At 43.2% G+C, this 126,824-nt stretch overlaps 3 protein-coding genes and 3 long non-coding RNA genes across 7 annotated transcripts; 3 read left to right on the top strand and 3 right to left on the bottom strand.

Annotated features, from left to right (window-relative positions):
* Window positions 1-5,364: 5,364 nt before the first annotated feature.
* LOC138981297 (uncharacterized) lies at window positions 5,365-11,257 on the bottom strand. Its single transcript, XR_011460604.1, has 2 exons — window positions 6,354-11,257; window positions 5,365-5,737 (listed from the first exon to the last, which is right to left on the bottom strand). It is a non-coding gene; the product is annotated as an uncharacterized lncRNA (long non-coding RNA).
* A 3,784-nt stretch (window positions 11,258-15,041) lies between these two features.
* Window positions 15,042-80,440, bottom strand: LOC138981296 (G protein-coupled receptor kinase 5-like). 2 transcript variants are annotated; one of them, XM_070354159.1, is made up of 16 exons: window positions 79,591-80,440; window positions 77,506-77,601; window positions 66,168-66,280; window positions 65,678-65,755; window positions 64,156-64,259; window positions 63,179-63,271; window positions 60,260-60,464; window positions 59,296-59,489; window positions 56,627-56,664; window positions 48,375-48,464; window positions 47,596-47,684; window positions 41,312-41,431; window positions 31,144-31,281; window positions 27,365-27,502; window positions 25,481-25,642; window positions 15,042-17,578 (listed from the first exon to the last, which is right to left on the bottom strand). In XM_070354159.1, the coding sequence occupies exons 1-16, from the start codon at window positions 79,640-79,642 to the stop codon at window positions 17,552-17,554; spliced, it is 1,737 nt and encodes a 578-aa protein (XP_070210260.1). In that variant the 5' UTR covers window positions 79,643-80,440; the 3' UTR covers window positions 15,042-17,551. The 2 variants fall into 2 exon arrangements, with proteins under 2 accessions (XP_070210260.1, XP_070210261.1); XM_070354160.1 differs by having other exon boundaries at window positions 25,505-25,642.
* Window positions 33,209-35,330, bottom strand: LOC138981298 (uncharacterized). Its single transcript, XR_011460605.1, has 2 exons — window positions 35,136-35,330; window positions 33,209-34,582 (listed from the first exon to the last, which is right to left on the bottom strand). It is a non-coding gene; the product is annotated as an uncharacterized lncRNA (long non-coding RNA).
* On the top strand, window positions 35,413-37,556 carry LOC138981299 (uncharacterized). Its single transcript, XR_011460606.1, has 3 exons — window positions 35,413-35,570; window positions 36,115-36,212; window positions 36,921-37,556. It is a non-coding gene; the product is annotated as an uncharacterized lncRNA (long non-coding RNA).
* Window positions 80,441-96,703: 16,263 nt separating the features above from the next.
* On the top strand, window positions 96,704-112,629 carry LOC138982880 (uncharacterized). Its single transcript, XM_070356275.1, has 2 exons — window positions 96,704-97,946; window positions 112,550-112,629. The coding sequence occupies exons 1-2, from the start codon at window positions 96,704-96,706 to the stop codon at window positions 112,627-112,629; spliced, it is 1,323 nt and encodes a 440-aa protein (XP_070212376.1).
* On the top strand, window positions 105,067-123,899 carry LOC138981294 (post-GPI attachment to proteins factor 4-like). Its single transcript, XM_070354156.1, has 2 exons — window positions 105,067-105,767; window positions 118,110-123,899. The coding sequence occupies exon 2, from the start codon at window positions 118,401-118,403 to the stop codon at window positions 119,709-119,711; it is 1,311 nt and encodes a 436-aa protein (XP_070210257.1). The 5' UTR covers window positions 105,067-105,767; window positions 118,110-118,400; the 3' UTR covers window positions 119,712-123,899.
* Window positions 123,900-126,824: the final 2,925 nt, after the last annotated feature.

Raw genomic sequence — 126,824 nt, 5'->3', positions numbered from 1 at the left:
TAACCTACAATTCTTTTTTTTTTTATTCAGAATTTGTTGTTCGCAGTTGTTATTGGATTTTATTTTCACTTTTGTGTTGTTACAGGCACAGACCTTCCTGTGTTAACTATTCGGTTCACCATCTCAGACCTGCCCAGGCTTTTTTGTCGGACAAGGCTATCCCACCAGGTGTTTTTGTCGGACAAGGCTATCCCACCAGGTGTTTTTGTCGGACAAGGCTATCCCACCAGGTGTTTTTGTCGGACAAGGCTATCCCACCAGGTGTTTTTGTCGGACAAGGCTATCCCACCAGGTGTTTTTGTCGGACAAGGCTATCCCACCAGGTGTTTTTGTCGGACAAGGCTATCCCACCAGGTGTTTTTGTCGGACAAGGCTATCCCACCAGGTGTTTTTGTCGGACAAGGCTATCCCACCAGGTGTTTTTGTTTAGAAATAAGTTCATTAACAAATTCCCACTTTGCACAGAAATCAATCAGGATGTTGATTGTGGGTATACGTCCAAGTGGAGGGCTGGCCTTATAAAAGGCCAAAGTAGGTAGAAGTGTTTTCACGGGAACGACGGTGCCTTTACTAGTTACAGCTTGCAAAATACAATGGAATCTCAAATAAATCAAGCCTGCTAATTGTTCAATCACTGCCACAAAATAGCATCAGACTCTTCATCTAAATGTATTTGCATTACCTTGACAAACTCAGAGGAAGGGATCAAAACGTGACGCCCTTGTGTACAGTATATCTCGTCATCGAAAACACGCCAAACTATCCACACTATCATGGCGGAAGCTACTGGGAGTAGTTCGGCAGCCGACTGTAATCTTATCCCCCGGATACGATTTTTAACTTTTTAAAAGAGATCAAGATTTTTTAACAAGATTTGAAGTACAAAATGTGAAAGTGATGAAGTTTTAGAACCTTCTTTTTACAGCAATAGACCTGATTGTAAATAGTTTTAGCAGGGCATTTACCATGTGAACTGAAAAAGGAAACACACTGGCATCGGTCTCCAATAGCAGTGACTGCTGAAGAGACGATGAACAATACTAACCAACCAACCAACCAACCAACCAACCAACCAACCATTTTCAATTTACCGAACAACAATCCACAAACATTAGCATACAGTCAAACAGCGAAAGAAGAGGTTGTATGGATTATGCTGAAGCTCATCAGAACAGAACGTCTTTGGTTTACTATAAGGGAAAAAAATACTTGTAAAAGGCACTATTCAATATTGAGTCCTTGGTTTACAAATGGACTATAATGTACTTGTATGTTTAAGACACTATTCAATATTGAATATGCTGAAGTTCTTTAAAACAGGACCTGCTTGGTTTGCTTGTTTGTTTGTTTGTTTGCTTAACGCCCAGCCGACCACGAAGGGCCATATCAGGGCGGTGCTGCTTTGACATTTAACGTGCGCCACACACAAGACAGAAGTCGCAGCACAGGCTTCATGTCTCACCCAGTCACATTATTCTGACACCGGACCAACCAGTCCTAGCACTAACCCCATAATGCCAGACGGAGCAGCCACTAGATTGCCAATTTTAAAGTCTTAGGTATGACCCGGCCGGGGTTCGAACCCACGACCTCCCGATCACGGGGGGACGCCTTACCACTGGGCCAACCGTGCCGGTGGTCCTGCTTGGTTTACTAATGGACTAAAATGTACTTGTAAAAGGCAATGTTTACTCCTGAGTCCTTGGTTTACTAATGGACTCAAAATACACTTGTATAAGGCACTATTCAATATTGAATATGCTGAAGTTCTTCAAAACAGGGCCTTCTTGGTTTACTAATGGACTAACATTAACTGGTATGAGCACTATCATAGTTCAATATTAGTTTTGCTGAAGTTATTCAAAACAGGACCTCCTTGGTTGTTAATTGACTAAAATGTACTTGTAAAATGCACAATATGGAGTCCTTGGTTTACTAATGGACTAAAATATTACTGCATTAAACATTATTGATTACGCTAAAGTTCATCAGAAACGACATCTCTGTTACATTTTTTATTGCGAATTGGTTGCTGAAAATCGGCATACAAACTAACCGTCTAAACGTGAAAAATAGGCTGAATTTTGTACTTGAATTATCTGTTTATTATCACAATCCGAAACAGACTACTTACGTACAATTAGAGAGAGAGAAAAATGAATGACAGCCCAACATAAAAGTTACCCGGGCCGCCGAGAAAAATGAAGGATAATGCAAGATCGGCTGACAACGCGGAAGGTCATTTTCATTGACAGGAGGGACCTGGGAGGAAAAAAAGTCCCAAATGACGAAGGATACCAAATACAATAACAGACAGCCGGATGGTAAGTATCCAAAAATACCAACCGAACTCCAACGCTGAAGAAGAAATCGGATAAATACAGCGCAAAATGCCAGAAGGTCAGTCACAATCAAGGCGGGTAAATTACAGAACAGGACGTCAAATACCATTAGACCAATCGCACAACCCTGGCCGAAGCCCCAAGCACCGAGCTGCAGGAAATGGAAGTCTACTCCTGCAGATGAAAAACGGCTGCCCGATTCGACTCTCAAGGAAGGCAGCAGCAAATGAAATTTGTAAGAGCCCGATGAAGGAAGACAGTTGATTGAAAGCTGGATGGTGTAGATGGCGTTTTATTGAGTGTGAACTTGAACACACCTTGTGAAATGCTGCTTTTTTGCTTCCGTGTGTTGAGGGTGGGTGAGAGAGGGAGAGAGAGAGAGAGGGGGTGAGGGTGTAATTACCGGTGTCTTCTCTGGGATGGCGTTTGTCGAGTGTGAACTTGAACACAGCTTATGAAATGCTGCTTGTTTGCTTCCGTGTGTTTGTCTGGGACAGGGGTGGGTGAGAGAGAGAGAGAGAGAGAGAGAGAGAGAGAGAGAGAGAGAGAGAGAGAGAGAGAGAGAGAGAGAGAGAGAGAGAGGGGGGGGGAGAGAGATATATAATATATATATATATATATATATTATATATATATATATAAAGAGAGAAGGAGAGAAAGAGAGAGTGTGTGTGTGTGTGTGTGTGTGTATGTGTGTCACTGCCTTGTAATTAACCGCTGTCTTTTCTGGAATGGCGTTTATTGAGTGTGAACTTGAACACACCTTGTGAAATGCTGCTTGTTTACTTCCGTGTGTTTGTCTGGGGAGAGGGTGGGTGAGAGAGGGAGACGGAGGAAGAGAAAGTGAGATAAAGAGAGAGAGAGAGAGAGAGAGAGAGAGAGAGAGAGAGAGAGAGAGAGAGAGAGAGAGAGAGAGAGAGAGAGAGAGAGAGAGTATGTGTGTGTGTGTGTGTGCGCTCGCGCCGCTTGTGTGTGTGTTCCTCTGAAACTCCGATCCATGACCCTACACATACACACACACACAGTCTAATGTATCCCCCCACACACACACACACACACCCATCCCTCTCTCCAACATATCCTACAACCACCCCACTGCCTTTCTTCTCTCAAGATTTTCAGCGGATCAATGACCTCTTCCAGGCTCATAAATCACACAAGTCATGTCACACTTGTTGCCCGCCGCGCGACCCTCCCCCCAACATTGAACAACCCCCACCAGAGGACACACCCTCTGCCACGGGGGAAAAAACAACATTTTGAAAGAGTAAATCAAGGATAGGAACCAAGTCGCGTGAAGCGATATCAACACATTTAGTAGGTCTGTAGGCCCGACACAAAAAGATCATCACTGAAAACCAGTCATCACCGAGAATACATGTAATAAGGCTTGGCTAGCCGAAACCCGAAGACCAACACGAGTTGCATAGTCTCCACAATGTATGCCAACGTAGTACGGTAATTTGCATATGCCGATATTCTTTAGTTCCGAGCCCATTTTTTGAGTAAACATGACAAATCTATACATTTTTGGATTCGGGAAATTGTAAGGAATACAATGCCATCATTTTTGAATGTATTTATGGAATTTAAATGTTAATAACAAAGATTAGAACTTTAATAAAGAAGCGCATTAATTATTTTTTTAAGATTCCAAGCTTAAATGCAGTGCCATAGTCCGGACTGAGCCAAAGATTGCTTGACTAAAATTTCATCATCATCATCATCATCATCATCATCATCATCATCATCATCATCATCATCATCATCTAGATTCTATCTGAAAATGTGTATTCAAAAATTGATTAAATGTAAAAAGTGCTAGTCTTTCGGATGAGACGAAAAACCGAGGTCCCTTCGTGTACACTACATTGGGGTGTGCACGTTAAAGATCCCATGATTGACAAAAGGGTCTTTCCTGGCAAAATTGCATAGGCATAGATAAAAATGTCCACCATATACCCGTTTGACTTGGAATAAAGGCCGTGAAAGGTGAATGCTCGCCTAATAGGCTACTGAGCTTTACTGGCCGATGTGAATGCGTTATATATTGTGTGTAAAAAATTTCTGTTTGTCTGTCTGTCTGTAAAAAATTCCATTTCAAACGGCAGAAATTAATATGTAAGCGCCTAGGGCTATATCTAGATTAGGCGCATACAAATGATCACAATAATAATAATAATAATAATAAATCGGGCACAATATATTTAGGATGAAGAGAGAGAGAGAGAGAGAGAGAGAGAGAGAGAGAGAGAGAGAGAGAGAGAGAGAGAGAGAGAGAGAGAGAGAGAGAGAGAGAGAGAGAGAGAGAGAGAGAGAGAGAGAGAGAGAGAGAGAGAGAGAGAGAGAGAGAGAGAGAGAGAGAGAAATGTGTTCAGGAAGAAAACCCAGACACAGAAAATAAAAGTATATTGTGAACAGTCCAAATGCCATCCTTGGCAGTGATTTTTACGCCTCAAGAGAAAATGCAATTTCTTCCCAAAATGAAAGACAAATCCCCAACCTTATTAGTTGAAATACAATTCCTCCCTTCTTTTTATTGATTTTGCATAACCATTCTCTCTACAAGCCCCCCCCCCCCCCCCCCCACCCCATCTCTCTCTCTCTCTTTTTCTCTGAAAAGATTTCAACCATATGTAAAAAAAATATGTTAAGAATGGTCAGTTTGAATGTGTACATTTTTGATAACATACAAAAAGCCATAAAACTTATTGTTGTTGTTTTTAGAAAGGGACATGCAACAGTTTAAATGTGCACACACTCACTTCAACTTTCAGACTTTTTGCAACAGTGAACACACACTGGCATAAATGTACACACACACACACACACACACTTCAACTGTCAGAATGTTTGCAACACACGCACTGAATTAAATGTGCACACATGTGCCAACACACACACACATACTCCAACTATCAGACTTTGCAACACGCACGCACGGACATAAATGTGCGCACACACCACGTGCACACACCACTTGCACACACGAACTCCACACTTGAACACACCAGCCAATGCAGAGACTTTTTGCAAACTGTATTTTGTGCACTTGACATGAGCCTGTCCAGTGGAGAGAGCAGCACTGTAGTTTGTATCAGACAACAAGTGTCTTCACACACTTAATAAGGAAGGAAGGAAGTAAATTCATAGTCATAGTAACCCATAGAGTGATAGCTCACTGTGGAGAAAGTGGACCCCATACAGTGAAATCACTCCTTTACGACCCTTCACTTTAAGTTTAACACTCCCTCCATATAAAGTCCTCGTTTTTCTCAATCTCAGACTCTCCCTACATACCCTCTGTTTAACAACCCTTCACTTTAACACTACCTCTATATAAAGACCTTGTTCTCACTCTTAGACTATCCCTCCATACCCTCTGTTTAACGACCCTTCACAGGGATCGCGTTTACGCACGATTTTTGCGTATTTGACGCATTTTAAAAGTCGCTGACGCGCTTTTTTCGCCGCGCCGCGTAAGCCATACGCAAAAATATTGTAACTTTTTCTTGTCTTCACGCAGCGCTTTTGCTCTGACTTAATAATCACCCGATCCTGAAACTGACTATAGGGCTCGAGAAGTGACGACACACATGAAATCTGCGCGTCAAAACTAAAGTCCGTTTCTTTTTGCATCGAAGTATCGCAAACGAACGTAACGAGGGTATTACCAGATAATGTCTTGTCGGATAATGAAACAGACATTAGCTGCTCTCCCATCTCGCGCTTCCAAAAGGCGGAAAGTGTGTCTAGTCGTATTAGAGCGGGAAACAAACTCGCAAGGCCCGAAGGTTGGAGACAGCAGGGGTGTTATTCGACAGGCGTGCGCGGAATTCGACAGGAAAACTCGCCGTATTTAGGTAAGGAGTGTCTTTAAGTCTTTCGTGCGTGTTTTGTTTGTGTCTGTACGTGTTTTCGTAGTACGCAAAAATATTGGTCCGTGACGCGTTTTTTTCGTTTCGTTGCGTATGACTTACGCGTTTTTTAAAAAGCTAGCGCGATCCCTGCCTTCACTTTAAGACTACCTCTAGATAAATACCTCATTTTTCTCACTCTAAGACTATCCCTCTATATTGTCACTAAATTTACCCAAGACCTCAGTTTTTCAGTCTCTGCCTTCAGTGTCTGTGTCACCAACTAAATTTACCCAAGACCTCAGTTTTTCAGTCTCTGCCTTCAGTGTCTGTGTCACCAACTAAATTTACCCAAGACCTCAGTTTTTCAGTCTCTGCCTTCAGTGTCTGTGTCACCAACTAAATTTACCCAAGACCTCAGTTTTTCAGTCTCTGCCTTCAGTGTCTGTGTCACCAACTAAATTTACCCAAGACCTCAGTTGTTCAGTCTCTGCCTTCAGTGTCTGTGTCACCAACTAAATTTACCTCGGTTTGAAGACTCCCTGTCTGTGGAGACTCGATTTTTTCCTCCGAATGTTGAAGGTTTTAAATTAGAGGTATGTTGTATCGCTGTACAGTCAATCTCCTCTTTGGAGACCTCCAATAATCTTGGGAAAAAAATCAGGTCTTCAAAAGGAGGCCGTCTTAAAATGGAGGTAATTTCTTTCTTTCTTTATTTGGTGTTTAACGTCGTTTTCAACCACGAAGGTTATATCGCGACAGGGTAAGGGGGGGAGATGGGATAGAGCCACTTGCCAATTGTTTCTTGTTCACAAAAGCACTGATCAAAAATTTGCTCCAGGGGCTTGCAACGTAGTACAATATATTACCTTACTGGGAGAATGCAAGGACTTAACATTTTTTACATTCTGCTTGACTAGAATCTTTACAAAAATTGACTATATTCCATACAAGAAACACTTAACAAGGGTAAAAGGAGAAACAGAATCCGTTAGTCGTCTCTTACGACATGCTGGGGAGCATCGGGTAAATTCTTCCCCCTAACCCGCGGGGGGTCAATGGAGGTAATGTTACAAAGGTTTCAAACAGAAACCCTGAAAAAACAAGGTCTTTAAAAGAGGAGAGGTCTTAAACTGTGGGTCACAAAGGAGGTTCCACTGTAAAAGAGCATGATAATACGGACAGGATACACAGAAGAAGCACTGGTCAGTGTGGACCAGACCATGTCCACTCTGAGCCCACACAGTGTCCCTGATCGCCCTTCTTTGGTCAAGGAGGCTCAGGGTACCTGTGTATCATCATTGTCTGGTGTCGTATTATGCTAACGAGTCGCAGGAATTCTTATTAGCACTCAAAACTTTGCACATTCTCTAACTGCTTGTCATCAGCAGGCAGGTGATCAATTGAAAAATGTCTGTTTGTATCCATAGCCAGACAAAAAAAGTTGTTTTGTATTGTATTTTACATGTATGAACTTTAAGCACAGGTTTTATTTTTCCTTCTTTCCTCAGCGGGAAAAGGCAAATTGGTTGAACACAGGGTTGACATATTTTTTCCCTCTATCTTACATTTTCAGGGATGAACAGTCTTGTAAAGTTGTATGCTTTTTTTTTTATCAGTAATTTAAACAGCTCCCCAGCAGTACCAAGTTTACAAAGCAGGAGAAATTATGTATACAGTGTAAATAAAAGATAGCAGTCTTCACAACATTACAATTATATGCGCACGTACAGTAAACTTCAAGCAGAATTTTTTTTATCCAAGTCAACACGATTTTGTGTGCTTGTTAACATGTGACATCACCAGAAAGTCAGCACCTTCAGCACGGCAGACATTTGTTATCCAAGCAGAAATATCCGAGATGGAGAGAGTCCAATCAAAAACAGCAACAAAATTAATTATGTAGTAACTAGTACTTGTGAAGACAATAGCCACAGCTTTAAGTGAGAAATGACACTTTTTTTCTTCTTTTTTTTTTTAGAAAAATGTGCAAAGTTTTGAGTGCCTAGCAATCCACATAAATATTCATACATAACAAAAAGTCACAATCAAATCATACTCACGATTTTTTTTTTCTTTCTACACATAATTTTCACTAGCAAAAACCATGATCAACTTACACGATGACCAAATCATACGTCCTGTCAATGTTTCCTTTAAAAGATCTGTGGTGATGTTTTGCAGAACATGATACCTAGAGTGATGAAAACAGCTGCATCATCGGTGTAATATGGCAAGTTACGGATTGAAGAACACGTAAATACAGTGGAGCCCCCTATTAACACCTCTTTCTTTCTTTCTTTATTTAGTGTTTAACGTCGTTTTCAACCACGAAGGTTATATCGCGACAGGAGAAAGGGGGGAGATGGGATAGAGCCACTTGTCAATTGTTTCTTGTTCACAAAAGCACTAATCAAAAATTTGCTCCAGGGGCTTGCAAGGTAGTACAATATATTACCTTACTGGGAGAATGCAAGTCTCCAGTACAAAGGACTTAACATTTCTTACATACTGCTTGACTAAAATCTTTACAAACATTGACTATATTCTATACAAGAAACATTTAACAAGGGTAAAAGGAGAAACAGAATCCGTTAGTCGCCTGTTTGTTTGTTTATTTGTTGCTTAACGTCCAGCCGACTACGCAGAGCCATATCAGGACGAGGAAGGGGGGGATGAAGGGGGCCACTTGTCAAGCGATTCCTGTTTACAAATGCACCAACCCATTACTTGTGTCCCAGCAGGCCCCAGTAAAACTAAATTAATACCTACTGGAAGATTACCAGTTTCCAGTATGTTAAAATAGGCTTAACCTATCTACTGCTGGACCCACATCAGAACACCAACAGATCAAACTATACATGAATCGCGAGACAAGCGGCAAGAGAAGAGATTTTTGGAAAAAATACAGGTGAATGAGCAAGAAGGCAGAAAAAAGAAAAGAATTCACGAAGAAAAAGAGAGCATGACAGGAAAGAGGAACCAAAAATCTACCTAACAGCAAACTAGAAAGCTCCTGCGGTTCCAAAAACAGGAGGGGCCTTTAATTTCATAACCGCAGTGCCCCACTGCGGGGCCGTTAGTCGCCTCTTACGACATGCTGGGGAGCATCGGGGAAATTCTTCCCCCTAACCCGCAGGGGGAAATTGGAGGGTCTTAAAAATGAGGTTCCACTGTATCCAAGTAAAATGTACAGAAGTATGTATACACGTCAGTCATACACTGATCACATGCACACTCAATTTTATCAATATAGACTGACTTGCAGTTATATAAATATATATATTTACAAATGTTTTGTACAAAAACTCCACAAGATAATTATCATCACTATGCAAAAAAAACACGTCAACACAAGGCGAGACTGAAGATGAACAGGAAATAAAACAACTTTCGGCCTGAGCTGCAGGCAGGAATCACAATGATAAAGATATCCTTGTCTAAGACATCAAAATTGATTGAACCACAAAATGTTCCGCATGATTGGATTGGCCAGTACTGTAGGACTTGTTTTTCTCACATAAAACTTTCTCTCTGCAATCTTGACATTGTCTGAAAGATCACGGACATGCAGCACATACGTCTTCACAACAAAGAACAGAAACCAAACCATAATCATCCGTGTTCAAACTCGACTCCAACTTACAAACTGCTCAATGAACTAACTCACACTGCCATCTACATTTAATCGCAAACTTTTGTTCTGAAAGTATTGCCAGGCTTAACTCTCTCCCTCTCACACACAGTCCAACCTGTTACTATCACTGAGCAGTCGCCCACTTGGTTTGAATCTTAACGAGTTTTAATCGTGTCAAGAAAGCAGTCTCCAGGACCGCTAATGAACAAGAACTTTTTCTAACAAAACCCTATAAAATGCAACAGACAATGCCAACATTGCACTTGCATCTCTTTCTTACGCACACACTCAACCTCTTCACTGCCACAGTATAACAGCATTTTGGTATTGCTGTGTGCCAGGGCAAAATTTCGCTTTCTTCGGTAGGTTCACTAATCTGTTCACTGCTCGATCATTTATTGAGATATCTCTTAGATCTTTGGCATGTGTTTTGCTTATACCCTTGGCTATTATAGGATGACATGATCATTGGACTTTGTTTGTGATTGTTATAGTAAAGATTGATATAAAGACCATTTTCGTCAAAAATTACAGTTTCCGGACTTACACACACACAGTGACACACATTGCAGCACGTAAAACCACACAAAACACTGCTAAAACTGGTGTCAATCATCAGGAACTCACATTACAGCCCATAAAAGTATTCTTCTGTGTGGTAATCTATAAATCACTTCTTGTAGAGCTTCCAGAACACTGTATCGCTTGAAAACAGGTCTACGAGTTGAGGTCGGACTTTCGGCCGCCATTGTGAATGGCGAGAATGCTAACACAGTTTTCAACACGTGGTAGCAACTTTAGTAACTTATCCGAACGGTCTATGGGAAAGAACTGTGTTTAGAACCCCTACAAGTACTTGGACAATGGTTACCTCCCATTTAGTTTTCAGAAATGTCCTGAAATGTTGGTGACACAAATCCCAAAATACGGTTATGGGCGTACGACAAACCAAAAATGACCACGTATTACATACGGGGTGGGCAGTGAAGGGGTTAAAGAGGGCCGACTATTAGGGTTTAACGTCCTCTTAGACCAGTTGGCCTATTGGGACAGGTATTGGTAAAATGCTGAAGGTATGGTGTGATACTTTGACTCGAACAAGCCCGCAGTGGCTGTCTTCTTTGACACACCAGCATTGGGTTTGTCTCGTAAAGTATCGAAATATGATTATAATATGTCTTCTTCGACACACCAGCATTGGGTTTGTCTCGTAAAGTATCGAAATATGATTATAATAATCAGAGACGAGAGATGATGCATGCGTGTATTCGTGTTTTCCAAGCCCTGAGACTTAAAGAGAGAGAGATACAGACTAACGGTAGTTCCCAGATGCAGTCACCAGCGTTGTAGGTTAACCGGTTTGCATTAAATCTACCAACTTAATTTTGCATGCCAACATATTACATTTCTCTCCAAACACCCCCCCACACCCCCCCCCCCCCCCTTTATTTTTTAGTGAAGGGAGATAACTACTTTTGTCTTGCATTTGCTTTAGTAGTAGATTACTTCCCTTGATTCTCTGACCTAGACGTGCTCTAGTGCACAATGGTTATTTCAAACTTTGGGTGGAAGAATAAGGGTACTTTATTTTCATTTTCCCTGCTAAATATATAACATCTAAGCATGGTTCCCCCCCATTTGATTCAGATTATCATGGAACTCATCTATTATTACATCCGCTGCATCTACATTTTCACAAAGGAACTAAAACATCTCTTTATCTGCGAAACTACTCGAATGCACACACACAACTTCTATTCAAGAAAAAACTACAATTGATTGCATGTGCATAAATTAACTTACTTGGAGGTCAAAGAAAATGAACAATATCTGAGTTTATGCTATTACTTTTCATGACTAGTTGAGAACTGTAAAACTTCTGTGTAAAAATAAATGCTGCTGCCACTGGCCTGACAGACTTGGCTTAAAGACTGAATGTAGGGCACTGATAGTCATACAGCTAAAAAAAAACAATTATTTGTATGTCTCTTGTTAATGTTATCACACACACACACACACGTAAGCACACACACACGCAAGAAGTTTCCTCATTTCAACAACTTCTGTGTTCCAATTTCCATCTAACCCTAGTGTATACATGCTGTTGATCAATGATTAAAAATAACACCTGCTTCATAATCAAATCAAAGGAATAGAAAGTAAGCCTGTCTCTACTGACAAGAAACAAAAAATGACAAACACATTTCAAAACAACATGTTCAAGGTGCACATCATCAGGACTGACCGCTATTCAGAAACAGTGACAAAACTGACAGTCAGACACAGACACAGAGAGAGAAGAAGAGTGTATCATCCACTGGTTGACTGACAAGACTCGATGGGGTGCACGCAGAGGAAGACAGAGAGAAAGGGTGGAACATTGTGATCAAGACAAGTCTCTGAGGTTAACACACGTTCACAGTGACGCAAAATGTACAACATGGGCTTTACCTACTACACTGCCACGTACACAGTAGCGCAAACTGAAACGTGACGTCACACTTCGGATGACCGACAGAGGGGGAAGCTGCCAGGCTCTACCACCAGTCCAGCAAGGTATAAATGTACTAAATAAACACGTACAATTTGAGCATATCTTTTGTCATAGGAGGCCAGCCTACGACCACAATTCTCTCGCACTTTCAACATCACCTGACATTAAGCCTTGTTCACACTGCACACACGCTGCCATCTCTCAAACACACACACACACACACACACACACACACACACACACACACACACACACACACACACACACACACACACACACACACACACAAACTATCACCAGGTCAGGCTCAGAGTAGGAAAAACCTGTCTTACAGACAGAACAACTGATGACATCACAATGAAATGACATCATACATTTACACCGATGACATCACGATAAAATGACATCATACATTTACACTCATGGTCAGCCCGCCTTGCTAATATGTTCATGATTAATATCCATGATCGTCCTCACCAGTCCATGGTGGTAAGCGTACATCCTACTCCTACCCTTTCCTCAGTGTACAGACAAAACAACTATCAAAGTATTCACACATATCATTGTTCCAAACAAGTCTCGTGATCTCTACTGACACACTAGGGGGAAGAAAGGTAAGCCCAGCTAGGGTGGAGGGGACAGGGGGAAAGGGCGAGAGGGGAAGCGTGGGAGGGGGAAGAAAGGTAAGCCCAGCTAGGGTGGAGGGGACAGGGGGAAAGGGCGAGAGGGGAAGGGTGGGAGGGGGAAGAAAGGTAAGCCCAGCTAGGGTGGAGGGGACAGGGGGAAAGGGCGAGAGGGGAAGGGTGGGAGGGGGAAGAAAGGTAAGCCCAGCTAGGGTGGATTTTGTTTGTTTGTTTATTTGTTGCTTAACGTCCAGCCGACTACGCAGAGCCATATCAGGACGAGGAAGGGGGGGATGAAGGGGGCCACTTGTCAAGCGATTCCTGTTTACAAATGCACTAACCCATTACTTGTGTCCCAGCAGGCTTTAGTAAAACTAAATTAATACCTACTGGAAGATTACCAGTTTCCAGTATGTTAAAATAGGCTTAACCTATCTACTGCTGGACTTACATCAGAACACTAACAGATTAAACTATACATGAATCGCGAGACAAGCGGCAAGAGAAGAGATTTTTGGAAAAAATACAGGTGAATGAGCAAGAAGGCAGAAAAAAAGAAAAGAATTCATGAAGAAAAAGAGAGCATGACAGGAAAGAGGAACCAAAAATCTACCTAACAGCAAATCTACCTAACAGCAAACTAGAAAGCTCCTGCGGTTCCAAAAACAGGAGGGGCTTTTAATTTCATAACCGCAGTGCCCCACTGCGGGAAGCTAGGGTGGAGGGGACAGGGGGAAAGGGCGAGAGGGGAAGCGTGGGAGGGGGAAAAAAGTAGGCAAATGGAAGAATGCAAAGATTGGCAAGACAGCAACAACTGATTTATCTACCTAGCCTTGCAGTTTGTGGTCTCTTGAAAAAAGTATCCCCTTCTGCATTTCTAAACTTACAGTGAACTGCAATGAATGCAATTGAAACACAGGCTGCAGTTTGAAATCTCAAGTGTTTATTTCACAGAGCAGGGAGAATTTCTGAAAGTGGGTTTTGGCTTTGGCTAAAAGTATACCAGCAAACTTCTACATTTCATTTTGAGGTATCAAACCTCTTGAAAGTGCATAAGCTGCAATTTCAGACGGAACAAAACACAAGTAGATAATGTAAAATAAAGTAACACAAGAGATGCCACTTCTTTTCATTTTCTAAAATTTGTAAAAGCAATGTGATGAAAAATAAACAGGCAAAATTCACCGTCAGGACTCCAAAAGAAAACCTGACAAAGTGACATCACATACAGTTGCTCTATCCTTCTACCCCTCAAAATCTCCCCCAAACCACCCCATACAAAAGTTCTAAAAAATGTAAAAAAGAGGACTGATCAAAACATGATTCTGCTTCTATCGCTGTCACAGTATTACTATTAAAATTACTAACTAATATAGTTGCCAAGGAACATCCCGTGATCAAAAACTGTCACTGTCAGTAATGTGTTTGCCACCACAGGAGTAAATGCGAAGAGAGACAACTCTTGATCTATTTGACCTGAGGTAACACTAACAGCACCAACTCATCGCCTCACAATTATGTTCATCTCACAATGCCAGCTCATGTGGTTTTAATCTTTCATGCACTCTGATTAACTAGAACATAGATAAAATCATGATTGTAGTGATGAACAAGTGGCAATCTTTCTTTGCTGACACTGTCTGGACACAGAGGGACCTCTGTGAGTATGAGTGAGGAGTAGGAGGGAAGCGTGTGTGTGTGTGTGTGTGTGTGTGTGTGTGTGTGTGTGTGTGTGTGTGTGTGTGTGTGTGTGTGTGTGTGTGTGTGTGTGTGTGTGTGTGTGTGTGTGTGTGTGTGTGTGTGTGTGTGTGTGTGTGTGTGCAGACATGCCTGCGTACATACATATCTGCGTGCGCGTGCCTGCGTGTGTGTTTGTCTGCGTGCATACACAGGGGTGGGAGTCTCTTGTGAAGGAAAAGGAGGAAATCCCTTTTTTCTTGGGGGGTTCGGGAGCATGCCCCCCTGAATTTTTTTTAAATGGTACATTAAAATCTGTGCAATCTGGTGCATTCTGAGACTAAAATTCAACTCGTTTGTATCAGGTAAAAACGACATTCCCCCCCCCCCCCCCCCCCAAAAAAAAAAAAAAGAAAATCCCAACCAAACAAAAACCACACTTTCACACAACAATGGTAACATTGTAATGGTGCATACTTATGTAATGAACCATGTTTCCATAACCCAATACTGGCAACAATATGATCCAAGTGACGCCCCAATGCATTGAAGCTCAAAATGACAATTCGTTACGTATCAGGAGTTTTCAGACAGCACAATCTAACTCTCAAGCCTCCAGTGTTCTGTTCCATCTTCACTTCTCTCCATATCATTCAATCAACAAGTTATAGATACTGTGATGAACTGGGACGCGGAAAAAATAGATTACTCCAGCGGAATTCGTAAGTTGTGTCCGCGGAAATCCGCGGAAAAGTCCCACCCCTGATACGTGTCTGTGTGTGTTCACGCGAGAATGTGTGTGTATGATGAATGTGCTACTCTGTGTGTACGTCTTAAGTCATGAAACAAAAATAATATGAATGCATGAGTGCTAAAGACATCACTTCCCTTCCCCCCCCCCCCCCCACATTGTGCCAGCCACCACCCCTGTCCCAATACTCCAAACAAAATGAGTCCATGAAAAAATTGAATAAAATCATCATTAGTCCTATCACCCTACCACACTGCTGATTCTGATGTTGAAAGAAGAAACAAGAGGTAGTTCTGCTGTTTCCTTTTGTCCACGGACTAAACCAATAACAAACACTTTTTTGATCGTACAGAAGCAAAGAGTACACCGACACACAGAACTGCAGACTGCCATTTTTCATTTCGACAACCAGTGCCGAAATAGGACTAGAGGTTACATCAAATCACTAAATGCAAGTGGGATGAAAAATGACGTTTTCGCTCAGATACGTTCCATGCAGACACACAACTATGTACAGCTTTGAACAGTCAGCCCTCCAACTACTGACATTTGAGCACATTGTCAATCAAGTTATTATGAAACTCAATCATATATGCCATCAAAAAACAAAAAACAAAAAAGTAAAGAAAAGAAAAAGCACATACATTGCTGGATTTGGTTGTTGAACGCAGACTGACTCGCACGACAGTTGTGTAAAAACCACTCTCGATTTGCAACCTGTCCTTGCAAATAAAATCCACATCTCCATGCTTCTCACCACTCCAAGAAAACACCTGCTGGTTCCAGTTGCATACCACATCATGCACTGATTGAGGAAAGAAAACAATTCCGTAAAATTCACTTACTTAACATTTTTTTTTTAAAGTTCAGCATACTTAAAACTTTCTTTGTGTTAAAACTGGGCAGTGATGTTTTAGAACCAGGAACCTACTCTCGAGTAAAAAGGTGCCCCGACTGAGCAGACAACTGATTGAAAAATTCCAAAAAGCACAATACCAAACAATCAAAAGGGAAAATACATCTCTTCAAAGTTCAAAGTTGTCCTCACATAGAAAAAAGATCAATTATGTTTGGCAGTCCTGTTTCTCTACGCAGAAAGTCTTCTCCTATCATCAGCTGCTTGCCTGACGAGATGGTGTCCCCCTGCAACCCCGAGTCTCACCCAGACACGCTCTGTCCTAGTCTGGCACCAACGCCTCCCGAGTCTCCCAAAGGGAATACCAGGTCCAACACTGTACAGCCTGTCCATGGTACTTGTCTCGCCGAGTCTGTCAGCTGGGTCGTCTTCGCTGGGCTATTCCGTCCAGGCAGACAAAATAGCACACCACTCTGATTTGGATTCATTGACACAGTGACACACACAGGCGGTGGGTACTCCTCCAGAGGCAGACAGCATGTCAGAGTGGGGTCGGGGTGAAGGGGGCCAACTGTTTCCATCTGGTCACACACTCACACATGTGGTTTATGAGCAACGAACCAGTTTGACGCGGGTCTCCAGCCTAGCCAGCGCCACTAGTAGACGCCACGGCTGTACATGGTGGCGGGACAAAGCACGCAGCCAGTGGCGCGAGCGACGCCACAGTGGCACTGACAAAGCACTTTACAGCCTGTGCCGGTCTCTTGGTCAACGAGTGTTGGCTGCGTCCACACAGCCAGCACCAAGTTGTTGTGGTCAAGGAGCGGGGTTCAGTGGCGTCAGCCATGTGAGGCCCCTCTGATGACAGGCCGATTTCAATTACAGGACGCCTTCAGTTGTCCCTTGGTCTGTTATCATGGACCTCCCATGAAAGGCCACCTGCAATATAGGGACATGTTTGGGTGTCCTTTCATTGCAGGTAGCAGTGTAGCTGCCCCACACAGCCGGAGCATCGCCGCCCAGTCTTTGGCCTCAGCTGAGAAGGAAGGTGAGCGTCCACTAGAGCTCAGTGGTCAGTGTCCACCACAGCTGCACTCAGCACACACACACACAGCTGACCCGCAGGGAAGGAGGGGGGAGGAGGGAGGGGGAGTGAGCGAGCGGTACGCCCGTCGCTTCCGGTCACCCATGTTTTCTCAGCCCAGGTCGTGCGTTACTGGTGTTGTGAGTGGGCTGTCAGAGGACCGGTCAAACCGACGCTCTGCCTGCACCCTCCCGCCTCTCTGACTGTTGCCTGCGTAGCATGCACCATGCCTAGGAACTGGAGTTGGCTTCATCAGTCTGAAACAACAATAAGTTCACTTTAGCCTCAGACTACATTAAAATGCTGGACCCACTTTTCAGACCCCCCAATTTAAGACTCCCCATTTTAGTTTCAAACTACATTTAAGTGTTGTAGGAGCTGAGGGTAATACATTACACTCCAAACACCATTCTCCAGTGTAGAAGATTTTGCATCCAACACTCCTGTGCTCATAAGGCATTTGCCAACAGTACTGAACTGTTCTCGGAACTCATTTCAACTGTTTATTTGTATTTTCTTTTACGCTTAAAAAGCATACATGTAAATAACGTTAATTTCTCCCAGATTTGACAATAAATACTTCAGGCCTGGGAATGAGTAAAAGTGGTTTGGGCGTACTGACGGGAAAATGTTGCGTTTTAAGCATTTTTAAGGGCACACGGAGGCTCTTTTCTTACACAATTAGAAAACGACTTTGTCGTATTTACGACGAAAGGTGTATCATTCCCAGGCCTGATACTTGAAAAACATGTGTGTCTGACAGTCCGACCCTGACGCTGAATGTCTTTTGGAAACTCTTGTGTAAAATGTCCCAGTGGTAGCTCCCCCACTACGATGAAGGCTGTATCTACCTTGTGTAAAATGTCCCAGTGGTAGCTCCCCCACTACGATGAAGGCTGTATCTACCTTGTGTAAAATGTCCCAGTGGTAGCTCCCCCACTACGATGAAGGCTGTATCTACCTTGTGTAAAATGTCCCAGTGGTAGCTCCCCCACTACGATGAAGGCTGTATCTACCTTGTGTAAAATGTTCCAGTGGTAGCTCCCCCACTACGATGAAGGCTGTATCTACCTTGTGTAAAATGTCCCAGTGGTAGCTCCCCCACTACGATGAAGGCTGTATCTACCTTGTGTAAAATGTCCCAGTGGTAGCTCCCCCACTACGATGAAGGCTGTATCTACCTTGTGTAAAATGTCCCAGTGGTAGCTCCCCCACTACGAGGAAGGCTGTATCTACCTTGTGTAAAATGTCCCAGTGGTAGCTCCCCCACTACGATGAAGGCTGTATCTACCTTGTGTAAAATGTCCCAGTGGTAGCTCCCCCACTACGAGGAAGGCTGTATCTACCTTGTGTAAAATGTCCCAGTGGTAGCTCCCCCACTACGAGGAAGGCTGTATCTACCTTGTGTAAAATGTCCCAGTGGTAGCTCCTCCACTACGATGAAGGCTGTATCTACCTTGTGTAAAATGTCCCAGTGGTAGCTCCCCCACTACGATGAAGGCTGTATCTACCTTGTGTAAAATGTCCCAGTGGTAGCTCCCCCACTACGATGAAGGCTGTATCTACCTTGTGTAAAATGTCCCAGTGGTAGCTCCCCCACTACAAGGAAGGCTGTATCTACCTTGTGTAAAATGTCCCAGTGGTAGCTCCCACACTACAAGGAAGGCTGTATCTACCTTGTGTAAAATGTCCCAGTGGTAGCTCCCCCACTACGATGAAGGCTGTATCTACCTTGTGTAAAATGTCCCAGTGGTAGCTCCCCCACTACGATGAAGGCTGTATCTACCTTGTGTAAAATGTCCCAGTGGTAGCTCCCCCACTACGATGAAGGCTGTATCTACCTTGTGTAAAATGTCCCAGTGGTAGCTCCCCCACTACGAGGAAGGCTGTATCTACCTTGTGTAAAATGTCCCAGTGGTAGCTCCTCCACTACGATGAAGGCTGTATCTACCTTGTGTAAAATGTCCCAGTGGTAGCTCCCCCACTACAAGGAAGGCTGTATCTACCTTGTGTAAAATGTCCCAGTGGTAGCTCCCCCACTACGATGAAGGCTGTATCTACCTTGTGTAAAATGTCCCAGTGGTAGCTCCCCCACTACGATGAAGGCTGTATCTACCTTGTGTAAAATGTCCCAGTGGTAGCTCCCCCACTACGATGAAGGCTGTATCTACCTTGTGTAAAATGTCCCAGTGGTAGCTCCCCCACTACGATGAAGGCTGTATCTACCTTGTGTAAAATGTCCCAGTGGTAGCTCCCCCACTACGATGAAGGCTGTATCTACCTTGTGTAAAATGTCCCAGTGGTAGCTCCCCCACTACGATGAAGGCTGTATCTACCTTGTGTAAAATGTCCCAGTGGTAGCTCCCCCACTACGATGAAGGCTGTATCTACCTTGTGTAAAATGTCCCAGTGGTAGCTCCCCCACTACAAGGAAGGCTGTATCTACCTTGTGTAAAATGTCCCAGTGGTAGCTCCCCCACTACGATGAAGGCTGTATCTACCTTGTGTAAAATGTTCCAGTGGTAGCTCCCCCACTACGATGAAGGCTGTATCTACCTTGTGTAAAATGTCCCAGTGGTAGCTCCCCCACTACGATGAAGGCTGTATCTACCTTGTGTGAAATGTCCCAGTGGTAGCCCCCCCACTACGATGAAGGCTGTATCTACCTTGTGTGAAATGTCCCAGTGGTAGCTCCCCCACTACGATGAAGGCTGTATCTACCTTGTGTAAAATGTCCCAGTGGTAGCTCCCCCACTACGATGAAGGCTGTATCTACCTTGTGTAAAATGTCCCAGTGGTAGCTCCCCCACTACGATGAAGGCTGTATCTACCTTGTGTAAAATGTCCCAGTGGTAGCTCCCCCACTACGATGAAGGCTGTATCTACCTTGTGTAAAATGTCCCAGTGGTAGCTCCCCCACTACAAGGAAGGCTGTATCTACCTTGTGTAAAATGTTCCAGTGGTAGCTCCCCCACTACGATGAAGGCTGTATCTACCTTGTGTAAAATGTCCCAGTGGTAGCTCCCCCACTACGAGGAAGGCTGTATCTACCTTGTGTAAAATGTTCCAGTGGTAGCTCCCCCACTACGATGAAGGCTGTATCTACCTTGTGTAAAATGTCCCAGTGGTAGCTCCCCCACTACAAGGAAGGCTGTATCTACCTTGTGTAAAATGTCCCAGTGGTAGCTCCCCCACTACGATGAAGGCTGTATCTACCTTGTGTAAAATGTCCCAGTGGTAGCTCCCCCACTACAAGGAAGGCTGTATCTACCTTGTGTAAAATGTCCCAGTGGTAGCTCCCCCACTACAAGGAAGGCTGTATCTACCTTGTGTAAAATGTCCCAGTGGTAGCTCCCCCACTACAAGGAAGGCTGTATCTACCTTGTGTAAAATGTCCCAGTGGTAGCTCCCCCACTACGATGAAGGCTGTATCTACCTTGTGTAAAATGTCCCAGTGGTAGCTCCCCCACTACGATGAAGGCTGTATCTACCTTGTGTAAAATGTCCCAGTGGTAGCTCCCCCACTACAAGGAAGGCTGTATCTACCTTGTGTAAAATGTCCCAGTGGTAGCTCCCACACTACAAGGAAGGCTGTATCTACCTTGTGTAAAATGTCCCAGTGGTAGCTCCCACACTACGATGAAGGCTGTATCTACCTTGTGTAAAATGTCCCAGTGGTAGCTCCCACACTACAAGGAAGGCTGTATCTACCTTGTGTAAAATGTCCCAGTGGTAGCTCCCACACTACGATGAAGGCTGTATCTACCTTGTGTGAAATGTCCCAGTGGTAGCTCCCCCACTACGATGAAGGCTGTATCTACCTTGTGTAAAATGTTCCAGTGGTAGCTCCCCCACTACGATGAAGGCTGTATCTACCTTGTGTAAAATGTTCCAGTGGTAGCTCCCCCACTACGATGAAGGCTGTATCTACCTTGTGTAAAATGTCCCAGTGGTAGCTCCCCCACTACGATGAAGGCTGTATCTACCTTGTGTAAAATGTCCCAGTGGTAGCTCCCCCACTACGATGAAGGCTGTATCTACCTTGTGAAATCCAACCAAGTGGTTGTGTATTATATAATAATAATAATAACGGGCATTTATAAAGCGCCTTATCAGAAGTTCAAAGCGCGTGACAACAATACATGTATACAAAAATCATACAATCACTGTCAGATTCAAACAACACATCATGCACATCTCACATCCCCAGACTCTATACTAAGGAACTATCCGTAGTGTTGTTGGAACAAGTGAGTTTTCAAATTGGACTTAAAAGATGAAATGGATGGAGAGTGACGTAATTGAAAGGGGAGTGAATTCCATAACTGAGGTCCATAATACGAAAATGTGCGGAAGCCATGAGCCTTGCGTTTAAAGCGACCTTGACAGAGAAGTCGAGCATCATCAGAAGAACGAAGGGTGCGAGAGGGAGTGTAGAGAGAGACCAGTTCAGAAACCAGTATACACACATTCCTTTCAACTGTAACCCCATGCCTCCTGTAGCCTACTGCAAAAACATTGCAAGACAGCTACCTGTGCAGTTATGTCCCTTTAAATGTCTGGCTCTCTCAAAACAAAAGATACCCCCCTTTCTTTTATTTCTTCGAGCTTTCAATAAAATAAAGGGAATCGCTCAAAACGCAGACACTTGATTACGAAAGTCCAGGTGGTCTAAAACTACACATCAATTCAGAAATGTCTAACTTGGTGTGGATTTCTGACACAAAACATTTTCCCACCAACCAACTAGACTTTGTATAAAAGGTTTTTTAACACACGAAGAAGAACAGAAAAAGTAGCGATACAATACAGTAAAAGTCATTTTATGGACATGGGTTATATGGAATACATTATAACTGTTGCAGGAAACACGGAAGAAAAGTGATATAACAGGGAAGCACAGATATACTAAGTGGACACATACACTCGCTTAAATGTGTGTGTGGGTCGGTATTTTGTTCCATTATTTAATGTCACTACAAGAGATTGACTACCGTATTTGACGGACTACAAGCCGCGACTTTTTTTATAAAAAAAATTGCATTGCGGCTTATAAAAAGATGCGGCTAAAACGTTACCTAAACTTGAATAGCATTCACCTAATGGAAGTCGCCGCGGATTTTCATTTCGCTTGATTAGCGATTACCCGGTACTTTATTAGCTCTCTACTTAAGATTCGGCGCTTTTCTCTTTCTTTCGCGAATCTTCGTTTGTCAACAAGTCGTCGTGACAAGATAGCGTACATAGAAACACCGGATGTATCAGGATCTCGCGCGGGCGAGATTTTTCGGGTTTTTTGTGTATCGCGATAGTTGGAGGAGCGAGGGCCATGTTGTGTTTTCGTCTGCTCGAAATGTGCGCAAAAGTCGTAAATCATCCCAAAAAAGCTTATTCCGGGCAGGACTACATGTGTGTGTTGGTTACAAATTGTGTGTGTGATATTTTTCTTCAAACTTTTTCACTTTTCTTCTTTGTTTCACTTGTTTATTCTCGGAGCCGATTTCGCCAAATACCGTACTTTCGTTTGCCTGGTTGTTTTGATTGATTGACACGATCTGATTATATTTTTTTCGACGGCGGCTAATATAGTGACGCGGCCTATACGTGGCTCATCCCAATTTTTTTGTTAAAAGTCGGGGGTGCGGCTTATAAAACGGTGCGTCTTGTAATCCGTCAAATACGGTACGCTAACTACCCTAGATTACATGAATATGAGCAGAGAAATAGGAAATTGCTCTGTGTTTTATATAGGTAAATCAGATCAAAGGCACAAGGAGGGACAGACAATATATTTTGTGAATGACACACAATACGGAGATTTCCTACATTTAGCACTAAGTTATTAAACTAGCAGCTATGATATCATGACTATTTACATAACATTTTCTCAATCGCTATTGACAAGAAAGGCAAGCGCAAGTTGCATAGTTTAACTAAATGAAATATGCTACATTTGATTAAGCTAGTAGGTTACATTTCATTGCTACAAACACACACCAGCCCTTATACTTACAGTGGCAATGAACACATCAGTCAATGCAAAATCAGTGTTCAAGACAATAAAAAGACGAAACACCTGCAGATTAACCCCTTGACTGCCTTAGGACGGGTATACCCGTCCTGCACTTGTGCATTATTTCCATGATTAGATACTAAAAACAGATTCTTGGTTGAATTTCTTTTAAAAATAACATAGGTTTTACTTTTCTACCTACTGCCAGTTTGGAGCTAGAATTTTTTGTGAATTATTACACCCCGAACTCCAATATTCCCTGGCAGTCAGGAAGTTTTGATTGGCAGCGAAAGGGTTAATGTCATGAAATCTCATGAGACTATCTATCTTGTCTTTCTTTGTCTTTTTTCTTTTAGTGCACCTTTTCAGGTTGCTTTTTTCCCTGCATTGAGGCTGATGGGAGTTTGCAGAATCCAGGCTTACACTGATGTAATGCACAATTGTCTGTTCTTTCACTGTGGGAATCCAATGACACACAAACGCACAGAAAATCTTGCAATGAAAAGCTCCCATTCCATTAACACACCCAGCTTCCCCCAACCCCCAATGTGCAAATCTCAGATGCTATGTGATACTCATAGTCTCAAGCGTCATCTTTCATTGAAAAAGAACGAAAATTAACTAGCTCAGCAGCTATTTAACTCATTCGCTGCGCAGCTAAATTTCCCCTGTGTTCCCTGCCAACGCGCGATTTAGAGCCATTTTGAAAAAAATATTAAAAATCAACAACACAAGATAACCTTACATACCTTATGTTTTTGCAAAGTTTGAAACTTACTCTTTTAGAAAATATATGAAACATTTGAAAGTACATACCTTTTGTTGTCTTCATATCCACGCAAAATATCCAATTTGAAGCAAAACAAAAAAACTTTCTACGTCATGGGTTCATCATACACAATGTCATGATCGACACTTGCATTGCCCGAATCATCACCCAAATGATCGTCCATTGGCACAAAATCGTCACCAGAATCTAAAATATCATCTCCACTATCATCATCACTGAGGTCAAGATCAGAACCGTACTGAATAACACGTTCTAGCACTCTTTTCAAGTTACTACGTCTCAGCAGAACGATCCGCCATCTTGGAAAAGTCAAAACACGTGGGTCGCACACCGTCAACAAAATTTTTATTAATCCCAACAATTTAAGGGAAGGAACTGTTTACAGTGAATGGTACCACTGTAGACAGATAGAAGTTCATTGCAGGGGTTGTTTCCCTTGGTCAGCAGGACCGTTTACACCGTTAAAAATTCGTGATATCCGTCGGAACTCAAGTGCCGGCACGCAGCCAACGCTAAACACAGGTGTCGGAATTCCAGTTCCGACGCGCAGCGAATGAGTTAACCGTAACTCAAGTTACTGTAGGACATTTACTCGTGTACTCTTTATGTGGTTCTACCCATCTTTAGGGGTACACCTCTTTCAGTCAGTCTCATGGGCGGTCCTTATAAACGGGTTGACTGTATAGTCTTTACACTGCCAGGCTTTCAGTCAGTCTCATGGGCGGTCCTTATAAACGGGTTGACTGTATAGTCTTTACACTGCCAGGCTTTCAGTCAGTCTCATGGGCGGTCCTTATAAACGGGTTGACTGTATAGTCTTTACACTGCCAGGCTTTCAGTCAGTCTCATGGGCGGTCCTTATAAACGGGTTGACTGTATAGTCTTTACACTGCCAGGCTTTCAGTCAGTCTCATGGGCAGTCCTTATAAACGGGTTGACTGTATAGTCTTAACACTGCCAGGCTTTCAGTCTGTCTCATGGGCGGTCCTTATAAACGGGTTTGACTGTATAGTCTTAACACTGCCAGGCTTTCAGTCTGTCTCATGGGCGGTCCTTATAAACGGGTTTGACTGTATAGTCTTTACACTGCCAGGCTTTCTGTAGGCAGTGGACACAAACTTAAAAAATAAAATGTTAGTGACAGAAAGAAACTCCCTCAAAAGTAGACAGTCTGACCGAAAACTACCAGTGACAAAAAGACTGACAGCTAATTTTGAGTTGCATACAAACAAAGAGTCCTTGCACTGCCAAGCTCCCTGCGCAAAGTGTTGCTGTTACTCCCCCAGTGAGAGAGCAAGGATTTACACTACACCACATCAGTGTCGCTCAGCCCAGCACTTGACCAGCGGCTAGTACCTGACCACAGCATCCACAACTCACTCGTCTCCTGCGAAACAAGCGATCGAAGAAGCCCCGCTGTGGCAACGGCGGAGGCAGGTCCTCACGGAGGTCGGGGGGTATCAGGTCTCCCTCCGGTCCAAACACGTTCAGCTCCTTGTAACACTCTGTTTCTAACATCTGCAAGTGTGGAGTTAAATTCATTTAGGTACTGTATTTTTATGATTGTGTTTTCAAAACATAATTCAAAAGTTTTTAAGTACGATAACATCTGCAAGTGTGGAGTTAAATTATTTTTAGGTGTTAACATTATTGTTCTGTTTGTTGTTCAAAACTTCTGCTGCGGATAGTAATTTCAAAACATAATTGAAAATGTTTTTAGTAACGATATGTAGAATTCAAAGAGAGTGAGCAAACGGATATGGTGAGTGGATGGATGCATGTCATTTGATTAAACGCCCCACAATGACGTTTCTCAGGGATACATGATAAATACACTATGCACCCACCACACTGCCACCCCTACTATGATAACTACACTATGCACCCCTACTATGATAACTACACTATGCACCCCTACTATAAATACACTGCACCCACCACACTGCCACCCCTACTATAACTATGCTATGCACCCCACCACACTGCCACCCCTACTATAACTATGCTATGCACCCCACCACACTGCCACCCCTACTATGATAAATACACTATGCACCCATCACACTCCCACCCCTACTATAAATACACTATGCACCCACCACACTGCCACCCCTACTATGATAAATACACTATGCACCCACCGCACTCCCACCCCTACTATGATAAATACACTATGCACCCACCACACTGCCACCCCTACTATGATAAATACACTATGCACCCACCACACTGCCACCCCTACTATGATAAATACACTATGCACCCACCACACGCCCACCCCTACTATGATAAATACACTATGCACCCACCACACTGCCACCCCTACTATGATAAATACACTATGCACCCACCACACTGCCACCCCTACTATGATAAATACACTATGCACCCACCACACTGCCACCCCTACCATGATAAATACACGAAGCACCAACCACACTGCCACCCCTACCATGATAAATACACTAAGCACCAACCACACTGCCACCCCTACTATGATAAATACACTATGCACCCACCACACTGCCACCCCTACTATGATAAATACACTATGCACCCACCACACTGCCACCCCTACTATGATAAATACAATATGCACCCACCACACTGCCAACCCTATGATAAATACACTATGCACCCACCACACTGCCACCCCTACTATGATAAATACAATATGCACCCACCACACTGCCACCCCTACTATGATAAATACACTATGCACCCACCACACTGCCAACCCTACTATGATAAATACACTATGCACCCACCACACTGCCACCCCTACTATGATAAATACACTATGCACCCACCACACTGCCAACCCTACTATGATAAATACACTATGCACCCACCACACTGCCTCCCCTAAAACCTTTCAGTTTCATGTCTTCAACCATCTGAAAACGGTTGCTTTGACACTCAAAGATGTACAACCAGTCTGTCTTTAAAACCCAATCTTACTGCAGGGTTACTACAGGGGTGCCATGATTACGTATGTCAAAACATGAAACTTAATTTTCTAGGAGCCCTAAGCCTGAACATATATTGCTGAAAGTTTTGAAACATGCTTGACAGAAATTAGTTCTTTTTAGTTTTTTTTAGTTTTACAAACGACTGGAAATCAAGAATACACTTGAAAATCAACACCCATCTTACTACTGCTTAAACTGTTTTATGCAAGGCCACCACCATGGTGTGACAATGTCCACAATAGGACTTCACCAACTAAAGCAGACGTACCTCATTCTGCCATGGAATGGAGACACAACCTATGTTAAACTTGCTGTAGAAAGAGTCGTCGCTGGCATCGAGGTTCACGCCCTTCACTGTGGAAAACTGTTCTATATCCAGCACGTCTTTACAGTACACTGCACGGGGCTGCACATCAAAATATTGAACAGCTCATCATAATTCACTGTGGAAAAGTGTTCTAAAGTTGGCCAAAAAATTATTGCAACAAATTTCAAACCCAAATTAAAGCATTAATTCCTGTGTCATTTAATTAAAACTGTATATGCCAAAGAAGGCCGTTCACTTAACCTTTAGGATCACCTTTTGGATTAAATATTTCTTTTACAGGGATCACGTAACCGCCGCTCAAGTAAGTGTACCCTAAAATCGACCAGACAAAAACGGAAGAGCCGAATGAAAAATCGACAAAAAATCACAATAGGCAAAACTTTGCAACTTTCACATACGAGAAGAAAGTCAAACCAAATTATCTACCCTGAACAGATTATTTTGTTTTGCTACCTTATGTATTTCGCGTGCTATGCTATTCCTACCGATGCAGGTGTCGATCGCAAGAGCGGTCAAAAACGGAACGTTTTACGTCAATTTTTAGGGGTATTGTGTCAAAAAGCGCTACATTTTAGCAATGACTTGGTGGATTGCTTTGAAACTTTCAGAATAGTTTACCAACATACTAGAGATACTTCGTGCGAAAGTTTGGATCGTTACGGTTATTTATCCAGATGTGACGCAATGTTTCGGAAAATGTTGTTAAACTTGTCATAGGATTGTTCACTTGTGTCCATAAAATGCATGACTTTGCATATCTACAGATAAATGATTGATACAGATTCTATCTAAGTTTCATTTGTGTGTAGCTGCTGGCGTTAATTTGCTAGTCATGCAAACACATGAGGAAACAAGAAGAGCAAACGCTCGATCGAGTCACTTTCGCAGTTCTGAATATTATATGAGGCATCAGATGGACAGGAAGAAATTGCTATTCACAACACAATGAGTCACGTTCACATAAAATTTGAGCCCGGTCACTTTTATAGTTTCCGAGAAAAGCCCAACGTTAAGTTGTGTGTTGCCGAACAGAAAAAGCTAGTTATCTCCCTTGTTTTTCTGATAACGTTCGTAAAAGGCTACAGATGTAAATACTTTGATGTAAAGAATAATCCTACAAAGTTTCAATCACATCCGATGAACTTTGTCAAAGATATAAAATGTCTAATTTTTCCTTTGACGCTGACCTGTGACCTTGAAAAAGGTCAAAGGTCAACGAAACCATCGTTAAAGTGTAGAGGTCATTGGAGGTCACGACTAAACAAAATATGAGCCCGATCGCTTTGATAGTTTCCGAGAAAAGATATAAAATGTCTAATTTTTCCTTTGACGCTGACCTGTGACCTTGAAAAAGGTCAAAGGTCAACAAAACCATCGTTAAAGTGTAGAGGTCATTGGAGGTCACGACTAAACAAAATATGAGCCCGATCGCTTTGATAGTTTCCGAGAAAAGATATAAAATGTCTAATTTTTCCTTTGACGCTGACCTGTGACCTTGAAAAAGGTCAAAGGTCAACGAAACCATCGTTAAAGTGTAGAGGTCATTGGAGGTCACGACTAAACAAAATATGAGCCCGATCGCTTTGATAGTTTCCGAGAAAAGTCGAACGTTAAGGTGGTGTCTACGGACGGCCGCAGACTAACACTGACCGATTACATAGAGTCACTTTTTCTCAAGTGACTCAAAACTGGAACGTTCACGCTGTTTCGCGCTTACAGCTGTTATCGCTGCGTGCTTCTTGAAAACATGCTACGGTCACGCTTGGCTGGGCATCGCTGTGGCACCAGAATCATCGCTTAAATATGTAGCGTGTTTACTGGCCCAGCAAATTTGCATCAGTGCTTACGCGCACATAAAACTTTAGCAGTGTGTGTATCAATCATTTTTTCTAAAGACATGCAAAGTCATACATTTTTTTGGACCCAAGGGAACAATCCTACGACGAGATTAAAAACTTCTTTCAACAAGAAGAGCAAACGCTCGATCGAGTCACTTTCGCAGTTCTGAATATTATATGAGGCATCAGATGGACAGGAAGAAATTGCTATTCACAACACAATACAGATGTAAATAATTTGATGTAAAGAATAATCCTATAAAGTTTGAATCAAATCCGATGAATAGTTTCAGAGATATATTTCAATTTTTTTCCTTCAAGACATACCTGTGACCTTGAAAAAGGTCAAAGGTCACCAAAGCAGACGTCAAAGTGTAGAGGTCACTGGGAGTCACGTTCACATAAAATTTGAGCCCGGTCACTTTTATAGTTTCCGAGAAAAGCCCAACGTTAAGTTGTGTGTTGCCGAACAGAAAAGGCTAGTTATCTCCCTTGTTTTTCTGATAACGTTCGTAAAAGGCTACAGATGTAAATACTTTGATGTAAAGAATAATCCTACAAAGTTTCAATCACATCCGATGAACTTTGTCAAAGATATAAAATGTCTAATTTTTCCTTTGACGCTGACCTGTGACCTTGAAAAAGGTCAAAGGTCAACGAAACCATCGTTGAAGTGTAGAGGTCATTGGAGGTCACGACTAAACAAAATATGAGCCGGATCGCTTTGATAGTTTCCGAGAAAAGTCCAACGTTAAGGTGGTGTCTACGGACGGCCGGCCGGACAGCCGGCCGGCCGGACAGACTAACACTGACCGATTACATAGAGTCACTTTTTCTTAAGTGACTCAAAAAATTGCATAACATTTTAACAAACACCTGTAACAATCCATCATTTTGCTCGAAGTATCTCTAGTATGTTGGTAAACTATTCTGAAAGTTTCAAAGCAATCCACCAAGTCATTGCTACAGTGCAGACTTTTTTGTCATGATACCCCTAAAAGATGACGCAAAAGGTTCCGTTTTTGACCGCTCTTGCGATCGACACCTGCATCAGTAGGAATAGCATAGCACGCGAAATACGCAAGGTAGCAAAACAAAACAATCTGTTCAGGTTAGATCATTGGTTTGACTTTCTTCTCGTATGTGAAAGTTGCAAAGTTTTGCCTATTGTGATTTTTTGTCGATTTTTCATTCGGCTCTTCCGTTTTTGTCTGGTCGATTTTGAGGGTACCCTTACTTGAGCGGCGGTCACGTGATCCCTGTAAAAGAAATATTTAATCCAAATGGTGATCCTGAAGGTTAAGTGAACGGCCTTCTCTGGCATATAAAGTGTTTAATAAAATGACACGGGGATTAATGCTTTAATTTGGGTTTGAAATTTCTTGCAATAATTTTTTGGCCAAGTTTATATCAAGCACGTCTTTACAGTACACTGCACATCAAAATATTGAACAGTTCATCATAATTCACAGTGAAAAACTGTTCTATATCTAGCACGTCTTTACAGTACACTGCACATCAAAATATTGAACAGTTGATCATAATTCATTGTGGAAAACTGTTCTATAACCAGCACGTCTTTACAGTACACTACTCGGGGCTGCACATCAAAATATTGAACCGTTGATCATAATTCACTGTGGAAAACTGTTCTATAACCAGATGTGTGTTCACATCTTCTGAACTGTTACGCTGACTCTGACGACAACCAAATCACTCACTTATCACTTAAAGATTCCACACTAAAGGCCTCAAATACCAGTAGAAACATGCTGTAAAAAGAGATAAATATACACAATATCATGACAAAGACAGCACACCTTCCTCAAAACTTAAAACCTCTTCCCAGGCAAATGACACACGCAAATTATCCACACTCACATCTGGGACGAATGGAACCTCACACATGCCAGCCTCTAGTCTCTTCCAGTTGATGTTTTTGAAGAAATGGTGTGACTTGACCTCATCCGCCCCCTGTGCTGAACAACCCAGGCGGCTGGTGGGATCTTTGTCCAATAACTGTCAAAAAAAGATTTAAAAACCAGGGTTAAAAGTACAGACCTGTCAACCTGTACGGTTTTCCCGTATTTTGTACGGGATTTACTCAAATTTTGGTGTGTACGGCGTACAAGGCCTAGTTGTACGGGTAAACCAAATTGTACGGGAATTGTACGGGAAAATTCAAAACCCGAACAAAGATTCGAAACCGATCATCAGATTCGTTTCTGTTTAGGCTTTAGCAGACGACAACAACCAACAGAAAAAGACTGTAACTGAGCTTGTGCGCATGCGCAGAAGGTATCATAGAGGGCGCTGTAGCCCAATCCGCTACTTCCGTGTCGCGAGATTTGGTCTTTGTTTACACAACTTACTTCAGCGACAGACGATTCGCGTCACTTTTCGTGCTACAACTGAAGATGGAGAGGCCAGCGAAGAAAAGAAAGAAAGCCGGACATGGTCAGCACATGTCGGAGTGGGAGAAAACGTACTTTGGTGTTGTGCGATCATCGGACAAGGGAAAGGAGAACAGTTTGTGCGTGCCATGTGGCTCGCAAATCAAAGTGAAAGTTGCTGCTTCTGGTCACTACGACTTGAAGCAGCATTTTGAAACGGCGGTACACACTGATTCGTTCGAAACAGTTCAAGCATGTGAACCAACATTTCCAGAAACGAGACAGCCGCCTTCCAACGGAAGAAGATGTGACACAAGCCAATGCCATGAAACCATTACCACAGTCAATCTGCTTGCCACGGCAAAGTCAGCTACTGCTACCTACAACAAGTGTCATGCTTGAAGTGATCTAGTGAGACTGGACTGTGATTTTTCCTGGTGAACAGTAGTACTAACCCAGCCAGCACCCCGATATCGGTCCGATATCGGACCGATATCGGATACGATATCGGGTCGATATCGGATTCCGATATCGGACCGATATCGGATTGCAAATCGGGTCGATATCGGACCGATATCGGATTACGACATTGGACCGATATCGGTCCGATATCGACCCGATATCGACCCGATATAGAGAATTGGTATCGGCCTCATATCAGATCCCGATATCGGCGCGATATCAAATCCCGATGTCAGATTGCAAATTGGGTTGATACCGGGTCGATATCGGATTACGACATTGGTCCGATATCGGTCCGATATCGGTACGATATAGAGAATCGATATCGGCTTAATATCGGATCCCGATATCAGATCCCGATATCAGATTGCAAATCGGGTCGATATCGGACCGATATTGGATTACGACATCGGACCAATATCGGTCCGATATCGGTCCGATATCGACCCGATATAGAGAATCGGTATCGGCCTCATATCAGATCCCAATATCGGCGCGATATCAAATCCCGATGTCAGATTGCAAATTGGGTTGATACCGGGTCGATATCGGATTACGACATTGGTCCGATATCGGTCCGATATCGGTACGATATAGAGAATCGATATCGGCTTAATATCGGATCCCGATATCAGATCCCGATATCAGATTGCAAATCGGGTCGATATCATTTTGATATCGGATCCCGATATCGGACCGATATCGGATCCCGATATCGGACCAATATCGGATTGCAAATCGGGACGATATCGGGTCGATATCGGATTCCGACATTGAACTAATATTGGTCCGATATCGGTACGATATAGAGAATTGATATCGGCCTAACATCGGGAACCAATAATGGACCGATATCGGGAACCGATAAGGGTGGTGCCCTTCTATGGTGCCCTGGTGGTGCCCTTCCGTCAATTCCTTTAAGTTTCAGCTTTGCAACCATACTTCCCCCGGAACCTGAAAACTTTGGTTTCTTGGAAGCTGCCCGCAGAGTCGATGAAGCAAAACCAGCGAATAGTTGGCATTAATTATCTGATCATCTTTGAACCTCTGACTTTACTTCTTGACTAATGAAAACATGCTTCATGCTTGGCAATTGCTTTCGCACTTGTTCGTCTTTGACCTGCACTAAAACTTGCTGTAATCCGTAAATATTAGATTTCTGGCCCAAGAACAGAAGAAAATTTAAAAGGAGACAGAAATGATAAGATGAAGTAGTTGATAAACATTGTCACACAAGTACAAATGAAAGTGAGTCAAAGGCAGAATGAGAATAATTTAATAACTAACTGTATCATTGAAAACACATAAGTTACCAATGCAACATAAACAAATTACAACTATCAATTAAAATTCAACAGTTAATACAATTAATAACTGACCTTGTGATAAGATAACTCATCCACTGAAATGTCATCCACTCTGCTGCCAAAGGACGGGCTTGAACCCATGACTCACAGCACTGCAGAGCAGACCACTAACCAATGGGTCCCCACCGAATAATTATGGAGTGTCACGATTCATGTGACCCATCAAAGTCAAAGTATTTAATTCCATAAGGCGATAGCCCCCTTGGAATAGGGAAATAACAATAACTTCACAAAACGCATGAATCAAATGAACACAAAGGAGACGAGAAAATCGTCGCAAACGGATAACCAGTTATGAAATCAATTATAACTAAATAAGTCTTTCGATTTGCAACAAACAACGGACTGGTCACGCAACGGTTCTGTCCAGTCATGATAATCAAAACAAATGATTGTTACGCTCCAATTCTTCACAAGGATGGAGAACGGGAAATGTTCAGACCATCTCTTTTATCCTCACGGTGCTTTCCTCGCTCATCCTCTGTAACATATCAGCTAGGTTAGACCATTGATGTTCTTTGTCTCCGTCATATCTGGCATCGTCTGTCACCTTCCGCCTATTAGCGTCACTCGCAACAACATCACTCCGCACCATACAGCCTGAATCTGACACTGTCAGCTGCGATTGAAAGTTGGAGACACACAACGTAGCACCACCGACGCACTTTTTCATGGCCGCCTTTGTCGAACTTCAAAAACGCAGTATCGCCATTGTTCAGTCGCCACAACAGTCGGTATTGAACGATGTCAGCCCATTCTCCGACATAATTGCACATAGCATTTGTTCCAAAACAGTAGGCCTAGGGAATCCTTGCAGAGGCATTATATCATATATATGTAGAGGCATTATATCATGTAGAGGCAAAATAACACAAAATGAAGAGAGAGTGAATCCGAGAGGCGTGTTCCTTGCTGGCTGTCAGCACATTAGCACTAATTTTATTTACCATCTTCATCTTAGTCCTCGTCCTCGTTTTCTGTGTTGATCTTCGACATCCTCCCACCATGTAGACGATCCGACAATCCTGTCAACCACTTCGCAAGCACCTGTTCGAATTGCTTGTTGTCGGTTTGAATATGGCGCTTCCTCACGGCCAGCTGCAGTAAAAAGATTAACCGTTATGAGTATGACGCAACAAGATGATCATATAAAATGTTGACATTGTATGAACATGTTTGTGCTTTCATAAGGAGACATGCTGTCTGCAAAACCTCCCTCACCTTTCATTTGTTCTTCACCATTTCTTCCATCACTGGCAGATTTATTTGTCTACATTCAATGTGTGTGTGTGTGTGTGTGTGTGTGTGTGTGTGTGTGTGTGTGTGTGTGTGTGTGTGTGTAGACAGGTATTTTTATAAATCTGAAAGAATAAAAACTGTTTATTATGCACAACAGAACCATAAAAGGATTCTTAGTTAAAATCACCATTTTATTTTTACAACAACAATAAAGAAAATCAGCAACCACCTGAACACACACAGTGACACAAACACACACAGTGACACAAACACACACAGTGACACACACACACACACACCTAAGAAACAAACACACTTTTTAGTCTCATATATTCCAAGAGAAAAAATACATCCAGTCTCAATAATTAGCAAAACTATCTTCCAACGAATCCAAGTTATAGGCGATACTCACTCAACGTTTTACGTGATGCATGATGATCGACTGTTTGGAACACTCTTGAAACCAGTCCAGTTCTGTCTTCCTCCTTCTGTCTTAGTATTGGACTGTCCAGTCAGGATCGTTTCTGATGTTGTATAACATAGTGCTCTAGCAACTGCCAGTTTTCAATCTTCCCAACGCATTTCGCCATTTGTTTACTCAGTAACTGCCGGACAAGTAATTCTGAGTGACCTCCCGTCGGGCCGCCAAGGGACATTACTCTCGGACTTTTCTCTGTCGAATCGAACTCAAGAAAGTTTCTACTGTATTTTTACCGTTTTTAACACTCCTGCAACTTCAAAGCCAGTGTGTCTGCTGATATAAGATAACATGCTGCACTTCAGCATATATCAGGACTACACAATACAGATCTTATGACGCTGAGCGAATGGCAAATGGAACTTTCAGGTAATGTTACTTCACTGTGTGACTTGTGTTGTAAATAATCATATTCATAAGTTCAGAATCCGTTGGCATTGTGATTGTTGACTTATTTTTGATAAGAGTCACCAATATCAAAGCAATATCATGCATAACGATTGGAAAGGTGAATTTATCTCTCTTTCTCTTTCTTTCCTGCCTTCTGTCTTTCTAGTTTCTTGCTCTGTCTGTCTTTCTCAGTTTCAGTCTCTCTGTCTGTTAACTTCTCTCTCCCTGTCTGTCTATCTGTCTGTCTGTCTCTCTGTCTCTGTCTCTGTCTGTCTCTCTCTCTCTCTCTCTCTCTCTCACTGATATTTTATTTCTCTCTGTCAATCTGATAATTGCCACACATTTTCACACATTTGTTCAATCTCACAGCTTCTGGTCTAATCCATTACTGTACAGTAACATTTATAAGAGATCTCAGAGAGTTATTTTCGAAAATCGTCTTTTCAAAGACACTTAAAACAAGTTTTGATTGACCACTGTTCTCTACTGTAATGCAACTCACACATCAATGCTTTCATTGCAGGGTGGGAGGAATTACCATGAGGATACCAGAAAGCATTCACAGGGATGTAAACTACAAGTTACAACCCTGACAAGTGACATTCTGGCTTTTGAGGCCAAGTAAGTGTGTGTGTGTGTGTGTGTGTGTGTGTGTGTGTGTGTGTGTGTGTGTGTGTGTGTGTATGTGTGTGTGTGTGTGTGTTTGCAGGTAAAATCCACGTTAACGCTTGATGAATGTTCCAGCAGTCATATTATATTTATAACTGAAAATCATTTATGAGAGAAGGCAGTGTTGTTGTCAGGCTTCGGTCTGGGGTCATTAATACATGCTTATGACGCATTGTTCTAAATCTTGGCTGGTCGACCATCACATCAATTTCGACATAAAGAACTATAACAGGTCTTCTGACAGAACAATTTGTTGTAGCCGGGACATCTGGACCTATACATATTTTTAGTCCAGGTCCAACTGACATATTATTATCTTACTCTTACTCAGTCTTAGTCTTGGAAAAAACTTTGGGAAGGTGTTCTGTGTGTGTTGGGGGGAGGGGGGGGGGTTGTTATCCATGCCAGGCAGCATTGACTAAGAGCATTTCATTCAAACACAGAAGAATGCTATCAAAGTTAGCATATATATATATACACACAAGTAAATTCAACAAATATTGGCATAATGCAAAGACAATGTAAACCTTATTTACCTTCAGTTCTATATTTAGTAAAGAGCATTAACAAAGAAGACATAATTATAGTGTTTACACTGAAGTTCTCAAATCACACTGAATTCTTTATGTTTTAAGATTGTTGCATTCTCTGTCTTTGCAGGTGTCATAGCATTTGGAGCAGATCTTCAAAGTCTCCTATTGCAGACATGCCATCGTCTGCACTGGTTGTATCAACAACTTTTTCCAAGGCTGGTGCTGCAGATTTAACAAGTATAATATATCGTCTGCTGCAAACTCAACATTAACAACTTCTCTGTCTGCTCCTGCTTCGAATTCAACAATTCTTGTTGTCTGGTGCTGCTGCAAAGTGAATGACTTCTTCGTTTGCTGCTGCAGGTTTAACAAGTATATCGTCTGCTGCAAATTCAACAACTTCTTTGTCTGCAGATGACGCTACAAATTCAACAACTTCTGTGTCTGCTCCTGCTTCAAATTCAACAATTCTTTTTATCTGCTGCTGCAAAGTGAATGACTTCTTCCTCTGCTGGTGGTGTTGCAAATAACCTCATCTTTCCTTGTGTCTCTGGCATCATTCGGATACATGTACAAGATACTTAGCTGTGCGAAGACTATTTTTTTTAAACCCAAAAGATGGAATAGAATTGGTAAATTTCTAGGTACAGAACCTAAAAGTGGGATACATGTATCCAAACTCACTTCCAGAAACTTTAGAACTGATTCAACTTCCGACATTTTTATCATGGTTTTATCGTGTGTGTTTTTTTAAATGTACAGTATATATCATGAAAATGATGAATAAATGTTTAGAACATATTCTCACAACATATTTCTAATGGTTTTATTTATTTGTCTTTTGTTTTGTTTCATGTTAGCATGCACACTTCTAGCTTCTTCTTCTTCTTCTGGATTCGTGGGATGAAACTCCCACGTACACTCGTGTTTTTGCACGAGTGGAATTTTACGTGTATGACCGTTTTTATCCCGCCATTAAGGCAGCCATACGCCGCTTTCGGAGGAAGCATGCTGGGTATTTTTGTGTTTCTATAACCCACCGAACTCTGACATGGATTACAGGATCTTTTCCGTGCGCACTTGGTCTTGTGAGATATCCGGTCAAATATGATATAGGACTTCTTGAATTTAAGTACATATATAACATTACAACATCAGCAGACACAAACGACTAAGCTAAATTATCTTCAAATAAGAATAAAATTAAAAAACCAACCCAAAATAAAAATAAAATATTACTAATAAAATGCCTAATTATATTTTTTGTGTGGTTCTTTTTATGTTTGCACTCAACATAAAAAACACACGTTTGAATAACTTGAATCTAACCATTATATTGTGCTTTTTATTTGGTAAAATTGACATTAGCCGTAAACGAAAATTAACTTTAATTTAACTTTATATTATGGTTTTGTTTTAATGAACGTTAATTTAATGTTAATTTAACGTTAAATTAACGTAAAAAGTGAACGTTTATCTCATGAGCAAACTTGGAATCCAATATCGGACCGATATCGGGCAGATATGGGATATCTTGGTCTGAGGGGAAAAAAAATTCTAATAAAAAGTTTAATTATAGTTTTATTTTGGTTCTTTGTATCGGACCTATATCCAATATTGGCCCAATGTCGTAATCCTATATCGACCCGATTTGAAATCCGATATCGGTCCAATATCGGGATCCGATATCGACCCGATATCGTATCCCGATATCGGTCCGATATCGGTCCGATATCGGGGTGCTGGCTGGATATCTCGGACCAAGATATCCGATATCTGCCTGATATCGGTCGGATATTGGATTCCAAGTTTGCTCATCGGATTAACGTTAAATTAACGTCAACTTTATTGGCCCAATGTCGGAATCCAATATCGGTCCGATATCGACCCGATATCGTATCCGATATTGGTCTGATATCGGGCCAATATTGGTGTGATGGATGGGATTGTATTGGCGATGATGTGAAAACTTGGAATCCAATATCGGACCGATATCAGAATATCTTGGTCTGAGGAAAAAATAAAAAATCGCAATAAAAAGTTTAATTATAGTTTTATTTTGGTTCTTTTTATTTTCACACTCAACGTAAAAAAACACATGTTTAAATAATGTGAATCTAACCATTATATTATGCTTTTTATTTGGTAAAACTGACATTAGCCTTAAACATAAAATTAACTTTAATTTAACGTTATATCCGATATCGGTCCGATATCGGTCCGATATCGGATTCCAAGTTTGCTCATCAGATTAACATTAAATTAATGTTAACTTAATTAACGTAAAAAGTTAACATTAATTTAATGTTAATCTGCTGAGCAAACTTGGAATCCGATATCGGTCCGATATCGGTCCGATATCGGATTCCAAGTTTGCTCATCAGATTAACATTAAATTAATGTTAACTTAATTAACGTAAAAAGTTAACATTAATTTAATGTTAATCTGATGAGCAAACTTGGAATCCGATATCGGACCGATATCGGATTCCAAGTTTGCTCATCAGATTATCATTAAATTAATGTTAACTTAATTAACGTAAAAAGTTAACATTAATTTAACGTTAATCTGATGAGCAAACTTGGAATCCAATATCGGACCGATATCGGACCGATATCGGATATCTTGGTCCGAGATATCCGGTCAAATCCGATATCGGACCGATATCGACCCGATATCGTGTGCTGACTGGGAAGTAATTGTGTGGGTGTGACTGTGTTATATATTTAAGCTTTATAAAGACAGTGATCGAGTGGAACAACTTGAGCGAAGCCACCGTCACCTTGACCACGCCCAGCGCCTTCTCATCGGCGTTAGGGGGGCAGAAACCAGTGTGAGAGCCTCAGTAGTTTTTATCCAGTTTTTAACATTGTAACATAGCATTTTTTAACTGTGCTTGAAAAGCCTACATTCTAGGGCAAACGGACTAAAGCCGCAAGTACAGCAGCAAGAAGACCAGCTGGAGTTGTACACTATATCCACCTTGTGTACAGTGAACTTTTAAGACTCTTTTAGATGCGCACACCCAAAAAAACGTCACGTTGATAGTCGTCGTCGGCTTCTGTGGCGCACCCGCCAACCACCAACCCAGGCGGGATATCTAGATCCAGATCCAGCTTAAACTTAAAGTGATCTGGAGAGACTGGACTGTGATTTTTCCTGGTCAGTGGACAGTGGTAGTTGTGTGAGTGCGTTTTACAGTAGTTATATGTATTCATTAATGCTAAATCAGATGTGTTTTATGAATACAAAATAAATGTTGAGTATTTACCAGCTGGTCTTTCTTCTTTTTTATGTCGTGCGAGGGAATTGCGAGTCTTGCGTGTGAACTCAGGTTTGCGTGTGTTCATTTTTTGGGAGTGTGTAAGGGATTGTTGCCCTGATTACAGTTTTTAATCATATTAGTACAGGTTGGCCTTGGAAGGGGTTGACAGGTCTGAAATGTATTCCCATTACCATTGTTGGTTGTAGGGGAGCGAGATGTTACTCAGAAATATCAACTACACCTGGCCTGCTTTGTGAGGGTGGTGCCCACCCTCGCTGCCTTCGCATTTCCCGGCCCTGAATAGGATCAGGTACCAATTTCCAGCTGGGTGGATTGGAGGGCTTGTAAACATGGGCCTTTGTACACATCCTGTGTTGGGGGTCACACCCAATCCGCCAGCGTGAGAGGCATGTACTACCACTAGGCCATTCTGACTCCCTAATCTGTCAAAAAGGTAAGCTAAATGCCAGTAACATATGTTTCATAGTTAACACAACACTAGGCCATTCTGACTCCCTAATCTGTGAAAAGGTAAGCTAAATGCCAGTAACATATGTTTCATAGTTAACACAACTTGCACTATCTTAAGCAGAAGAACAATTGCATTATCTTATTTTCAAATCAAGTGACGTTTTGCATCTTGACATGAAAACACTCATTTAGTTATTCCAAGAACACTTCTTGAAGAAGGTGGCCAAGTCGACAGCAATTTGTGATTCAATCAGCACTAATTGCAACAATAACAACTGGACAAACCACATGAAGAACTTGTTCATCCTTCCAACTTTGAAACTCCCCTGTAACCTCTCAAAGCAGCTAATTCTTTCCCTCATAAAAAAATGGACCCATTGTTAGAGTATAATTTCTTCATGTTACGGTCTTCTCTCACAATAACAATGACCAAAGAACAAGCAAAACAGAAGAAACATACAGGGTTGGGACTGGGATAGAAATAAAATCAAAACTTGACTTAATGTAAAAAATAAAAAATAAAAAAGCTTACTGCCCCCTTCATGAGAAGCCCCCTGAAGGTGAGAACATTCTATGGTTTGGACATCAAAATCCATCTATTTCACATGTTTAAGACTGACAAAAGCAGCATCTTTATGAGGCTCCACACACAAATCCCATTGCTGAAGCTGAACCGATTCTTGGAAGTAAAATTTCTCTTCTCTTACCACTCACAACGACAAACAAACATTAAACAAGGTCAAGAAAACAAACACATTGAGAGGGGAAGAGTCAGACGTACTGCTTGACAGATTTGTCGACAGTCCTCTACGAACTTGGAAGAGTAGACTTCTTGGTCTTCTTTCACCCGCCGATCCACTTCCTCCCGCTTCACTTTTTCTTTCCGTGCTCTGAACGGGGCCTGAAACAACAGCACATCAACATGTATACAATCACTGCAAACTCACACCAGCTGTCCGTCCACGCCGAGTCGCTCCAAACGGGGCTCAAAGCAACAGTACATCAGACTACAATCACTGCAAACTCACACAAGCTGTCTTTCCATGCTGAGTCGCTCCAAACGGGGCCTAAAGCAACAGTACATCAGAATACAATCACTGCAAACTCGGCGGGGATGTAGCTCAGTCGGTAGCGCGCTGGATTTGTATCCAGTTGGCCGCTGTCAGCGTGAGTTCGTCCCCACGTTCGGCGAGAGATTTATTTCTCAGAGTCAACTTTGTGTGCAGACTCTCCTCGGTGTCCGAACACCCCCGTGTGTACACGCAAGCACAAGACCAAGTGCGCACGAAAAAGATCCTGTAATCCATGTCAGAGTTCGGTGGGTTATAGAAACACGAAAATACCCAGCATGCTTCCTCCGAAAGCAGCGTATGGCTGCCTAAATGGCGGGGTAAAAACGGTCATACACGTAAAAGCCGTGGGAGTTTCAGCCCATGAACGAACAAACAAACAACTGCAAACTCACACAAGCTATTTTTCCGTGCTCTGAACGGGAAACTATAGTACATCAAACATTGTCTTGATTCCTGGTTACTCTAAAAACTTGACTAAATGTAAAACCAAGTCAGAAGGATGGAAAGAATGATTCTTGATTTCTGGTTACTCTAAAAACTTGACTAAATGTAAAACCAAGTGAGAAGGATGGAAAGAATGATTCTTGATTCCTGGTTACTCTAAAAACTTGACTAAATGTAAAACCAAGTCAGAAGGATGGAAAGAATGATTCTTGATTCCTGGTTACTCTAAAGACTTGACTAAATGTAAAACCAAGTTAGAAGGATGGAAAGAATGATTCTTGATTCCTGGTTACTCTAAAAACTTGACTAAATGTAAAACCAAGTCAGAAGGATGGAAAGAATGATTCTTGATTCCTGGTTACTCTAAAAACTTGACTAAATGTAAAACCAAGTCAGAAGGATGGAAAGAATGATTCTTGATTCCTGGTTACTCTAAAGACTTGACTAAATGTAAAACCAAGTCAGAAGGATGGAAAGAATGATTCTTGATTCCTGGTTACTCTAAACACTTGACTAAATGTAAAACCAAGTTAGAAGGATGGAAGGAATGATTCTTGATTCCTGGTTACTCTAAAGACTTGACTAAATGTAAAACCAAGTCAGAAGGATGGAAAGAATGATTCTTGATTCCTGGTTACTCTAAAGACTTGACTAAATGTAAAACCAAGTCAGAAGGATGGAAAGAATGATTCTTGATTCCTGGTTACTCTAAAGACTTGACTAAATGTAAAACCAAGTCAGAAGGATGGAAAGAATGATTCTTGATTCCTGGTTACTCTAAAGACTTGACTAAATGTAAAACCAAGTCAGAAGGATGGAAAGAATGATTCTTGATTCCTGGTTACTCTAAAAACTTGACTAAATGTAAAACCAAGTTAGAAGGATGGAAAGAATGATTCTTGATTCCTGGTTACTCTAAAAACTTGACTAAATGTAAAACCAAGTTAGAAGGATGGAAAGAATGATTCTTGATTCCTGGTTACTCTAAAGACTTGACTAAATGTAAAACCAAGTCAGAAGGATGGAAAGAATGATTCTTGATTCCTGGTTACTCTAAACACTTGACTAAATGTAAAACCAAGTGAGAAGGATGGAAAGAATGATTCTTGATTCCTGGTTACTCTAAAGACTTGACTAAATGTAAAACCAAGTCAGAAGGATGGAAAGAATGATTCTTGATTCCTGGTTACTCTAAAGACTTGACTAAATGTAAAACCAAGTTAGAAGGATGGAAAGAATGATTCTTGATTCCTGGTTACTCTAAAGACTTGACTAAATGTAAAACCAAGTCAGAAGGATGGAAAGAATGATTCTTGATTCCTGGTTACTCTAAAAGCTTGACTAAATGTAAAACCAAGTCAGAAGGATGGAAAGAATGATTCTTGATTCCTGGTTACTCTAAAGACTTGACTAAATGTAAAACCAAGTTAGAAGGATGGAAAGAATGATTCTTGATTCCTGGTTACTCTAAAGACTTGACTAAATGTAAAACCAAGTCAGAAGGATGGAAGGAATGATTCTTGATTCCTGGTTACTCTAAAGACTTGACTAAATGTAAAACCAAGTCAGAAGGATGGAAAGAATGATTCTTGATTCCTGGTTACTCTAAAGACTTGACTAAATGTAAAACCAAGTCAGAAGGATGGAAAGAATGATTCTTGATTCCTGGTTACTCTAAACACTTGACTAAATGTAAAACCAAGTGAGAAGGATGGAAAGAATGATTCTTGATTCCTGGTTACTCTAAAGACTTGACTAAATGTAAAACCAAGTCAGAAGGATGGAAAGAATGATTCTTGATTCCTGGTTACTCTAAACACTTGACTAAATGTAAAACCAAGTCAGAAGGATGGAAAGAATGATTCTTGATTCCTGGTTACTCTAAAAACTTGACTAAATGTAAAACCAAGTTAGAAGGATGGAAAGAATGATTCTTGATTCCTGGTTACTCTAAACACTTGACTAAATGTAAAACCAAGTCAGAAGGATGGAAAGAATGATTCTTGATTCCTGGTTACTCTAAAGACTTGACTAAATGTAAAACCAAGTCAGAAGGATGGAAAGAATGATTCTTGATTCCTGGTTACTCTAAAAACTTGACTAAATGTAAAACCAAGTCAGAAGGATGGAAAGAATGATTCTTGATTCCTGGTCACTCTAAAGACTTGACTAAATGTAAAACCAAGTCAGAAGGATGGAAAGAATGATTCTTGATTCCTGGTTACTCTAAAAACTTGACTAAATGTAAAACCAAGTCAGAAGGATGGAAAGAATGATTCTTGATTCCTGGTTACTCTAAAAACTTGACTAAATGTAAAACCAAGTCAGAAGGATGGAAAGAATGATTCTTGATTCCTGGTTACTCTAAACACTTGACTAAATGTAAAACCAAGTCAGAAGGATGGAAAGAATGATTCTTGATTCCTGGTTACTCTAAAGACTTGACTAAATGTAAAACCAAGTCAGAAGGATGGAAAGAATGATTCTTGATTCCTGGTTACTCTAAAAACTTGACTAAATGTAAAACCAAGTCAGAAGGATGGAAAGAATGATTCTTGATTCCTGGTTACTCTAAACACTTGACTAAATGTAAAACCAAGTCAGAAGGATGGAAAGAATGATTCTTGATTCCTGGTTACTCTAAAAACTTGACTAAATGTAAAACCAAGTCAGAAGGATGGAAAGAATGATTCTTGATTCCTGGTTACTCTAAAGACTTGACTAAATGTAAAACCAAGTCAGAAGGATGGAAAGAATGATTCTTGATTCCTGGTTACTCTAAAGACTTGACTAAATGTAAAACCAAGTCAGAAGGATGGAAAGAATGATTCTTGATTCCTGGTTACTCTAAAAACTTGACTAAATGTAAAACCAAGTCAGAAGGATGGAAAGAATGATTCTTGATTCCTGGTTACTCTAAACACTTGACTAAATGTAAAACCAAGTCAGAAGGATGGAAAGAATGATTCTTGATTCCTGGTTACTCTAAAGACTTGACTAAATGTAAAACCAAGTCAGAAGGATGGAAAGAATGATTCTTGATTCCTGGTTACTCTAAAAACTTGACTAAATGTAAAACCAAGTTAGAAGGATGGAAAGAATGATTCTTGATTCCTGGTTACTCTAAAGACTTGACTAAATGTAAAACCAAGTCAGAAGGATGGAAAGAATGATTCTTGATTCCTGGTTACTCTAAAGACTTGACTAAATGTAAAACCAAGTCAGAAGGATGGAAAGAATGATTCTTGATTCCTGGTTACTCTAAAGACTTGACTAAATGTAAAACCAAGTCAGAAGGATGGAAAGAATGATTCTTGATTCCTGGTTACTCTAAAGACTTGACTAAATGTAAAACCAAGTCAGAAGGATGGAAAGAATGATTCTTGATTCCTGGTTACTCTAAACACTTGACTAAATGTAAAACCAAGTGAGAAGGATGGAAAGAATGATTCTTGATTCCTGGTTACTCTAAACACTTGACTAAATGTAAAACCAAGTCAGAAGGATGGAAAGAATGATTCTTGATTCCTGGTTACTCTAAAGACTTGACTAAATGTAAAACCAAGTCAGAAGGATGGAAAGAATGATTCTTGATTCCTGGTTACTCTAAACACTTGACTAAATGTAAAACCAAGTGAGAAGGATGGAAAGAATGATTCTTGATTCCTGGTTACTCTAAACACTTGACTAAATGTAAAACCAAGTCAGAAGGATGGAAAGAATGATTCTTGATTCCTGGTTACTCTAAAGACTTGACTAAATGTAAAACCAAGTCAGAAGGATGGAAAGAATGATTCTTGATTCCTGGTTACTCTAAAGACTTGACTAAATGTAAAACCAAGTCAGAAGGATGGAAAGAATGATTCTTGATTCCTGGTTACTCTAAAGACTTGACTAAATGTAAAACCAAGTCAGAAGGATGGAAAGAATGATTCTTGATTCCTGGTTACTCTAAAGACTTGACTAAATGTAAAACCAAGTCAGAAGGATGGAAAGAATGATTCTTGATTCCTGGTTACTCTAAAGACTTGACTAAATGTAAAACCAAGTCAGAAGGATGGAAAGAATGATTCTTGATTCCTGGTTACTCTAAAAACTTGACTAAATGTAAAACCAAGTCAGAAGGATGGAAAGAATGATTCTTGATTCCTGGTTACTCTAAAGACTTGACTAAATGTAAAACCAAGTCAGAAGGATGGAAAGAATGATTCTTGATTCCTGGTTACTCTAAAGACTTGACTAAATTGTAAAACCAAGTCAGAAGGATGGAAAGAATGATTCTTGATTCCTGGTTACTCTAAAGACTTGACTAAATGTAAAACCAAGTTAGAAGGATGGAAAGAATGATTCTTGATTCCTGGTTACTCTAAAGACTTGACTAAATGTAAAACCAAGTCAGAAGGATGGAAAGAATGATTCTTGATTCCTGGTTACTCTAAAGACTTGACTAAATGTAAAACCAAGTCAGAAGGATGGAAAGAATGATTCTTGATTCCTGGTTACTCTAAAGACTTGACTAAATGTAAAACCAAGTCAGAAGGATGGAAAGAATGATTCTTGATTCCTGGTTACTCTAAAGACTTGACTAAATGTAAAACCAAGTCAGAAGGATGGAAAGAATGATTCTTGATTCCTGGTTACTCTAAAGACTTGACTAAATGTAAAACCAAGTCAGAAGGATGGAAAGAATGATTCTTGATTCCTGGTTACTCTAAAGACTTGACTAAATGTAAAACCAAGTCAGAAGGATGGAAAGAATGATTCTTGATTCCTGGTTACTCTAAAGACTTGACTAAATGTAAAACCAAGTCAGAAGGATGGAAAGAATGATTCTTGATTCCTGGTTACTCTAAAGACTTGACTAAATGTAAAACCAAGTCAGAAGGATGGAAAGAATGATTCTTGATTCCTGGTTACTCTAAAGACTTGACTAAATGTAAAACCAAGACAGAAGGATGGAAAGAATGATTCTTGATTCCTGGTTACTCTAAAGACTTGACTAAATGTAAAACCAAGTCAGAAGGATGGAAAGAATGATTCTTGATTCCTGGTTACTCTAAAGATTTGACTAAATGTAAAACCAAGTCAGAAGGATGGAAAGAATGATTCTTGATTCCTGGTTACTCTAAAGACTTGACTAAATGTAAAACCAAGTCAGAAGGATGGAAAGAATGATTCTTGATTCCTGGTTACTCTAAAGACTTGACTAAATGTAAAACCAAGTCAGAAGGATGGAAAGAATGATTCTTGATTCCTGGTTACTCTAAAGACTTGACTAAATGTAAAACCAAGTCAGAAGGATGGAAAGAATGATTCTTGATTCCTGGTTACTCTAAAAACTTGACTAAATGTAAAACCAAGTTAGAAGGATGGAAAGAATGATTCTTGATTCCTGGTTACTCTAAAAACTTGACTAAATGTAAAACCAAGTTAGAAGGATGGAAAGAATGATTCTTGATTGAGCAACGTCAGCAGTCAATCTGTTTGGGATTTTTGTTTGAAAAAACAAATCACAGTGAATGAAAGTGTAGAAAGAAGAGAATCTGACCTTGCCCTCGATCATTTCATAAATAATGCATCCCAGGCCCCACCAGTCAGGGCTGAATGTGTAGCGCTCGTTTTTCACCACCTCTGGAGCTGAAACAAAATAAAAATAAAAATATTTATAATGTGGAAAAGAATAGCTGTTTAGAACAAAACAAAAAGATGGCGTTCAAACCAAACAGACAAACCAGAAACAAAATTATGGACGTTCCACAAACAAGATTATTCATAAAAGTGTAATCCATATTGTGACAAAATTTAAACAATCTAATCAGACATGGCCATTTGGTTGTGCAGGAAATTGTGAAGACGAACTGAAGTTGACGCTTAGTTGAGTAATCCAATTACAACTAAAAAAGACTTTTGTCAAATACTAGGGGACTGCCTCATATCTTGTTTCAACCAAAACAAGTTAATAAAATTTTAAACAATACTAAAACAAAAACAAAATCAAGCTCAGACAAATCTATGCAAGAGACTGTAAAATTGCAGCCTGATAGTGATACTGAACGCTTTGCCAAAACACGTCTGAAGTTGCAACGTGTCTGATCCATCCAAGAAAAGCAAACTCTTACCCATGTATCCAACAGTCGCAAGGAGTCTGATCAAAGAAAAGCAAACTCTTACCCATGTATCCTACAGTTCCAACCAGTCTGATCCAAGAAAAGCAAACTCTTACCCATGTATCCACCAGTCGCAAGGAGTCTGATCAAAGAAAAGCAAACTCTTACCCATGTATCCAACAGTTGCAAGGAGTCTGATCAAAGAAAAGCAAACTCTTACCCATGTATCCAACAGTTCCAACTCGGCCTCTGATGGTCTCCCCTGATGGTATTTCCACTGCCAAGCCTAAATCTGATATTCTAACATGTCCTGAAATCACAAAACATACATGTTACAATCAGGGGTGGCACCGAGCAAGGAGTGAAAAAGCTTGCCATGTTACTGGGGTGTGCCCCCCTCCCCAGAAGACCCCTGAAGCCCAGAATATAATACAACAATTTGAACATCAAAAATGGGCTATTTGCTACGTTTCAGGTTGACAGAAAAGGCATGTTAGTCAATACAGATACACTAACAATACCATCCCTGTAGAACGAAACTGCGTGAGCTTCAATACTTCTAAACCCAGCATCTTTCAACAGGAAAAGGTGATCTGAGTTTCCATTCCGGACACATGAACAGACAATGCATTGGTTCATTCAGCAACAAGAAAATCAAACTGACTACAAGTCCCTTTTTCGTTCCTTATTTGTCAGTACTCTTCTCAATATTGCATGGTTAAAACTGGAGGCCTTAGTCTAATACAGTGGTAGTGGTACCTGCAATGAGAGGCCCCTCTGATGAGTGAACATCTCCCATGAAAGGACACCTTCTGGAGTCCCTTTGTCTATTATCCTGACCAAAATATACCTGTCATGACAGGTCACCAGCAGTGAAGGGACACTTTAAGCTGGCCCTAAGCTTGTCCTTTTATCACAGGTACCACTGTTGACGTATTCTGGAAATAGCTCTGTTGGGTATGTATGGCTTGTAAAAGAGTTAATACTCTTGCTTTCATTGAGGCAAACTGTCCCACTAGAATCATTCTACACGTGGCAAGGCAGGCCAACTGTCCCACTAGAATCATTCTACACGTGGCAAGGCAAACTGTCCCACTAGAATCATTCTACACCTGGCAAGGCCAACTGTCCCACTAGAATCATTCTACACGTGGCAAGGCAAACTGTCCCACTAGAATCATTCTACACGTGGCAAGGCAGGCCAACTGTCCCACTAGAATCATTCTACACGTGGCAAGGCAGGCCAACTGTCCCACTAGAATCATTCTACACGTGGCAAGGCAGGCCAACTGTCCCACTAGAATCATTCTACATGTGGCAAGGCAGGCAAACTGTCCCACTAGAATCATTCTACACGTGGCAAGGCAGGCCAACTGTCCCACTAGAATCATTCTACACGTGGCAAGGCAGCATGTGTGGAGACACAACCCTCACTAGTGACTGGCCTATATCACGTTGGGAACTTTGCCTCCATAAAAGCAAGAGTATTGTCAGAGTTATTTCCAACTGTCATCTGTAACGAGCACATAGAGAACTTTTTAACTCTTACCTATGCCCCTCTCTCTCCCCCCCCCCCCCCTCCAAACAGAATCAAAAATTTTAATAATAAATTTTCATTTGATTAATATACTTACCCGAATCACATATATGCATTGACCTAGTCTGAGATGCTTATCGTCTGAAAAAATCGCTTGCCGTCAAATTAAGGGAAGCAACCCTTTTAGAAAAACACTGACCCAGTGTCAGTTGGTTAGTCTACGTGGGTTGTCCCCCTTGCCGTAGGTGGCGCTATCGCCAACATCCCGCGTACTTTCTTTTCTTTCTTTATTTGGTGTTTAACGTCATTTTCAACCGTTCAAGGATATAGCGACGGGGAAAGGGGGGGGGGGGGGGGGGATGGGATAGGGCCACTTGTCAATTGTTTCTTGTTTACAAAAGCACTAATCAAAAATTTGCTCCAGGGGCTTGCAACATAGTGCAATATATGACCTTACTGGGAGAATGCAAGTTTCCAGTACGAAGGACTTAACATTTCTTACATACTGCTTGACTAAAATCTTTGCAAACATTGACTATATTCTATACAAGAAACACTTAAAAAGGGTAAAAGGAGAAACAGAATCCGTTAGTCGCCTCTTACAACATGCTGGGGAGCATCGGGTAAATTCTTCCCCCTAACCCGCGACATCCCGCGTAATCACACGTGGACATATCATACGACTTTAAAATATACATAGAAACTATAGTGCGGGGATGGTAGGGAGGGAATTACCTATGTGATTCGGGTAAGTATATTAATCAAATGAAAATTTATTATTAAAATTTTCGATTAAATGACATATTCTTACTCCGAATCACATATATACAGATAGCAAAAACCTGGTGGAGGGAACCTATAACATACCTTAGGCCCCTAGTTTTGGTGTTCACTGAAATGAACCGTAGCTTTTGATTCTTAGCTTTAATGGGCTGTGTACGCCGAAGGTCAAGGTCAAGAGCTCTAACCGGGCAGTTAACCATATCAGGGTCATCTGCTGCTAGGATCTGGCTAATCGGTCTGATAGACAGGACCGGTGAAGGCTGATCTGGTCTCTGTTTTTTTTGGCCCGGAAGCCAGGGCGAAACCTGAGAGAAATAGAGCCATCAGCCTCGTTAGTGATATCTTCCGGGCGACCGGAAATAACATGAACCTCGCTGCCTCTACGTGCAGTAGCAAGCAACAGGAGAGTCAAATTGGTCAGACTTGCTGTTTGCAACGGCCCAAAGTCAGGAGAACGCAAAAATTCAAGGACCAAGAACAGGTCCATTAGGGGACTGGAGTGCGGTCTCGGGCTTCATTCAGAGCAGCGCCCTTGATGACACCCGAAATAACTCCACCATTGATGGAGCGACCAATCTGCTTCAAAGTAGAAGAGATTGAAGAACGTCTCACCTTGAGAGAGGCAGCAGAACTGCCTTGTGAAGAAAGGAAAGCCAGATGATTGGCTACATGAATTGAACACGGAGAGACCGCGTTCAAGCCTTCCTCCTGACACCATTTGGACCATGCCTTTCAATGAGAAGCATACACAGAAGAGGTGGATGCTCTGTGAGCCTTCTGCACCAAGTCAAGTCCGTGGCACCAGATCGTCTCAACGCTGTCCGAACAACCTCCACACGTGAAGGTTGAGCAACTGAGGCTCTTCGTGCTGAATCCCCGTTCTTGGCTGGACCAACTCTCCTTTTGTCAGAGCAAGAGGAATAGGTGGCCCGTGCGCCAGTCGAAGCAGGTCCGGAAACCATACCTGAGCTGGCCAAAGCGGGGAGCGCTGTGCGTGAAGGTCCATTCTGACTGAAGGACGCGATCTGAACGACTGAGAGCGTCTGCCAGAGTGTTGAGACTCCCGGCCAGGTACTTTGCCGTGAGCGAGATCTGATGTTGTTTGAACCAAATCAACACTTCGCAAGTCCTGTTCGAAAGTCCTGTTCGAAAGCGAGGGCGACCGGGAGCCGCCCTGCTTGTTCACGTAGGCTGCCACTGTCGTATTGTCTGTAAACAGACGGACGTGCTTGCCTTGGAGAACCGGGATAAACTGCAATAGTGCGAAAGCCACTGCCTCCAGCTCTAGCAGATTGATATGCCAGAGCTTCTGGAGTGGTGCCCACTGGCCTGAAGCTGTGAGGAGGGCCGTGTGAGCACCCCATCACGACAGAGACGCATCTGTGAAAAGGTCTATGTTGGGAGGAGGAAATATGATCGGAACACCCCGACAGATCCATTCTGATTCCATCCACTGAAGAGTCGTGGCGTGGAACCAGTTCTGGAGAGGGATTAGAGCGGTCCAGTTGTTGACAGGGAAGTCCACAAGAGATTTCAGAACTAGCTGACAAACCCTCTTGTGTACTCTCCCCAGAGGAACCATTGACTCCATCTGGCCGAGAATAGAGGTCAGTGAACAAATGGTTGCTCGCTGGTTCGCCAAAGTGGAGCTGATTGATGCTTGTAGTTTGTCCACTCTCTACTGAGATGGACGAACACACCAAGCGATCGTATCGAACGTCATGCCCAGATACGTGAATATCTGAGATGGCGTGAGATGTGCTGTTGATCGAGAAACCCAAGATGTGAGCCTCTTTAACAACAGCCAGAGGGTGCTGAGAGCAAGCTGCCTCGTTCTGGTTCAAGATGAGCCAGTCGTCGAGAAAGGCTCGAAGCGGAACACCCCGTGAGCTCACTCGGGCGCTAAAAGTATGCATCCGTAAGGTCTATGGAGGTAACCCAGTCTCCCGATCAGAGGGCCTCTGACCGAGGCTGGCGTCTCCATTTTGAATGGAATCACTCTCAGGAAGTATTGAGAAGTGAAAGATCCAGAACAGGATGCCAAGCTCCTGAAGCTTTGGGGACTGCAAAAAGCCGACCCTAAAACCCCAGAGAGCTGTGGTCTAGGACCTCCTCCACCGCTCCCTTGCGAAGCAAGGCTGTGATTTCCGTCTGAAGTACGGATTTCGCTTCCTGGCTGAAGGGAGGCCTGAAACATGGTGAGTCTTCTGCTGTTAAAGTTTCGGCTTCGCACCCTGAAGTGAGAAGTTCGTAAACTCCCTATCTCTGTTCTCTTGAATCTCTTTCTTACGAGCATCTAACGCCAGATGACCAAGAAGAGACCCTTCAACGAACGGTGACGACCTGAGAGCCGACAGCGTAGCTTCGTCAGAGAACTGAGAATTAGCCAGAAGCAAGTCACGTCTGCTAAGTAAGGAAAGTGCGTACAGCTGTGCCCCGATCTTCATCTGCTCCGCATTGACCAAAGCCAATGTTGAGAGTAGAGTAGTAATGTCCTCAGGATCTTGTTCTTTACTGAGAGTAAAAGGAACAAGGGAATCCGTTAGTGTGCGAGACAGTGCACGCATGATTGTCTCGGACACTGAAGCCAGCTCTAACGATAAACGACTCGATTCCTTCAGAGAGGAAAGGGTAGCATCGTTGTATGAGAACGCCCGAATTCTCGCCCACCGGCTTGGTAAGAAGAGGAGCAAGTTCTGAAAGGACCGGAAGTGGTGCCTGGGAAGTGCAAACGATGCTATAACGTGCGAGAATGCCGAGGCAAGGGCAGCTTCTTATAGATCATAGGCGTGAACGACACCGCCTGCTGTTGTGACGCTAACCACGGCTCCGCTGATGGCGGAGCTTGAGCATGAGCCAACAGCAGAGGAACAGGCAACTGTGCTATACCACTGCCCGCAGGGAGGGTTTAGCCACCAGTTGAGCCATGTGAAAAACCTCCAAAGGATATTCTTCAAACTGGAAGTATTGAGAATAATCCTTTGCTGCCTGAAAATCATCGGCCCGCCAAAGGCAGAGGGTGTAGATGATGACGCGCCTTCGGGAAAGTACCGCGATGTGATTTCTGCCGCAAGTTCGATGGCGTCTCGAAGCTTGAACGGAAAAGTGGTACGTGCGGACTCATCTGTTGTTGACTGCAAGTCAAGAACAGAAGCAGAGTCACTAATCCCCAGAGAAGGCGGCCCAAAGGGAGCTTGACAGGGCATAGAATGTCCGTAATCAGTGTTCCCAGACACAGCAGTGCAGTCGGCGGGGGAAGGTACGAAGAAGCAGCAACTTCGTGTTGTGTGTCATCAACCGGAAGTGAAAAGCCACCGAAGGAGATTTTTCAAACCGGAAGTATTGAGAATCATCCTTTGCTGCCTGAAAATCATCGGCCGCCGAAGGCGGGACAAAGGCAGATGGTGTCGATAATGATGCGCCTTCAGAGAAACACCGCGATGTGACTTCCGCTGCAAGCTCGATAGCCTCTCGAAGCTTGGACGGAAAGGCGGTACGTATGGACTCATCTGCAAGTCAAACACGGAAGCAGAGTCACTAAGTCCCAAAGAAGGCGGCCCAGACGAAGCTTGACAGGGCATAGCATGTCCGTAGTCAGCGTTCCCTGACACAGCAGTGCAGTTGGCATACCGAAAATGGTAGGCTGTACTGACTGCATGTTATCTTGTACCAGACCTTGCCGTAGCAGAGAGGAGTGGTACGAAGATGCAGCGACTTCCGGAATTGCGGAAGTCACTATGGCCGAAGCCGGACGTGACAATCGCTGCTTGGACTGTGGCCGGAAGCCATGGCCGAGGGCCAGTCCATGTTCCTATCCATCTGCGAAGCGCACGCAATCGACTGATGAAGTAGGAACACACATACCTTGCATGGAATGACCATGCATTGACCGAGTCTCCGAAGGGACATGCATATCCGAACCACGTCGGTTAAGAGGTTGGAACGGTAGAGGCCGGTCAAGAAGAGACCCTTCCCCGAAGGCAGGTCTGAACCAGAAGAATGTGACATCATCGCCGAGCCAAACCGGAAGCGCCGGTGGACGAGGCGGAAGCAGCACCACTGCCGACCGTAGCAGAAGGAAAGGTCAGCGACGCCATTGAAGTTCTGCCCCCCACAGAAGGGTGAAGGCAGGAGACGCTGGGTGGAGAAGAATTCTTCTCTGAAGCCACCATGGAACAAATTTCTGGAAGCAAAGATGCAAGTAACGATGCCACCAGAGAAGAATGATTTGGTGGCACAATGGCCGGTTGCAAAAAGGCCTGATTCAAAATGGCCTGAGAATGAGACTGAGTTGCTAACACAACACTAGAATCTCCCGGTGGAGAAATACAACCAGAGAAAATGGTATTGTTATCATTATTAGAAAGATGAACAAGTGCTTCCGCCGGCTTCTATTCTTTGCTTTAGAAGAACCTTTGCTAGGAGTGCTCATGACCTTGAGCCTCGACCGGTCGCCCTTATCAGGGTCAGCCATTGCTGAATGAAACAAGAAGAGCAAACGCTCGATCGAGTCACTTTCGCAGTTCTGAATATTATATGAGGCATCAGATGGACAGGAAGAAATTGCTATTCACAACACAATGAGTCACGTTCACATAAAATTTGAGCCCGGTCACTTTTATAGTTTCCGAGAAAAGCCCAACGTTAAGTTGTGTGTTGCCGAACAGAAAAGGCTAGTTATCTCCCTTGTTTTTCTGATAACGTTCGTAAAAGGCTACAGATGTAAATACTTTGATGTAAAGAATAATCCTACAAAGTTTCAATCACATCCGATGAACTTTGTCAAAGATATAAAATGTCTAATTTTTCCTTTGACGCTGACCTGTGACCTTGAAAAAGGTCAAAGGTCAACGAAACCATCGTTAAAGTGTAGAGGTCATTGGAGGTCACGACTAAACAAAATATGAGCCCGATCGCTTTGATAGTTTCCGAGAAAAGTCCAACGTTAAGGTGGTGTCTACGGACGGCCGGCCGGACGGCCGGCCGGACAGACTAACACTGACCGATTACATAGAGTCACTTTTTCTCAAGTGACTCAAAAAGTCAACACGTGCTGTTAAGTAATATTAATACCAGGTGACCGGTATCTCAAGCTCAAAGGCAAAAGGCAAAAAATCACCGGAGCGAAAATTCCGACGACCTGATCCGCAGAGCTGAAAAAGTCGTATGCTATGTCCACGTGTGATCACGCGGGATGTTGGCGATAGCACCACCTACGGCAAGGGGGACAACCCACGAAGACTAACCAACTGACTAACTCACCGAGTTAGTGTTTTTCTAAAAGGGTTGCTTCCCTTAATTTGACGGCAAGCGATTTTTTCAGACGATAAGCATCTCAGACTAGGTCAATGCATATATGTGATTCGGAGTAAGAATATGTAATTTAATCTACAATTGCATGGCACATAAGGCAGGGATGGTTAAATCTCAAAAAGTTAAGAAAGTCACTAGCCCGCCAGACATTTTGCTGGCCCGGCATATACTACACAAGAAATTATGAGTGTCAGATTTCTGTACACAATCTAAATAGCGGTGATACGACAGGAGACTTCGTTTTCTTTTCACTAGAACATTGTAGTGATTTTGCAGACGACAGAAGTTCCTGCATCTGCAGTGTTTACAGGACTTTAGAACTCCATAGCAGAACCAAACGTTTTGCATTTGACCAGAATTTTCACTGGCCAGCCGGGCGAGCTGCCAGGCTGTGGATTTGGCCATCCCTGTAAGGTATAATCTTTCATCCATCATCTAAAGATACCACCCTACATATAGCAATGATGTACGCCATCACCAATCTGTCCAGGCTGTTACATGTGGTCAGAGGCTCAACCTGGACACGCAGCACAAATCAACAGTCTCACGCCTTTTTGTGCAGAGTGGACAATTTGTCCCTCAATTAATTCAGTAAGGGACACCTGTGTCAATCTACATAATTTCTTCAACAAAAAGTGTGGTACTGTGCACAGGAAGCAGCCAGGCTTCTGATTCACGGTATGTGTTCAAGGCTATGGATGCTCTAATTCCATAGAAGTCAAATCGTGACTAGATGTGAGGGGGGGGAGGGAGGGGGTATACATGACTGCCTACAGGAGGAGTGCATCTTTAAAGTCAGGCTGGTTGTTGTTTCAATCAAACAAAGAGACGTGTCTTACCGTCATCATCTAATAAAATGTTCTCAGGTTTCAGGTCTCTGCAACACAAGAGAAAACTTAAATAGCATGATGTGAGACATAAAACTAAAATGTGACCCTCCACCACGAAATGAGTCGCATGTCATCTCGTGCGGTTCTGCGTAAGGCTTAATGTAAGTCCGGGGATTGTCTGGTAACAGTGTGAGGGTCACCTTAGTCACAGGCTTATAACTCTTTTCTAAAACGGGTTTCACCACAGGATAGAGCATAAAAAACTCTTTAGGAAAATGTAAAAATATGAAAATCATGCAAAGGTGACATGTGACTCATTCCGTGGTGGAGGGTCACAAATAGCATGATGTGAGACATAAAACTAAAATAGCATGATGTGAGACATAAAACTAAAATAGCATGATGTGAGACATAAAACTAAAATAGCATGATGTGAGACATAAAACTAAAATAGCATGATGTGAGACATAAAACTAAAATAGCATGATGTGGGACATAAAACTTAAAAGCATCATGTGAGACATAAAACTAAATTAGCATGTGAGACATAAAACTAAAATAGCATGTGAGACAGATAAAACTGAAATAGCATGATGTCAGATGATAACATTACACTTTAGCAATCACGAGCACAGCATCACATATCACATACACCTAGAGGCATAACAAGCAACGCACCATTAACCCCTTCACTGCCACAGTATAACAGCATTTTGGTATTGCTGTGCGCCAGGGCAAATTTCGCTTTTTTTTGGTAGGTTCACTAATCTGTTTACTGCTCAATCATTTATTATTATTATTATTATTATTGTGATCATTTTTATGCGCCTAATCTAGATATAGCCCTAGGCGCTTACATATTAATTTCTGCCGTTTGAAATGGAATTTTTTACAGACAGACAGACAAACAGACATTTTTTACACACAATATATAACGCATTCACATCGGCCAGTAAAGCTCACCTTTCACAGCCTTTATTCCAAGTCAAACGGGTATTTGGTGGACATTTTTATCTATGCCTATACTTATTGAGATATCTCTTAGATCTTTGGCATGTGGTTTGCTTACACCCTTGGCTATTATGTGATAACATGATCATTGGACTTTGTTTGTGATTGTTATAGTAAAAATCGATATAATGACCATTTTTGTCAAAAATTACAGTTTCCAAACTTTCACACACACACTGCAGCACCTAAAATCGCAGAAATCACAGCTAAAACTGGTGTCAAACATCAGGTACTCACATTACAGCCCATAACAGTATTCTTCTGTGTGATAATCCATAAATCACTTCTTGTAGAGCTTCCAGAACACTGTATCATTTGAAAACAGGTCTACAAGTTGATGTCCGACTTTCGGCCGCCATTTTGAATCTTATAGATCGGAAAAAAACTTCCAACAAAGTTTTCACCACGTGGTACTAACTTATCTGAACGGTCAATGGGAAAGAACTGTCTTTAAACCCCTACAAGAAGTTGGACAGTGGTTACCTCCCATTTAGTTTTCACAATATGTCCTGAAAAGTGCTGATGTAAATGCCACGTACTAGTATGAGCGTATGACAAACCAAACATGACCACGAACCTAGTACGTGCTGGGCAGTGAAGGGGTTAAAGACAAAACTGAATGAGAAAAAAAATGATATGAAAAACACATACAATCACTTGCAGCTATATTCAGCCATTTTCTTGGACATGGTAAAATGGCGATCACAAAATCACACATACACACCAATTTCAAAGGTTGCTTCTTCAAGGTGATAGTTTTCCACTAACTATGACAGCATTACACATCAAGATTAACAATATGCCTGAAGGCATAACACGCGAGGTGCAATGAGAGATATCACCCACAATCACCAAGCTACTTCAAAGGGGTGTGTTTGTGGTAAAATGCAGTGCATGTCAAAAAAAAGCAGGTACACATCCTGCTCGAGACAAGTTTGTTTCAGTGGTACTGTCGAATTGTAAATGCTTCCTTTCTAGGTGAAAGCAGCCTCCGGTAGCTTGGTTTAATGACGTGTGTTTTCTCTCCTTTGCATCAGCACTTCTAGTACTTCATAGAATTCTTAAGCCAGATTTTTCACACACACCCCCCCCCCCCCCCCCCCCCAAATAAAAAGAAAGAAAAAAAGAAAAGAAAAGTTAAACCACTCAGACATAAACAATGAAAGTCTGAAGTCTCTCTGAATACACACAAGTTTTCAAACTTCAAAAGAAAACAAAACAGGCAGGCTTTTTACTACCCCCAAAAACACTTTAATCACTGAGGTATGAATGCCTGAAGCCATGTAGCAAAGCAAATGTTAATTCACATCCTGTTTTACTTTAGATATGACCCCAAAGAATGTCAACTGCGGAAACCTGCTAACAAGTTTACATTACAGTTTTGAAGACACCCCAAGTTAACTTTGCAAGGTTCGAAATTAGAACAAAAGAAAAACGGCAAAATTTGCACTGAATTTCATATTCCCGAAAGAGAAAAGACAGGCAATGATGCACAAATAACCATGGTGCTGTGTTCTGCTTCACAGTAAATTAAACTTGCCCAACTTGTCCCATCAAACACTAGTACCAGGAGGAAATAAAAAGGAAACATTCCGTCAAAAGAGGAGGAATCCTATGAAACCTATGCGAGGAAAAAAAACCAAAAAAGCCAGGTGACAGTAGCCTACCTGTAAACGATGTTTTCTTTGTGCAGGTCGGCCAGCCCGCAGGTGATCTCGGCTGCATAGAAGACGGCCCTCTCCTCCGGGAAGCCGGGGTTGTTGCCCATGTTGTGTATGTGGAACTTGAGGTCGCCGCCGTTCATGATGGTCAGCACCAGGCACAGCGCCTCCTTCGTCTCAAACGCGTACGCCAGGCTTACCTGAAATAGTTATGAGACCAAGGGTAGGATAGATGGCGGCCAGAGAAGTTAAGGAAGGGGGAAAGTTTATATTGCCATGTGCAGGGCTGTCAGCAGAAGCAACAATGTCTAGCCGAGGCACCGTCACAGCTGACACGCCTCACTTCTATACCAAACACTGCACCTTCATTTAAGAAAACTGCACCGCGCTGTTCTGGACATCAGTCCTTACCTACAAGGCAGACTGATACGAAGAGGTGCAAGTTAAACCGACCCTAATGCTTAAGGCAAAGCCAAGTGCTCGTCCCAAAACTAGAAACCAGGGACATGTATTGGGGGCAGGGTAGCTCAGTGGGTAGAGCTCTGGACTTGAGATCTTAGGGTCCCAGGTAGCTCAGTGGGTAGAGCTCTGGACTTGAGATCTTAGGATCACGGGTTCAAATCCAGGTCGGGAGAGACACCGATCTACTTTATGTACAGACTCAGATGGTATCCATGTCCCACCCCCGTGTCACTACAGTTCCAAGTTAAAAGACCTCAGTCATTCTGCCATAAGTGCTGCAGCTGGCTGATTGCACCTAAACACGCACAAACCTGGGTAGCGAGACTCTTGTTGATGCTAGCTTTCCACTGGGAGGAAGCAACCCAAATTGGAATAATAAAGTAAATGAAATAAGATGAAATGCATTAAGTGTTCAACATCACAGAATACTTAGTATACCTCCAGCTGCCAAAAATCATGTGAAAACTTATTAAAGTGCTCATTATTATCATTATCGTTAAATACTCACCACAAACCTAGAGTTGACTTTCTGCAGGATCTGTTTCTCGTTGAGCACCATGGCCTCCCCCTTGCGCTTTTTGATGCGCTTCTTCTCCAGCTTCTTGCAGGCGTACATCTTGCCCGTGGCCCGCACCTGGCACGCACACACCTCCCCGAAGCCTCCCTTCCCCAGCACTCGGTACATGCGGAACGTGTTCTTAGTCACGGGTTGACTGCAAATACATGCACACAATCTCAAAGTTACTTTCAAGCAAAAATGATTTGTTTTGGCCAAAAGCCATTCAATCCTAACCTCCTTTTTAAACACATGCACATACCCAAAATGTAATACAATTTAAATCAAGTACATGAGATGATCAAAAAGTTCCGTTTTTTGTCAATAATTAAACGTTCCAATAACCTACCCTTCTTTTTTGATTCTGATGATCCTTCAAAAAAGTTAGCATTTCTGTTTATAGCAAGAGCATGTCTTTTGTCATTCACTGATACAGACTTTCTTGAGTCACCACTTGACATTGCTTAACTTATTTAACCTTGATGTGCTAAACTGACCCAAACTCATCCATTTCTTTCTTTCTTTATTTGGTGTTTAACGTCGTTTTCAACAACGAAGGGTTATATCGCGACGGACTATAATTGAACACAGAATGTGTACAGATGCAAAGATCTGTCCAAATAAAATGTTCCCCTTAAAAAGGGCAAGATGAGACCTTTCGCCTATCTCCAAGCAACCCGTTGTTCTCTCCCACCTACATCGAGACCTTTCGCCTATCTCCAAGCAACCCATTGTTCTCTCCCACCCACATCGAAACCTTTTGCCTATCTCCAAGCAACCCATTGTTCTCTCCCACCCACATCGAGACCTTTCGCCTATCTCCAAGCAACCCATTGTTCTCTCCCACCCACATCCAGACCTTTCGCCTATCTCCAAGCAACCCATTGTTCTCCCCCACCCACATCCAGACCTTTCGCCTATCTCCAAGCAACCCATTGTTCTCTCCCTCCCACCCACATCGAAACCTTTCACCTATCTCCAAGCAACCCATTGTTCTCTCCCACCCACATCGAAACCTTTCACCTATCTCCAAGCAACCCATTGTTCTCTCCCACCCACATCAAGACCTTTCACCTATCTCCAAGCAACCCATTGTTCTCTCCCACCCACATTGAGACCTTTCACCTATCTCCAAGCAACCCATTGTTCTCCCCCACCCACATCCAGACCTTTCGCCTATCTCCAAGCAACCCATTGTTCTCTCTCACCCACATCGAGACCTTTCGCCTATCTCCAAGCAACCCATTGTTCTCCCCCACCCACATTGAGACCTTTCCCCTATCTCCAAGCAACCCATTGTTCTCCCCCACCCACATCTAGACCTTTCGCCTATCTCCAAGCAACCCATTGTTCTCTCCCACCCACATCGAGACCTTTCGCCTATCTCCAAGCAACCCATTGTTCTCCCCCACCCACATCGAGACCTTTCCCCTATCTCCAAGCAACCCATTGTTCTCCCCCACCCACATCGAGACCTTTCACCTATCTTCAAGCAACCCATTGTTCTCTCCCACCCACATCAAGACCTTTCGCCTATCTCCAAGCAACCCATTGTTCTCCCCCACCTACATCAAGACCTTTCGCCTATCTCCAAGCAACCCATTGTTCTCTCCCACACACATCCAGACCTTTCGCCTATCTCCAAGCAACCCATTGTTCTCCCCCACCCACATCCAGACCTTTCGCCTATCTTCAAGCAACCCATTGTTCTCTCCCACCCACATCAAGACCTTTCACCTATCTTCAAGCAACCCATTGTTCTCCCCCACCCACATCAAGACCTTTCGCCTATCTTCAAGCAACCCATTGTTCTCTCCCACCCACATCAAGACCTTTCGCCTATCTTCAAGCAACCCATTGTTCTCTCCCACCCACATCCAGACCTTTCGCCTATCTCCAAGCAACCCGTTGTTCTCCCCCACCCACATCCAGACCTTTCGCCTATCTCCAAGCAACCCATTGTTCTCTCCCACCCACATTGAGACCTTTCGCCTATCTCCAAGCAACCCATTGTTCTCTCCCACCCACATTGAGACCTTTCACCTATCTCCAAGCAACCCATTGTTCTCCCCCACCCACATCCTTCTCTGAGCCTGTTTTTTTCCCCACAGTAAAAAGAAATATTACAGGATATAATGAATGCATAGAGAGTTAAGGGTGGAGATTTTTTCGATCTCCCAGGTCAACTTATGTGCAGACCTGCTAGTGCCTTATCCCCCTTCGTGTGTCCTTATTTGGTGTTTTACAACATTTTCAACCACGGGGAAAGGGGGGGATGGGATAGAGCCACTTGTCAATTATTTCTTGTTCACAAAAGCACTAATCAAAAATTTGCTCCAGGGGCTTGCAACGTAGTGCAATATATTACCTTACTGGGAGAATGCAAGTTTCCAGTACAAAGGACTTAACATTTCTTACATACTGCTTGACTAAAATCTTTACAAAAATTGACTATATTCTATACAAGAAACACTTAACAAGGGTAAAAGGAGAAACAGAATCCGTTAGTCGCAACTTACGACATGCTGGGAAGCATCGGGTAAATTCTTTCTCGTCCCAACCAATATGGGACTCCCCCTAACCCGCGGGGGGTTCCCTTCGTGTGTACACGCAAGCACAAGACCAAGTGAACACGGAAAAGATCTTGTAATCCATGTCAGAGTTCGGTGGATTATAGAAACACGAAAATAACCAGCATGCTTCCCCAGAAATCGGCGTATGCTGCCTGAATGGTGGGGTAAAAACAGTCATTCACATAAAAACCCACTCATGCAAAAACATGAGTGAATGTGGGAGTTTCAGCACATGAACGAAGAAGAAGAAGAATGCACAAAACATAAGAGAAACAACATTGGCAGGGAGACCACTCACCTTTCCAACCACTTCCATTGAAGGTATCGCTTGAAGAACATGCTTTCCACAAAATCTGAGAATGGCTCCTCGGCCAGGTAATTTTTCACCACCCTGAAAACAGCACAGAAAATGTTATTTAGAAACAGTTGGCACAGGGGAGCTTACCACACCACAGACAACATGATTCATGTGAAGATGAACTGATGAAGAAGAGAAATTTTCTGTATACTCATTTCTGGCTGAAAAAAAACCCTGAACGGACATAGTGAAGCATTTCATTTTCATTTTTTTTCATTTTCATTACTTTATTGTCCCATCGCTGGGAAATTCGGGTCGCTTCCTCCCAGTGGAAAGCTAGCAGCAACGGAGTCGCGCTACCCAGGTGTCTGCGTGTTTAGGTGTATTCAGCCACCTGCACTTATGGCAGAATGACCAAGGTCTTTTACGTGCCATTGTGATGACACGGGGGTGGGACATGGCTTCCGTCTCTGTGCACATAGACTCATTCCAAAAATGTTTCTTGGACTAATAAGGTGTACAGCTTTTCAAAGGTAGACAGTGCTGCATCAAGTCGATGGGGACTATTAAAAACAGACCTTGGAATCCCTGTTTTGCACTTGGGGTATTTTCACAAAAATGAGCGTACTCCCACACAGCATTTGAACATCCATGAGTCAAACATGCTTCACACGCATCCTTCGCACCGTTAATCACGTTTACCAATACATTCAAAACAAATGCTTCTTTTAATGTTTACTGACAAAAACTGTAATTATGTGTCTACATACTGGATCGGTTTCGGGATGCGCTTGTGAAGAAAAGTAGTCCAGAAATGTATCTTTTTGTATTTTTTTCAACTGACCATACTGATCATATTCTAGACAATAATGCGTACAAAATACGCCGAAATTACAGCCGCTTGCAAAGAGTCAATCTCTCTGTAATTAACATTAACATTTTCTATTTAAGAATACTAATAAACATAAGATACTGACTGTGCACAATCATTGAAGAGATCTTTGCTGGCGATTTTTGAGTTCATCTCCTCCTTCGCGGCCGCCAGGTGGTTCCCGTTGACGTGCGTTACAAACATCTCAGACTGGGGAACAGACACAACACACAATCAACTTAAAACTCATCTCCTAACACCCACCGAAACCTTTTCATGATCCATTCCATCAAAGTATCTCTCTTTTTTTTATTGAAAAACTTGAAAGGCGATTGCAAAGAAAATAACTGTTACTATTAGTTTCTTGAAATCTCACGTTCACAAAAAGTGACAGTGACAACTAAGAACAAATTCATGACAGAAAAAGGTTGCAAGCAGATATCCAGCTTTGAATTTGAACAAATTCATCACTCATTTACTGTTTCTCTCCCTATTTATTTTTATTTATTTTATTTTATTTTATGCAATTTATATCGCGCACATATCTCAACCACGGATTCAAGGCGCAGGGATTTATTTATGCCGTGTGAGATGGAATATTTTACACAATATATCACGCATTCACACCAGCCAGCATCAAGCCTATTAGGGCGAGCATTCACCTTTCACGGCCTATTATTCCAAGTCACACGGGTATTTGGTGAACATTTTTATCTATGCCTATACAATTTTGCCAGGAAAGACCCTTTTGTCAATCGTGGGATCTTTAACGTGCACACCCCAATGAAGTGTACACGAAGGGACCTCGGTTTTTCGTCTCATCCGAAAAACTAGCACTTGAACCCACCACCTAGGTTAGGAAAGGGGGGAGAAAATTGCTAACGCCCTGACCCAGGGTCGAACTCGCAACCTCTCGCTTCCGAGGCAAGTGCGTTTACCACTCAGCCACCCAGACCTATTAAAGGCATGTCTTTTGTCTGGGTAAATCATAAATTACAAACTATTCATATCAGTGATTTATTGACCTAAGAACAGCCAGTTCGAACAGTGAACAAAAGTGAAATAGAAGCTGAAATGATGATACTTCCGCCAGTTATCTCTCTGAGGTTTTGGGTGCGTGCCCCTTGTGGGGGCAAAAAACATCGAGGTCACAAGCAGGGTCAAGGGGAAGGTCGGCTGGGCGGACAGGAGTATGACGGCTTACTAGCGCCAAAACCTGGTGTTACCCATTATCACGTGATAATTACTAATTAACGCTGTCAGTTACTGTTTTCATCTGTTAGTTACTCATTTTCACGGGAAAATTACTAATATTTAGTTTTGGCACTAGCAATCCGTCAGGAAGTGAGCCAAAACTAAAAATTAGTAATTATCAAGGGAAAACTACTAATTTTCAATTACAATTATGAGGTTTTGGCACTAGTAAGCCGTCATACAGGAGACTACAATAGGAAGGTTTCCGCCAGTTATCTCTCTTTGAGGTTTTGGGTGCTTAGAGAGTACCGTACCCCTTGTGGGGGCAAAAAACATCGAGGTCACAAGCAGGGTCAAGGGGAAGGTCGCTGGGCGGACAGGAGACTATTCAAGCATGTCATTCTTCACTTGCCAACACACCAAATGATACTCACGTCATGCTGAAGGAACTTTTCGAACACTTCCTCCGCCTTCCCCAACCGCTTTTCATCTGGTGTCACCTCATATTCTCTCTGCAGAAAATGGAATTAAAAGTTCTGACAACATTGTTGCACAAGATTTGTAGACGGGGTCTAACAGTGACAAATTATCTTTCACAGTTCAGATGCCTTTTCATAAAATGTTCAGACTTTCCCAGAATCAGGACAAAAGTTCAGTCGGACCTGGATTGAAAAAAAATCCAAAAATGTCCCAGCTACAAAAACATGTTTCTGTCAGAAGGTCGCCTACATGTCAAAATTATAAGACAATCAGTTGACTGCAGGTCTGATCCATGTGTCCGATCCAAAAAGTACGCTTCAGCGACTGAATTCCAAAGCTTGGTAACAACACTATGTTCCCTTTAATTTGTGTTCCATACATTTTACAACCAGAGGACAGCTTAAAGGTCTGTTAACAGAACTAAGCGGCCAGTATTTCGCTCACCACAGCTTCCAAAAAGAAGATTGCTTTGTGTAGATCTGGTCTGGTCTCGCAGAACTGCCTGAACAGATGTGCTCCGATGGGTTGCTGTTCCACCACATAGCGGTAGTTAACCTCTGAAAACACACAGCAAAGTTGATAAGACTTGGGTATTACACACCATTATCATTAGGCAAAAAAAAACCAAGAAGAGCAAACGCTCGATCGAGTCACTTTCGCAGTTCTGAATATTATATGAGGCATCAGATGGACAGGAAGAAATTGCTATTCACAACACAATGAGTCACGTTCACATAAAATTTGAGCCCGGTCACTTTTATAGTTTCCGAGAAAAGCCCAACGTTAAGTTGTGTGTTGCCGAACAGAAAAGGCTAGTTATCTCCCTTGTTTTTCTGATAACGTTTGTAAAAGGCTACAGATGTAAATACTTTGATGTAAAGAATAATCCTACAAAGTTTCAATCACATCCGATGAACTTTGTCAAAGATATAAAATGTCTAATTTTTCCTTTGACGCTGACCTGTGACCTTGAAAAAGGTCAAAGGTCAACGAAACCATCGTTAAAGTGTAGAGGTCATTGGAGGTCACGACTAAACAAAATATGAGCCCGATCGCTTTGATAGTTTCCGAGAAAAGTCCAACGTTAAGGTGGTGTCTACGGACGGCCGGCCGGACGGCCGGCCGGACGGCCGGCCGGACAGACTAACACTGACCGATTACATAGTCACTTTTTCTCAAGTGACTCAAAAATTGTCTGTTTCTGGTCACCCGACCGACCCTAAATTTCGGCGCCGACCCTAAACTTTTTTTTTCCAAACTCAAAAAATTTTCCCATTTGTCCAAGCTCAAGATGTAAGATGTCTCAAGTCTTCTTTTCTGTTTCATCATGGAAATATCAGACCAGGTAAACAAAGAAAAACATGTCATACTCTTTCAGTCTTTGTCACAGATTTGTAAATGTGTTGAGTGTCTTGTCTCTATGTATAGTGAATCCAGTCTCTTTGCGCGATTTTTAAAGTTAGTTTTATTGGTCTACATTTGGGGAAAAAAAAGAAGAAAAAAATCCCTACCTACCTACCGACCCTATTTTTTTTAGCCATGTTACCAGAAACAGACAATTTTTTGGGGGGGGCCTTATGTCAATTGTCATCTTATTTGTAGTAAAATTAGAGTCAAACCTGCCCTGGTAACCACCTTTGGATAACGACCTCACCAACGGATCCCCTACGAGGGCTTTTTTCTATGAATAATTCACCTTTCATTTTCAATAGCAACCACCTGGCTACAATGACCTCATTTGGTTGGTCCCCAGGGTGGTGAATATACACTCTTCAAAAAAAGTTAAGGATCACTTTTTTACAAGCACGCCACACAAAACAGACAAGACCGAATTCTTTCATTTTAACAAAGCAAAGATCGAACGCGGCAGCGACAATTTAGCTAGAGTGTGTCAAACGTGACAACCCTCGAAAATGGAATTCACAACAATGTGAATCAGTGTCAATAACACGTGTGCCCTCCGTTGTGTGCCAGGCATTTAACACATCGTTGGCGCATGGAGTGGATCAGGTTGCATATGAATGCTCTGGGAACACCATTCCACTCCTGCTGGAGCCATTGCAGCAGTTGACCCAGATTGGCAGGAGGAGGGTGATGTTGCTGTACCCGACGACAAAGCTCGTCCCACATGTGCTCTATGGGGTTCAGGTCCGGGCTGTTGGCTGGCCACAGCATCCTGTTGACCCTGGCCTGCTGGATGAAGGTGTTTACAGCTGCAGAGTGAAGGGGAGTTTCGTTGTCATCCTGAAGAATTGCACGAGGGCCGATCGCTTGGAGGGCTGGAACGACCAGGGGTTGCAGGATCTCTCTGGTAGCGGACACCGGTCAAGTTGCCCACTACATGGTACAGAGGTGTCCTTAGACGTGTGCTGATCCCTCCCCAGACCATCACAGAGCCTCTGCCAAAACGCTGTCGTTCCAGAACAGCGCCTTCTGCGAAGCGCTCTCCGCGACGCCTCCACACTCGGATGCGACCATCCGCAGGTTCCAGGCAAAAGCGGGACTCATCTGTAAACAACACCTGAGCCCACTGCTGACGTTGCCACCTCACATGTTGAGTGCACCAGGCTCGGCGAGCTGCTCGGTGATTAGCAGTCAGGGTTGTTCCTCGGACCGGACGCCTTGCACGCAAGCCAAAGTTGTGTTAGCGGTTTCGGATCGTCTGACCACTAACAACAGTGTTGGTGGTAGCTTGTAGGCGTTGCCTAATGTTGTTTGCCGTAGCCATTCTTTGTTGCATGGCCTGCCTCTGAATGAAGCGATCCTCTCTTTGTGTGGTGACTCTGGGCCGACCAGAACGTTGTCGCTCCTGCACTCTTCCAGTTGCTTGGAATCTCTGTTTTAGTCTGATGATGACAGAGGGAGCCACTGCAAGCCTCTGGGCCACTTGCCTGGCAGCAACACCGTCTTGTAGCCATCCTATTGCCCTTCCTCTATCCAAATCGCTCAGTTTTCTTCGTGGGGGAATGTTGCTACTGTGCATAATTGTGTCAGCGTGTCAACCTTTAAACACAAGCTGGTGAGCGATGTTCATAGCCAGGACCCTGTTGTAGCACGTGCATCACAACCTTTTGCCCTGGCATGCGTTCCGCAAATTTCATGGGGCTATAAAAACCACCCTTTTTCTTCCAAAATGCAGATGCTTTTGAGAAGTCCCACAAAGGGAAATAACTCTGCCTGCCAAACAAAATTCTAGGTCAAGACTCATTGTTCATTTGTTAATTAAAACACATTAATCTTTTATTTATTATGTTGATGTTTAATTTTTAGGCATTTTTTTATAATTAGATCCGTTTCTTCAACCGATCCTTAACTTTTTTTGAAGAGTGTAAGTTTGACTAGTGGTGGATATAGACAGGTTTGACTAGTGGTGGATATAGACAGGTTTGACTAGTGGATACCAATAGGTTTGAATAGTGGTGGATATAGACAGGTTTGACTAGTGGTGGATATAGACAGGTTTGACTAGTGGTGGATATAGACAGGTTTGACTAGTGGTGGATATAGATAGGTTTGACTAGTGGTGGATATAGACAGGTTTGACTAGTGGTGGATATAGACAGGTTTGACTAGTGTTGGATATTGACAGGTTTGACTAGTGGTGGATATAGACAGGTAGTGGATATTGACAGGTTTGACTAGTGGTGGATATAGACAGGTTTGACTAGTGGTGGATATAGACAGGTTTGACTAGTGGTGGATATAGATAGGTTTGACTAGTGGTGGATATAGACAGGTTTGACTAGTGGTGGATATAGATAGGTTTGACTAGTGGTGGATATAGACAGGTAGTGGATATAGACAGGTTTGACTAGTGGTGAATGTAGACAGGTTTGACTAGTGGTGGATATTGACAGGTTTGACTAGAGGTGGGAATAGACAGGTTTGACTAGTGGTGGATATAGATAGGTTTGACTAGTGGTGGATATAGACAGGTAGTGGATATAGACAGGTTTGACTAGTGGTGGATATAGACAGGTTTGACTACTGGTGAATATAGACAGGTAGTGGATATAGACAGGTTTGACTAGTGGTGGATATAGACAGGTAGTGGATATAGACAGGTTTGACTAGTGGTGGATATAGACAGGTAGTGGATATAGACAGGTTTGATTAGTGGTGGATATAGACAGGTTTGACTAGTGGTGGGTATAGACAGGTAGTGGATATAGACAGGTTTGACTAGTGGTGGATATAGACAGGTAGTGGATATAGATAGGTTTGACTAGTGGTGGATATAGACAGGTTTGACTAGTGGTGGATATAGACAGGTTTGACTAGTGGTGGATATAGACAGGTTTGACTAGTGGTGGATATAGACAGGTAGTGGATATAGACAGGTTTGACTAGTGGTGGATATAGACAGGTTTGACTAGTGGTGGATATAGACAGGTTTGACTAGTGGTGGGTATAGACAGGATTGACTAGTGGTGGATATAGACAGGTAGTGGATATAGACAGGTTTGACTAGTGGTGGATATAGATAGGTTTGACTAGTGGTGGATATAGACATCTTGAACACGCGGCCAGTACTGTAACTGACCTTGATACGGATCGATCCAAGGGGGGCAATCTCAGTCATCTCAAAGAGGGAAATCCAAACGCAATCCGCTTTGTTCGATTTTATGGGCTTGGACGATAGAGAAAAATAAGAAAAGCAAAAGCTGGAGTAAACCTGGACGAAATTGCTATCAAGAACGCAGAATTGATTTTTTCTGAGTTTTTGTTGTTGCCGTAAGCGCCATGAATTTGCGGCACAATTTCGCGTCTCGCACATCTGATGTTGACATGCATCAACAAAGGGGCCTCACTCTGGAAGAGTTTCCTGCTCCGATAAACATGGCGCTTACGGCAACAAAAAAAACTCAGAAAAAATCAATTCTGCGTTCTTGATAGCAATTTTGTCCAGGTTTACTCCAGCTTTTGCTTTTCTTATTTTTCTCTATCGTCCAAGCCCATAAAATCGAACAAAGCGGATTGCGTTTGGATTTCCCTCTTTGAGATGACTGAGATTGCCCCCCTTGGATCGATCCGTATCAAGGTCAGTTACAGTACTGGCCGCGTGTTCAAGATGTGGATATAGACAGGTAGTGGATATAGACAGGTTTGACTAGTGGTGAATGTAGACAGGTTTGACTAGAGGTGGATATAGACAGGTGTGACTAGTGGTGGGTATAGACAGGTTTGACTAGTGGTGGATATAGATAGGTTTGACTAGTGGTGGATATAGACAGGTAGTGGATATAGACAGGTTTGACTAGTGGTGGATATAGACAGGTGTGGCTAGTGGTGGATATAGACAGGTAGTGGATATAGACAGGTTTGACTAGTGGTGGATATAGACAGGTAGTGGATATAGACAGGTTTGACTAGTGGTGGATATAGACAGGTTTGACTAGTGGTGGGTATAGACAGGTTTGACTAGTGGTGGATATAGACAGGTTTGACTAGTGGTGAATATAGACAGGTAGTGGATATAGACAGGTTTGACTAGTGGTGGATATAGACAGGTTTGACTAGTGGTGGATATAGACAGGTTTGACTAGTGGTGGATATAGACAGGTAGTAGATATAGACAGGTTTGACTAGTGGTGGATATAGACAGGTTTTACTAGTGGTGGATATAGACAGGTTTGACTAGTGGTGGATATAGACAGGTTTGACTAGTGGTGGATATAGATAGGTAGTGGATATAGACAGGTTTGACTAGTGGTGGATATAGACAGGTTTTACTAGTGGTGGATATAGACAGGTTTGACTAGTGGTGGATATAGACAGGTAGTGGATATAGACAGGTTTGACTAGTGGTGGATATAGACAGGTTTGACTAGTGGTGGATATAGACAGGTTTGACTAGTGGTGGATATAGACAGGTTTGACTAGTGGTGGATATAGACAGGTTTGACTAGTGGTGGATATAGATAGGTTTGACTAGTGGTGGATATAGACAGGTTTGACTAGTGGTGGATATAGATAGGTTTGACTAGTGGTGGATATAGACAGGTTTGACTAGTGGTGGATATAGACAGGTTTGACTAGTGGTGGATATAGATAGGTTTGACTAGTGGTGGATATAGACAGGTTTGACTAGTGGTGGATATAGACAGGTTTGACTAGTGGTGGATATAGACAGGTTTGACTAGTGGTGGATATAGACAGGTTTGACTAGTGGCGGATATAGACAGGTTTGACTAGTGGTGATATAGACAGGTTTGACAAGTGGTGGATATAGACAGGTAGTGGATATAATAATAATAATAAATAAATAACTTTTCTATAGCGCGAGTCCCATCAATTGGCTCCAGGCGCTTTACAAATTCATTATAGAATAAACTAGCACAAATCAACAAGCATACAAAGCATACATTTAACTGAGACATAACACCAAGAACCCAAGCACTAAGCAAAAACTTAGCGTACAATGTTAAAAGTACACACACATGCACGCGCACACACAAAGATACCATTGACAAATAGACCATAAAGCACATACAGGGTAGAGAGTTCCAAAACAGAATAGAGTTGTGGAGAGTCTACTCAGGCTAAGCAAAGGCTTTACGAAACAGGTATGTTTTGAGTTGTGTTTTGAAGGAGGAAAGGCTGCTGGAGTCACGGATAGAACTTGGAAGCGAGTTCCAGACGGTCGGAATCTGGTACCTAAAGGTTCTTTCACCAAAGGTCTTGGTCCTGGTTTTGGGGATGCGAAGGAGTTTTTCAGAGGAGGATCTGAGAGAACGGGATGGCTCGTAGATACTGAGGGAATGGGACAAATAGGGGGGAAGTGTTTTCTCAAAACAGCGGTACCCTAACAGAGCCAGCTTGTACTCGATATAGACAGGTTTGACTAGTGGTGGATATAGACACTAAGACAGGTTTGACTAGTGGTGGATATAGACAGGTTTGAATCCAGTAATAATGCTTCATGCAGTGAGTGACAGCCTCACACAAGGCAAACGGACCAGCTGTGCTTGACTGGCCACACACCCTGCACAACCTGACTGTTGCACAAACACACTGCCCAATGTTGCTGACATTCAGAAATTTGACAAAGACAATACCAAGGTGATTTTCAACAAAGCATTTGACACACATCCTAGTGACTTGTGCTTGTAACCTTGCTTACAATTATACAAACACCTGCAATATCAAAACATAGGCCTTGCATTAGTTTGTTGTTTTCTTCTTTTTTACCTCGCTTCCAAGAGAGCGCAAGTGTGAACCACAAAAAGCATACCAAATTATCGTCAAAGAGTGAAACTGTAAAACTTGCATCTTATGTATTAAAGGTGAATTTTTACACACTAAGAAAACTACAGATCAAAGATGCATATCTTCTCAAAGATCACCCTTCTCTTTTCACAATCTCTACCACCAGCAATTTGAAAAATAATGTCTTCAAGTTCAAAGGGGGTATACCAGTTTAACTAAAGAATGCTATAATGGATGCATGGCAAGCCAAAGAAAATCAACTTGCAAAGATGGGAGCTCACACACTGGCAACTTTCCTGAGAAAAGCCTTGGAACCAAGCTAGACTGCATAAGCTGGTAATCAAGCAAAGCAGCAGGAACCAAAGCCTGCTACTTACTGTAAATAAGTACCTGTGGGAAAAATGTTATCATTAACGCTGTTAGTTTCAGGGGAACGATAACCTACTTCTTTCGCTTTCCAGCTCAAGCTACCAACATCAACATTCACTGATTCAGCAGTCACATGGTAGACACAAACATGGTGAAGAATGCAACCCCTGGAGATGTGATCATGCATCTGCATCAACATATTTTCTCAACAAAGGCTCTCACTCCCAGCAGGGGGCTCACAGTCACAATTAAGATTCTCCTGGCTCTAGCCTAATGTTCTTAGCATCCTTATAACACTGGTGTATCACAGGGAACTTAGCTGTGTCCAGTGACATTGTAATTTGTATTGACTTGAACTAAGCTGCTGGGCAAAGGTAAACACTCATCATATTTTGCCATATTGTGTCACTGTGTGGGGATGACCTCTTTGGATCATGAATGATCAGCAGTGATCCTATTCGTTCCTGCACTTCCATGGCAACCTCCTCACATAGCAACCCTATACTCTCCTTTATTAAAATGCTCCATTTTTAAATTCTGAAGACGGAGTACCGCTCTTGTGCATTTGAAAACAACGGCACAAGTAATCTTCCCATTTGGACAGTTACCTTCCCTGTACGGTGTACCAAGATCCCCCCCCCCCCTCCCCCACCAGTGTTAAGCATGGGTATGCTTAACGACACACCCCTCACAATTGGTGAACTGGCTTGAGCCCTTAACTCTTACTAAGGGTTGAGAGCACAGGTTGTCTACCAGTAAGACACGTTGCTATCTTGCTGCCTATTATGCAGAAAGAACAAATGAATACTCCCAGTCCCACTTTCAGTTTCATGCCAAATGCATGAATGAAAAACACGGGAGATTAACAAGTCAACCGCCATTCACATCTCAGATAATGACAACACTGCATGCTAACATTTAGCTATGACCCTCAGGCAGCTGTAATGGACACAGACCACTGAGCTCCATCACCTCTCTCTATACAACCTAAATCCCCTTCCCTCATGTCCTAATGTTATTAACAGTTGCACTATATTGTCCAGTTGCTGGGAAGTTCGGGCTGTTTCCTCCCCCTCCCAGGTGAAAGCCAGCAGCAACCAGAGGTGTGATACCCAGGTGTGAACGTGTTTAGGTGAAAGCCAGCAGCAACCAGAGGTGTGATATCCAGGTGTGAACGTTTTTAGGTGAATGCCAGCCAGCAACCAGAGGTGTGATACCCAGGTGTTAACGTTTTTAGGTGAAAGCCAGCAGCAACCAGAGGTGTGATACCCAGGTGTGAACGTTTTTAGGTGAAAGCCAGCAGCAACCAGAGGTGTGATACCCAGGTGTGAACGTTTTTAGGTGAAAGCCAGCAGCAACCAGAGGTGTGATACCCAGGTGTGAACGTTTTTAGGTGAAAGCCAGCAGCAACCAGAGGTGTGATACCCAGGTGTGAACGTTTTTAGGTGAAAGCCAGCAGCAACCAGAGGTGTGATACCCAGGTGTGAACGTTTTTAGGTGAAAGCCAGCAGCAACCAGAGGTGTGATACCCAGGTGTGAACGTGTTTAGGTGAAAGCCAGCAGCAACCAGAGGTGTGATACCCAGGTGTTAACGTTTTTAGGTGAATGCCAGCCAGCTGTAATTATGGCAGAATGGCCAAGCTCCTTAGTTTTAGGTGGTACATGCCATGGTGGTGACAGACACCAAGGGGGGACATGGATACATTACCATTAGTGAGTCACCCTATCACATTGAGCCACGTCGTCTACGTCTGGATTTCAACATGGGGACTATCAGTATCACAAGTCCAGTGCTCTACCAGATACCCTCTTCACCCCCCCCCCCTCCCCTTAAAACCATAACAGTAACAGACTGATCAGTCCAGGATGTTAATTGAACATTCTCAATATTGTAGGCAGAGTGCCATTTGGATGTTTTCAAATTCCACATAGCCACCGATTGGTGGTGATTTGCAGACATTTTCAAGTAGTTTTACTTTCAGCATTGACATGGGAATGATTCCTGTGGGTTGATTCATGCTCCTTGTGAAGTTTGGATTTAAATTTGTTAACAGTTAAGACGTTAAGAGAAATCTTCACAGGCATAAAACTAAAAGAGGGAAAGTCTGAAAGTGGGGGCTCCCGCTGTTACAACCAACATCCAACACTAGCACTCAGTATCTTCACTGATCCCACTGTTACAACCAACATCCAACACTAGCACTCAGTATCTTCACTGTTACAACCAACATCCAACACTAGCACTCAGTATCTTCACTGTTACAACCAACATCCAACACTAGCACTCAGTATCTTCACTGTTACAACTAACATCCAACACTAGCACTCGGTATCTTCACTGTTACAACCAACATCCAACACTAGCACTCGGTATCTTCACTGTTACAACCAACATCCAACACTAGCACTCAGTATCTTCACTGTTACAACCAACATCCAACACTAGCACTCAGTATCTTCACTGTTACAACTAACATCCAACATTAGCACTCAGTATCTTCACTGTTACAACCAACATCCAACACTAGCACTCGGTATCTTCACTGTTACAACTAACATCCAACACTAGCACTCAGTATCTTCACTGTTACAACCAACATCCAACACTAGCACTCAGTATCTTCACTGTTACAACCAACATCCAACACTAGCACTCGGTATCTTCACTGTTACAACCAACATCCAACACTAGCACTCAGTATCTTCACTGTTACAACCAACATCCAACACTAGCACTCGGTATCTTCACTGTTACAACCAACATCCAACACTAGCACTCGGTATCTTCACTGTTACAACCAACATCCAACACTAGCACTCGGTATCTTCACTGTTACAACCAACATCCAACACTAGCACTCGGTATCTTCACTGTTACAACCAACATCCAACACTAGCACTCGGTATCTTCACTGTTACAACCAACATCCAACACTAGCACTCGGTATCTTCACTGTTACAACCAACATCCAACACTAGCACTCGGTATCTTCACTGTTACAACCAACATCCAACACTAGCACTCGGTATCTTCACTGTTACAACCAACATCCAACACTAGCACTCAGTATCTTCACTGTTACAACCAACATCCAACACTAGCACTCAGTATCTTCACTGTTACAACTAACATCCAACATTAGCACTCAGTATCTTCACTGTTACAACCAACATCCAACACTAGCACTCGGTATCTTCACTGTTACAACTAACATCCAACACTAGCACTCAGTATCTTCACTGTTACAACCAACATCCAACACTAGCACTCAGTATCTTCACTGTTACAACCAACATCCAACACTAGCACTCGGTATCTTCACTGTTACAACCAACATCCAACACTAGCACTCAGTATCTTCACTGTTACAACCAACATCCAACACTAGCACTCGGTATCTTCACTGTTACAACCAACATCCAACACTAGCACTCGGTATCTTCACTGTTACAACCAACATCCAACACTAGCACTCGGTATCTTCACTGTTACAACCAACATCCAACACTAGCACTCGGTATCTTCACTGTTACAACCAACATCCAACACTAGCACTCGGTATCTTCACTGTTACAACCAACATCCAACACTAGCACTCGGTATCTTCACTGTTACAACCAACATCCAACACTAGCACTCGGTATCTTCACTGTTACAACCAACATCCAACACTAGCACTCGGTATCTTCACTGTTACAACTAACATCCAACACTAGCACTCAGCATCTTCACTGTTACAACTAACATCCAACACTAGCACTCAGCATCTTCACTGTTACAACTAACATCCAACACTAGCACTCGGTATCTTCACTGTTACAACCAACATCTAACACTAGCACTCGGTATCTTCACTGTTACAACCAACATCCAACACTAGCACTCGGTATCTTCACTGTTACAACTAACATCCAACACTAGCACTCGGTATCTTCACTGTTACAACCAACATCCAACACTAGCACTCGGTATCTTCACTGTTACAACCAACATCCAACACTAGCACTCGGTATCTTCACTGTTACAACTAACATCCAACACTAGCACTCGGTATCTTCACTGTTACAACCAACATCCAACACTAGCACTCAGTATCTTCACTGTTACAACCAACATCCAACACTAGCACTCGGTATCTTCACTGTTACAACTAACATCCAACACTAGCACTCAGTATCTTCACTGCAACACAGAACCACTCACGGATTTTGTTCTTGATATCTTCACACTGGGTGATATGAGGAAATTTCAGTATCTGCTTCCATTTCTTGCTCTTGCCTTTGCGCTTGCCACCGCCGCCTGGAAAAACAAGAGGAGAAAGCATTAGCCCGGGAAATGTAAACAAATGAATCGGTTCAAAAGCAGATGCGCCTTCTGCAGTGGACATAAAGCGCCATAAAATGTAAAAATAGAACATGTTCAAGCAGAACATACCTTTTCTCCCTTTCATGCGAGTGACACATTTATGTGTAACCGACACTTGTGTGAGGTGGTTATTCTGAAGAAACAAATGAACTACAGTATTTCAATCTTACACTTAGCTTACTTTTCATGTACTAAACTGCAGTGAGGCACAAAATCTGTACGATTCAATGAAGATCAGCATTCCAGTGGGTGCAAATTCACAGTCCCAATACAAAAGGAAGATAAACAACAGTACGTTGGTAGATCTTCGGTTCTAAATGTACATCTTGAATGCACAGTTGACTTTCCACAAATGCTGCATCAGTGCATGTGTGGGTGAAACCAAAGGTTAAAAAAAACTCTCGATAGACAAATTCTGAAAATAATTCTGTCAGGTTTGTATGGGTTGAGTGACCTTTTCTTGCTAAATTGCAGACAAACAATGGAGGGACCAATCACTAGGGAGGGGTGTGCCGGAATCACATACGTGTCTCCTCGTATTTCCGGCACACTCCTCACTAGTGATTGGCCCCTCCAATGTTTGTCTGAGTTTTGCAAGAAAAGGTCACTCTTCCACAGCCCATACAAACCCGACAGAGTTATTTCTGAAAATCGTCTATTGTAGCCTAATCCAGCCACCAGGAAGGACTGACCATTTCTTTTCCAGTATTTTCACATCAAAAACGACAACAGTAAAATAATTCCAGCCAACCCTATCTTGGCTTTGTACTTGCATACACAATATAATTATAATGCTGGAGTCTAACTTTGAGGTCTTCTCATCTCACAGCCCGTTACAAGAAAACAATATAACTCTACCTGCCCCCTAAACCAAACATAGCTCAACAAGTGTATGGCAGGGTTTCATTTACTAGTGTGCCCTGCGCCATTGGCGCATTCAATCTGAAAATGTCCCATCACAATTCCCTTCAGTGCGTCAAAGGGCGCATTGAGATTACGTACCACTGCGCCACCAAATGTACACTTTACATCGGATTACACACACACACACACTCACACATAAAGAGATAACACAATATAGCGGCTAATTCTCAAATAACACCATTTAACATCTTTGGTCAACACGCGCTTCTTGCCTTCGATTATGTCCCATCGGAATTTGGTTGAGGGGGACAAATGTCCCATTTCCTTTTTCTCCCAGGCTAAACCCTGGTGTGGCATGTAAATATGTATGCTTAGATCTGCATGACTGATAAATATTGAAATAATACTAAGAAGAGAAGGTTAACAGGTGCTTGGAATCAGCAATAAAGGGTAAACAAAGGGTCCGTAAACAATGTGCCTCTTAACATTATTACTTCAGTTCTTAAAGCATCCACTTATCTGCATGACCATCTTGACACCAACTGGTCTCATATTATTTGTCTTGAGTCATGTTGATCTCACATCTGCACTGGTGCAGCTTAAATCATGGATAATGTTTGGCTGTAAATGATCTGAATCAGTGCTTGCATATAAACAAAACCTCCCTAAAATAATACATGCAGCTACAGCTGAACAGTTGTTGATAATCACGAACAAGAGCAGCAGGTCTGCACTTTACCGGCCACTGGTCAGTGACTGGCCTGAGTGATCAGATGTCTTGAGCCTGTCCACAGACTGTCTTCACTTCTCACCAGTGTATCAACAATTCAACAAAAGGAACATCGTCACATTCGACACAAGCATAAAAGACGAATTATCTAATGGCCCTCATCCCAGCGTAAACATCTAGGTCTAAACTGGGGTGCTCAAAATCGAAAATAACAACAAAAACTTGAATGCAGCAAATTCAGACTTGACCAAAATTTATGCCTGCTTGGTGCCATTACAGCTCAAAGATGGTATCGAGACAAGGTTCAGTGATGCGAGTTATCTCCTTACCTTCGCGTGCTTTTAAATAAACTGTGTTTGCAACTATGTTTTCCAGTTCCATCTAGGCAGAAAGCGGGTACTGGGCTTCAACAGGGTCAACCCCAGACCCCAATGAGTCCACAAGCTCGCCTCTGATGACAAGGGTGTGGTGAGCTGAAGGCAAAATGGCTGCTGCTCTCATCAAGGGATTACGGCGAAGGAGATCGCTCATTGGCTAAAAATTTCTCTCGGCGAATGCTCAGAAAATTGTAGTGTCGGCTGCTGTAGTTATCGATGCGGATTATCAGTCTTTATCCCACATTGAAGCGTTGCAGCAGGGTTGAGATAGTCCCACAATGTTGTTTCAAGCCACACGCTATCCGGTTTTGCCGGGGAAAGAGGCAGAAACTGCAGGAGAAGGCTAACAGGATGCAGCTCTGTCTTCATCGATCGACCCCAGAAAGCGGGCACTAGACACAGTCGCACATTTCTGTCCCACACACGCGTGCAATGAGTTTTGTAACAGTGTCTCACAGAGTACAGGGCCGCTGCATGGAGCCAAGTCATTTAAAATGCCGCCTTCAAAATTCGTGTCGATGCTCCATTCTTTATAGAGCATAGACCTATATAAATATAGGTCCCAGCTTAGAGTAAGATGCAGCTCAGTAGGCCTAGTTTCATTAGGGAGTCGGTCGAGGTTGTCGGCCTTGACTCTTCAAGCTCACTGCACAGCTCAGCTAATACACTGTAAAAGTACATTTTAAGGGGCTTATTGTCCGTCAGGTCTTAATTGCCTACATTGGACATGAATTGGTTTATAAATGATACGATTCGAGTTTTTACGCCCTCGCGGCTTTTGATGTATGCGTGTTTAGGTGGTATCAGCCATCTGCACTGTATATGGTGCGCCAAATTGATATTACCATAGACCTATATATCGTTAACAGTTATAAAGGGTTTTGAAACTATCGTTAACTGTTATATATAGAGTTTCGAAACTATCGTTATCTGTTATATATTATAGAGTTTCGAAACTATCGTTAACTGTTAAATAGACTCGGTTTCGAAACTATCGTTAACTGTTATTTAGAGCCGGTTATATCAATAGCGCGTATGTGCGCGCTATTGCTAAAACTATGAATAACAGATCTATAACGAGGGTTTCGCAAAACGGTGGCATGGTGCGCGCAAGTGATATTACTATCGTTAACTGTTATATAGAGTTTCTAAAAATAGCGAAGGCGTGGTCGGATGTTTCGATGCCGGCAAAATGGCTGCTGAACGTTGACAACGTTTCGTTCGAGCGAATTTGAACTAAATTACTACTACTGACAACATTTAGTAGATCATATTTAACTAACTGTCGTCTGATAAGTCCATCATTTCGCTGCTTCGTTTAATCAAGTAATCACATCTTCGCTGTGTGCGGGTTAGTTTATACACATTGGCGGCTGGCATGCATGCAGTGGCCAACGGTCAGTGTCAGCCGGGTTGACCCGTCCAGTACCCAAAAACACGATGCGAAAGCATGCAGTGTTTTCCAAAACGCGTCGTGGGGGATGTCACTCGGGAAACACGTTGTTTTGTCTACCATACCCGTGTGACTTGGAATAAGGCCGTGAAAAGTAAATATGCGCCGACATGGCTGCAATCTACTGGCCGTATAAAATTTCATCTCACACGGCATCACTGCAGAGCGCCTAGAACTGTATCCACGGAATATGCGCGATATAAGCCTCATTGATTGATTGATTGATTGTGTTTGTTTTGAAAAAAACCCACTGTTTTGTGTAGTGCGTCTGTCATGGTCTTTTCCGCGTATATTCAGTAGGCCTACCGTCTTCAAACCGCACACGCGGAAAACGGTACGGCCGAAAGTACAAATGATATGATAAAGCTAATATTAAACAAACTCAACAATGATTTGAGAAGACGACAACAGAAGAACGGTCAATATCTAATGTTGTAGTTTTTTAAATTGTGTTTCTAGTTAAAATGTACATTTCGTAGCAAAAAGACAGTTTTGCAATGGCAGTTTCATGGTTTTCCCATTTGGGAACGATACCGACGCGCTTTTGATAAAACTATCGTTAGCTGTTATATAGAGTTTCTGAAACTCTATATAAAACTGAGATAACGATAGTTTCGAAACTCTACATAACAGTTAACGATAGTTACAAAACTCTGTATAACAGTTAACGATAGTTTCAAAACCCGATATAACAGTTAACGATAGTAATATCAATTCAGTGGCGCACCATAAGAATGACTCCCAAGATCTCAGTTTAACGTGCCATTGTGGTGACACGGGGGGGGGGGGGGGGGGGGGGTGTGGGGGTGGGAGATGATACCGTCTCTGGGTCTGCACATAAAGTTGAGCCGTGTCCGTCCCGGCCCGGATTCGAACCAGCGACCTTTCGATCACAAGTCCAGTGCTCTACCACCTGAGCTACCCGGGCCCCCAAAAAGTACACTGTACGTAAATCGTGCTTTATATAAAGTACGTAACACACTGCATGACTGACGCGACACTGCAAGGCAGAGTCGGTTACAGGGTTTTCCCAGGAAATAACAGTTTGGAAGTTGAGTGTGCATGTCTGTCGTATGGCACACTGTAAACCAGTGAAGTGGTTCACTCAGTTTTGAACACACTTTCTGTAACCAGTTGTGAACAGTGACTGTGTGACGAACCACATAATTCTTCTGGAAAAAGTAGCACACTGGCATGTTACTCGGTGACACAGTGGGGCCGTCACTGAACCAAAACTAAAGACTCAAGTTACGACGACAGAAACACATACCTTTTAGTTAAAAACAAAAATAATAATGACACTGACTGGCCTAAATTTAAGACAGACAGAAAAAATCTCGTCTGGGATCGCCTTTCGAGTGGGCGTTATGGGCAGGTGGTCGCTTTCGAGAGGTGGTCGCAGGGGCAGAATCGACTGTATAAACTTGACTATTTGAAAGTGAAGCAGCGTAAATATGACTCGCACTGCCGCCGCTCGACTCTACACCGAGAGGTGGGCGTGTCTCTGTTGAAAAGTGCCGGTGACTGCCCGCTCGCCGGGTGGACCGTGCCATCAGTGTTAGCCTGTTCCTCCAGCCCATCCGGCATCTCAGGCAAACGCTTCTTCTTTTGTCTCTGACTGACTGTCATTGTGGACAAAAGCTGCTTCTTTTGTCTCTGACTGACTGTCATTGTGGACAAACGCTGCTTCTTTTGTCTCTGGCCAGGGCCGGACTACCGGGGGGGGGGGGGGGGGGGGTTATGGGGGTTGCGCAACCCCCCCCCCCCTAGCCTGAACATGTACCTTACTTATTTAAAACATTTTTTATTATTGCTTATTTTATGCCGTTTCATGCAAGGAGCGACCATTTTCTTATCTCAGAATATGACCTACCCATCAGCTTCAGGGGGCTTTGCCCCCTGACCCCCACAAGGGGCTCTGCCCCTTGACCCCGCCCAGGGGCGGACGAGGGGTAGGGTTTCCGGACCCACCTTATAAATATAAAAATATAAAAATATAAAAATATTGAATGAGGTATGCATTTCTTTATTTTACATTGAGTTTCAATTTTGGGGGTTATAATCAGTGACAAAATCTGCTGCCTGAAACTGGTAATGATCATCCTCAGAATGCACCAGATTGCACCATTTTGCATCCTTTTTTCAAAATTTTCCGGGGGGGCATGCCCCCGAACCCCCCTAGCAAGCTAGGCGCTTTGCGCCGTCGGCGCCTTCACACCCATATCTTCACAATATACTTTTAAACCCCCCCCCCCCATAAAATGAACTGATCCGCCCCTGCCGCCAGGGGGGATATCCCCCTGGACCACCTCTAGCAACCCCCCCCCCTCCTCTTAGCCTAGTCCGGTCCTGCTGGCTAACTGTCATTGTTGGCAAAAGCTTCTTCTTTTGTCTCTGGCTGACTCACACCGTATACCGTGGTTGCACTAGGAGTCTGTCCGAAGCGGTTGCACCCCTATTTTTCTGTCCGAAGGGAGACACGCGACGTAAGTTTCTGCACACGATCACCTGTAATTCCTCACAAATGACATATCATCACAAAACGGCTACCGTTTGTACTTTGGCCTACTTTGAAATATGACGCTCCTGCACCACTTTAAATCTGTCAAGAAATGACCATAGATCACATTACAATCGCGTGTAGCCTTTCTCATGTGCTTGAATTTCCCTAGTAACTGCGGAAAGTCAAAATTTGCACATAATGCGCTTGAAATGTGTAAATACTTGAAGGCCAACGTTCACAAACACATTGAAGCAATGAAACAAATCGATGATATGATGCTATGACACCTTAGGCCAAAGTACAAACGGTAGTTTTGTGATATGTCATTTGTGAGGAATTACAGGTGATTGTGTGTAGAAACTTACGTCGCGTGTCTCCCTTCGGACAGAAAAATAAGGGTGCAACTGCTTCGGACAGATTTGTATACGGTGTGTAACTGTTGTTGTTGGCAAAAGCTTCTTCTTTTGTCTGACTGACTGTCATTGTTGGCAAAAGCTTCTTCTTTTGTCTCTGGCTGACTGTTGTTGTTGGCAAAAGCTTCTTCTTTTGTCTCTGGCTGACTGTTGTTGTTGGCAAAAGCTTCTTCTTTTGTCTCTGGCTGACTGTTGTTGTTGGCAAAAGCTTCTTCTTTTGTCTCTGGCTGACTGTTGTTGTTGGCAAAAGCTTCTTCTTTTGTCTCTGGCTAACTGTCATTGTTGGCAAAAGCTTCTTCTTTTGTCTCTGACTGACTGTCATTGTTGGCAAAAGCTTCTTCTTTTGTCTCTGACTGACCGGGGCCCGGTAGCTCAGTTGGTAGAGCACTGGACTTGTGATCGAAAGGTCCCAGGTTCGGACGGACACGGGTCAACTTTATGTGCAGACCCAGAGACGGAAGCCATGTCCCACCCCCGTGTCATCACAATGGCACGTAAAAGACCTTGGTCATTCTGCCATAAGTGCAGGTGGCTGAATACACCTAAACACGCAGACACCTGGGTAGCGCGACTCCGTTGCTGCTAGCTTTCCACTGGGAGGAAGCGACCCGTATACCGTGGTTGCACTAGGAGTCTGTCCGAAGCGGTTGCACCCTTGACTATCTGAAAGCGATGGGACAATAAAGTAATGAAATGAAAATGAAATGAAATTGTTGGCAAAAGCTTCTTCTTTTGTCTCTGACTGACTGTCATTGTTGGCAAATCTTCTTCCCTTGTCTTTGACTGTGACTGTCATTGTTGGCAAATCTTCTTCCCTTGTCTTTGACTGTGACTGTCATTGTTGGCAAATCTTCTTCTCTTGTCTCTGACTTGACTGTCATTGATGGCAAAAGCTTCATCTTTTTTCCCTGTCTGACTGTCATTGTTGGCAAAGCTTCTTATCTTGTCTTTGACTGTGACTGTCATTGTTGGCAAAAGCTTCTTCTTTTGTCCCTGTCTGACTGTCATTGTTGGCAAAGCTTCTTATCTTGTCTTTGACTGTGACTGTCATTGTTGGCAAAAGCTTCTTCTTTTGTCTCCGACTGACTGTCATTGTTGTAAAACATTGCTTCTTTTTTCTCTGATTGACCGTCACGGTGGGCAAAAGTCGCTTCGTTTTTCTCTGAATAACTGTTATTGTACGAAACTGACCCCTTGGCTTACAATATGCAAACAATAATGTCGTTTGACCATCCAGTCGTTCGTAGTCTGCGAAAGGCCGAAACTTATTGCATATCACCAAAAATCGAAGTTGTCATTTCGGCACTGAAAAATCCAATTTTTTCACGAGGGGGCGAAAGGCGACTCCAAGGAGTCACTAAAAATTATTTTTTTTGAATTAAAAAAACATTAACAAAAGTATGACGAAACTTTAATGACAATTTCAGAAAAAATGTCCTTGACAATTAAATCCAAGCAACTCTGATTTCTGTGAAGATGAAAGGTAAAAAATGCATTCCTGGGTTTATTTTTCTTGCCAAAAAGACGAGTGTCATTTTAGAAGATGTGTCTAGTCGATTATATCTTCAATAAAATGTGGGCTTCGGAGCGCAGTGGCTGGGCGTATTTAGGACACATTACGATGTTATGCTCAACAGGTTTGAAGATCAAAGGGAGACAAGTGACGGACGCCTATAAAGCCAAAACTGAATGTGCAGGTAATTCTGGCTGACGCAGAGAGCGCAAGTGGAGACTAACTACATTATTTAAGTTGTTTTGAGTTTAGAGCAGTACATTATAACCCCAATAAATCATTGAGGTAAATGAACATAATATTAACAAAATAAGAAGCCCCCCCCCCGCAAAACAGAAAAACACACACACCAAAAAACAAACTAACAACTGTTAATCTTTGTCTGTCTGACTGTCTGTCCGTCCGTCTCTCTGTCGGTCTGTCTGTCTGTCTAACTGTCTCTCCCTGTCTGTCTGTCTGTCTGTCTGTCTGTCTGTCTGTCTGTCTGTCTCTCTCTCTCTCTCTCTCTCTCTCTCTCTCTCTCTCTCTCTCTCTCTCTCTCTCTCTCTCTTTCGTACGTACACAAACACACACACATACACACACACACTGTGACACACACACACACGTACACAGGGCACACGCACACACGTACACAGGACACACACACACACGTACACAGGGCACACACACACCGGCTCACTCACGCACGCACACACACACTGACACACACGCGCGCGCTCGCACGCACGCCTCGTCAAGTTGAACCTAACTACAAACCAGGTCGCGCAACTTTCTGTATTTTTCACTCAGGTGTATAATTTTATTCAGTGCTGACGTAAATGGCATCTGACAACTAGGTGTGCACATCAGTGAGTGTCCCACTTTCGCTGTTGACCTGTTACCTGGGGCATACACCTCGCCTTACCAATAATTTTATACATGTGATGTGATATTGTTCAGATTCTGTTTTCACTCTCAGGAGATCATTTAAATACATAGGTATATTGATTGTATGCGCTTTTATTTCCGTGCGCCGAATCGGTCTAAGAGAGAGAGATGAGAGAGAGAGAGAGAGAGAGAGAGAGAGAGAGAGAGAATTGAATTGAATTGAACTTTATTTAACAAGGATTAAGATTTAAGGCTACGCCTTTTCTTACAATCTGTCCTTGGGACGCATAGAGAGAGAGAGAGAGAGAGAGAGAGAGAGAGAGAGAGAGAGAGAGAGAGAGAAAAAAAGAGAGAGATAGAGAACAGAGACAGAGAGACAAAGACAGACAGACAGACATAGCTATTTAGGTTTGTAATTTATGAGTGTGAGTTGATATGAGTTTGATTTCCACCAAGAGTTTACATTTGATGAAACTCTTGTTTTGGTACGCGTAAGAGATAATAAAGTCTTAAATGTCTTTGTCTATGTCTTTGTCTATGTCTTTGTCTATCATTGTCTATGTCTAAGATGGCTCCGTTCAGCTCACCTGCAACGAGACACACCCCCAGGTGTCACATCACAGTCAGTCTTACCTGTCCCGACACTGTACTGTCACTCATTATGACGTACAGGTAATCACGCGTGTCTCACAGCACACAGACTGAGCACAAGCATATAAAGAGCTTCTTCACCAGCTCATGCATGGAATCAACGACAAGGCAGACATTTCTTTGACTTTCAGTATCTGTCTGTTTGTCTGTCTGTATCCGAGTATCTGTCGGTCGGTCTGTTTGTGTGTCTGTATCAGTATCTGTCTGCTTGTCTGTCTGTATCAGTATCTGTCAGTCAGCCTGTTTGTCTGTATGTATCAGTACCTGTCGGTCGGTCTGTTTGTATGTCTGTATCAGTATCTGTCTGTTTGTCTGTCTGTATCGGTATCTGTCGGCCGGCCTGTTTGTCTGTCTGTATCACTGAGTATATGTCGGTCTGTCGGTCTGTATACGTATATGTGAGTCTGTCTGTTTGTCTGTCTGAATCAGAACCTGTCGGTCGGCCTGTTTGTCTGTATGTATCAGTATCTGTTGGTCTGTCTGTTGTCAGTTTGTCTGTATGTATCAGTATCTGTTGGTCTGTCTGTTGTGTGGGTAATCACGCTCGTCGCACCGAGAGCGGCCTGCATGTAAAAGCTGCACACAGTGCGCATGGTATTTATTCCAGCGACACGAAGTCCATCAGTCTATCTGTGTGTCTGTCTTTCCGTCTGTCTGTTCGTCTGTCTTTGTATCTGTTGGTCGGTCTGTCTGTGCCAGGTAAGTTATGCTCGCCGCACCGGCAATCGTTGAACATGCAGACAGAGCGAACGATATTTCTTTCAACGAAACTTTTTTTCTTCTGTCAGTGAGTGTGTGTTTGTGTGAGTGCGTGTGAGTGTGTGTTAGTGTGTGTTAGTGTGTGTGTGTGTGTAAGCGTGCGTGCGTGCGTCAGTGCGTGCGTGTGTGTGTGTGTGTGTGTGTGTGTGTATATATATATAGTGTGTGTGTATATATAGTGTGTGTGTGTGTATGTAGTGTGTGCGTGTGTGTGTATCTATATATATAGTGTGTGTGTGTGTGTATATAATGTGTGTGTGTGTGTGTGTGTGTGTGTGTGTGTGTGTGTGTGTGTGAAGGTCAGTCGGTCTGTATTTCTGTCTATGCAGTATACACATGTCAGTAGCTTGGTTATTTTGTAATAAAACCGTGGCAGAATTTCATGGAAGAGCACGGCGCAGACTTGCTCCCCCTGGTTGTGGACCGTGCCCTGGCAGCAGAAAGAGGTTGATTGCAGTGTAAGCATCGACAATATAAGCACTGCTAAGCACCTGCCAGTGCCAGTGAACATCCTGTATTTATCGTCTTTGATCACGAGCGATTGACTTTTAGTGCTCTGTCTTTTAAGAAGCAGCCCTGACTATAAAGAAATCGCACAAGGTCGGCAGATCACAGGCGATTTAACACAGCAAAACGCTATGAACAGTTTCGGAAAATGTAAATATGTTTATACAATCTCAAACAGAATGAGGCAGAGCGATGTTAAGATATCAAATAACCAAAGGGAAGTAATCGCTCTTAATGCATACGACATGTGTAATAGAGTAAGCGAGAGTTGTACGGAACCTTTTCTCCTGGCACCTGAGAGAATAACAAGCATTGAAATGAACAAGCGACTTTCATCCTCAAAAAAGGATGATCACCGCAAGCTCATATGCTCATCATTCTCCAAGGCACTCCAACTAACACCTACGTACACAGTCATTAAAGACGGAATCAGCTTTAAAGTATTGGAAGACTTTTCAGTTGCAGCTGGTTCAGTGGTAACAAGTTTTGTTATATGAAGTGAGATAGGAGGGATCGTAAGAATCAAATTTCATTTCATTTCATGTTTATGTTCATTACTTTTCTGTCCCATCGCTTCATCAGTCCCAGTGAAAAGCTAGCAGTGACACAGTCGCGCTACTCAGGTGTGTGTGTGTCAAGTTAGGTTCACGTACGAGTATAGTCTGTCACCTGCCCTTCTGGGCAGAATGTCCGAGGTATTTTACGTGCCACAGTGGTGACACGAGGGTGGGACATCGATACGGTTTCTGTGTTAGTCTGCAAATAAATGTAACCCGTGTCCGTCCCGGCCCGGATTCGAACACTTGACCCGCGAATCACAAGTCACAGTCCAGTCAGCTCGACCAAGTGAGCTACCGGGGCCCCACATGTTGGACACACGCCGGTTTGCCGAAAGGGACAGAAACAATTGCCCAATCATCTATCCGCAGAGTTGCAGTACAATTTGTATTTAAATATCTTTTAGCACTAATTCATACATTAATTCATACAGTTACTTTAAGTAGGAATGAACACCCGCACATTACAACCAATGAATGCAATGAATAATTACCACAAACATGTAAGCGATAATCCAAGAGAAAATATTTATGTCTAGTAATGAAGCTTTGTGCGAAGTTCAAGTGAAGCTACGCATGCGCATCCTTCTATTCCTTGACGTAAACGTCCTGGCATGTTGAGCTATATTTGTGATTATGTATATAGCATTCGAGCTCCACGAAAAATTCTTGCTGTGAGAATGAATAAAGTATGTATTGTTACTGCTGGTTTTACTGCTGTTCGAAAAATTATCAGTCCCATACTCATTCCGTGAAATTGATAGAAACGTGCTCTGGTTTTGTGGAAGGTTACCGCCACTCATCAAACAGAATTGTACATCGTGACACAGAACAACATCACTTTAATGTGTACGTCGATAACACATTTGTTAAAGCAAGGTAATAGTTTGTACTTGTGTTTAAGAGTACTGAGCCACGTGACACGCCTCGCTGCATTCATTACTGAAGTTTCTCTCACATTGACGTACGTCACGACACTTACGCAGAGTGTCACTCATAAGTTTTTAATAGAGGTTTTGGCCCCGGGGGAATAAGAAACCAAATCAACACATTTAAACCAATATTGAACATGAATGCAAACATTATAATCATAAAGAGAAGACGAAACAGTAAACTACAGTTGTTACTGGGAGATTAAGAGGAAAAAATACATTAATTTGGGTTGCCCTCTTCGGTTGTTAGACGTCTCACCTACGGTAGTAGCCTATGATGATAATAACAACTGGACATTATCAGAATCAACGGCCATTCTAAAGTACAAGTGCGTTCAGAACTGGTGTTGATGGTTAAATTCTTCTTCTTCTTCTTCTTCTGCTTCTTCGTTCATGGGCTTAGATTCCCACGTTCATCCATGCCGTTTTAGCACGAGTGGATTTTTACGTGTATGACCGTTTTTACCCCGCCATTCGCCGGCAGCATACGCCGATTTCGGGGGAGGCATGCTGGGTATTTTCGTGTTTCTATAACCCACCGAACTCTGACATGGATTACAGGATCTTTTCCGTGCGCACTTGGTCTTGTGCTTGCGTGTACACACGAAGGGGGTTAAGTCACTAGCAGGTCTGCACATAAGTTGACCTGGGAGATCGGACAAATCTCCACTCTTAACCCACCAGGCGGCAGCGACAGGGATTCGAACTCACGACCTCCCGATTAGGAGGCCGACGTCTTACCACCACGCCACAGCGCCCGTCTTGTTCTCTTTCAAAAACACAGTCCGCATTGAACTCAATAAAGTATGTCTTGAAGGAAACGCCAGTCAAGCCAAATTGAAACTCTCTCTCTCTCTCTCTCTCTCTCTCTCTCTCTCTCTCTCTCTCTCTCTCTCTCTCTCTGTCTCTCTCTCTCTCGCTCTCTCTCTCTCTGTCTCTCTCTCTCTCTGTCTCTCTCTCTCTGTCTGTTAAGACGAAATGTATGGTGATTACAACTAGACAAAAACACCAATTAAAACCCTTACAACTTCAACTGTCAATTGATTCAACTCAAGTGCAACAAGTTAAAGAGCATAAATTATTAGGGGTTACCGTTGATCAAGAATTGAAATGGCAAACTCACTTGAGTAAAATTTGCAAATTAGTATCTAAAAATTTGTACTTATTGTCTAAATTAAGACATTATGCCGATGTGGAAGCACTCAAGTTGTTTTATTACGCTCACATAATGCCCCATATCAACTTTGCTTCAACACTTTGGGATAACTGCAGTGATGTTCATCTCAAACGACTCAATTCTCTTCATCGCCGTGCTGCAAAACTAATTCTGCATGAGTCAAATAAGCCAACAGATGATAAATTAAAGCTCCTTAATTTCCTTCCCTTGAAAGATCAGTTGACGCTAAACAAGGCTGTCTTTATGTACAAAGTAATTAACAATAATGTTCCTGGATATTTAAAATCACATTTCAGACATGCCACAAAAAGATATGGGTCCCAGAACCTGATTCCCCCCATCCCTCGTCTAGACTTGTATAAGTCAAGTTTAGCCTTCTCAGGAGCATCTCTATGGAATTCCATACCCCTACCCCTCCGAAATGCCTCTTCTGTGAAAACGTTTAGGCGCCAGTTTCATTCCCGCTTAATGGGTAAATAGAACACTTTTCATGTCTGATTTTTTTAGTGCTTTTTACATTTAGTCAAGTTATGTTTGTATTTTGATTTGTTCTTTATGTGTAAGTATTGATAATGATATACATGCGAATGATTGGGACAATTCCTCCCCACATTTGTTTTTTTTCTTTTGTTATTAGTTGTTTTGGATGTTTATATGCAATGCATTATTGCAACAATGCTGCAATTTCCACACTACATGTTTTTCCCATTTTTGAATGTGTATACAAAACCATAACCCTTTTCTTATTACTATTTACATTATATACGTCTGTAAGTAACAATAACCTTGTCAATTTTACTATCTATATTATGTGCGTCTGTATTAAGTGTTTGTATAAGGGACAGGTTGTAAGATTAGGCTTTGCCTAAAACCTCTATCCTTTGGTAATAAAGTTCAGTTTCAGTTTCAGTTTCAGTTTCTCTCTCTCTCTCTCTCTCTCTCTCTCTCTCTCTCTCTCTCTCTCTCTCTCTCTCTCTCTCTCTCTCTCTCTCTCTCTCTCTCTCTCTCTCTCTCTGTCATGATGGCTGGATGGCTGGATGGATTGCTGGATGGATGGATGGACGGAAGGATGACAAAGAGACATGAGTGAAGTGCGACAGAGACTGGATTTTGTGCTGATGCATTACTGTCCTTTTTCAAACGTTTTTCTGTTGTAAATGCCTGTTTCCACTGTCGCCATGTCGACTGTCATTACGATGATGATGATTTTTATTATGATTAATATTACTATGATTATTTTTCATGAAGCATGAATGTTGAAACTTTGTACACCCCGAATTGAAATGGGCCCAAGGCCTAATCAATAAACCATCCAGACTCCAGACTCCAGACTCCAGACTCTCTCTCTCTCTGTCACGGTGTGTGTCTGTGTCTGTGTCTGTTCAGCAGTTATGCAAACGTAATTGTGTGTGTGTGTGTGTGTGTGTGTGTGTGTGTGTGTGTGTGTGTGTGTGTGTGTGTGTGTGTGTGTGTGTCTGTGTCTGTGTGTCTGTGTCTGTGTGTCTGTGTCTGTGTGTCTGTGTCTGTGTGCGTGCGTGCGTGTCCGCGTGCGGACGCTTATTTGTTGTATGTCGTTGCGTGCGTGTACGTGTGCATGCGTGCACGGTGCATGCGTACACGCGTCTGTGTGTGCGCACGCTCGCTGGCACTTGCAAACACTGATACAATGCCGCCCACGTGCCAGCGACGGTAGCAATCTGGTCCCATCCCGATCGAGTTCGATGACTGACTGTGAGTCTCGCTCTCAGTCTATGCTCCGCCGCCCACCCACTAAATGGCATGCAGAGAATAATATAATTATACTATGAGCTTACTGCTGTGTACAGTACAACAGCAGGCATCGGCAACAGCTTGTCGGGCTGTATGTTATTGACCAACTGTCAGAGCTGCAACGGCCACATGGCGACTCTTCGCCCGACTTCACTGACGTGATGCTGCACACCTGTGCTACGATAATGATACAGTAAAACCTCCTTTTAAGACGTCCCAAAATATGAAAAGAAATCAGTTATAAAAAGAAAGTCTTAAAACTGGCCGGGTAAATTTACAGAGGTTATCAGTGAACAAAAAATCTGAGAAAATGGGATCGTAAATGGGAGGGAGTCTTTAATGGGGGTGGGTGGGGGGTGGGGGAGTTCTACTGTCATGCCGCAGGTACGCCAGTCACACTCAGTTATGCATGACTGACTATCAGGCTGGATGCCGTTAATAGCCCATTAGTGATAATGGATAAACTGGCGGTGGTGCCAAGTAGCGTTCTTCATAACTGCTTCTGTTCCCGTCTTATATCTGGCTAGTGTGACGGCAGAACTTGCGTTTAAAAAAACCACACGTGCATTTTCAGTCTTTGCATTTTGAAATCTTAACTGTCAATTAAACCGAGCTGTGGCACACTCTTCAATACTTTCTGAGAACTAAAATTGCTTAACTATTAAATATAAGACATTCGTGTCAATGCACAAAAACCAAGAAATTCCTTCGAGGTAGGAAAAACACCCCCGTTGGTCAAAGGGAAATAACCATTCTCACTGCACCCATTCTCACTGCCACCAACTGAGAAGGTTATTTCCCTTTGACCATGAATATGTTTCTCTATAAGTCCTTGTAGAATCTTAATCCACCAATAACTCCCTAACCGTGTGTTTGACTGGTCCCAATGTTTGTAAGGACCGTCTCAGGAATGTATAGAACCTGTTCACCAAGTTTGGTGACGATCGGTCCGTTCATTCTTGAGATCTATATGCGAACACAAACACACAAACACACAAACAAACAAACAAACACATCGACCGAAACCTATACACACCCCTATACCGGGGGTGTAAAGATGTTCACATTTAGTCAAAACTTGACTTTTAATGTAAAAAGCGGTTGCCAAAGCGCGGCTTCAACTTTTGAGAGAAGCCGGATATGACGTCATTAAAGACATTATTGAAAAGAAAATGGGGCGGAAAAGCCACTGATCGGTGACGTCCCGACTCGCCCGCCCCCTCCCATCTTGCCCCCAATTATCTCAGCATTTTCCATCAGTGCATGGTATTTCGCCCCAGCTCCTCCACACACGGCTGATTCCTTGACGAGGTGTGGGAGCTTGAGTACTTCTATGACCCCGAGAGCTATGCCAGCGGGAGTGTCAAAACTTCTGGTAGCGTCTCGCATGCTGGACAGGTCAACGGAGAGAGGTCAGACTAATATCAGCAAACTCTCCTCGAGTCATAAGGGGCATGAGAAGGATACTCATGTAAATAAAACCATGGGCAGACCGGACTCATCAGCCATGGCAGGCAACCGGTCTAGGAGAGGGACACTCTGAATTCAAACCATGGGCAGACCGGACTCATCAGCCATGGCAGGCAACCAGTCTAGGAGAAGGACACTCCGAATTCAAACCAACCCCCAACGAAGTCGGAGCGATGCTGACTGTGTTTCCGGACACAGTGTGGGAACCTAAACTAAGTTCTTGGGAGACGAGCTCGCACGCCACCACTATGGATTATGCCTCAGATTCAGACAGATATTTCGATATGGTGTCGTTCCCGTGGACCTTTGCCAGGCGGGAACGGTGCCGGACCCTCAGCCTCAAGGGGGTCCACCTCAGCGACTGGCGGCTCTGTTGACTCGGGAACCAGGGGAAGACAGAGTAGAGCGACTGGTCGAACTCAACATCCAGCGACAGCCATCAGGGTTGTGCAGTGGAATGCAGAAGGCGTCCAGAGAAAGAAACCAGAGCTACAGGCTTTTCTGAGAGACAACAACATCGATATTATCTGCATCCAGGAGACCCACCTGAAAGAAGACCGCAGATTCTTCGTCAGAGGTTATGACACCTTCCGACGGGACCGGCCAACCGGACACAAGGGTGGAGTCCTCACCCTAGTCCGACACAACATCCCGGCAGCTATGACGGCACAGACGGCAGACGGCGACCTTGAGTACATCACCATCAAGACCTTCCTGCAGGGAGAAGAACTCTCCATCACCAACGTCTATAGCCCACCTACCACCAAGCTGGACCTCCACACCATCCAGCTCCCAAACGAGAAACATCTCATCGTTGGCGACTTCAACGGCCACTCCCCAGCATGGGGCTACGACAGTACTGACGCAAGAGGAGAAGACATACAGGACTGGATGACCGACAACCAGCTCATCCTTATCAACCAGCCAGATGACAAGCCATCCTACTACTCCAGAGCTTGGAAGAAAAGCTCAACCCCTGACCTTGCAATAGCCACAGAAGAGGTAGAAAAAAGGACCACCAGAACTGTCAACGACCAACTGGGAGGAAGTGACCACTTACCCATCACCCTCTCCATTGCTGACATGCAGACCATCCTGGAGTACCACAGAAAGAAAGCCAGCTGGAACTTCAAGAAAGCCAAATGGACCAAGTACCAGCTCCACGCAGAAAGCCTTCGCAACACCACCTTCACGGAGGACATCAACCACAACGTAAAAGAGCTGACACAGACCATCCTAGCGGCTGCCAGGAAGTCCATCCCCCGTGGCTTCAGGAAGGACTACAAACCTTACTGGAGTCAAAGGCTGGCCTGCCTGCACCAGCGACTTTCAGAAGCCAGAGAAAGCATGGAGCAGTCCCCATCCGCTGAAACAACGACCATGCACAACCAACTGAAGGAGGATTTCAACAAGACCAAGACACAAGAACTGCAACAAAGCTGGCAGGAAATCACCTCCACCATTGGCCTCGATTCAGACACAGGGAAACTCTGGCGTCTCACCAAAATTCTAAACGAAGACAGCATGGCCACGCGGGGACCTACAGTACTAGAAGACAGCGGAACCTTCCACACTGGAAAAAGAGCAGCAAATCTCCTTGCCGACGTCTTTGAGACCGAGAGCACCATCAAAGTCCCACCCCAAAGAAAGAAGGAAGTTGCAGAACAACTTGAAACCAGACTCCGACAGCAGAGAAACGCAGCCCCACCAATGACCTCAGATCTTACCATGGCAGAGCTCGTCGATGCGATCAAAAGACTCAAGTGCAAGAAAGCGCCCGGAAAGGATGGAGTCTGCAACGAGATGATCAAGCACCTCGGGCCTGCTGCCAGAACTAAGCTCCTTGAGCTCTTGAACCAGTCGTGGAGATCCGGCGTCTTCCCCTCAGCATGGAAAGAAGCCATCATCATACCCATCCTGAAGAAGGACAAGAACCGCAAGCAAAAGACAAGCTACAGACCAATCAGTCTACTCAGCTGCCTCGGCAAGACCCTCGAGCGCATGATCAACAAGAGGCTGATGTGGCACCTGGAAACCAACAACCTGATCACCAATGAACAGTCTGCCTTCAGGAAGAACAGGAGTACTGAAGACCAGCTGATCTACCTCACCCAATCAATAGAGAATGCCTTCCAGGAGAAGAAGAAAGTCATTGCCACCTTCATTGACCTCTCCAAGGCCTTCGACAAGGTGTGGAAGGAAGGCCTCCTCCTGAAGCTATTGACGGCAGGAATCGCTGGACGAATGTTCAACTGGATCAAGAGCTTCCTGTGCCACAGAACCGCGAGAGTCAAGCTTGACGGCAACCTGAGCTACGCTGTGAAGATCAGGGAAGGAGTCCCCCAGGGAGGAGTAATATCCCCCACCCTCTTCGTCGTCTTCATCAACGACATCACCAACAGCCTGTCCAGACACATCTCCAAAGCCCTGCACGCCGATGACCTTGCGATGTAGAGCGCTGCCGAGTCCACCGCAACCGCCAAAGTCCGGATGCAGGAGGCCCTCAACATCACCTCTAAGTGGGCGACAGACAGGTGTGTCACCGTGAACAGCCTCAAGACCGTAGCCACCTGCTTCTCCCTCTCCAATTCCATAGAGACCCTCCAACTGACCATCAACAACCAGGCAATACCACAGGAAGACACCCCTACCTACCTGGGTATCAAGCTAGACAAGAAGCTCACCTGGAACCCACACATCAAAGAGGCGGAGAAGAGGGCTACGAGAAGACTCTCCATCATGAAGAAACTGGCTGGCACAAAGTGGGGAGCCAGCAGCAACATCCTCAGACAGGTGTATACGGGACACGTCCGCCCTGTGATGGAGTATGGAGCTGCAGCCTGGGCCACAGCTGCGAAGAGCAACACCAGCCGGCTCAACAAAGTGCAGAACGCAAGCATGCGCATCATCACAGGGGGACTGAAAACTACGCCCATACACGCCCTTGAAGCCACCACCAGACTCCCTTCCCTGGACCACCGACGAGAAGAGAAGGTCATCGTGCAGTACGAGAAGCTGCAACGACTCCCCTCTCACCCAGCACACCAGCACACCCAACAGATGACGAAGAACAGGCTGAAAAGAAGCAGTTTCAACCATCTGGCCAAGCAGCTAGAGAGAACCCAAACCAGCTTCCTACCACGCACCCCTGAAGAACAAGAGCCCCTCCAAGACGCTGAAGAGTGGAACAGCCAGCTCAGCAAGGTGCTCTTTGTTACTGACATGCCAGGAGTGACCAGCAAGAGAGAGCAGCAGGACGCAGTCCTCAAGAACCTCACGCTGGAGATGATGCACCAGGACTACAACGCCTCAGTATGGACTCACATCTACACTGACGGGTCCTCAGATGGTGCCATCAAAAACGGAGGAAGCGGGATCCTGGTACGCTACCCAGACGGACACACCCTTTCAAGATCCCTGCCTGCCGGAGAGCTGTCATCCAACTACCGGGCAGAACTCACCGCTCTCAGAGAAGCAGTTAGCCTGGTCAGCGAACACCCACCCTCTCACGCCGTCTTCCTGACCGACTGCAGATCCGCCGTCCAAAGCCTGCAGTCGCCCAAAGAGCAGCTGGAACGAGACACCCAGCGTCTTCTTTGTACTCTCTCCCAGAGCACAAACGTCGCTGTCCAGTGGATCCCTGCTCACTGTGGCCTCTCAGGGAACGAGGAAGCGGACAGACTGGCCAAGACTGGCAGCCATCTGGAGCAGACAAGACCAACAGTCTCTTACAGTGAAGCCAAAACCCTGGTGAAAAGACACTACCAAACCACCTGGAATGCCCAACACAGCCTGCCATCTGATGATCAGATGCCCAACTTACAGCGCCATCAGCAGACCATCCTCTTCCGCCTACGGACTGGACACTGTCGACTGCGTGCCCACATGCACCGCCTTGGTCTGTCGCACACACCGAACTGCCCGTGCGAAACAGGCCCACAGACCCCGGAGCACATCCTGCAGACCTGCCCGCTCCACCAGGAAGCCAGAACAGATCACTGGCCACAAGGTGCCACACTGCAGGAGCAACTCTGGGGCACCAAAGACTCCCTGATCCTGACCACTAGCTTTATTCAAGCTACAAAACTTGAAGTCTGACCTGAGGCCAAAAATCCTGGAACGCCGAAGAAGAAGAAGAAGCCCCAGCTCGTTAGAATTCGTCTCTGTCACCGGCACACACAGTTACGGTGTGTAGAGAATGAGCCGACTGAGAGAGAGAGAGAGAGAGAGAGAGAGAGAGAGAGAGAGAGAGAGAGAGAGAGAGAGAGAGACAGACAGACAGACAGACAGACAGACAGAGACAGACAGAGACAGAGACTCAGAGAGACAGAGAGAGACAGAGAGACAGAGAGAGAGCGAGGGAGAGAGAGAGAGACAGACAGACAGAGAGAGAGAGAGAGACAGAGAGAGAGAGAGCCGGAGAGAGAGAGAGAGAGAGAGAGAGAGAGAGAGAGAGAGAGAGAGAGAGCGAGGGATGATGATGATGGAACTTTATTTTTCAAGAGAGAGAGAGAGAGAGAGAGTATTCACCGACAGAGAGGGGAAGTTAACAGAAAAAGAATGCCTTTAGATGAAACATGCGTGTTTAGCGGGTGCATGATCTGGATCAGAGAGAGAGAGAGAGAGAGAGAGAGAGAGAGAGAGAGAGAGAGAGAGAGAGAGAGAGAGAGAGAGAGAGAGAGAGATAGAGAGAGAGATACAGAGACAGAGAGTGACAGAAAGAGTGACTTGCTCGCACCGACAGTAAGGTACAGATGAAAGAATGTCTTTCGATGAAAGTTGCATACTTGTTTAGGTATAATCAGCTACGTGCACTTGGGGCATGACTGAGGATTATACAGGGTGACATGGGGTCGGGACGTGGATACCGTCTGCGGTATTCGTGTCTGCGACTCTAGGATTTTACATCCAAAGGTCAAATGAGCACATAAACCGATACACAGGACTGGTCATTGAACGCGTTATGAAAAACTCATGGGTGGCAAATTGTTCATAAGACATAAATAAATGTTATTCCAAATAGTTTGACATTTTTAGCATTAAAACGAGATCTTTGTTTTTAAAGCCGTATGATATGATAGACATTGTTGTATACTATTTTTCTAATATATTTTTGAAAATCATGATTTTGTTCGAGCAAGACATAGTTTTGAGGTCGCCAGCAACAACGCACTTTCGGAAATTCCCGTTTCTTTTTATTCTTTCGTTCTTTCCTGACTGGCTAACTTCAGTATTTCATACCAAGACGTACGCGTTCAACTTCAATTAAAAACGACTTCAAACAACTTAAACGGATTAAAAAATATATATATAATCTGACTAGTGTACACACCCATGCTTTGTGAAAACACCCATGCTTCGTGAATAAAGGTCTCACTAGCTGTTAAGGGATTCTAAATTGCTTACTGCACATTTCTCCGACGTCAAGTGTTAGGTTGAGACGCGCATCCCCATCATAAAACCCTTAATCGACGGATTTGTTCCCTGGCTGGCTTTGTGTTAAGGCGTATCAAGCTCATATCTCCCGTTTTACCACAGCTAGGAACCGGCCTAATTTTTGGCAACACCGTATGCACCACAATTCCAAGCTACTCACCAAATCAGTGTCAGCTCAATTGAACCCAGAGTACCAGAGATACAAGTCTAATCAAAAGACAGACAGACAGACAGACAGACAGACAGACAGACAAACAGAGCGATTCCTATACACCGCCATATCAAGACGCCGTAAAAAAACAAAAACATATTAATAGTACTTAGCCTATATAGCTGGAACCCTTATCATCCTTCTGGGGGCCGTTTGCATTCGCTTGCACCGTTACACAATGTCTGATTTTATTATCAGTTTGTGACCTCCGGTCGACTTTAGTTTTTGCTCTGTTGTGCCGCCTTGCGACACCGAGTTTCATTTTTATCAGTTCACACCTTAATGAAAATAATTATCCAGTCGACATTTTTTAATCCCGGCGGTGTTGTCGATCTTGTTGTGAGGTCCTGGAGGGGGATTCCCTGTATCAGGGTGGAGTTTTTCAATAAAAGTTTTTGTGTGTTCTTTTCTGCATGACTGTGTACTTTTCTTTTCGGTCGTCCTGGTCCTAGTGTGCCTACTAGTCCTGCAAATATACCCCCAAAAGACGCTCTGTTAAGGATTTACCCCGACAAAATATGCACAGTTTGGCTTTATGATACAAAGTTAGCCCTTTCTTTGCTGCGTCAAAATCAGTTTGACATCTAAACTTTGATTTTAACGTTACAAAACCACGCCTTCAGTGTACAAACCAAGACATGTCAGTAAAAGCCAGGTTATTTCTCCAAATGTGAGTACACCTTTTGGGCATTTTCAACGGTTGATTTCGGCCTCAGACAAGTAGACGCTAGGACTGAGTAACAGACAAAAATTAGACGTAAACTAGGAAAAATGTAATCCAATTTCAGAAAGAACACAATCATTTTAACAAGGTAATTGTGTGTGCTTCAATTCTGGCTCTCTAGTTGCTAGCATGCTCTCGGAATTTGTGTTTTATTACTGAAATAATACAAGTAGGCAGAAACTGAATTTCAACCTGTGTTGTATCAGTAAAACTGAAATGTCTAAAATCGCCACGTTAGAATCGAGTTTATTTTGACATTTTTTTCTTTAAAAATGATTGTTCTCAGTAATTAGACACATCTTATTCTGTGCATATTTTTGTCGGGGTTCACCTCCAAATGAGGCTGATATTTGCAGGGCTATACATACACCTCTCTGTGATGAAGTTCAGCTCAGTATGCTGTCAGAGCCCATGCGGTAGAGAACTCTGCCTGCGAGGTCCTGACTGACTTTTTTCCTCAGCACCAAAATTATGAGGCCAACACCAAACATAGCACTCAACTCTTGGCCAAAACGCTACCCTTATCCGACACAGTAAATCGCATTCTAGCCGATAGCGGGGTGAAGGTCAGTGAGCTGGCCAGGGTCCCCCCGCCCTCCTACCCGCCCTGGCTTGAGGAAACCCCTACTATCATATACGACAGTGAAGATAATACTACCAAAAAAGATAACCCCGTCTACCTAGCTACTGTTACAAAAGAAACCCTAAACTACAAATTCTCGGAGCATTTAAAAGTCTTTACTGACGGATCCAAATTTGCAGACGGCAGCGTTGGCTGCGCCTTTGTGATCCCAGATCTCAAAATCTCAAGGAAATATACTCTTAATAAAGACATCTCCATATTCTCAGCCGAGCTATTTGCCTTGCTCATGGCATGCACTTTTATAAATGACCTCCCAGTCACACCGCGTGCGGTAGTTTTCTGCTCTGACTCGCGCTCTTCACTACAAGCTCTGCATCGAAACACATCAAATCGGGCAGAGCTACAAAGAGAAATCCTCTGTATATGTCACCAGTTAATCGCATCCGGCACATCCGTATCATTTCTCTGGGTCCCCTCTCACGTAGGAGTCCGGGGAAATGAACTGGCGGATGTCGCTGCCAAAGAAGCGGCAGAATCTAGCCCAGCTAACACAAACATCGGCTACTCAGTTACCGAGTTCTACAGTAAAATTCGTAAACTTATTTGAAGTCAGTACGTAACATCTCTGTCCTATCAACCCATTGATATGAACGATCTACACCCCGATCTCCCAACAAACCTCCTCACTATCTTCAGACGCCTCCGTGCCGGCGGCTGCCGCTTCCATATCTTTAACAAGTCCTGCCATTGTGGAGAACCCTATTCATTTCAACACATTTTCGCTCCATGCGCTACAAATAAAATTACCTTTAAAACCTTATATGACCATATGCAGCTCCATGGTCTGAGTCCCCAGGATTATTTGCGCAGTAGCAGTTCTCTAGGCTGGTCACACAGCTTGCTGCTGTGCCGACTGGTCAGGGACTCGGACATGGGGCTGTGGGTATAACTCTAAGCCCAGATTATCACATCAGCGTGTTTCAGTTTGAGGTCGAGTGGCTCCCGCCATCCCTCCTGATTCTAGCGACTACCCTCTAGACAACATATCCTCACCCTAGGCCCACTAGTCGCCAAACTGTACATATTGTTTTTATTACCACGGCCTTCGTGGCTTACATCTTAATCCTTTTATTTGTAAAAAGTTTTGAGATTTATTGTTCGTGTTCCTCTTACTTGCTCATCTATTTGCTTTTATTGGTGACCCTGAAAGGTTCCACTTTTTAACTCGTTTTGAATAAAAAAAATTAAAAAAAATCATTTTACAAACCCGTTATTCAAGATATAGAATACAGACTTATACTTCTTACCAAGAAACATCTTAACTACTTTTCATTTTAACAAATTCCACAGAGCATTATCAACTCAACCCCACCCCCTGCCCTCCTCTCCTTATTTTTTGTTTCTTTCTTTCCTCTTTTTGAAAGCGGACAAACACTCAAGTCCTTAATGGCTCAAAACCGTAGGACTTTTAATATTAATTTTAACGAAGTTCAGAGTTAGTTAATGCGCTCAGTGGAAAATTCGTCATCTCAGTCTCGACTTCCTGGCAACGTTTGGAGGTGACAGCAGAGCACTGTGACATGACTTATGGCCTGAGTACATCTGCTAGCATGTTGCCCAGTCCGCATGCGACTGCAGGGCCGGACCCAGGGGGGGGTTCCAGGGGTTCCTGAACCCCTCCCCTGGAAAAAGCATGTACCTTGCTTTGAGTGTTTTTTTTGTTTTTTGGTTTTTTTTAAATAAATTTTGTGTGTGTCTCTAACAAAATTTATTCAATGTGAAATCTGATGAGAAAAAGGTACCCCCCCCCCCCCCCACCAACTCACACTGACAGGCCTTAACCCTCAAAACAAGGCCCAGAATGCACCAGATTGCACAGATTTTAACCGTTTTTCAAAAATGTTCCGGGGGAGCATGCCCCCGGACCCCCCTAGTTCGCGCGCCTGAAAAGCAGGCGTGCGCTTGTGGCTTCGCTACTTCGCTGATTTGCCCCCCCATAAAGGAGGAACCCCCCCCCCCCCCCCCCTACAACTCATTTGGTCCGGCCCTGCGACTGTGATGTTTCGGTGAGTCAGTCAGTCTCAACGCCACATGTTGTGTTCGAGTCGTGCCATTACGAAGCCGGAACACATACTGTAATTATGACTTAGTACAGAAGTGTTTCATGCTTGTTGTCATACGAGTGAGGTTCGTCCGAAGTATTGTATCCTTAGCGGATTATGACTTTATTCAGTTATTCTGCGGAAAAACAGAAATTTTGCAGAAAAAACGGTTTTTCTGCAGCATTTCTAAATAATGTTATCATCTGCCGAAGCATCGGGTTATTTTTGCAGCAACTAACAGTTTTTTCTACACAATAACTGAATAAAGTTATTACTTGTGCCGAGTATGGGCGGGGTGCTGGGTGGGGTGTGGGCGCGCGTATGTGAGTGAGTGTGTGTGTTTCAGTGAGTGTGTGTGTTTCAGTGTTTGTGTGTGTCAGTGTGCGTGTCACAGTGTGTGTGTGTGTGTGTGTGTGTGTGTGTGTGCGTGTGTGTGTGCGTGTGTGTGTGTGTGTGTGTGTGTGACGTGTGTGCCGGTCAGGGTGTGTCTGTGCCAGCGCGGTTGGAGTGTGTGCGTGTTTGAGCCGGCATTGTGTGTGTGCGTGCGGCGTGTAAGTTTTGCGGGTGTGTCAGTTAGCCTGAGTGCACGGCCACGGTGTTTGTGTGAGTGTCAGTATGTCACTGACGCTGATGGGGTCTATGTCAGTCGACCAAAAGAGTGGGATTCCCTGTAGGTGGAGTTCCTGGAGGGGGATTCCCTGTATACAGGGAATCCCACAGGGTGGAGTTTTTCAATAAAACTTGCAAACCATTCTCGAATTTTTAAGAAATATCAAAAAAGATTGAAAAACATCAAATTCTACCGATGTCGCCAAGCATCACGTGACTTCCAGCGATATCAGCGACACGCTACAGGAACTAAATCCTGTGGTATTCCCTGTATACAGGGTGTGCCGTGTCAGTGTGTAGGCAGTGTGACACGTGCGCACTGACATGCAGAATGTTATCAGTTTTCTCTCAGAATGCTGCAATACGAATCATTTCAAACTAAATGCACAGACACTGCAATGAGTTGTTTTGGGCCGCAATGACCGAAATAACAACCTCAGTTCAGTTGAGTGGACCGATACACTGAGAAAATCAGTGTGGCTCCATCCCGAACCTCGCTTCCAATGTTTGGCATACAGGAACATGTCATCGAAAAACTGAGACCGCCAATCAGTATATGAGTATGCACCTTTCCATGCCAGTGGCCAGTAACACTGACCGGTTTAGCGATGTCAGATTTCTTCCTCTGTCACCTTTCTGATTCGCCCTCGTTGATCTTGTATAAAGTCCACACTGAACAAAAAAACAACCCTTTGACAGTACTGACGAGCGACCTTGGGTACCTTACATTCATGGGGTCAAATTTGTCCTACCAATTTTTTAAAAAAATCTAAACTCAGTTAAAAATTTGATTTTTCCTAAAAATGTTTCCCTTCTCATTCAAGGGACGTAACCACTCGGTACACGTTTTCGAAGAAATCGAATTTGGGGGGGAAATCTATTAAATTTCACCACTAATTTTCTTCACATGCAAAAAACTGACATGCTTTTCGTCCTAAAGTTTCTTTAATTTGACCAGGAAACCGAACATTTCAGTCTCGAGTATATATCGAGTCAGAAAGGTGACAGAGGCTGAAAGCTGACATCGTTATACCTGTAGGCAGGTAACCTTGACCGCTATACTGACCGAGTGTCGGCGGCATTGAAACACAGGTGTATCATAGCACACACCCTGTTGTGTGTTCCGTTACACTTTCACTGCCAAGTAGGTTTTCTCTCAGCCACGTTGTCGGCAATCTTGACAAAGAGCTGTATTTACATGTGAATAGGACAGATCTTTCGCCGGTAAAAAGAAAATAGATGCCGTACAGTAAGCCTTCATCACTGGCAGAACCGCGTGTATGCAAACCGTCGTGTGTATGGACAAGGTGCAGTGTGTAGATAACACTGTCTCCCTTGCACTGTGTCGAGAGAGAAGGAGGTCGGGTCAAGTTGAACGTGAATGAAACGGAACTTCGTGTCAGACTGAGCTTCGCACAAGGTGATGCGATGCGCTAGACCGACACTGTGAAACGAGAGAGAGAGAGAGAGAGAGAGAGAGAGAGAGAGAGAGAGAGAGAGAGTGAAGGCAAGAAAGACAGACCGAAACTGAAACACAGTGTATCATTCTCTGGCCATCTTTGTTCTCGCGACGGCCGTCTTCGCTGTGGCTTAGCGGCGTGTGGTGTGTGTCGTGTCGTGTGTCGGTGCTCTTTGCTCCATCTTGGCTGGCTAGCTTGGCACTCCGTCTTTTCCCGTTGAGCGTGCGGCAAATGTTTGGCTGTGCAGTCCGTGGTGGAGCGGAGGCGGAGCAGTGACGAGGGCCGGTGGTGGTTGCAGCTGCCAGTCATTTAATGGCTCGACGTAGCCGAGACTGAGTGTAAACAGACGGGAAGATGGAGATGAGTTGGAGAAGGCTTGACTTCAAGTTTACTGGGGCCAGAGCGGCGTAACGGCTGAGTGCTGCTGGGGTAGGTGTTCGTGTGTCAGTGGCCACGTGTACGATTGTTTACATTGTGTACAGCTCCGGGGAGGCGTGTTTGCCCTTGAAGTTGAAGGCATTGGAGCCCGACCGAAATCGAAGTAGCTCTCTTGACTGTGGAGATGCTCTCTCTCTCTCTCTCTGGCTCTCTATCTCTCTCTGACTCTCTCTGGCTCTCTCTCTCTCTCTCTCTCTCTCTCTCTCTCTGGCTCGCTCTCTCTCTCTCTCTCTCTCTCTCTCTCTCTCTGACTCGCTCTCTCTCTCTCTCTCTCTCGTTCCGGCCGTTCGCAGTGTTGTCCTGTTTATGTAGGAAATGTGTATCACATTGTGGCGTATAGGGGCGTAACTGTCAGAATGTGTGTTCAAAGATACTCGTGTTTGTGTGTTAGCGTGTGTGTGTGTAATAAAAATGAGAGACTGAAGAGAGAGAGAGAGAGAGAGAGAGAGAGAGAGAGAGAGAGAGAGAGAGAGAGAGTGTGTGTGTACAATGTGCAATGTGTGAGTGTGTGTGTGCCACGACTGAGAGAGCGAGAGAGAATGATGTCTGTGTACTTTTGGATCTCATACCGGTTTCAGTGTTTGTTTGTTTGTTTGTTTGTTTGTTTGTTTGTTCGTTCATGGGGTGAAACTCCCACGGCTTTTACGTGTATGACCGTTTTTACCCCGCCATTTAGGCAGCCATACGCCGCTTTCGGAGGAAGCATGCTTTTTTTTAAATTTTTTTTTAAGAACTATAAAGGTTTTATTTAGTTTTGCTCAACTTCCTACAGCGATTAGGGGAATCACTAAGCTACTAATTATAAAAATATCCAGTTCTCGGCGTCATTTGCACTTCCCTTTAGCTCTTAGCTCCAATATCGGTCTGTAAACCTGACAAGGAAAAGTGCAAAACAATGGCAGAATGCAAACACAAGATTTTCCTTGTCGCACTTGTTACATTTTCTCAAAACACAAACACTCGGCATTTTGCAGGTTAACAAAATACCACTTGTCACATACCAGGGTTGCCGTTTTTGCTACATAGATAAATTGCTGACTTTATTAAAGCGACATGAAATTCCGCGTGATTATCTGACGATTTTGAGCAAGGGACTAAGTTTAGATGCCCCTTCAGAGACTTGGCAGTCTTTTACTGATTACAAGAAATTGGAAATTCTTTAAATTCTGCATGACATTTTCATGTTCGGAATGGAATCAAAACAAATTTATAACTGATCTCAACATACGAAAATTCATCAGCAAAACTTTAATAAAAAAACCACCACCTTTAGACAGGACCGAGAGTGGTTTAACATTTCTGTTAAATAATGTTAATTTTTGCTAGTCAGATCGATGGTCTTAGCAGAAGAAAAAAAACACACACATACTTTGACATGTAACAGACGCAAGTAAGCAATGTAAAAAGTTGAAAATCATTATAATGATCCAAAATTATAACAGACGCAAATTGATAAGCAAAATTACTAATTCAAATAATCAGAGACACACAACAAAAGAAGTATAAACCTAATGTCAGACACAAATAAGCGATATGGACACTTTTAAGTAATAGGATGCGAATGTTGAAAATAATGTATTAACAGACCCAAACAGGCAATGTGGACATCAGACAATAACTATTGACACAGATCGGGAACCTGGACATTATAGAATCTGTTTTTGGGAACAAAAGAGTTATCGCACTTAGTTTGGATCCGCGATAGCTCATGCTGTACCTGCAACGCAGTAGATACTACAACGTGTCCTTGGCCTGTCTAATTAGCGTCTTGCGTTATAACCTGCTGTAGCTTCCTTTTTCCCCGAGCGTTATCAGCCCCTTAACAGCACAACACCATGACAGGCGCAGTGGCCTAGTGAATAAGACGCCGGCTTCGCAAGCGGAAGGTCGTTGGTTCCAATCCCGGCCGATCTCCCAGGTCAACGTATGTGCAGACCTGCTAGCGCCCTATCCCTCTTCGTGTGTATTCACAAGCACAAGAGCAAGTGTGCACGGAAAAGATCCTGTAATCTATGTCAAAGTTTGAAACAGAAAAATTACCAGCATGCTTCCCCCGAAAGCGGCGTATGGCTGCCTAAATGGCGGGGTAAAAACGTGGGAGTTTCAGCCCATAACCTCAGAAGAAGAAGAAGTTAACACCAGATTCCAACTCAATCCGCTCGTAAACACCAGACATCTTAGTGCTGACAGAAGAACAAACAGACAGAAAGAAACGTATACGCTCCCTTATAACGAGGGACGTAGACATGAACCAGTCTCATTCTCCCTAGCGGGCGGTTGGCTCAACTACACTTTACAATACCTTAGGTTCAGTCTCAGAGATGCTATCATCTAAACGGTCGTGTCATAGGATCCCGATGACCATTGTAAATGACTTTGAAAGGTTGACCATTATCTGCTACAGAATCTGCATGGCGTGTAAATGTGGCTTTGGTGAGGTGTGGGGCATGGGTTCGAGAGAAACAGATGGGTGATATATAGACGTAGGAGTTGTTGCAGCATGTTCAACTGACCCCACAGTACATAGCACAAAGTTCTGTGTCAGACATCTTGTGAAACCCATTTTTAATGTGTATGGGTGGGATTTGCTGGAGAAGACAAAATTCCAATGGCGGCAACCTTGAACTTTTGCATTTGAAGCCCATATGGCATATCTTGTTTGTCCAGTTATCCTTACAGCATCATATTCCACAGACTCTGCTAGACGTCTCACTAGCAACGCTACTGATATATAGAGAATACTACATGGCTTGCCGTGTCGCACCAGATTTACACGAGTTGCTTTCCCCAAATATTGAACTGCGAGCGAAAGCGAGCTGTTCACTATTCAAAAAAGCAACAAGTGTAATTAGTTAAGCCACTTGTTAATTGTTTCTTGTTCACAAAAGCACAAATAAAAAAATTGCTCCAGGGGCTTGCAACGTAGTACAATATATTACCTTACTGGGAGAATGCAAGTTTCCAGTACAAAAGGACTTAACATTTCTTACATACTGCTTGACTAAAATCTTTACAAACATTGACTATATTCTATACAAGAAACACTTAACAAGGGTAAAAGGAGAAACAGAATCCGTTAGTCGCCTCTTACGACATGATGGGGAGCATCGGGTAAATTCTTCCCCCTAACCCCCTAACTCAAGATGGATGGGAAATGACGTAAAGATACATTTGACGTAACGCGAGTGACGCAATTTCACTTGATTTTCCGAACTTAAGTAATTTAGATTTCAAGTGAGCGGGTCGGCATTTCACACTCAGAGGATGGGCGGTACCTTGCTGTTCCGTAAAGCACCCACCGACAAAACTCGCTTATCGGTATTTTTTGGGTAGATAAAGAGAGTATTATCTGACAGCATTTGAAGTGTCATTCTGTAGAATAAATCACGCTGATATTGTTGATTTACATTTTTACTTTGTTTTGTCAATTTTTAGCTTGATATACTAAAGGGTCCCTGCCTGAACGTTATAACATTTAACAGGTCACCTAGAATCCGTCCTGATTGGTCAAAAAGCCATATGGGGCACTGAATTGGTAATGAAACATGTTTAAACACCCCTTACTGCGTTACTACTGAGTGTGGAGAAGTTCTGATGTTGTGTAACAACAATTAAAAAATAATCCAGAGGTTTACATAATCGTCATGTTTGATTTTAGTTTTGGTGCGAGTTCGTCGAGGCAAAAACTAAAAATTAGTACATGTAATTATTACTGTCGGTTAACTTCATCTCTTTAATTTAAATGACACAGAACACTTGATCATTAAAACATGTCATAATGGAGTGGCCGCGTTATACTTTAAATGTTATCGAGACCTGGTGTGTCTCGGCAATGTGACACTGACTGGTGTGTCTCGGCAATGTGACACTGACTGGTGTGTCTCGGCAATGTGACACTGACTGGTGTGTCTCGGCAATGTGACACTGACTGGTGTGTCTCGGCAATGTGACACTGACTGGTGTGTCTCGGCAATGTGACACTGACTGGTGTGTCTCGGCAATGTGACACTGACTGGTGTGTCTCGACAATGTGACACTGACTGGTGTGTCTCGACAATGTGACACTGACTGGTGTGTCTCGACAATGTGACACTGACTGGTGTGTCTCGGCAATGTGACACTGACTGGTGTGTCTCGACAATGTGACACTGACTGGTGTGTCTCGACAATGTGACACTGACTGGTGTGTCTCGACAATGTGACACTGACTGGTGTGTCTCGGCAATGTGACACTGACTGGTGTGTCTCGACAATGTGACACTGACTGGTGTGTCTCGACAATGTGACACTGACTGGTGTGTCTCGACAATATGACACTGACTGGTGTGTCTCGACAATGTGACACTGACTGGTGTGTCCCGACAATGTGACACTGACTGGTGTGTCTCGACAATATGACACTGACTGGTGTGTCTCGACAATGTGACACTGACTGATGTGTCTCGACAATATGACACTGACTGGTGTGTCTCGACAATGTGACACTGACTGGTGTGTCTCGACAATGTGACACTGACTGGTGTGTGTGCTCATCTAACACACACACACACACACACAAACACACACACTCACACACACACACACACACACACACACACGCACAAACACACACACCACACACACACACACAACAACAACAATCTTGCGTAAAGTGGCTGTCGCTCGGGTAACATGTCATCGACGATTTGAGTCATTCTCCAAAGCTGGTGAATTCTTAGGTCGGTCACTTAAAAACGAAATTTTTACAGAAGCAAATGTGGTTAGACCTTTTCCCCTGTTTATGTGGATAAAGATGTGTTTGAAGAAGCACCCACAGCAACATGAATGAACATATTTGTATTTTGATATTTAATATAGTGTAATAAGGTCAGTAAATCAACAAAAATGGCGTCAGAAAAATGGGAACAGGCTCGGTACATATATTGGAAGCTACGGTCCATTGACACGATAAATTCATTATGCATGATTTGTTGAAAAGTCACTTTGTGAAACGATAAAGGTTCATTCCTGTGCAATTGTTGTTATTTTCTTTGTGTTTGAGACCCCCAAAAACTGAAGTTGAAAACAGCCTTTCGTACGCATCGCATGTTGTCACGCTCACTTAGATTTTTCCGACCTCTGTAACCAAATGAATTTCTTTATAATCACTATTTTTTTTACGATCAAGTCAACAAGTGTAGCTTGAAGATGCAGAAAATGCATTCATTCAACCGAGGACACACTTTGGACGAATTTGATGTCTCAGAGAGTGTTTTGTGTCACACGTGATGGCTTCGTAACGGCCGTTTTCATTATAAGCTAGCATCAATTCAACTGAATGAAAACATAAATTTTTATGTTTGCACCTTTGTTAATCACCTAGCCATGCAGATGCGTGACGTTTTTTTCACAATTTGTCGTGAATAATGACGTAATTCATGAAAAAAGAAGGTGTAGTTGACATTTTGGACGGCTGCGTTCGTAACGCCCTCTGCTACTGGCGAGATCCAGACCCCGATTGCTTAAGCACCTGGGAATCTTACATGACAAGGTTGGTATTATTTTGTTGCTCATTCATTTATAAGCATGTTTAAAAAAAAACACCCAATTAAAACCACGCAAGTGTGAATTCCATGAAGTTCTTCAGCCCCACCGGGTTTCGCTTGTCAGTCCTGTAATCTCATGAAGTGAGCGTAACGGCATCTTCGGAATCTTGCGATTTAAAATAAAACCTTTTCTTAAAACAAAGGTGTATGCTCACCTAGATTGCTCACATATGACATTGTATTGCATTCTCAAAAGCGAATATTATGAATCTGATGCTTTATCCAGTGACCAAGTTTTGTGCGCACCAGTGACAACAAGAGACGTGTTGTTTGTGAATGATGTCTCCGGTAGAAGGGTAATTATCCCCCGGACAATTCCCCCTCAGACAAATGCCCCTATGACAATTGCCCCCCAGACAAATGCCCCAAACCATGGGCTGACAGTTGCCCCCCTCCCCCCCCCCCCCCCCCGGACAACTGCCCCCCGAATACCCCCTCCCTCCCCAGAATCGTGTTTGTGTTTGTGTGTGTGTATTTGTGTGCGTATGTGTGTGTGTGTGTGTGCGTGTGTGTGTGTGTGTGCGTGCGTGCGTGCGTGCGTGTGAGTGTATGCGTCTGTGTTTGTTTCTGTGTGTGTTGTTCTGTGTTTTGTGTGTGTGAGTGTGTGTAAGTGAGTGCGCGTGTGAATACGTGCGTGCGTGTTTGTGTGTGTGTTTTTGTCCCTGTGTGTCTATTATGTGTCTGTTTGCACGTGCGTGCGTGAAATGTTTACGCGTGCATGCGTGTATGCGTGTGTTTTCGAAATGTGTATCTGTGTGCGTGCGTACGTGCGTGCGTATATATGCGTACAGGACGCGGTTCAAGCACCGTTTGGAGAGACCTGCATTATAGTCTGCTTATTCAGTGACGCACAAACCCAAACCTCTGTGTGTGTGTGTATGTGTGTGTGTGTGTGTGTGCGTGTGTGTGTGTATGTGTGTGTGTGCGTGTCTGTATGTTTGTTTCATATTTGCACTAGTTGCTATTGCTTTTAAATCAAAGGTGTTTATTAAATTCAAAACCCCCTATCAATCAACCTTAATCCCAAGCACTATCTGTGTGGGAGCAATATAGCCCCTCAATTAGGAATTTCACCATTGCTGTTGATAGCAAAAATGATATCTTGTTAGAAAGAACACAAATTGGGTCTTCTTACTTATAATTACTCTTCAAACTTTAAGGTTTTAACATGCTGGAATTGCTTGACAGGTGGCTATGGTGGACCTACGGCAGTTACTGAAGAAACAGAGAACTTCCTCCTCATCCGAGGTGCCCACGTCACCCACTGAAAGTAAAATCACTGTCCAAACTGATGGATCTTCTGCTGCTGCTAAACGACAACAGCGTTTCAGGAACAACATTAAAAAAAAACCGAAGAGCTGGAGGCTGTATCAAGAGTCTGGGAGAGAAAGGGCAAGAAAAAGTAAAGCGAAAAGAACGCCAGAGAAGAGAGAGGCTGACAGGGTTGCTACGTGTTTTCGTACAGCGAAATGTACAGAAACAATGATAGCGTTGGGACTTCAAATCAATAACCCCAAGAAAGATACACCTAGAGTCAGACAGTTCTCAACAAAAGGCAGAAAGATGCAGAGCGGCAACAAAAGTACAGGGCCAAAATGTCACACCAAAAAAAGGCTGCGATTGCTTTGAAACGGAAGAAGAAGAGAGAAACCACCATTTTCTATATCACTACACAATATTATCCTCTTAGTTGCCTTTTGCTTGAAGCTTTATTGTTGTATATCCGGCACATTATATTGTCTGTTGTTCTTTCGGATTTTTCAAAGTATGGTGTTTGTTTTTGCATGATCTGAATATTGTTGATCACAGTAAAATTGATATAATTATACATTTTCTGGGGTGTTTTTTTATGTGTGATTGTCAAATACGTATTCAACACCTCGTCAAATTCAAGGTTGTTACAACGTTTTTACATTTACGCAGGATCTCTCTCTCTCTCTCTCTCTCTCTCTCTCTCTCTCTCTCTCTCTCTCTCTCTCTCTCTCTCTCTCTCTCTCTCTCTCTCTCTCTTATTCCCCTTTTTCTGTCCACAAACCTTTTCTGTCACCAATATAAATGTGTGTACATGTATATTGTATGTACGTGCCAAGGTATATTTGTAAAAAAAAAAAAATAATAAAAAAAAAAAAAATTTAAAATTATTTTTTATTTTTTTATTAAAAAATTATTTTTTGTTTATATTTTTTTCTTTCTTTCTTTTTAAACAACTCCTTATACTTGCTTGTCAAGCTATAACTAGTACAACATATAATCATTCAATATAACTGCATTATTAACAAATTTGTGTCACGATGATGCGCACGTAAGGAGACGGGTATACCCCCCTATCAGATACCTGTATTTTGTAAGGAAACGTATTTCTTGCTTTTTCGTTTCTTGCAAACTGTCATTCTGATAACAAAGAACCTTTGAATCAATAATTCAACTCAAATTAGTCAAGTTTTATTTTTGGGCCTTATTCCCACTTTTGTTAACCAGTTTTGGAGAATGACTCATTTACCACCAGTTATAGTTGACACAGCACGCCAATTTAATGCACTAAACATATGCCTGCCCACATATATAAACAGCCAGCTTTGAAGAGCTGAACTGTAATCTTCGTATTGTTTATCACACCTGACTGTTATTTCTCTATCCGCCACTCAGAGAATGTACACACCCTGTAGCTCTCTTTGCATCAAAATGATCAACACGTCCTGGTAGTGCAGTATCCGGAGTTTGCGTAGTGTATCCAGTGTGTTGCCTTGTGATAATTTGTTAGCGTAGTGTATCCAGTGTGTTGCCTTGTGATAACTTGTTAGCGTAGTGTATCCAGTGTGTTGCCTTGTGATAACGTGTTAGTGTAGTGTATCCAGTGTGTTGCCTTGTGATAACGTTTTAGCGTAGTGTATCCAGTGTGTTGCCTTGTGATAACTTGTTAGCGTAGTGTATCCAGTGTGTTGCCTTGTGCTAACTTGTTAGCATAGTGTATCCAGTGTGTTGCCTTGTGATAACGTGTTAGTGTAGTGTATCCAGTGTGTTGCCTTGTGATAACGTGTTAGCGTAGTGTATCCAGTGTGTTGCCTGGTGATAACTTGTTAGTGTAGTGTATACAGTGTGTTGCCTTGTGATAACTTGTTAGCGTAGTGTATCCAGTGTGTTGCCTTGTGCTAACTTGTTAGCATAGTGTATCCAGTGTTTTGCTTTGTGATAACGTGTTAGTGTAGTGTATCCAGTGTGTTGCCTTGTGATAACTTGTTAGCGTAGTGTATCCAGTGTGTTGCCTGGTGATAACTTGTTAGCGTAGTATATCCAGTGTGTTGCCTTGTGCTAACTTGTTAGCATAGTGTATCCAGTGTGTTGCCTTGTGATAACGTGTTGGTGTAGTGTATCCTGTGTGTTGCCTGGTGATAACTTGTTAGTGTAGTGTATACAGTGTGTTGCCTTGTGATAACGTGTTAGCGTAGTGTATCCAGTGTGTTGCCTTGTGATAACGTGTTAGTGTAGTGTATCCAGTGTGTTGCCTTGTGATAACTTGTTAGCGTAGTGTATCCAGTGTGTTGCCTTGCGCTAACCCGAGTGACGACAAGCTGTGACACCTGTGTGTTTATATTTCTCTGCATTGTCCTGTGTGTGAAAATTGTCTGTGTATTGTGACACGGATGGTTCTTTTTTTATGCTTGACCAGTTTTAGGGGTATACTTTGTTCTAAGCCAGATACCTTTACCAGGTTATTGTGGGCGGCTTCACAATCACAGTGCAAATTACTACGGGTCTCTATACAATGATCTATCAATGGATCCGTCACATCAACCAATCTATATGTATCAATAATGTCCATCTTGAGTTTTACAAGGGCAGAGAATGGGACTAGAATTTCTGCTTCAAATACACATTCAGGCTTACAAGAAAAAATAGCAAGAACGAAAAGGAACTGAATGACTTAAAATTCTTCGTGCACCAATTAAAGTCAGTTATCTGTGTATTCCGGAAATATTAAATACAATGATATCACGTTTTGGTCTGTTATTGCAATTCTAATTTAAGGCAGAATTTTTAAATGAGCAAATTCATTAATCTGCAAGTTTAAGTTTTGAAGCTGAAATGCAATTCACTATTTCGGACCAACATTTCAATCAGTTTCATTGAAAACTGCGGTCGCCACAATGCTGCCTCAAAAACTGTTTCTTGTCGGATACGACGTCGTCAAACGTTTTTCAGCAAAACATGAAAAGTCTGGGGATATTATCTGGAAGAGTTGACACGCAAAGTTCCATAAGATCTACCCGTTAGTTATCCAGGCATCGCTCTACTAACACATACACTCACACGCACGCACTCACCTCTCGATTCACCCCCCGCGGGTTAGGGGGAAGAATTTACCCGATGCTCCCCAGCATGTCGTAAGAGGCGACTAAGGAATTTTGTTTCTCCTTTTACCATTGTTAAGTGTTTCTTGTATAGAATATAGTCAATTTTTGTAAAGATTTTAGTCAAGCAGTATGTAAGAAATGTTAAGTCCTTTGTACTGGAAACTTGCATTCCCCCAGTAAGGTAATACATTGTACTACGTTGCAAGCCCCTGGAGCAAATTTTTGATTAGTGCTTTTGTGAACAAGAAACATTTGACAAGTGGCTCTATCCCATCTTCCCCCTTTCCCCGTCGCGATATAACCCTTCGTGGTTGAAAACGACGTTAAACACCAAATAAAGAAAGAAAGAACCTCTCGATTCCCAGTCTGTAGTTAATTAGTAGATTCTTAAAAGAAAACACGCAAACATTTCTGTTAGTAATTGGATTGTTTAAACACAGACACTTTTTTGAAGATTTGTCGGTCGGATTAACTGATGTATCAAGGCTTGGGATACCTAGTGCTCGACATTGTACAGAATCGCACTTTATGGTCCCGTTGCTGGGAAATTGGTGGTTTCCACCCAGTTGATTGCTTGCAGCTGCAAGAGTTGCGCTACCCAAACCTCACAAGTTGCCTAAAATATCAAATAAAATGAACTGGCTGTCGCATGCATGAAGCATTATTGTGGGCGGAAATCTATAGTCTTGCCACAACAAGCAATTGTCATGGGCCTGTACGTGGTATCACTGGGAGCAGACTGGTCATGATGTATTGCCTCGCATCCCCCTATGTACAGCGTGCTGTGCCTCTAGTACAATGGAAACCCCCATTAAGAGCCCCTAATTTAACATTCTCTCCCTTCGGACCATACTTTCTTTGATTTTCAGATCATCACCCCTGTAAATTTACCCCCCATTTTAAAACTCCCTCCTTTTTAAGACCTGATTATCTCAGATTGTTGGAGTGCTTTAAAGAGGGGTTCCACTGTATCAGTTCCAGGGTACAGGCAGTGAGGCTGATGGGGTCTATGTCGACCAAAAGAGTGGGATTCCCTGTAGGTGGAGTTCTTGTAGGGGGATTCCCTGTAAACAGGACATGTATACAGGGAATCCCACATGGTGAAGTTTTTCGATAAAACTTGCAAACCATACTCGAATTTCTAATAAATATAAAAAAAGATTGAAAAACATCATATTCTACCGATGTCGCTAAGCATCACGTGACTTTCAGCGATATCAGCGAAACGCTACACTGAGGAACTACACCCTGTGGTATTCCCTGTATATGTTACAGTAAATTCATCAAACCAGTCAATTTGGAAATTCACTCCGTAAATTTACCAATTTACTGAAAAATTCAGGAAATTTACAAATTTACTGAGTTTGACACCCAGGAAATTTACAAATTTACTGAAAATTTCAGTAAATTTACAAATTTACTGGTTTGATGAATTTACATATACAGCGAATCTACCTACAGGAACTCCACCTACAGGGAATCCCACTCTTTTGGTCGACATAGACCCCATCAGCGGCAGTGAGTGAAGACTGCTCACAGTTCAGTCTCCGTCGGGCGGGGCCCAGAAATCAATGTCTGTTGGGATGCTGGCAGTTGTCGGTACTGAGAGGAGAAAGTTGGGAGGGGGGAGAGGGTTGGAGTCTAGCAAAGGACCGGTGATGAATTATTAATCACACAGTCGACCCTTTTGGCGCAGTAGCCGGGATTAATCAGGCTGAAAGCCGAATTGTTGATTTGTCGTTATTTTGAGGAGTGTGTGGGTTAATGTAGCAATAGTGAAAAGCGACATCATGACAGGCATACGGATACCACGTGCACGTTCAGTCACTGACGAACACACGCATGCACGCCGCACACACACACACACACGCACGCACACACGCACGCACGCACGCACGTACGCACGCACGCACGTACGCGCACACACACAAACGCACGCACGCACGCACACACACACACACACACACACACACACACACGCACGCACACACACACACACGCACACACACACACACACATACACGTACGTACTGACGAACAAGGACATTATATACAGCGCAGCAAAGTATCGGTTTAAAACTTGACTGGGTGTGCTCCCCTTCTGTCGGATACAAAATCTGAATAGCCCCCCCCCCCCCCCCACACCCCCCCCCCCCCCCAACAAACAAAAATCCACAGGGTCTGGCTATTGTTTTAAACAAACAAAACTGTCATGTCCATCTTTGGGGCATTTTAAGATAAGTCACAGCGACATTTCTCCATTTTTGTTCCTGTCGAGTCTCCGTTAGGTCGAGGTTCTTGTGAACATGTTGTTTTGCCCTGAATTAAGCGTTTCAAAAACATTTGTTTATGTCTATTGTATTGTAATGTTTATTGTCCATCCTGTCCTGTTGCAGACTCATGGTCTTCAAGATGTTACAAAGGGAAGCATGCCTCCTGGTAGCAAACCTCAGGACTGATGAAATGGTCAGCCTGGAAGCAGAACATTTGACGCGGCGAAGACGTCGGTCAAGCAGTGGATGAATATAGCTGGTACAAGGACAGAAACATGGCGTCTTTTAGAGAAGAATCTAGCCATTGTACACATCGCAGCTTCGAGGTTTCAGAATCTCGTAGGGTTAGCATCTTTGTGTCATGACATGTAGCAGCTCTACTTCTAGGAGCTAGAGGTCACATGATCCCGTGCCATGACATGTTTCCGTGCGTCGCCACGACTGTGGCGCCGTGGTATGATTCTGGTGGGCGTCGCTGCAGTCCTGTCCATCGTCATGCCAGGAGCCCCGCTGTCACAGCTCTTGCTGTCGGAGGACGCGGAACGCTATAGACTGCTGTCGGAGAACGAGGTCCGTCTCCAGCGCAGCCAGCTCTTCCTGCAGCAGTACAGGGCCAGCGTGGGACTCCCGTCTCCTTCTTTAGCGCTCAACTCGTCCTCACTCCACCCAACCAATCCCAACCTCAACAGTTACCCAGTCTTCCCGCCCATGAAGGGTGGTTCCCCGAAAGCCCCGCTTACCAGTGACGACTCCCCCATGGCGGAGGTGGGCGTGACGATACTGACGATGGCGAGGGGGCGGCGCATGAAGAAGGGGCGGGGCGTGAGCTACAGGACCCAGTACCTGACGCAGAGCCTGGCCACGCTGCTGCGGCTCCTCAACGACACCTCTCTCACGCGGACCTACACTCTCACCATCTGCAACATCGACGACAGGCCGCACCTCTTCACGGAGGCTGAGGAGCTGGGGGACATCGCCCCGATGTTCAAGCGGTATGTCGGGAGGAAGCCGCCTGTGTCCGTCTGGGAGAAGCTGAAGCAGGACTACGTGTTCTGCATGCAGCAGACGCTGGCCCAGGGCGCACGTTACGCCCTGCTGGTGGAGGACGATGCAGTGGCTCACCCCCACCTCTTCCACGTCTTGGAGCACGTGCTGCGCGAGGTGGTGGAGCCTCGTGACGCGCGCCCCGTGGCCTACCTCAAGCTCTACCACCCGCAGCGCCTCCTGGGCTACATCAGCCCCGAGGTGGAGCGACTCGTCGAGCTGCTGGCGCTAGGGGTGGTGGTAGGGGCCGTGCTGACCTTGACCTGTCGTCGTCATCGCCACCACCACCCCGAACCGCTGCACCACGACCAGCAGGAGAAGCCTGTCTCTCTGTGGCTGAGCTGGGCGAGGTGGACGGTGGTGGCGATGGTGCTGGCGCTGGCGGTGGGCCGGACGAACCTGATGGAGTTGCGCCGCCTGTCCCCCCAGCTCTACCAGGTGACCCCCACCCCTTCCTGCTGCATCCCTGCCGTGCTGTACACGCGGCACGGCGCGCTCGGCCTGTCGCAATACCTGCTGAATGTCACGTGCACTGCTAGCCGTTCTACGGACATCCGCATGGACGAGTTCCGGGCTTCCAGTGGGGCTCGGGGGCTGCAGATACAACCCAACCTCTTCTCGCACATCGGGATGCTGTCGTCGCTGAGAACTAAAGAGGTCAACCCTCTCATCGTGTCCTGAGTGATTTCTTACCCCACAGAGATTTCTTATGGATGTTGTGATGCTTATCTGCAACTCTCCAACCCACACTCATCTCTCGCGTCCTTATGCTGTCTTCAGCTGGAACTGAGGAGGTCAACTCTGGCATCGTGGCCCGAGTCATATTCCTACTGTGCAACGATTTCTTATCACGCAGGGATTTCTTATGGTTGTTGTGATGTTTACCTGCAACTCTCAAACCCAACCTCGTCGTTATGCTGTCTTCAGCTAGAACTGAGGAGGTCAACCATGGCATCGTGTCCTGAATGATTTTCTTACTGTGAAGTGATTTCGTATTCTATGGGGATTTCTTACTGCGATTGAGACTGATTCGAATCAGCAGGTCCATCTCAAACTCTTCTCTCACATAGGCCTGCTTGTCTTCGCTTGGACTGACTATTGGGGAAAGCACTGGCGTCGTATCTTGAGTGGTTTCTGTGTGCGACCAGAGATTCTGTGTCTTTCACTGTGTGTGTGTGTGTGTGTGTGTGTGTGTGTGTGTGTGTGTGTGTGTGTGTGTGTGTGTGTGTGTGTGTGTGTGTGTGTGTGTGTGTGTGTGTGTGTGTGTGCTAGTAAGACCCTTAGCAGTGCAGCAGCCTACTATACATATGGAGGGGCGGTATATATACTAATTTATCCTACATACGCGAGAGAGATACTCGTGAGACCCTGAGCATTTGTTACCAATAAAGGCCTGTTTGTTACACAAAAGTGTTCACTGGTGTCATAACGTAATATAAAGGTTAATGGGGGGGGGGGGGGGGCTGTCGCACGTTCAATGGAAGCGTATGGCGTCCCTTGATTCTGATATCAATAGAAATGCCGAAGCATTTGAACTTGTAACATATCTTTTAAACGATAGCTTCCGAGCAACTTCCAAAATGTCCACGAATGTCAAATGAGAACGGGAAACGCAATATTAGTCTTTAGCTTTAAAGTTGTCCTCTTTGAATGTTACATTTTTGTTAGTTTCAAGTGCCTCGATATCAGATGGCATACGGAAAGTGCAACATTTCTAAATGCATGTTCATTTTCGTATGAAGAACTGGTCTTTTTGCCGACGAAAGCGAAACTATTGTTGACCTGTTGACTTTGCAAGACCTGTATTGCTATGTTTATTTATTCTTTGTAACATTTTGTGTGAATGTCAAGCAAGATTGTGTTTGTGCATTGATACAAGAAAACATTTGTTTAGACGGACCACACGTTCATCATGTATACGATTTTGAATCATATCTGTATTTCATTACACAGTGCTACGACCGGCACGGTTGGCCTAGTTGTAAGGCGTCCGCCCCGTGATCGGGAGGTCGTGGGTTCGGGTCATACCTAAGACTTTAAAATTGGCAATCTAGTGGCTGCTCCGCCTGGCGTCTGGCATTATGGGGTTAGTGCTAGGACTGGTTGGTCCGGTGTCAGAATAATGTGACTGGGTGAGACATGAAGCCTGTGTTGCGACTTCTGTCTTGTGTGTGGCGCACGTTATATGTCAAAGCAGCACCGCCCTGATATGGCCCTTCGTGGTTGGCTGGGCGTTAAGCAAACAAACAAACAAACAAACACAGTGCTACTAAACTGTTTTGATGGACAGTTGATGATGGCAGAGACTGACCAATATTTTTGGCATTCTACGATGCAACTCTTCATCAATGAGTGTTCATTGGCATAATCTATTTATCTAGGGATTCGTTTGACTGCCAATAGTTGTTGCTTTTTGATTCAATTACGATTGTAACGTATTGTTTTGTCAATAACAAACGTTCCAACAACCTACCTTTCTTGTTTTTTTATTCTCCATTTTTGATTAATGTTTTGGTTGGTTTCTAGATATCTACTTTGTTTTTGTGTGCATATTTTGAATACCTTTCTGTTGTGGGTCATGATCTTCGTGAGAAGAATTTTCCTTTGTGTTTCTGTTGCCTGTATATATCATATACGACGTCTCACACGATCATTGGTCTCCAGGTTTATATCGAATTTATAAATGGCCTCGGTTTTCATTTTACTGAAATGCGATGTAGTTCCATTAGAGAAATATGAAACTTACATCTTGTTAATTGACCTGTCTCAGACATGTAGACGCTGGATAGGGAGCGAAAACAGTGTGACTTCACTTTATACATCAACGTGACTTTTTTCATCAGACTTTTTGTTAGTTCTACTTGTTGTCTTGGGCACGTTTCCCGTATGTAGCTTTGAGTGTCATCCAAACACGACTGAAGGACAATGACAATGACTTCTTCTCTTTTTTTTTAACGAGGGGACAAGAATAAGCAGAGATCTGCTTTTTTCGCACCTGGACTTATGTATACAAACATTATCTCGACTAATGTTCTTTTTTCTTCGACCCTAAAGGGGGGTGGGGGGAGAGAGAGAGAGAGAGAGAGAGAGAGAGAGAGAGAGAGAGAGAGAGAGAGAGAGAGAGAGAGAGAGAGAGAGAGAGCTGTTGTTGAGAGAGAGAGAGAGAGAGAGAGAGAGAGAGAGAGAGAGAGAGAGAGAGAGAGAGAGAGAGAGAGAGAGAGAGAGAGAGAGAGAGAGAGAGAGCAAACTGACCTTTTGCTATTGTTTGCTTGTTTATTTTGGCGGTTTTGGTTGTTGCTGGGTTTTTTTAGTCTGATGTGGGACTTACGCAATAATTATGAATGGTGCGCCTCCACATTACTCGGGTGGGTGGAACCATTGTGGAGTGGCCTCAGTCTGATCAACTCAAGTTCATGAACAAGCGTGAATTGCGAAAAAGACAGAACACGTACTAGTCGCGACCAAGGCTTCGTGTAGCTTCTAACTTTTAATGCTGTTGTTTTGAGACAGAATTTGAAATGATAGGAGAGTGTTATTATTTTCAAACGATGAAATGCAAACAATTGTCTGTGATCACAATCATGCGATGTAATCATGGCGAATATCAGTGTTTATATTACACATGTTTTACCATTTTTTTCATACATGTTTAGGCCAACAACAACAAAAATAGTCTGTTTACGGTAACCCGACCGACCCTATTTTTTTCGCGCGACCCTAGACTTTTTTTGGGCATTTGGGAAAAGAAAAAAAAAAAAAAAAAAAAACGTTTGGGTTTTTTTTGCAAAATAACGTAAAAATATGTTTTTTGGGAGAAAAAAAAATAAATAAAAAAATAAAATCCCGACCTACCGACCCTGTTTTTTTTGCCTATGTTACCGTAAACAGACCTATTTTTTTTTTGGCCTTATCGTGATCAAGTTTTTGTGAGGCACATGTTTGTGTCAGGTTCGTTTAGTGCCTTACTTGGCTTGCATAATTCACAATTTCACAGACTTTGGAACACAGTTTGAAACGTCATTTGTGAAAAGGATATATAATACAATTGAGCGTGTGTGTGAGAGAGAGATGGATGGATAATTTATTGCATTAATCATTGTATTGATTATTACAATTTCCAGATCAGACATGAAATCGATGCATATAATCGGAATATAAAGTGCATGAAACATACAATTGCATTGTAGTAAAGCAAAAATATGTAGAAAAAAAGAGAGAAAAAAACACACACACAACACCCCACAGACCCAAGCAAACACACACACAAACACACACATACACACACACAAACACACACACACACACACAAACAAACACACACACACAAACACACACACACACACACACACACGTGTGTGTGTGTGTGTGAGAGAGAGAGAGAGAGAGAGAGAGAGAGAGAGAGAGAGAGAGCGAGAGCAGTTGTTCAGAGAGAGAGAGAGCAGTTGTTCAGAGAGAGAGAGTGAGAGAGTGAGAGTGAGAGAGTCTGTGTCTGAGTGTGATATGGTTGTCAGAGACTGTTCGTACGGTGCCTGTGACTGTACATGTGCTTGTCTCTGGAACTGCGATCAGCCAAGGGCATTTAACTTGTGACGCAGCCGCTTTATATTCCACACAGGCTGTGTTGTAAACCAGTCAAAACAACTTGGTGTTCATTGTTATCAACACACTTCCCATCATATTGGGCATGGCTTATCTTCCATCTGTCTGCATTTTATATCAGATCATTTACTATACAATTATGTAGTTGAATTTACAAAAAGTTCTTCTGGTGGCATAATGTATGCGCAATGTATGATTTTCATGATACGTGTGAAATGAGGAATCGCCCGGTTCTATACTTTTTATTTTCAATAAATCACTTAGCTTTAACGTTTTGTTTTTGTAAAATTGTGGAGAATCCGTGAGTATGTGTATGCGTTTGTGAGTGAGGATGTGTGTGTGTGTGTGTGTGTGTGTGTGTGTGTGTGTGTGTGTGTGTGTGTGTGTGTGTGTGCCGTGTGTGTGTGTGCGTGCGTGTGTGTGTGTCGCAAAAAAGAACTCTTGGTGATATACCAATACATTACCTTATACCAATATCACAACAAACACATGACTGCATATCGTAACCAAATTATGACTGCAAATCATAACCAATACACGACTGCAAATCATAACCAATACTTGACTGCAAACCATACCCAATACATGACTGCAAACCATACCCAATACATGACTGCAAATCATAACCAATACATGACTGCAAACCATACCCAATACACGACTGCAAATCATAATCAATACATGATTGCAAACCATAACTAATTCATGACTGCAAATCATAACCAATACATGACTGCAAATCATAATCAATTCATGTCTGCAAATCATAACCAATTCATGACTGCAAACCATATTCAATTCATGACTGCAAATCATACCCAATTCATGACTGCAAATCATAACCAATACATGATTGCAAATCATAACCAATACATGTCTGCACATTTTAACCAATACATGACTGCAAATCATAACCAATTCATGACTGCAAATCATACCCAATTCATGACTGCAAATCATAACCAATACATGACTGCAAATCATAACCAATTCATGACTGCAAATCATACCCAGTTCATATCTGCAAATCATAACCAATACATGACTGCAAATCATAACCAATACATGACTGCAAATCATAACCAATACATGACTGCAAACCATATCCAATACACGACTGCAAATCATAATCAATACATGATTGCAAACCCCCCGCGGGTTAGGGGGAGTCCCATATTAGTTGGGACTAGAAAGAATTTACCCGATGCAACCCAGCATGTCGTAAGAGGCGACTAACGGTTCTGTTTCTTCTCTTCTTTTGTCTTATTTCTGCCTTACCAGTCCTTTCACCTATATTTCCTTCCAAGAAAACTCTCCCTACTATTCCCTGCAGTTTTCCAATTCTTTTCTTGTTGTCTTATTTCTACCTGACTGGATCCATCACCTTTATTTCACTTACCAAAAGTCTTCTTTTCCACATCCTTATTTCTCTGCACCCCGCATGTCGTATGAGGCGACTAACGGATTCTGTTTCTCCTTTAACCCTTGTTAAGTGGTTCTTGTATAGAATATAGTCAATGTTTGTAAAGATTTTAGTCAAGCAGTATGTAAGAAATGTTTAGTCCTTTGTACTGGAAACTTGCATTCTCCCAGTAAGGTCATATATTGTACTGCGTTGCAAGCCCCTGGAGCAATTTTTTGATTAGTGCTTTTGTGAACAAGAAACACTTAACAAGTGGCTCTATCCCATCTCCCCCCTTTCCCCTATCCCATATCCCCCTCTCCCTCGTCGCGATATAACCTTCGTGGTTGAAAACGACGTTAAACACCAAATAAAGAAAGAAAGAAACATGATTGCAAACCATAACTAATTCTTGACTGCAAATCATAACCAATACATGACTGCAAATCATAATCAATTCATGTCTGCAAATCATAACCAATTCATGACTGCAAATCATAACCAATTCAGGACTGCAAACCATATTCAATTCATGACTGCAAATCATACCCAATTCATGACTGCAAATCATAACCAATACATGATTGCAAATCATAACCAATACATGTCTGCACATTTTAACCAATACATGACTGCAAATCATAACCAATTCATGACTGCAAATCATACCCAATTCATGACTGCAAATCATAACCAATACATGACTGCAAATCATAACTAATTCATGACTGCAAATCATACCCAGTTCATATCTGCAAATCATAACCAATGCATGACTGCAAATCATAACCAATACATGACTGCAAATCATAACCAATAACCAATACATGACTGCAAATCATAACCGATGTAGCCGTGTGGCGGCTGATTTCGCGGCAAATGCACTGTTCCCCTGTTTCAGTCCCTACTCCAATAATCTCCCTTGACCAAGGATGCGTGTACGTCTTTGTACAGTGGTGTCGCCCTTGTGCGTAGATGCTGCGTTTTGATTTGCTAATCCTTGAAGTGAAACCGGTGTTCCGCGAGGGACAATCCTATTAGTGCATCGCCCAACTATAGTCAAGGGTCAACCCGACGGGGTTGGGTTAGAGATGATGTTTTTCAGAAAGCTTATTCAATTTACAGCCGATGTTCGGCAAACGAAAAATGGCTCCGTTGTACCGCTTTTGAGTGAGGAGCGTCTTTGTAACCTAACCCCTATTCTACCAAAAACGCAGTTTTGGCGCAGGGGGTATGTTACAAATAAACGTCGTATACTTCGTTTCGGCAAACAGACATGTGTAAATTATACACTAAACAAAAGCTAAGGCTTTATTCTATCAGGCAATGTACAAACAACATTCTTCCTATGGATACTTTTAGACATTAACCTGCTAGTACAACATTGTGTTGAGAAAATCAAAATATGTCATTCTTCCAAACGATAAGTGAAGATAATTCAGTCCCAGGTTAATATTGCAATCATACATACACACACAAGTCGATTTTTCTTATAGATGTACTGACTTGGCATCCAAATTGTTTAGTTCCATTTGGCAGACACCAGCCATATAAAACAAAATTGAGTCAATGTGCATCAGCTTCAAAAAAGAGAAAAAGATCGACTGGGGATAAAACCTGACATAAACACAGCCCTGGAAGAAGATAGTTTTGTCCTGCCAGATGTCATTTGATGCAGCATACGAAAGATGAAACTGTTATAAGGAAATACGAGTTTGTTTAAACGGATATTGTCGTTTTCTAATTTTTCACTTCCGGTTTTGCCTCATAATGTCGAATTATTTGTCTAAAAT

This window comes from Littorina saxatilis, linkage group LG12 (genome assembly GCF_037325665.1).
Source record: "Littorina saxatilis isolate snail1 linkage group LG12, US_GU_Lsax_2.0, whole genome shotgun sequence".
Lineage (NCBI taxonomy): Eukaryota > Metazoa > Mollusca > Gastropoda > Littorinimorpha > Littorinidae > Littorina > Littorina saxatilis.
Note: the sequence above shows the minus strand (reverse complement) of the source record. Positions and strands in the feature narration are given on the sequence as shown.

Bases quoted from the DNA above. Each gene is read 5' to 3' on its own strand.
- LOC138981296 (XM_070354159.1), bottom strand. From the start codon at position 79,642: ATGGAACTGGAAAACATAGTTGCAAACACAGTTTATTTAAAAGCACGC. The intron at 56,665-59,295 runs GTAGGCTACTGT...CTTGTGTTGCAG, and splicing joins AAAGAAAACATCGTTTACAG to AGACCTGAAACCTGAGAACA. The intron at 31,282-41,311 runs GTACGTCTGACT...TTTTTTTGACAG, and splicing joins GTCGACAAATCTGTCAAGCA to TTATTGGACAAAGATCCCAC.
- LOC138982880 (XM_070356275.1), top strand. From the start codon at position 96,704: ATGCAGGAGGCCCTCAACATCACCTCTAAGTGGGCGACAGACAGGTGT. The intron at 97,947-112,549 runs GTGAAGCCAAAA...ATTGCTTGACAG, and splicing joins AAGACCAACAGTCTCTTACA to GTGGCTATGGTGGACCTACG.
- LOC138981294 (XM_070354156.1), top strand. From the start codon at position 118,401: ATGACATGTTTCCGTGCGTCGCCACGACTGTGGCGCCGTGGTATGATT.